The following is a 111,622-nucleotide window of genomic DNA, read 5'->3' as shown; positions in this document are numbered from 1 at the left end:
AATAGGCTACTGAGGATGAGGTCGCATTAACATGGATATGAACTGAATAGGCTACTGAGGATGAGGTCGCATTAATATGGATATGAACTGAATAGGCTACTGAGGATGAGGTCATATTAACATGGATATGAACTGAATAGGCTACTGAGGATGAGGTCGCATTAACATGGATATGAACTGAATAGGCCACTGAGGATGAGGTCGCATTAACATGAATGAGTCTGTCCTCATGAATGTTCCATCAGTATTATTAAAACCCTCACTACCTCATGAATGTTCCCATCGGTATTAAAACATTCACTACCTCATGAATGTTCCCATCAGTATTATTAAAACATGGGACCATTCATGAGGTAGTGAGTGTTTTAATAATACTGATGGGGACATTCATGAGGTAGTGAGGGTTTTAATAATACTGATGGGACATTCATGAGGTAGTGACTGTTTTAATACTGATGGGAACATTCATGAGGTAGTGACTGTTTTAATACTGATGGGAACATTCATGAGGTAGTGAGTGTTTTAATACTGATGGAACATTCATGAGGTAGTGAGTGTTTTAATACTGATGGGAACATTCATGAGGTAGTGAGTGTTTTAATAATACTGATGGAACATTCATGAGGTACAGTGCCTTGCGAAAGTATTCGGCCCCCTTGAACTTTGCGACCTTTTGCCACATTTCAGGCTTCAAACATAAAGATATAAAACTGTATTTTTTTGTGAAGAATCAACAACAAGTGGGACACAATCATGAAGTGGAACGACATTTATTGGATATTTCAAACTTTTTTAACAAATCAAAATCTGAAAAATTGGCCGTGCAAAATTATTCAGCCCCTTTACTTTCAGTGCAGCAAACTCTCTCCAGAAGTTCAGTGAGGATCTCTGAATGATCCAATGTTGACCTAAATGACTAATGATGATAAATACAATCCACCTGTGTGTAATCAAGTCTCCGTATAAATGCACCTGCACTGTGATAGTCTCAGAGGTCCGTTAAAAGCGCAGAGAGCATCATGAAGAACAAGGAACACACCAGGCAGGTCCGAGATACTGTTGTGAAGAAGTTTAAAGCCGGATTTGGATACAAAAAGATTTCCCAAGCTTTAAACATCCCAAGGAGCACTGTGCAAGCGATAATATTGAAATGGAAGGAGTATCAGACCACTGCCAATCTACCAAGACCTGGCCGTCCCTCTAAACTTTCAGCTCAGACAAGGAGAAGACTGATCAGAGATGCAGCCAAGCGGCCCATGATCACTCTGGATGAACTGCAGAGATCTACAGCTGAGGTGGGAGACTCTGTCCATAGGACAACAATCAGTTGTATATTGCACAAATCTGGCCTTTATGGAAGAGTGGCAAGAAGAAAGCCATTTCTTAAAGATATCCATAAAAAGTGTTGTTTAAAGTTTGCCACAAGCCACCTGGGAGACACACCAAACATGTGGAAGAAGGTGCTCTGGTCAGATGAAACCAAAATTGAACTTTTTGGCAACAATGCAAAATGTTATGTTTGGCGTAAAAGCAACATCGCTGAACACACCATCCCCACTGTCAAACATGGTGGTGGCAGCATCATGGTTTGGGCCTGCTTTTCTTCAGCAGGGACAGGGAAGATGGTTAAAATTGATGGGAAGATGGATGGAGCCAAATACAGGACCATTCTGGAAGAAAACCTGATGGAGTCTGCAAAAGACCTGAGACTGGGACGGAGATTTGTCTTCCAACAAGACAATGATCCAAAACATAAAGCAAAATCTACAATGGAATGGTTCAAAAATAAACATATCCAGGTGTTAGAATGGCCAAGTCAAAGTCCAGACCTGAATCCAATCGAGAATCTGTGCAAAGAACTGAAAACTGCTGTTCACAAATGCTCTCCATCCAACCTCACTGAGCTCGAGCTGTTTTGCAAGGAGGAATGGGAAAAAATGTCAGTCTCTCGATGTGCAAAACTGATAGAGACATACCCCAAGCGACTTACAGCTGTAATCGCAGCAAAAGGTGGCGCCACAAAGTATTAACTTAAGGGGGCTGAATAATTTTGCACGCCCAATTTTTCAGTTTTTGATTTGTTAAAAAAGTTTGAAATATCCAATTAATGTCGTTCCACTTCATGATTGTGTCCCACTTGTTGATTCTTCACAAAAAAATACAGTTTTATATCTTTATGTTTGAAGCCTGAAATGTGGCAAAAGGTCGCAAAGTTCAAGGGGGCCGAATACTTTCGCAAGGCACTGTAGTGAATGTTTTAATACTGATGGGAACATTCATGAGGTAGTGAGTGTTTTAATAATACTGATGGAACATTCATGAGGTAGTGAATGTTTTAATACTGATGGGAACATTCATGAGGTAGTGAGTGTTTTAATAATACTGATGGAACATTCATGAGGTAGTAAATGTTTTAATACTGATGGGAACATTCATGAGGTAGTGACTGTTTTAATAATACTGATGGGAACATTCATGAGGTAGTGAATGTTTTAATACTGATGGGAACATTCATGAGGTAGTGACTGTTTTAATAATACTGATGGGAACATTCATGAGGTAGTGAATGTTTTAATACTGATGGGAACATTCATGAGGTAGTGACTGTTTTAATAATACTGATGGAACATTCATGAGGTAGTGAGTGTTTTAATAATACTGATGGGAACATTCATGAGGTAGTGAATGTTTTAATACTGATGGGAACATTCATGAGGTAGTGACTGTTTTAATAATACTGATGGGAACATTCATGAGGTAGTGAATGTTTTAATACTGATGGGAACATTCATGAGGTAGTGACTGTTTTAATAATACTGATGGAACATTCATGATGTAGTGAGTTTTTAAAATACTTTTATGTCAACAACTTATCAATGTTATCATAACGTCATCACATTTTCATACACCTTTAGCTTGATGACAAGTTACACAAATTATCTCAATGAAACACAACGACTAAATTAAAGAGGTTTCAAGGTTAGAATAAATAAAATGAAAATGATATTAATCTATTTGTTAATTAGCATTTATAAATATCCAAATTATGAACATGAAGGGTTAATATCCAAATCATACAATGAGCATCTAAGGGTTTATGTACCAATCATACAATGAGCATCTAAGGGTTTATGTACCAATCATACAATGAGCATCTAAGGGTTTATGTACCAATCATACAATGAGCATCTAAGGGTTTATGTACCAATCATACAATGAGCATCTAGGGGTTTATGTACCAATCATACAATGAGCATCTAGGGGTTTATGTACCAATCATACAATGAGCATCTAGGGGTTTATGTACCAATCATACAATGAGCATCTAAGGGTTTATGTACCAATCATACAATGAGCATCTAAGGGTTTATGTACATGAGCATCTAAGGGTTTATATCCAATCATACAATGAGCATCTAAGGGTTTATGTACCAATCATACAATGAGCATCTAAGGGTTTATGTACCAATCATACAATGAGCATCTAAGGGTTTATGTACCAATCATACAATGAGCATCTAAGGGTTTATGTACCAATCATACAATGAGCATCTAAGGGTTTATATCAAAACAAAATACACATTAATTTTTCCAATCTGTTTTAGATGTGATCATGTCTCGACATGAAACAAAAACAAAAGTAGGTCTAGATGTCAGAGATGGAATTAGATGTCAGATACAGAATTAGATGTCAGATATATATTAGATGTCAGATACAGAATTAGATGTCAGAGATATATTAATTAGATGTCAGAGATGGAATTAGATGTCAGATATATATTAATTAGATGTCAGAGATGGAATTAGATGTCAGATATATATTAATTAGATGTCAGATACAGAATTAGATGTCAGATATATATTAATTAGATGTCAGATACAGAATTAGATGTCAGATACAGAATTAGATGTCAGAGATATATTAATTAGATGTCAGATATATATTAATTAGATGTCAGATACAGAATTAGATGTCAGATACAGAATTAGATGTCAGAGATATATTAATTAGATGTCAGAGATGGAATTAGATGTCAGATACAGAATCAGATGTCAGATACATAATTAGATGTCAGATACAGAATTAGATGTCAGATACAGAATTAGATGTCAGAGATATATTAATTAGATGTCAGAGATGGAATTAGATGTCAGATACAGAATCAGATGTCAGATACATAATTAGATGTCAGATACAGAATTAGATGTCAGATACAGAATTAGATGTCAGAGATATATTAATTAGATGTCAGAGATGGAATTAGATGTCAGATACAGAATTAGATGTCAGATACAGAATTAGATGTCAGATACAGAATTAGATGTCAGAGATATATTAATTAGATGTCAGAGATGGAATTAGATGTCAGATACAGAATTAGATGTCAGATACAGAATTAGATGTCAGATACAGAATTAGATGTCAGAGATATATTAATTAGATGTCAGATACAGAATTAGATGTCAGATACAGAATTAGATGTCAGATATATATTAATTAGATGTCAGATACAGAATTAGATGTCAGATACAGAATTAGATGTCAGAGATATATTAATTAGATGTCAGAGATGGAATTAGATGTCAGATACAGAATTAGATGTCAGATACATAATTAGATGTCAGAGATGGAATTAGATGTCAGATACAGAATTAGATGTCAGAGATATATTAATTAGATGTCAGATACAGAATTAGATGTCAGATACAGAATTAGATGTCAGATATATATTAATTAGATGTCAGATACAGAATTAGATGTCAGATACAGAATTAGATGTCAGAGATATATTAATTAGATGTCAGAGATGGAATTAGATGTCAGATACAGAATTAGATGTCAGATACATAATTAGATGTCAGAGATGGAATTAGATGTCAGATACAGAATTAGATGTCAGAGATATATTAATTAGATGTCAGAGATATATTAATTAGATGTCAGAGATGGAATTAGATGTCAGAGATGGAATTAGATGTCAGATACGGAATTAGATGTCAGAGATATATTAATTAGATGTCAGAGATATATTAATTAGATGTCAGAGATATATTAATTAGATGTCAGAGATGGAATTAGATGTCAGATATATATTAATTAGATGTCAGAGATATTAATTAGATGTCAGAGATATATTAATTAGATGTCAGAGATATATTAATTAGATGTCAGAGATATATTAATTAGATGTCAGAGATATATTAATTAGATGTCAGAGATATATTAATTAGATGTCAGAGATATATTAATTAGATGTCAGATATATATTAATTAGATGTCAGATATATATTAATTAGATGTCAGAGATATATTAATTAGATGTCAGAGATATATTAATTAGATGTCAGAGATATATTAATTAGATGTCAGAGATATATTAATTAGATGTCAGATATATATTAATTAGATGTCAGAGATATATTAATTAGATGTCAGAGATATATTAATTAGATGTCAGAGATATATTCATTAGATGTCAGAGATATATTAATTAGATGTCAGAGATATATTAATTAGATGTCAGAGATGGAATTAGATGTCAGAGATATATTAATTAGATGTCAGAGATATATTAATTAGATGTCAGAGATATATTAATTAGATATATAAATATAATTTGTAATTATACTGATGGGAACATTCATGAGGTAGTGAATGTTTTAATACTGATGGGAACATTCATGAGGTAGTGAATGTTTTAATAATACTGATGGAACATTCATGATGTAGTGAGTTTTTAAAATACTTTTATGTCAACAACTTATCAATGTTATCATAACGTCATCACATTTTCATACACCTTTAGCTTGATGACAAGTTACACAAATTATCTCAATGAAACACAACGACTAAATTAAAGAGGTTTCAAGGTTAGAATAAATAAAATGAAAATGATATTAATCTATTTGTTAATTAGCATTTATAAATATCCAAATTATGAACATGAAGGGTTAATATCCAAATCATACAATGAGCATCTAAGGGTTTATGTACCAATCATACAATGAGCATCTAAGGGTTTATGTACCAATCATACAATGAGCATCTAGGGGTTTATGTACCAATCATACAATGAGCATCTAAGGGTTTATGTACCAATCATACAATGAGCATCTAAGGGTTTATGTACATGAGCATCTAAGGGTTTATATCCAATCATACAATGAGCATCTAAGGGTTTATGTACCAATCATACAATGAGCATCTAAGGGTTTATGTACCAATCATACAATGAGCATCTAAGGGTTTATGTACCAATCATACAATGAGCATCTAAGGGTTTATGTACCAATCATACAATGAGCATCTAAGGGTTTATATCAAAACAAAATACACATTCATTTTTCCAATCTGATTTTAGATGTGATCATGTCTCGACATGAAACAAAAACAAAAGTAGGTCTAGATGTCAGAGATGGAATTAGATGTCAGATACAGAATTAGATGTCAGATATATATTAATTAGATGTCAGATATATATTAATTAGATGTCAGATACAGAATTAGATGTCAGATATATATTAATTAGATGTCAGATATATATTAATTAGATGTCAGATACAGAATTAGATGTCAGATACAGAATTAGATGTCAGATATATATTAATTAGATGTCAGATACAGAATTAGATGTCAGATATATATTAATTAGATGTCAGATACAGAATTAGATGTCAGATATATATTAATTAGATGTCAGATACAGAATTAGATGTCAGATATATATTAATTAGATGTCAGATACAGAATTAGATGTCAGATACAGAATTAGATGTCAGATATATATTAATTAGATGTCAGATACAGAATTAGATGTCAGATACAGAATTAGATGTCAGATATATATTAATTAGATGTCAGATACAGAATTAGATGTCAGATACAGAATTAGATGTCAGATACAGAATTAGATGTCAGATATATATTAATTAGATGTCAGATACAGAATTAGATGTCAGATACAGAATTAGATGTCAGATACAGAATTAGATGTCAGATATATATTAATTAGATGTCAGATACAGAATTGGATGTCAGATACAGAATTAGATGTCAGAGATATATTAATTAGATGTCAGAGATGGAATTAGATGTCAGATACAGAATTAGATGTCAGATACAGAATTAGATGTCAGAGATGGAATTAGATGTCAGATACAGAATTAGATGTCAGAGATATATTAATTAGATGTCAGAGATATATTAATTAGATGTCAGAGATATATTAATTAGATGTCAGAGATGGAATTAGATGTCAGAGATGGAATTAGATGTCAGAGATGGAATTAGATGTCAGATACAGAATTAGATGTCAGAGATGGAATTAGATGTCAGAGACGGAATTAGATGTCAGAGATATATTAATTAGATGTCAGAGATATATTAATTAGATGTCAGAGATATATTAATTATATGTCAGAGATATATTAATTAGATGTCAGAGATGGAATTAGATGTCAGAGATATATTAATTAGATGTCAGAGATATATTAATTAGATGTCAGAGATATATTAATTAGATGTCAGAGATGGAATTAGATGTCAGATATATATTAATTAGATGTCAGAGATATATTAATTAGATGTCAGAGATATATTAATTAGATATATAAATATAATTTGTTTTCATGTGGCATGAACAAAAACACACTCCCTTTAAAAAAAACTCCCTTAAAGATAGAAGCAAAAGAGAGGTAGAAGTAAGCAGTGAACAGACTGTTGATCAGGAAGATGTCTCTGAAGTTCAACTGGGGGAGAGAGAAAAATAACAACCGGTTTAGACTCTGCCAAGTTGAACCACCCAGAGGCCAGGCGTCAGTTCAACATCATCCCTAAACAATATATTTAATCGTCCCCCACAAGGAAGTGGATAGGACCACCTACGCTTTTGAACCGGCCAATGGAAGAGGCTGGCAAGACAGTTCTGGGCTGTAGGAGGGAAAAACAGTCGCTATCATCCGCAACATGGAAGACAATGGAACAATGTCAAGAAACGCATCAGGTGCATCAAATCTGAAAGACAAAAGCCCCCTGAATAGCCATATAAAAAACACTTTTGCCACTATGGAATCTCTCCCAAAATAGTCAATGTCATTAAGACTTTCTACACCGATTTCTGCTGTCAGGTTGTCTGTAATGGACAAGGATGCCCCCCCCCCCCCCCCCCCCAATCACTACTACACATGGCTTCTATCCTGGTGTAGAATCACTACTATCACTACTACACATGGCTTCTATCCTGGTGTGGAATCACTACTACACATGGCTTCTATCCTGGTGTGGAATCAGTACTACACATGGCTTCTATCCTGGTGTAGAATCATTACTACACATGGCTTCTATCCTGGTGTAGAATCATTACTACACATGGCTTCTATCCTGGTGTAGAATCACTACTATCACTACTACACATGGCTTCTATCCTGGTGTAGAATCACTACTACACATGGCTTCTATCTTGGTGTGGAATCACTACTACACATGGCTTCTATCCTGGTGTAGAATCACTACTACACATGGCTTCTATCCTGGTGTAGAATCACTACTACACATGGCTTCTATCCTGGTGTGGAATCACTACTACACATGGCTTCTATCCTGGTGTAGAATCACTACTACACATGGCTTCTATCCTGGTGTAGAATCACTACTACACATGGCTTCTATCCTGGTGTAGAATCACTATTATCACTACTACACATGGCTTCTATCCTGGTGTGGAATCACTACTACACATGGCTTCTATCCTGGTGTAGAATCACTACTACACATGGCTTCTATCCTGGTGTAGAATCACTACTACACATGACTTCTATTCTGGTGTGGAATCACTACTACACATGGCTTCTATTCTGGTGTGGAATCACTACTACACATGGCTTCTATCCTGGTGTAGAATCACTACTACACATGGCTTCTATCCTGGTGTAGAATCACTACTACACATGACTTCTATTCTGGTGTGGAATCACTACTACACATGGCTTCTATTCTGGTGTAGAATCACTACTACACATGGCTTCTATCCTGGTGTGGAATCACTACTATCACTACTACACGTGGCTTCTATCCTGGTGTAGAATCACTACTACACATGGCTTCTATCCTGGTGTGGAATCACTACTACACATGGCTTCTATCCTGGTGTAGAATCACTACTACACATGGCTTCTATCCTGGTGTAGAATCATTACTACACGTGGCTTCTATCCTGGTGTAGAATCATTACTACACGTGGCTTCTATCCTGGTGTAGAATCACTACTATCACTACTACACATGGCTTCTATCCTGGTGTAGAATCACTACTACACATGGCTTCTATCCTGGTGTGGAATCACTACTACACATGGCTTCTATCCTGGTGTAGAATCACTACTACACATGGCTTCTATCCTGGTGTGGAATCACTACTACACATGGCTTCTATCCTGGTGTAGAATCACTACTATCACCACTACACATGGCTTCTATCCTGGTGTAGAATCACTACTACACATGGCTTCTATCCTGGTGTAGAATCACTACTACACATGGCTTCTATCCTGGTGTAGAATCACTACTATCACTACTACACATGGCTTCTATCCTGGTGTAGAATCACTACTATACATTATTAACACATGGCTCCACACCATAACTCGCAGCTCAGGCACTTGAGTCAGGACAAAGTGGAGTTAATCTGCCTCCTGATTGGCCCTTAACCTGCCTAGGAGAAGATTTGAGTTGAATGATTTGTTGCCATAGAAACTTAGCTGGCTAAGAGGTAAGCCACCTTCAACGGTTATCCTTAGTTGAATTCAGAATTGACTCTGTCCAGGACTTTATATTTAATATTCCCCTCCATCCACAGCGACTGATGGACAAGACTCTGTCCAGGACTCTATATTTAATGTTCCACTCCATCCACAGCGACTGATGGACAAGACTCTGTCCAGGACTCTATATTTAATGTTCCCCTCCATCCACATCGACTGATGGACAAGACTCTGTCCAGGACTCTATATTTAATGTTCCACTCCATCCACAGCGACTGATGGACAAGACTCTGTCCAGGACTCTATATTTAATGTTCCACTCCATCCACAGCGACTGATGGACAAGACTCTGTCCAGGACTCTATATTTAATATTCCCCTCCATCCACATCGACTGATGGACAAGACTCTGTCCAGGACTCTATATTTAATGTTCCACTCCATCCACAGCGACTGATGGACAAGACTCTGTCCAGGACTCTATATTTAATGTTCCACTCCATCCACAGCAACTGATGGACAAGACTCTGTCCAGGACTCTATATTTAATGTTCCCCTCCATCCACATCGACTGATGGACAAGACTCTGTCCAGGACTCTATATTTAATGTTCCACTCCATCCACAGCGACTGATGGACAAGACTCTGTCCAGGACTCTATATTTAATGTTCCACTCCATCCACAGCGACTGATGGACAAGACTCTGTCCAGGACTCTATATTTAATGTTCCACTCCATCCACAGCAACTGATAGACAAGACTCTGTCCAGGACTCTATATTTAATGTTCCACTCCATCCACAGCGACTGATGGACAAGACTCTGTCCAGGACTCTATATTTAATGCTCCACTCCATCCAAAGCGACTGATGGACAAGACTGTCCAGGACTCTATATTTAATGTTCCACTCCATCCACAGCGACTGATGGACAAGACTCTGTCCAGGACTCTATATTTAATGTTCCACTCCATCCACAGCGACTGATGGACAAGACTGTCCAGGACTCTATATTTAATGTTCCACTCCATCCACTGATGGAGAACCTATTATATTCATACAGAGAGAAGGAATGTAAATCAGCTCTCTACCTTTATCAAAGAAAGAACAGTAGAATGCATTTAATCCATTGTTACGTTTTGTTGGTGGTCTCCACTATTTGTAACTTCAACAATCCCTACAGTACAGAAGAACAACATATTCAACTGTACAATATCAGTACAATACCCCCTTAAAAAGCACACACACACACACACACACACACATTCAACGTTTTTACCCGTTTTTGAGACAGTACTCACTGGTGTTAATGATATCTCCAGTCTCCTCTTCCTCCAACGAGACAGTCATCTCCTCCTCTTTCACTCTAAAAACGTCTTCCTCTACCTTTACTGTCATCGCCGCCTCCTCTTTCACTCCAAACAACGCATCGTCTTGTTTCTCTTCAACCTCTTCTTTCACGGTAAAATCTTTCTCCTCTTTCACTCCAAAAAACGCATCGTCTTGTTTCTCTTCCTCCTCTTCTTTCACGGTATAATCATTCTCCTCTTTCACTCCGAAAGCTTCTTTCTCTTCTTCTTTCAATGTACCAGCTTCACCCTCTACTTCTTGTTTTACTGTAACAGCCTCCTCTTCCTTCTCCTCTTTCACGGGAGTTTCTGTCTCCGTCCATCCGACCTCCCCTTCTTTAGCAGGGAGGGAGTAGTTTAGGGAGCTCATATTCGGAGATGTTATCTAGCTAACGTTAGCTAGTTACCGTTAGCGACTAGCCTAGTGGTAATGTAACCATCCAGCTAGCTGACTGACAACCACAACGTAAATATGCTATTAAATGGGGTAACTGGTAGATACGACGAAAGTGTGTTGAAAACAAAATGGCTAATAATCACAGATAGCGTCTAAAGGGCTCCAATGTTTCTGCTATGTTTGTTAGCAAGCTGCTGAACAATGGTGGCCGACTAGCTGCTGTTGTGGTTGCCAGGTCTAGATACAATTTCTATCTATAACAATGACCACTCCAAACCCGCCCAGAAGGCCTGAAAACGAACGCACCCTCTAAAAAAAACGAAAACAACATTTCGCAGCAACATCGGAGTTGCCAGATTTAGTCAAACTCCTTTTCCAGGACGTTATCGAGCGATTTAACGATTTAAGTAGGAATATCAACTTAACTTGCAACAATGTAAGAAGCAACATTCGGTTTCCCATTGAAACAATAATTCTTGCGAGCTAAAGGTGACTAAAAATAATTTAATTATGTCGCAAGAGAAATTATAATTCGCCATCATTAAATTTGCCGTATCATTTTCCATCAATGGATGTCGATTTAACTCGTTTGTCTGTTATGATTGTAAATAAATCCCGTATGGCACGTGCATAATAGCTACAGATAAATCCAACAGGAGAGTGTGAGGGATGAAAGTTGGACAGAGGATCTCAACCTCTGTGCAAGAAACACTTGGATGAATTATAAAAACGAATGTTAGGCAATTTTCTGGCAATTGTGACGTTATTGTGTCCCAGATGTTAAGACTACAAATCGTTAAGACTACAAACGTTTGTCATTTCAACAGGCATAGTTTTACTGACTAAACTCTGGGTTTATGACTGTAATTAACCTTTGCCATGGGTTGGTTAGCTAGATGCAGGTCACCTATAGTCCCCGATAGGCCTACATCTCATTTCAGATAGCCTTTCAGTAACCTGGGCAATATGTAAAATGATCGATTTAGCAGCTTGCTTAGTTCAAATGGACAGACTAATTTATTCGACATGAAGAGTGAAGCGTTTTCGAGGTAAGAAGCGCTTCCGTTGCCCTGCTGGAATAGGCTACTGAGGATGAGGTCGCATTAATATGGATATGAACTGAATAGGCTACTGAGGATGAGGTCGCATTAATATGGATATGAACTGAATAGGCTACTGAGGATGAGGTCATATTAACATGGATATGAACTGAATAGGCTACTGAGGATGAGGTCGCATTAACATGGATATGAACTGAATAGGCTACTGAGGATGAGGTCGCATTAACATGAATGAGTCTGTCCTCATGAATGTTCCATCAGTATTATTAAAACCCTCACTACCTCATGAATGTTCCCATCGGTATTAAAACATTCACTACCTCATGAATGTTCCCATCAGTATTATTAAAACATGGGACCATTCATGAGGTAGTGAGTGTTTTAATAATACTGATGGGGACATTCATGAGGTAGTGAGGGTTTTAATAATACTGATGGGACATTCATGAGGTAGTGACTGTTTTAATACTGATGGGAACATTCATGAGGTAGTGACTGTTTTAATACTGATGGGAACATTCATGAGGTAGTGAATGTTTTAATAATACTGATGGGAACATTCATGAGGTAGTGAATGTTTTAATAATACTGATGGAACATTCATGATGTAGTGAGTTTTTAAAATACTTTTATGTCAACAACTTATCAATGTTATCATAACGTCATCACATTTTCATACACCTTTAGCTTGATGACAAGTTACACAAATTATCTCAATGAAACACAACGACTAAATTAAAGAGGTTTCAAGGTTAGAATAAATAAAATGAAAATGATATTAATCTATTTGTTAATTAGCATTTATAAATATCCAAATTATGAACATGAAGGGTTAATATCCAAATCATACAATGAGCATCTAAGGGTTTATGTACCAATCATACAATGAGCATCTAAGGGTTTATGTACCAATCATACAATGAGCATCTAGGGGTTTATGTACCAATCATACAATGAGCATCTAAGGGTTTATGTACCAATCATACAATGAGCATCTAAGGGTTTATGTACATGAGCATCTAAGGGTTTATATCCAATCATACAATGAGCATCTAAGGGTTTATGTACCAATCATACAATGAGCATCTAAGGGTTTATGTACCAATCATACAATGAGCATCTAAGGGTTTATGTACCAATCATACAATGAGCATCTAAGGGTTTATGTACATGAGCATCTAAGGGTTTATATCCAATCATACAATGAGCATCTAAGGGTTTATGTACCAATCATACAATGAGCATCTAAGGGTTTATGTACCAATCATACAATGAGCATCTAAGGGTTTATGTACCAATCATACAATGAGCATCTAAGGGTTTATGTACCAATCATACAATGAGCATCTAAGGGTTTATGTACCAATCATACAATGAGCATCTAAGGGTTTATGTACCAATCATACAATGAGCATCTAAGGGTTTATGTACCAATCATACAATGAGCATCTAAGGGTTTATATCAAAACAAAATACACATTCATTTTTCCAATCTGATTTTAGATGTCTCGACATGTCTCGTCATGTCTCGACATGAAACAAAAACAAAAGTAGGTCTAGATGTCAGAGATGGAATTAGATGTCAGATACAGAATTAGATGTCAGATACAGAATTAGATGTCAGATATATATTAATTAGATGTCAGAGACGGAATTAGATGTCAGATACAGAATTAGATGTCAGATACAGAATTAGATGTCAGATATATATTAATTAGATGTCAGAGACGGAATTAGATGTCAGATACAGAATTAGATGTCAGATACAGAATTAGATGTCAGATACAGAATTAGATGTCAGATACTGAATTAGATGTCAGATATATATTAATTAGATGTCAGATACAGAATTAGATGTCAGAGATGGAATTAGATGTCAGATACAGAATTAGATGTCAGATACAGAATTAGATGTCAGATATATATTAATTAGATGTCAGAGACGGAATTAGATGTCAGATACAGAATTAGATGTCAGATACAGAATTAGATGTCAGATATATATTAATTAGATGTCAGAGACGGAATTAGATGTCAGATACAGAATTAGATGTCAGATACAGAATTAGATGTCAGATACAGAATTAGATGTCAGATATATATTAATTAGATGTCAGATACAGAATTAGATGTCAGATATATATTAATTAGATGTCAGAGACGGAATTAGATGTCAGATACAGAATTAGATGTCAGATACAGAATTAGATGTCAGATATATATTAATTAGATGTCAGAGACGGAATTAGATGTCAGATACAGAATTAGATGTCAGATACAGAATTAGATGTCAGATACAGAATTAGATGTCAGATACAGAATTAGATGTCAGATATATATTAATTAGATGTCAGATACAGAATTAGATGTCAGATACAGAATTAGATGTCAGATACAGAATTAGATGTCAGATATATATTAATTAGATGTCAGATACAGAATTAGATGTCAGATACAGAATTAGATGTCAGATATATATTAATTAGATGTCAGATACAGAATTAGATGTCAGATACAGAATTAGATGTCAGAGATATATTAATTAGATGTCAGAGATGGAATTAGATGTCAGATACAGAATTAGATGTCAGATACATAATTAGATGTCAGAGATGGAATTAGATGTCAGATACAGAATTAGATGTCAGAGATATATTAATTAGATGTCAGAGATATATTAATTAGATGTCAGAGATGGAATTAGATGTCAGAGATGGAATTAGATGTCAGATACAGAATTAGATGTCAGAGATGGAATTAGATGTCAGAGACGGAATTAGATGTCAGAGATATATTAATTAGATGTCAGAGATATATTAATTAGATGTCAGAGATATATTAATTAGATGTCAGAGATGGAATTAGATGTCAGATAAATATTAATTAGATGTCAGAGATATATTAATTAGATGTCAGAGATATATTAATTAGATGTCAGAGATATATTAATTAGATGTCAGAGATATATTAATTAGATGTCAGAGATGGAATTAGATGTCAGAGATATATTCATTAGATGTCAGAGATATATTAATTAGATGTCAGAGATATATTAATTAGATGTCAGAGATATATTAATTAGATGTCAGAGATATATTAATTAGATGTCAGATATATATTAATTAGATGTCAGATATATATTAATTAGATGTCAGATATATATTAATTAGATGTCAGATATATATTAATTAGATGTCAGAGATATATTAATTAGATGTCAGAGATATATTAATTAGATGTCAGAGATATATTAATTAGATGTCAGATATATATTAATTAGATGTCAGAGATATATTAATTAGATGTCAGAGATATATTAATTAGATGTCAGAGATATATTAATTAGATGTCAGAGATATATTAATTAGATGTCAGATATATATTCATTAGATGTCAGAGATATATTAATTAGATGTCAGAGATATATTAATTAGATGTCAGAGATATATTAATTAGATGTCAGAGATATATTAATTAGATGTCAGAGATGGAATTAGATGTCAGAGATATATTAATTAGATGTCAGAGATATATTAATTAGATGTCAGAGATATATTAATTAGATATATAAATATAATTTGTTTTCATGTGGCATGAACAAAAACACACTCCCTTTAAAAAAAACTCCCTTAAAGATAGAAGCAAAAGAGAGGTTGTCATGTACTGTCATGTTGTCTTGTCTCTGTCCTTTCCCTTCACCCTGTCTCCCTCTGCTGGTCGTGTTAGGTTACCTTTTCTCCCCCGCTTTCCCCCAGCTGTCCCTTGTCTCCTCTAACTACCCATTCACCCCGTTCCCCACCTGTTCCCTTTTTTCCCTCTGATTAGGTCCCTATATCTCTCTCTGTTCCTGCTCCTGTCCTTGTCGGATTCTTGTTTGTTTGTGTCATTCATGCCTGAACCAGACTGTCGTCATGTTTGCTGTAACCTTGTCCTGTCCTGTCGGAATCTGCCGGTCCATCTGAGCCTACCTATGTTTGGTAATTAAAGAAGCTCTGTTTAAGTTGATTCGCTTTTGGGTCCTCATTCACGCACCGTAACAGAAGTCTCCAACCTCACAGAACAGGTTCACCATCTCCGCCTCGATCCACCGGCCACTTCCAGGGCTTTCGAATCTCCGGAGCCCAGAATCAATAACCCGCCGTGTTACTCTGGGGAGCCCACTGAATGCCGCTCGTCTTCTGGAGGGTTTCCGCGCAGAGGTAAAGGATGAGATTCTCTCCCGGGAGGTTCCTTCCAGCGTGGATTCCTTGATTGAACTCGCTATTCGCATTGAGAGACGGGTTGATCTTCGTCACCGAGCTCGTGGAAAGGAGCTCGCGCTCTCCGTCGCCTCCCTCTCCGCATCACTACCATCTTCCTCTGCCAGCTCGGGTGCTGAGCCCATGCAGCTGGGAGGTATCCGCATCTCGACTGAGGAGAGGGAACGGAGAATCACCAACCGCCTCTGTCTCTATTGCGGTTCCGCTGGTCATTTTGTCACTTCATGTCCAGTAAAAGGCCAGAGCTCGTCAGTAAGCGGAGGGCTACTGGTGAGCGCTACTACTCCTGTCTCTCCTTCAAGATCCTGCACTACCTTGTCGGTCCATCTACGCTGGACCGGTTCGTCAGCTTCCTGCAGTGCCTTAATAGACTCTGGGGCGGAGGGCTGTTTTATGGACGAGACCTGGGCTCGGGAACATGACATTCCTCTCAGACAGTTAAAGGAGCCCACGGCCTTGTTCGCCCTGGATGGTAGTCCTCTCCCCAGGATTCAGCGTGAGACGCTACCTTTAACCCTCACTGTTTCTGGTAATCATAGTGAAACCATTTCTTTTTTAATTTTTCGTTCACCTTTTACACCTGTTGTTTTGGGCCATCCCTGGCTAGTTTGTCATAATCCTTCCATTAATTGGTCTAGTAATTCTATCCTCTCCTGGAACGTCTCTTGTCATGTGAAATGTTTAATGTCTGCTATCCCTCCTGTTTCCTCTGTCTCTTCTTCACAGGAGGAGCCTGGTGATTTGACAGGGGTGCCGGAGGAATATCACGATCTGCGCACGGTGTTCAGTCGGTCCAGGGCCACCTCTCTTCCTCCACACCGGTCGTATGATTGTAGTATTGATCTCCTTCCGGGAACCACCCCCCCCCGGGGTAGACTATACTCTCTGTCGGCTCCCGAACGTAAGGCTCTCGAAGATTATTTGTCTGTAGCTCTTGACGCCGGTACCATAGTCCCCTCCTCCTCTCCCGCCGGAGCGGGGTTTTTTTTTGTCAAGAAGAAGGACGGGTCTCTGCGCCCCTGCATAGATTATCGAGGGCTGAATGACATAACAGTGAAGAATCGTTATCCGCTTCCTCTTATGTCTTCAGCCTTCGAGATCCTGCAGGGAGCCAGGTTTTTCACTAAGTTGGACCTTCGTAACGCTTACCATCTCGTGCGCATCAGGGATGGGGACGAGTGGAAGACGGCGTTTAACACTCCGTTAGGGCACTTTGAATACCGGGTTCTTCCTTTCGGCCTCGCTAACGCTCCAGCTGTCTTTCAGGCATTAGTCAATGATGTCCTGAGAGACATGCTGAACATCTTTGTTTTCGTTTACCTTGACGATATCCTGATTTTTTCACCGTCACTCCAGATTCATGTTCAGCACGTTCGACGTGTCCTCCAGCGCCTTTTAGAGAATTGTCTTTTTGTGAAGGCTGAGAAGTGCACTTTTCATGCCTCCTCCGTCACATTTCTCGGTTCTGTTATTTCCGCTGAAGGCATTAAGATGGATCCCGCTAAGGTCCAAGCTGTCATTGATTGGCCCGTCCCTAAGTCACGCGTCGAGCTGCAGCGCTTTCTCGGCTTCGCGAACTTCTATCGTCGTTTCATCCGTAATTTCGGTCAGGTGGCAGCTCCTCTCACAGCCCTTACTTCTGTCAAGACGTGCTTTAAGTGGTCCGTTTCCGCCCAGGGAGCTTTTGATCTCCTCAAGAATCGTTTTACATCCGCTCCTATCCTTGTTACACCTGACGTCTCTAGACAGTTCGTTGTCGAGGTTGACGCGTCAGAGGTGGGAGTGGGAGCCATCCTTTCTCAGCGCTCCCTCTCTGACGACAAGGTCCACCCATGCGCGTATTTTTCTCATCGCCTGTCGCCGTCGGAACGTAACTATGATGTGGGTAACCGCGAACTGCTCGCCATCCGGTTAGCCCTAGGCGAATGGCGACAGTGGTTGGAGGGGGCGACCGTTCCTTTTGTCGTTTGGACTGACCATAGGAACCTTGAGTACATCCGTTCTGCCAAACGACTTAATGCGCGTCAGGCGCGTTGGGCGCTGTTTTTCGCTCGTTTCGAGTTCGTGATTTCTTATCGTCCGGGCTCTAAGAACACCAAGCCTGATGCTTTGTCTCGTCTCTTCAGTTCTTCAGTAGCCTCCACTGACCCCGAGGGGATTCTCCCTGAGGGGCGTGTTGTCGGGTTGACTGTCTGGGGAATTGAGAGGCAGGTAAAGCAAGCACTCACTCAAACTCCGTCGCCGCGCGCTTGTCCTAGGAACCTTCTTTTCGTTCCCGTTCCTACTCGTCTGGCCGTTCTTCAGTGGGCTCACTCTGCCAAGTTAGCCGGCCACCCTGGCGTTCGGGGTACGCTTGCTTCCATTCGCCAGCGTTTCTGGTGGCCCACCCGGGAGCATGACACGCGTCGTTTCGTGGCTGCTTGTTCGGTCTGCGCGCAGACTAAGTCCGGTAACTCTCCTCCTGCCGGCCGTCTCAGGCCGCTTCCTATTCCCTCTCGACCGTGGTCTCACATCGCCTTAGATTTTGTCACCGGACTGCCTTCGTCAGCGGGGAAGACTGTTATTCTTACGGTTGTCGATAGGTTCTCTAAGGCGGCTCATTTCATTCCCCTTGCTAAGCTTCCTTCTGCTAAAGAGACGGCACAAATCATCATCGAGAATGTTTTCAGAATTCATGGCCTTCCGTCAGACGTCGTTTCGGACAGAGGTCCGCAATTCACGTCTCAATTTTGGAGGGAGTTTTGCCGTTTGATTGGGGCTTCCGTCAGTCTCTCTTCCGGCTTTCACCCCCAGTCTAACGGTCAAGCAGAACGGGCCAATCAGACTATTGGTCGCATCTTACGCAGTCTTTCTTTTCGCAACCCTGCGTCTTGGTCAGAACAGCTCCCCTGGGCAGAATACGCCCACAACTCGCTTCCTTCGTCTGCGACCGGGCTATCTCCTTTTCAGAGTAGCCTCGGGTACCAGCCTCCGTTGTTCTCATCTCAGTTCGCCGAGTCCAGCGTCCCCTCCGCTCAGGCTTTTGTCCAACGTTGCGAGCGCACCTGGAAGAGGGTCAGGTCTGCACTTTGCCGTTATAGGGCGCAGACTGTGAGAGCTGCTAATAAGCGTAGAACTAAGAGCCCTAGGTATTGTCGCGGTCAGAGAGTTTGGCTCTCCACTCAGAACCTTCCCCTTAAGACGGCTTCTCGCAAGTTGACCCCGCGGTTCATTGGTCCATTCCGTATCTCTCAGGTCATTAATCCTGTCGCAGTGCGACTTCTTCTTCCGCGATATCTTCGTCGCGTCCACCCGGTCTTCCATGTCTCCTGTGTTAAGCCCGTTCTTCGCGCCCCCGCTCGTCTTCCCCCCCCCCCCCCCCATCCTTGTCGAGGGCGCACCTATCTACAGGGTCCGTAAGATCTTGGACATGCGTCCTCGGGGCCGTGGTCATCAGTACCTAGTTGACTGGGAGGGGTACGGTCCTGAGGAGAGGAGTTGGGTTCCCTCTCGGGACGTGCTGGACCGTGCGCTGATTGATGATTTCCTCCGTTGCCGCCAGGTTTCCTCCTCGAGTGCGCCAGGAGGCGCTCGGTGAGTGGGGGGGTACTGTCATGTACTGTCATGTTGTCTTGTCTCTGTCCTTTCCCTTCACCCTGTCTCCCTCTGCTGGTCGTGTTAGGTTACCTTTTCTCCCCCGCTTTCCCCCAGCTGTCCCTTGTCTCCTCTAACTACCCATTCACCCCGTTCCCCACCTGTTCCCTTTTTTCCCTCTGATTAGGTCCCTATATCTCTCTCTGTTCCTGCTCCTGTCCTTGTCGGATTCTTGTTTGTTTGTGTCATTCATGCCTGAACCAGACTGTCGTCATGTTTGCTGTAACCTTGTCCTGTCCTGTCGGAATCTGCCGGTCCATCTGAGCCTACCTATGTTTGGTAATTAAAGAAGCTCTGTTTAAGTTGATTCGCTTTTGGGTCCTCATTCACGCACCGTAACAGAGGTAGAAGTAAGCAGTGAACAGACTGTTGATCAGGAAGATGTCTCTGAAGTTCAACTGGGGGAGAGAGAAAAAGAACAACCGGTTTAGACTCTGCCAAGTTGAACCACCCAGAGGCCAGGCCAACATCATCCCTAAACAATATATTTAATCGTCCCCCACAAGGAAGTGGATAGGACCACCTACGCTTTTGAACCGGCCAATGGAAGAGGCTGGCAAGACAGTTCTGGGCTGTAGGAGGGAAAAACAGTCGCTATCATCCGCAACATGGAAGACAATGGAACAATGGAAAGATGTCAAGAAACGCATCAGGTGCATCAAATCTGAAAGACAAAAGCCCCTGAATAGCCATATAAAAAACACTTTTGCCACTATGGAATCTCTCCCAAAATAGTCAATGTCATTAAGACTTTCTACACCGATTTCTGCTGTCAGGTTGTCTGTAATGGACAAGGATGCCCCCCCCCCCCCAATGACTGGTTTATGACACAGATCCTGAAAAATGGCAAGAGGGGCATCAGATGGACCAGATCACCTCAACTCTAGAAGACCTGGTTTATGCAGATGAACCTGCTCTCCAGCAAGAAAAAAAAGTTGACAAGCTCAAACACATCCCTCCAAATTGGTTTGAAAAATCAATTAAAGAAAAGCAAGCTCATGAAGAAAAAAAACATAAAACCGACACATCCGTTAACACGGTCCAGTGTGGCTCAGTTGGTAGTAGCTTGCAATGCCAGTGTTGAGGGTTTGATTCCCACGGGGGACCTGTACGAAAACATATGCACTCACTGCTGTAAGTCTCTCTGGATACGAATATCTCTGGATATAGATACTTTTGTACCTGTTTCCTCCAGCATCTTCACAATGTCCTTTGCTGTTGTTCTGGGATTGATTTGCACTTTTCGCACCAAAGTACGTTCATCTCTAGGAGACGGGTCTCTTTTCTGAGCGGTATGACGGCTGCGTGGTCCCATGGTGTTTATACTTGCGTACTATTGTTTGTACAGATGAACGTGGTACCTTCAGGCATTTGGAAATCGCTCCCAAGGATGAATCAGACTTGTGGATGTCTACATTTGTTTTCTGAGGTCTTGGCTGATTTCTTTTGATTTTCCCATGATGTCAAGCAAAGAGGCACTGAGTTTGAAGGTAGGCCTTGAAATACATCCACAGGTACACCTCCAATTGACTCAAATTATATCAATTAGCCTATCAGAAGCATCTAAAGCCATGTCATCATTTTCTGGAATTTTGCACAGTCAACTTAGTGTATGTAAACTTCTGACCCACTGGAATTGTGATACAGTGAATTATAAGTGAAATAATCTGTCTGTAAACAATTGTTGGAAAAAATTACTTGTGTCATGCACAAAGTAGATGTCCTAACCGACTTGCCAAAACTATAGTTTGTTAACAAGACATTTGTGGAGTGATTGAAAAACGAGTTTTAATGACTCCAACCTAAGTGTATGTAAACTTCCAACTTCAACTGTGTGTATATATATACAGTGCCTTGCGAAAGTATTCGGACCCCTTGAACTTTGCGACCTTTTGCCACATTTCAGGCTTCAAACATAAAGATATAAAACTGTATTTTTTTGTGAAGAATCAACAACAAGTGGGACACAATCATGAAGTGGAACGACATTTATTGGATATTTCAAACTTTTTTAACAAATCAAAAACTGAAAAATTGGGCGTGCAAAATTATTCAGCCCCTTTACTTTCAGTGCAGCAAACTCTCTCCAGAAGTTCAGTGAGGATCTCTGAATGATCCAATGTTGACCTAAATGACTAATGATGATAAATACAATCCACCTGTGTGTAATCAAGTCTCCGTATAAATGCACCTGCACTGTGATAGTCTCAGAGGTCCGTTAAAAGCGCAGAGAGCATCATGAAGAACAAGGAACACACCAGGCAGGTCCGAGATACTGTTGTGAAGAAGTCTAAAGCCGGATTTGGATACAAAAAGATTTCCTAAGCTTTAAACATCCCAAGGAGCACTGTGCAAGCGATAATATTGAAATGGAAGGAGTATCAGACCACTGCAAATCTACCAAGACCTGGCCGTCCCTCTAAACTTTCAGCTCATACAAGGAGAAGACTGATCAGAGATGCAGCCAAGAGGCCCATGATCACTCTGGATGAACTGCAGAGATCTACAGCTGAGGTGGGAGACTCTGTCCATAGGACAACAATCAGTCGTATATTGCACAAATCTGGCCTTTATGGAAGAGTGGCAAGAAGAAAGCCATTTCTTAAAGATATCCATAAAAAGTGTCGTTTAAAGTTTGCCACAAGCCACCTGGGAGACACACCAAACATGTGGAAGAAGGTGCTCTGGTCAGATGAAACCAAAATTGAACTTTTTGGCAACAATGCAAAATGTTATGTTTGGCGTAAAAGCAACACAGCTGAACACACCATCCCCACTGTCAAACATGGTGGTGGCAGCATCATGGTTTGGGCCTGCTTTTCTTCAGCAGGGACAGGGAAGATGGTTAAAATTGATGGGAAGATGGACGGAGCCAAATACAGGACCATTCTGGAAGAAAACCTGATGGAGTCTGCAAAAGACCTGAGACTGGGACGGAGATTTGTCTTCCAACAAGACAATGATCCAAAACATAAATCAAAATCTACAATGGAATGGTTCAAAAATAAACATATCCAGGTGTAAGAATGGCCAAGTCAAAGTCCAGACCTGAATCCAATCGAGAATCTGTGGAAAGAACTGAAAACTGCTGTTCACAAATGCTCTCCATCCAACCTCACTGAGCTCGAGCTGTTTTGCAAGGAGGAATGGGAAAAAATGTCAGTCTCTCGATGTGCAAAACTGATAGAGCCATACCCCAAGCGACTTAAAGCTGTAATCGCAGCAAAAGGTGACGCTATAAAGTTTTAACTTAAGGGGGCTGAATAATTTTGCACACCCAATTTTTCAGTTTTTGATTTGTTAAAAAAGTTTGAAATATCCAATAAATGTCGTTCCACTTCATGATTGTGTCCCACTTGTTGTTGATTCTTCACAAAAAAAATACAGTTTTATTTATATCTTTATGTTTGAAGCCTGAAATGTGGCAAAAGGTCGCAAAGTTCAAGGGGGCCGAATACTTTCGCAAGGCACTGTATATACTACAGCAAGATAATGACCCAAAACATACCTCCGGGCGATGTCAGAACTACCTTAGAAGAAAAGAACAAGACGGTAGTCTTCAAATCATGGAGTGGCCAGCACAGTCTCTCCAGCCTTAAACCTCATGGTGCTGGTTTGGGATCAACTGTGCCAAAGGGCGAAAGCAAAGAAACCAGTGCAACACATTTGTGAGAATTTCTGTAACAATGTTGGGAAGAACATTCCAAACAATAATTTTATTTCCATTGTAGAAAGAATGCCACGAGTTTGTTCGGCTGTTATGTCTGCAAAAGGTTCTAGAAGAAAAAGAAACGCACACCTATTGAGGCGAGGTGCTGGCTAGCGGAGTAGAACACCTGTTTAGACGAGGTGCTGGCTAGCGGAGTAGAAAACTTGAAAACTCAAGAGAGCCGCACACTCTAGGAGCTCAGATGCGAAAATGTAATTACCAACAGCCAAGCTGTCTTCATCAGGGTATAATCACAAACACTGCGGGATGACTCGTTTATGTCATGTCAAAAGACACAGGTGTCTGTAATCATGGCCAAGAGTGGCCTAATATCATTGGTTAATTATCAAATATTAAAATGTCACACAAAGAACAGCATACAAACAACAAATGGATAGCATACGATCATAGATTAATTTGACTACACAAGCTTACAAACAATTACAATGGCAAAGTCACAATAATCACAAGAATGGCTTCAGATCAAAGTCTACGTTGAGACAGAAAGGGAGCAAGGGTCTTTAAGTTAAAGATCCAGGCAGCCTCTCGTATTAACAATAAATTATCAAGGTCACCCCCTCTCCTAGGGAGGGTGACATGTTCGATGCCAATATAACACAGAGACGAAATCGAGTGGCCTGTCTTGGAGGCATCCCGCAGTGTTTGTGATTATACCCTGATGAAGACAGCTTGGAGCTCCTAGAGGGTGATTATACCCTGATGAAGACAGCTTGGAGCTCCTAGAGGGTGATTATACCCTGATGAAGACAGCTTGGAGCTCCTAGAGGGTGATTATACCCTGATGAAGACAGCTTGGAGCTCCTAGAGTGTGATTATACCCTGATGAAGACAGCTTGGAGCTCCTAGAGTGTGATTATACCCTGATGAAGACAGCTTGGAGCTCCTAGAGTGTGATTATACCCTGATGAAGACAGCTTGGAGCTCCTAGAGTGTGATTATACCCTGATGAAGACAGCTTGGAGCTCCTAGAGTGTGATTATACCCTGATGAAGACAGCTTGGAGCTCCTAGAGGGTGATTATACCCTGATGTGCGGCTCTGAGTCAAAAAATGTTGATTACATTTTGATAAATAAAAAGATTCCATTATTTATTCATTTTGTCTCCAATTGTTTATTTGTTCGATGCTTTAATTTCAGAGTACATGAAAAAATTAGGTGTTCTAAAAGTTTTGAACAGTAGCAGGCTGGTAAGGCTAACGTTAGCAGGTTGGTAAGGCTAACGTTAGCAGGTTGGTAAGGCTAACGTTAGCAGGCTGGTAAGGCTAACGTTAGCAGGCTGGTAAGGCTAGTTAGCTAGAAACCTTGCAAGTTGATTTGTAACAATAAATTCATAAAATATTTGCTTGTTAGTTTGATGAAAATGTCAATTGAAACCAGTAGTCATGAGTGAAAATGATTGTTTAACGTAAAGTCATACATGTTAATGTATTTCTGGTGGAGTTTACTACCTAATTATCCCCAACATCATTCTGAGATAACAGTATATATGTACATTTACCCCCCCAAAATATATGGGTAATTGGAAATGATGCAGACAATTACATTGATGGAATCTACAATCTATGATCAATAGTAAAGCTGATCATCCCCCAAGGACCGAGTTGAGGAAAAACTGCTCTAATTGGATTTTTTTCTCTCAAATTGAGGACAGAGTACGATATACAAAATATGATATACGGAGTACGGAAAACACTGGAAAGTCAAGACACATTCAGAGTCTCTGGGGACTACTGACCCACCATGTATTGGACCTTTATCTGTCCCACTGTTCAGAAGCCTTCATCTTCCCGATGTCATGCTGTTCAGAAGCCAACATCTTGATCTCCTCTGTGTTTTATCTCATGTTTTCTCATGTTACCTAACTCTGTAAAACTCTTTTCACAATGGGAGCAGTGGTAAGGCTTCTCCCCTGTGTGTATTCGTTCATGAGTTTTCAGGTTACACAAGTGGGTAAAACTCTTTCTACACTGGGAGCAGTTGTAGGGCTTCTCCCCTGTGTGTATTCTATCGTGTGTTTTCAGGTTACTTAAGTGGGTAAAACTCTTTCCACAATGGGAGCAGTGGTACGGCTTTTCTCCTGTATGCATCCGCTCATGTATTTTCAGGCTCCCCAACATTGTAAAACTCTTTCCACACTGGGAGCAGTGGTGAGGCTTCTCCCCCGTCTGTATTCTCTCATGTCGTTTCAGGTCCCTTAACTTGTTAAAACCCTTTTCAAACTGGGAGCCGTGGTGAGGCTTCTCCCCTGTGTGTATTCTCTCATGTTGGTTCAGGTGGGCTTTCTGGTTAAAACTCTTTCCACACTGGGAGCAGTGGTAAGGCTTCTCCCCTGTGTGTATTCTCGCATGTTGTTTCAGGTATCCTTTCTGGTTAAAACTCTTTCCACACTGGGAGCAGTGGTACAGCTTTTCTCCTGTATGTATTCTCTCATGTATTTTCAGGCTCCCAAATGTTGTATAACTCTTTCCACACTGGGAGCAGTGGTAACGCTTCTCCCCTGTGTGTATACGCTCATGTGTTTTCAGGTTACATAACTGGGTAAAACTCTTTCCACACCGGGAGCAGTGGTAAGGCTTCTCCCCTGTGTGTATTCTCTCGTGTTGTTTCAGGTCCCTTAACCGGTTACAACCCGTTCCACACTGGGAGCAGTGGTAAGGCTTCTCCCCTGTGTGTATTCTCTTATGTGTTTTCAGGTTACGTATGTGGTTAAAACTCTTTTCACACTGGGAGCACTGGTGTCGTCTTGCTGGTTTGGACGTCCCTGGCTCTGGTTCCTCTGAGTCTGGTCTTTCTCCTGCCAAAGACAGAGTGTTTATTTAAATAGAGACATGAATGAAACCTCCACATGATAAAGGGTAAATCCTATTGAGATCCCTCAATAACCTGGGGCCAGTTTTAATCTTGGTGTGATTTTAAAACAAATGATGTTGTAGAGCTTCCTGGTAATTACTGCTATGTTTACATTACTTATTATTCTTTCTGTTTTAGAAATCAGAACACAAAAAAATTAAACAGTTCTCGGACACTGAAGACACAGACGTCGCTGGATTCCAATCGAGCAGGTGGTTCTAAATATATAACATTCATAGCTGTATGATACAGAATGTGACGTACACACTTCCTTAAACATAAAATAAAGTAATTTTGTGTGGAAGTCCAAAGCTTGTTTTCACGCCGAAGACACAAAGCACATCAGTAACATCTCCCCGTTGTTGAAAGGGTTTCTTGAGATGTTCATACATTTTCTACATTTTTGACTAATCGCTGATGTTATGACTTTTCGGGTAGAGTAAAAAGTCTGGTGAAATATTTTGGGGAGATGTTCCTAAAACTATATAGCCACATTACAAAATATGAAAAGGCTTGTTCATTCACATGTTATGAATTCGCTAGGACATCATATGTTCCTAAAACTGATAGCAACTATACTGAACAAAAAAATATAAACGCAACATGTAAAGTGTTGGTCCCATGTTTCATGAGCTGAAATAAAAGATTGCAGAATTTTGTTGCACAATGTTGTTTCTGTCCCTGGTAGTGAACATTTATCCTTTGCCAAGATAATCCATCCACCTGACATATCAAGAAGCTGATTAAAAAACATTTTCATTACTCAGGTGCACCTTGTGTTGGGGATAATAAAAGACTACTCGAAAATGTGCAGTTTGTTCACACAACAATGCCACAGGTCTCTGAGGGAGCGGGCAATTGGCATGCTGACTGCAGGAATGTCCACTGGAGCTGTTGTCAGGGAATTGAATGTACAGTACCAGTCAAAAGTTTGGACTCACCTACTCATTCAAGGGTCTTTCTTCATTTTTTATATTGCAGAACAATAGTGAAGACATCAAAACGATGAAAAAACACATGGAATCATGTAGTAACCAAAAGAAGTGTTAAACAAAGGAGTTCCCACACCCTTGCTTTCTCTCAACCAGTTTCACCTGGAATCCCTTTCCAACAGTCTTGTAGGAGTTCCCATATATGCTGAAAACTTGTTGGCTGCTTTTCCTTCACCCTGTGGTCCAACTAATCCCAAACCATCTCGATTTGGTTGAGGTTAGGGGGTTGTGGAGGCCAGGTCATCTAATGCAGCACTGTCCTTGGTAAAATAGCCCTTACACTACCTGGAGGTGTGTCGGGTCATTGTCCTGTTGAAAAGCAAATGACAGTCCAACTAAGCCCAAACTAGATGGGATGGCATATCGCTGCAGAATGCTGTGGTAGCCATGCTGGTTAAGTGTGCCTTGAATTCAAAATAAAATCACTGATATAGTCAACAGCAAAGCACCCACACCTACACACCATCACACCTCCTCCTCCATGCTTCACGGTGGGAACCACACATGTGGAGATCATCTGTTCATCTACTCCGCGTCTCACAAAGACATGATGTCACAAAGACACTTGGAACCAAAAATCTCAAATTCGGATTCATCAGACCAAAGGACAGATATCCACCGGTCTAATGTCCATTGCTCATGTTTCTTGGCCCAAGCAAGTCTCTTCTTCTTATTGGTGTCCTTTAGTAGGGTTTTCTTTGCAGCAATTTGACCATGAAGGCCTGATTCACACAGTCTCCTCTGAACAGTTGACGTTGAGATGTGTCTGTTACTTGAACTCTGTGAAGCATGTGTTTAGGCTGCAATTTCTGAGGCTGGTAACTCTAATGAACTTATCCTCTGCAGCAGAGGTAACTCTGGGTCTTCCTTTCCTGTGGCAGTCCTCATGAGAGCCAGTTTCATCATAGCAGAGGTAACTCTGGGTCTTCCTTTCCTGTGGCAGTCCTCATGAGAGCCAGTTTCATCACAGCGCTTGATGGTTTTTGCGACTGCACTTGAAGAAACATTTTCCTGATTGACTGACCAATGACTGGTGGTCCTTAAAGTAATGGACTGTCATTTCACTTTGCTTATTTGAGCTGTTGTTGCCATAATATGGACTTGGTCTATTACCAAATAGGGCTATCTTCTGTATACCACCCCTACCTTGTCACAACACTGTATACCCCCCCTACCTCATCACAACACTGTATACCCCCCTACCTCATCACAACACTGTATACCACCCCTACCTCATCACAACACTGTATACCCCCCTACCTCATCACAACACTGTATACCCCTCCTACCTCATCACAACACTATATACCCCCTACCTCATCACAACACTGTATACCACCCCTACCTCATCACAACACTGTATACCCCCCCCCCCACCTCATCACAACACTGTATACCCCCCTACCTCATCACAACACTGTATACCACCCCTACCTCATCACAACACTGTATACCCCCCCCTACCTGTATACCCCCCCCCACCTCATCACAACACTGTATACCCCCCTACCTCATCACAACACTGTATAACACCCCTACCTCATCACAACACTGTATACCCCCCCTACCTCATCACAACACAACTGAGTGGCTCCAACGCCAACTCCAATTAAGAACTAAATAAATTCCACAAATTAACTTAACAAGGCACACATGTTAATTGAAATGCATTCCAGGTGACTACCTCATGAAGCTGGTTGAGAGAATGCCTAGAGTGTGCAAAGAAGTCATCATCAAGGCAAAGGGTGGCTACTTTGAAGAATCTCAAATATACAATTTTACTCAATTTTGATGCCAGCGGTTTAGACATTAATGGCTGTGTGTGGAGTTATTTTGAGGGGACAGCAAATGTACACTGTTATACAAGCTGTACACTCACTACTTTACATTGTAGCAAAGTGTCATTTCTTCAGTGTTGTCACATGAAAAGATATACTCAAATATTTACAAAAATGTAAGGGGTGTACTCACTTTTGTGATATACTGTATATTTTGATTTGTTTAACACTTTTTGGTTACTACATGATGTGTTATTTCGTAGTTGATGTCTTCACTATTATTCTACAATGTAAAACATAGTAAAAATAAAGATAAACCCTGGAATGAGTCGGTGTCCCCACACTTTTGACTGGTACTGTACATTCCTCTACGCTAAGCTGCCTCCAACGTCGTTTTAGAGAATTTGGCAGTATGTCCAAACTGGCCTCACAAAAACAGACCACGAATAACCGCCCAGGACCTCCACAGGAGGACCTCCACAGGAGGACCTCCACAGCCAATAGTGTTTTATTATGTAATCGATCACATGGGTTGAAAAGTGTTTTTTCTCTCAGATAATCAAACAATTCAAAGCCAAAGGCCTATAGCTTTAATAAAAGAACAAACACACTGCGGATTTCTGAATAATTCATTAACTGGCAAAGTAGCAAAGGGACGGCCGCATCCAGAAACAAGCCACAAGTCACGTGACACTACAGGGAGAGAGCAGCTGTTTCACTACAGCACTACAGGGAGAGAGCAGCTGTTTCAGTACAGCACTACAGGGAGAGAGCAGCTGTTTCAGTACAGCACTACAGGGAGAGAGCAGCTGTTTCACTACAGCACTACAGGGAGAGAGCAGCTGTTTCAGTACAGCACTACAGGGAGAGAGCAGCTGTTTCAGTACAGCACTACAGGGAGAGAGCAGCTGTTTCAGTACAGCACTACAGGGAGAGAGCAGCTGTTTCACTACAGCACTACAGGGAGAGAGCAGCTGTTTCAGTACAGCACTACAGGGAGAGAGCAGCTGTTTCAGTACAGCACTACAGGGAGAGAGCAGCTGTTTCAGTACAGCACTACAGGGAGAGAGCAGCTGTTTCAGTACAGCACTACAGGGAGAGAGCAGCTGTTTCAGTACAGCACTACAGGGAGAGAGCAGCTGTTTCAGTACAGCACTACAGGGAGAGAGCAGCTGTTTCAGTACAGCACTACAGGGAGAGAGCAGCTGTTTCAGTACAGCACTACAGGGAGAGAGCAGCTGTTTCAGTACAGCACTACAGGGAGAGAGCAGCTGTTTCAGTACAGCACTACAGGGAGAGAGCAGCTGTTTCACTACAGCACTACAGGGAGAGAGCAGCTGTTTCAGTACAGCACTACAGGGAGAGAGCAGCTGTTTCACTACAGCACTACAGGGAGAGAGCAGCTGTTTCACTACAGCACTACAGGGAGAGAGCAGCTGTTTCAGTACAGCACTACAGGGAGAGAGCAGCTGTTTCAGTACAGCACTACAGGGAGAGAGCAGCTGTTTCAGTACAGCACTACAGGAAGAGAGCAGCTGTTTCAGTACAGCACTACAGGGAGAGAGCAGCTGTTTCAGTACAGCACTACAGGGAGAAAGAGGGGGAGCAGCTGTTTCAGTACAGCACTACAGGGAGAGAGAGGGGGAGCAGCTAATTCAGTACAACACTACAGGGAGAGAGAGGGAGAGCAGCTGTTTCAGTACAGCACTACAGGGAGAGAGAGGGGGAGAGCAGCTGTTTCAGTACAGCACTACAGGGAGAGAGAGGGAGAGCAGCTGTTTCAGTACAGCACTACAGGGAGAGAGAGGGGGAGCAGCTGTTTCAGTACAGCACTACAGGGAGAGAGAGGGGGAGCAGCTGTTTCAGTACAGCACTACAGGGAGAGAGAGGGGTAGAAGGAAAACTCCAATGGACTAGTTTCAATGTATGGAATCATTGGTTGTCCTGGTAACAGATACCAGTCTATCTTCCTGTCAAGTAACATAACTCTGCTGGTTGTCCTGGTAACAGATACCGGTGGGCAGATCTATTGTATTTGTTCAAACTGAACTACAGCACTTACTTTGATGTGTCAAATCTGATCCTTTCTTCTCTTCTCCTCCTCTCACAGTTCCACTCAGCCCCGTTGTTTTCCTGCAGTCCACCAGCAGCACAGACAACCTCTTTATACCCAGCAGTAAGGCGCTACCGGGAAAGGCATGACACGGGGACTCCAGGAGGGAGGAAGGGCTAGCGTTGTCCTGGTAACCACAAAGAGGGGACACAGACACATATCATTATGGATGCTGATGCCACTGTTGTCATAAAGTGATTTACAGAAACCCAGCCCAGAGCCCGATAGAGAAAGCTGTATGCTAGACCAGACCAAGCTGTATGCTAGACCAGACCAAGCTGTATGCTAGACCAGACCAAGCTGTTTGCTAGTCCAGACCAATCTGTACCATCTGGTGTTCTGATCTGGAGAGACTCTTCTCAGCCTTGCCAGCATCAGGATGTTGTTGAGGCTTCCCAGAGGATCCACGATAGTCATGTCTCTCTCCTGTGTGAATGAGAACATCAAACAGATGGTAAACTTATGATCTTCTATTACAATCAGAGTCTTACAAGAGGCATGACTATGTCTACAAAGGTCCTATAAAATATTGTTTGTGATGCAAATGTAAAAGGGTCGTTCCACTAAATGGCCTTTTCCGTCCCTTTGATATTTTAAGTAGAGATTTTGTTTCAATATTGAATTTTAAAAGCCTGTTATACTAGATGAGGGGAACTTCAATATAGACAACATGGAGAATTCAATACATCTAATTGAAAAGTCCCTAAAATATATGAACCAATGGCAGATTGACCCTTTAACAATTCCTACAGTACTGAACAACATATTCAAGTGTAGAACTTCAGTAGAATGCCCCTTTCAAACCCCACATTAGTTCAACAACGGCATAGTTTGTGTCCCTGTTTAAGACAGTACTCACTGGTGTTAATCTGATATTCTGTCTCTTCCTCTTTCACTGCCAAAACGTCTTCCCCCTTCACCTTTATTGAGATAGGATCCCCTTCCTCTCCAAAATGTTCATTATCTTCTTTCACTATAACAGCCTCCTCTTCCTCCTTTTTCATTCTGAAATATTCTTTCTCTTCTTTCACTATAACAGCATCTTCTTCCTTCACTATAACAGTCTCATCTTCCTCCTTTTTCATTCTAAAAGGTTCTTTCTCTTCTTTCACTGTAACATCCTCCTCTTCATCTTCCACGACAATGTTCAGCGCCAGAGCTTCTTTCTCCGGACGGCAAACCTCCTCTTCTTTAGCAGGGGATGAGTAGTTTAGTGAGCTCATGGTAAGGGATGGTAGCTAGCTAGCTAGTTAGCTATTATTAGCGACTTGCCTAGTGCTAACCTCAGTATCAATATATAACAAGTTTGCAAATTAGGTTACAGTTAACCAGTTAATGCGTCAACAGATTTGTGTTTAAAACACTGAGATTAGATAATGTACATTAAGATGATCTAAAGCGTCAATCTTTCAGTTTTATGTTGTCTAGCAAGCTAAAGAGGTGGTTGAAAGAGTAGCCGCCTTGTTGTTCCTGAAGAAGCGTCCGTCCAGTCCATTATACGTCACGGAAGAAGCATCACCTGAAAGACGCCCATCGCCATCTGCTGACTGGAGTGGGTAACGCAGTTTGGAAACAGTTAGTACACTTTTTGTATTGGAAAGAACGTCATAATAATTTAACAATGAGCTGATATAATTTCTCTTACGTCTTACAACTAATACTTTCCTGTTCACAGACGTAGAAGCGTAATATGAATATGTAGATGATGAATAAATACTTCCATGAATAGGAAGTGTGTTTATACACATTTACTCTGTACATTTTTTCTCTAGATGTGACCATACTATTCCCTTAAAGCTACAATACAAAGCTACAACAGGTGTTTCATTACCATGAAATTCTTACTGACAAGCCCTTAACCAACAATGTAGTTAAGAAAAATTATACCGTGGCTACAGAGTCAATGTGGAGGCTGTATACAGGGGGTACCAGTACAGAGTCCATATGGAGGCTGTATACAGGGGGTACCGGTACAGAGTCAATGTGGAGGCTATATACAGGGGGTACCAGTACAGAGACAATGTGGAGGCTATATACAGGGGGTACCGGTCCAGAGTCAATGTGGAGGCTATATACAGGGGGTACCGGTCCAGAGTCAATGTGGAGGCTATATACAGGGGGTACCAGTACAGAGTCAATGTGGAGGCTATACACAGGGGATAACAGTACAGAGTCCATGTGTAGGCTATATACAGGATGTACCAGTACAGAGTCAATGTGGAGGCTATATACAGGGGGTACCAGTACAGAGTCAATGTGGGGGCTATATACAGGATGTACCAGTACAGAGTTAATGTGAAGGCTATATACATGGGGTACCAGTACAGAGTCAATGTGGAGGCTATATACATGAGATACCAGTACAGAGTCAATGTGGAGGCTATGTACATGGGGTACCAGTACAGAGTCAATGTGGAGGCTATATACAGGAGGCACCAGTACACAGTTAATGTGAAGGCTATATACAGGAGGTACCAGTACAGGGTCAATGTGGAGGCTATATACAGGAGGTACCAGTACAGGGTCAATGTGGAGGCTATATACAGGAGGTACCAGTACAGGGTCAATGTGAAGGCTATATACAGGAGGTACCAGTACAGGGTCAATGTGAAGGCTTGCTCGTGTTTCTTGGCCCAAGCTAGTCTCTTCTTCTTTTTGGTGTGCTTGAGTAGTGGTTTCTTTGCAGCAATTCGACCATGAAGGCCTGATTCACACAGTCTCCTCTGAACAGTTGATATTGAGATGTGTCTGTTCATTCAACTCTGTGAAGCATTTATTTGGGCAGCAATTTCTGAGGCTGGTAACTCTAATGAACTTATCCTCTGCAGCAGAAGTAACTCTGGGTCTCAATAAAATGCTAATTAATTACTTAAAAATCATTAAATGTGATTTTCTGGATTTTTGTTTTAGATTCCGTCTCTCATGGTTGAAGCCTGCTATAGACCACCCTCTGCCCCCAGCTGTGCTCTGGACACCATATGTGAACTGATTGCCCCCCATCTATCTTCAGAGCTCGTGCTGCTAGGCGACCTAAACTGGAACATGCTTAACACCCCAGCCACCCTACAATCTAAGCTTGATGCCCTCAATCTCACACAAATTATCAATGAACCTACCAGGTACCTCCCCAAAGCCTGAAACACGGGCACCCTCATAGATATCATCCTAACCAACTTGCCCTCTAAATACACCTCTGCTGTTATCAACCAAGATCTCAGCGATCACTGCCTCATTGCCTGCATCCGTAATGGGTCAGCGGTCAAACGACCTCCTCTCATCACTGTCCAACGCTCCCTGAAACACTTCAGCGAGCAGGCCTATCTAATCGACCTGGCCGGGGTATCCTGGAAGGATATTGATCTCATCCCGTCAGTAGAGGATGCCTGGGTATTTTTTTTTAAATGCCTTCCTAACCATCTTAAATAAGCATGCCACATTCAAGAAATTTAGAACCAGGAACAGATATAGCCCTTGGTTCTCCCCAGACCTGACTGCCCTTAACCAACACAAAAACATCCTATGGCGTTCTGCATTAGCATCGAACAGCCCCCGTGATATGCAGCTGTTCAGGGAAGCTAGAAACCATTATACACAGGCAGTTAGAAAAGCCAAGGTTAGCTTTTTCAAGCAGAAATTTGCTTCCTGCAACACTAACTCAAAAAAGTTCTGGAACACTGTAAAGTCCATGGAGAATAAGAACACCTCCTCCCTGCTGCCCACTGCACTGAAGATAGGAAACACTGTCACCACTGATAAATCCACCATAATTGAGAATTTCAATAAGCATTTTTCTATGGCTGGCCATGCTTTCCACCTGGCTACTCCTACCCCGGTCAACAGCACTGCACCCGCCACAGCAACTCGCCCAAGCCTTCCCCATTTCTCTTTCTCCCAAATCCAGTCAGCTGATGTTCTGACAGAGCGGCAAAATCTGGACCCCTACAAATCAACCCGGGCTAGACAATCTGGACCCTTTCTTTCTAAAATTATCTGCCGAAATTGTTGCCACCCCTATTACTAGCCTGTTCAACCTCTCTTTCGTGTCGTCTGACATTCCCAAAGATTGGAAAGTAGCTGCGGTCATCCCCCTCTTCAAAGGGGGGGACACTCTTGACCCAAACTGCTACAGACCTATATCTATCCTACCTTGCCTTTCTAAGGTCTTCGAAAGCAAAGTCAACCAACAGATTACCGACCATTTCGAATCTCACCATACCTTCTCTGCTATGCAATCTGGTTTCAGAGCTGGTCATGGGTGCACCTCAGCCACGCTCAAGATCCTAAACGATATCTTAACCGCCATCGATAAGAAACATTACTGTGCAGCCGTATTCATTGATCTGGCCAAGGCTTTCAACTCTGTCAATCACCACATCCTCATCGGCAGACTCAACAGCCTTGGTTTCTCAAATGATTGCCTCGCCTGGTTCACCAACTACTTCTCTGATAGAGTTCAATGTGTAAAATCGGAGGGTCTGCTGTCCGGACCTCTGGCAGTCTCTATGGGGGTGCCACAGGGTTCAATTGTTGGACCGACTCTCTTCTCTGTATACATCAATGATGTCGCTCTTGCTGCTGGTGAGTCTCTGATCCACCTCTACGCAGACAACATCATTCTGTATACTTCTGGCCCTTCTTAGGACACTGTGTTAACAACCCTCCAGGCAAGCTTCAATGACATACAACTCTCCTTCCGTGGCCTCCAATTGCTCTTAAATACAAGTAAAACTAAATGCATGCTCTTCAACCGATCGCTGCCTGCACCTGCCCGCCTGTCCAACATCACTACTCTGGACGGCTCTGACTTAGAATACGTGGACAATTACAAATACCTAGGTGTCTGGTTAGACTGTAAACTCTCCTTCCAGACCCACATCAAACATCTCCAATCCAGAGTTAAATCTAGAATTGGCTTCCTATTTCGCAACAAAGCATCCTTCACTCATGCTGCCAAACATACCCTTGTAAAACTGACCATCCTACCAATCCTCGACTTCGGTGATGTCATTTACAAAATAGCCTCCAATACCCTACTCAACTAATTGGATGCAGTCTATCACAGTGCAATCCGTTTTGTCACCAAAGCCCCATATACTACCCACCATTGCGACCTGTACGCTCTCGTTCCATTTGACACAGCGCTAGTCTTATTTTAAGCCATTCTCTCATCCTTAGCGCTGGAGAAAAACTCTCGGGTTCTGCCCGATAAAAGGGTTGGGACACGCTGTCTGTGAATATCTTAACCGTAGATTCCTCCGGGCTGAATATGTAAGACATATGACCCTCGCTTGTACACAAAAATCCTTTAAAACATTCGGGAGCCTCACGCAAAACATCATCCAGGCTTTTGTCGTTGGATTCATGACATGAGCTGCAAAGCACTCCGATAATTGCCCTTGTAGACATATTTTAGATGTTTAATATTCAGGTCTTTATTTAAAAAATTGCTTGTTCTGGACATTTATAAGGCATATGCCACAGCCCAGGACATTCCTGCTTCATCAGATAACAAACATAAGGGCGATAAAACTGGGGGGTGGGGGGGTCATACCCTGTCCAAAACTTCAAACACAACCCCCCCAGTTCAACCAGGCCCCTAGACATCAATCACCAGGACTACTTCAAAGGATGACATATAGCTATGAAATAACACACACCCCCTAACACGTGACCACTGGAACAGGGGGGACGGGGCGGGGGCACATATTCGGACATGCACAGGTCATCATGACGCAAGGTCATCAATCAATCACTTTGCCGCGTGCCGTCTACTTTAATCTCTCTCTCTGCTCAACAACACTGACTGTGAATCAATCTGGTTGATTCTTTGCTCAACAACACTGACTGTGAATCAATCTGGTTGATTCTCTGGTTGATTCTCTGCTCAACAACACTGACTGTGAATCAATCTGGTTGATTCTCTGGTCAACAACACTGACTGTGAATCAATCTAGTTGATTCTCTGGTTGATTCTCTGCTCAACAACACTGACTGTGAATCAATCTGGTTGATTCTCTGCTCAACAACACTGATCGCGTCAAACTTTGTTTTGTGTCCAGGCTGTCACTTCTGTCATCAGCTACTAACACCAGTGCTGCACCTTTGTCCTTGTCCCTGGATGACGGCTTCCTGCTCCCTCTTCCATAGTGAGAACACTGATGGCTCAACATGGTTTTCTGAGAGACTGGATGAAGGCATCCTGCTCCCTCTTCCATAGTGGGAACACTGCTGGCTCAACATGGGCTTCCTGGTTATGAAAGAAAGTGTGATGGTCAATGGTAGCCACTCTCATTGTTTGAAGCAGTTGTAGTCTTTGTTGGCATGTATCCAGACCCCAGAATGGTAGTAGAAAGGAGCCTGTTCCCCACATTGCTTCCTCACAATCATTGGCTGCCTCGACCACTCCCCCACCTGACCACAGGACCAGTATTGCTGACTGATCTTCATTCCTACCGCCTTCATCACCACCCCTGAAGTCTCTTCACTGTCTGATCTTCATTCCTACAGCCTTCATCACCGTCCCTGGAGTCTCTGCACCGAGTAAGTGAAGATAGTATAAGAAACCTCTCCCATTCTACTTGTCTATTATCTTTGTTTAGAAATAGTCATTTGTGTGACCTACTGATTTTCCCTACAATTTAATTTAAGGATTTAGAAATATAGAAATGGTAGAACCGGAAAGTAATATAAAAGGTGTGTACAGCAGTAGTTATATAGGATGATACTGGGCGGAGGCCGGCTAGAGGTGACTATTTAACAGTCTGATGACCTGGAGATAGACCACACATTAAGTATTGTGGTGGCAGCATCATGTTATGGGTATGCTTGTCACTGGCAGTGACTGGGGAGTTTATCAGGATCAAAATAAATATGAAAGGAGCAAAGTGTAGACTTTGTATAGGCACTGTACAGCCTTAACTGTGGAGTGACCCCATAAAATGGGATATCAGCCAACTCAGTGACAACCACAGAACACAACTATGTATAGTTACACAAATATGAGTCTCTTAGCTCTTTTTGCAGGACTTTGACTGTGATACATCACCCTCCATAACCAACCTATTGTGTGTATTGAACATTCATATTGGACAGCCTTACCTATAGAGTAGCACCACCACCCATCAGCCCATTCTCTTCTTGATGTCAAAGCTGCATTGTATTGCTGCTATAGGAGTTTATGATTGATAATCCTATTTACTTCAAGCCCCACTAAGATGTCACCATACTATTCATTTAAAGCCCCTCTGTCAGATATACATCATCAGAGTGGGAAACCAACTGACATGGAAACAATGGAGCAAATGTATCACTATCAGAGGGGTGTATTATGACATCAGATAGAACTACTCAGACATTCCAAATATCACTTGATTATCGAGGGGTGTATTATGACATCATATAGAACTACTCAGACATTCCAAATCAGGCTTCATCCACATCATGAAGGTGGATATTGATCCAACCATTTCAAAAGTAATGACCGGGCTGACGGAAACAGGATATGCCTGAATATTTTTATAAATGCTGACAGACGATATGTTAGTTTGTCTGACATGGTTGGGTCTTTTTGTGCCAGTATAAACGTTTTAGTGAGAAATGGCGATGGAAACTCCTTTATGTACAAATATTTATATATCAATGATGACTAATTATGTATACATTTCAATCAGGACTGACTAATCAGAATACTAGCGTGTTACTGTATATGTACTAACCCAAATACTATTATGTTACTGTATATGTACTAATCAGAATACTATTCTGTATATGTCTGAGTTTTCTTTCTTGATCCCAGTACTGAAAATAATGTGTGTGTGAATGTGGTCAAGAGTTTAGAACAATGACGGTCTGTTCCTTGGTACAAATGAATGAACTATATCTCCAAACTGACTAGAATGCTTATCTACACTAGCTGACCTTGGCTCAAGGCCTTGGCTCAAGGCGAGGAGGGAAGGCTTGAGAACTATAGAGCCTTTCTACCAGTGTCAAGAAGAGACGGAACATTTAGAAAACGCTGACGTCATTTTCCGTTTATAACCTGTGGTAAAATGTGTACTCAGTACTCTCTTGAATAAACTCTGCAGTCTGATTTTAAGACTGGGCTCTGTCTATCATTATAGAATAAGGGAATTACAATTCCTTATGAATTGACAGAGTGTTTCATTTTAATTGGGTATTAAAACAGAGAGCAATTTAATTCCTTCAACAAATAACCATCATATCTGAGTTAACTTGGAGTCACGTGATGATATGTTGTGTGGTCCTCCCTCTAAAACTTGGAAAACCATGTCGTTTATTAGGCTACAGATGAAATAAGTTATGAACTTCACAGGGTGGTGAAACTACATGTGATGAGCTTGATGCTCAATTCCAATACATTTTGAGGGTCTTAATCTGGTGACATGATGACCGATGCTTGGTTGCCATTTGACAAATAAAATAATTGCTCTCACCCATAATAATCTCATCAATCGGGTAACAACGTTTATTCAACCAGTGGGAGGTTTGTAATTGCCCCCAGGAAAGTCGAAAGAGGAACTCTTCATTGAGACAATGATAAACAGCAATCTGTGGGAGAGTTGTGGTGGATATTATAAAATAAGGATCTGCTGGAGTCCAAGTCAAACCAAGATTCTTTATTTCTGAGGTCAAATCAAATGACATTTTATTTGTCACATACACATGGTTAGCAGATGTTAGTGCGAGTGTAGCGAAATGCTTGTGCTTCTAGTTCCGACAATGCAGTAATAACCAACAAGTAATCTAGCTAACAATTCCAAAACTACTACCTTATAGACACAAGTGTAAGGGGATATGTACATAAAGATATATGAATGAGTGATGGTACAGAGCAGCATAGGCAAGATACAGTAGATGGTATTGAGTGCAGTATATACATATGAGATGAGTATGTAAACAAAGTGGCATAGTTAGTGGCTAGTGATACATGTATTACATAAAGATGCAGTAGATGATATAGAGTACAGTACATACGTATGCATATGAGATGAATAATGTAGGGTATGTAAACCTTATATTAGGTAGCCTTGTTTAAAGTGGCTAGTGATATATTTTACATCATTTCCCATCAATTCCCATTATTAAAGTGGCTGGAGTTGAGTCAGTGTGTTGGCAGCAGCCACTCAATGTTAGTGGTGGCTGTTTAACAGTCTGATGGCCTTGAGATAGAAGCTGTTTTTCAGTCTCTCGGTCCCAGCTTTGATGCACCTGTACTGACCTCGCCTTCTGGATGATAGCGGGGTGAACAGGCAGTGGCTCGGGTGGTTGTTGTCCTTGATGATCTTTATGGCCTTCCTGTGACATCGGGTGGTGTAGGTGTCTTGGAGGGCAGGTAGTTTGCCCCCGGTGATGCGTTGTGCAGACCTCACTACCCTCTGGAGAGCCTAACGGTTGTGGGCGGAGCAGTTGCCGTACCAGGCGGTGATACAGCCCGACAGGATGCTCTCGATTGTGCATCTGTAGAAGTTTGTGAGTGCTTTTGGTGACAGGCCGAATTTCTTCAGCCTCCTGAGGTTGAAGAGGCGCTGCTGGGTGGACCAATTCAGTTTGTCTGTGATGTGTATGCCGAGGAACATAAAACTTACTACCCTCTCCAATACTGTTCCATCGATGTGGATAGGGGGGTGTTCCCCCTGCTGTTTCCTGAAGTCCACAATCATGTCCTTAGTTTTGTAGGTCAAATATATGTTTGAGTATACCCTGTACCATTTAATTTCATATGGTAAAGACAGGTAAACACATTGTCGGTCAACAATATAAGACAATGGGAGCACTGTGTATGTTCTCTGATGAATTTTAAGCCAATGTGATGTGAAATATCAATATACACGCTAAGAGAAGTAATTTCTCTCTCCTGTGTGGATTCTCTAATGACGTTTAAATGACTGTTATGAGTACTATGTTTTCCCACAGTCTGAGCTTTTCTAAGCCTTCTCCTCTGTGTGCAGTCTAATGTGTTCTTTCAGGCTTCCTAAATGGGCAAAAGCTTTGCACCCTGGGAGGAGTGGTAAGGCTTCTGCCCTGTGTGTATTCTCTCATGTCGTTTCAGCGTCCCTGAATTGTTGAAACACTTTCCACACTGGGAGCAGTGGTAAGGCTTTTCCCCCGTGTGTATTCTCTCATGTTGTTTCAGGTATCCTATCTGGCTGAAAAACTTTCCACATTGGGAGCAGTGGTAAGGCTTCTCTCCTGTGTGTATTCTCTCATGCCGTTTCAGCTTTCCTGAATGGCTGAAACGCTTTCCACACTGGGAGCAGTGGTAAGGCTTCTCTCCCGTGTGTATTCTCTCGTGTTGTTTCAGGTCCCCCGGCTGGTTGAAACACTTTCCACATTGGGAGCAGTGGTAAGGCTTCTCTCCTGTGTGTATTCTCTCATGCCGTTTCAGCTTCCCTGAATGGTTGAAACGCTTTCCACACTGGGAGCAGTGGTAAGGCTTTTCCCCCGTGTGTATTCTCTCGTGTTGGTTCAGGAATGCTTTCCGGCTGAAACTCTTTCCACATTGGGAGCAGTGGTAAGGCTTCTCTCCTGTGTGTATTCTCTCGTGTTGTTTCAGCTCCACCGAACGGACGAAACACTTTCCACAATGGGAGCAGTGGTAAGGCTTCTCTCCTGTGTGTATTCTCTCATGTAGTTTCAGGTGTCCTCTCTGGTTGAAACCCTTTCCACACTGGTAGCAGTGGTAAGGCTTCTCCCCTGTGTGTATTCTCTCATGCTGTTTCAGCACCTCCAAATGGACGAAACACTTTCCACAATGGGAGCAGTGGTAAGGCTTCTCTCCTGTGTGTATTCTCTCATGTAGTTTCAGCTCCCCCGACTGGTTGAAACACTTTCCACATTGGGAGCAGTGGTAAGGCTTCTCTCCCGTGTGTATTCTCTCATGAGCTTTCAGGTTTGCTTTCCGGTTGAAACTCTTTCCACACTGGGAGCAGTGGTAAGGCTTCTCTCCTGTGTGTATTCTCTCATGTTGTTTCAGGTTTACTCTCTGGTTGAAACACTTTCCACATTGGGAGCAGTGGTAAGGCTTCTCTCCTGTGTGTATTCTCTCATGTTGTTTCAGCTCCCCCGACTGGTTGAAACACTTTCCGCATTGGGAGCAGTGGTAAGGCTTCTCTCCTGTGTGTATTCTCTCATGAGCTTTCAGGTGTGCTTTCTGGTGAAAACTCTTTCCACACTGGGAGCAGTGGTGTCGTCTTGCTAGTTTGGACGTCCCTGGCTCTGGTTCCTCCGAGTCTGGCCTTTCTCCTGCCAAAGACAGTGTTATTTTTAAATAGAGACCCGAATGAAACCACATGATAAAACAACCTTGCTACGAGGGTAAATCCTAAATCAGATCTCTCAATAACCCGAGGCCAGTTTTAAAAATCTTAGTGTGATTTTAAAACAAATGTAGAGCTTCCTGGTAATTACTGATATGTTTACATTACTTATTTTATTCATCCTGTTTTACAAGTCAGAACACAAAAACCTGGACAGTTCTAGGACACCGAAGACACAGACGTCGCTGGATTCCAATTGAACAGGTGGTTCTAAATATATAACATGCATAGCTGTATGATACAGAATGTGACCTACACACTTCCTTAAACATAAAATAACTAAAGAAGTCATTTTGTGTGGAAGTCCAAAACTTGTTTTTACGTCGAAGATACAAAGAACATCAGTAACATCTCCCCGTTGTTGAAAGGGTTCGACACATTGCTCGACCAATTTCTTATTTATACATTCACAGATTTTCAACATTTTGATTATCGCTGATGTCATATTTTGGGTAAATGTTCCTAAAACTGATAGTAACAACAAAAAACAAAAATATAAACGCAACATGTAAAGTGTTGGATGTTTCATGAGCATCACTGTTAGTCAACATTTATTCTTTGCCAAGATAATCCATCCACCTGACAGGTGTGGCATATCAAGAAGCTGATTGAACAGCTTGCTTATTACACAGGTGCACCTTGTGCTGGGGATAATAAAAGGCTACTCGAAAATGTGCAGTTTGTTCACACAACAATGCCACAGGTCTCTGAGGGAGCGGGCAATTGGCATGCTGATTGCAGGAATGTCCACTGGAGCTGTTAGGAAATGTAATGTACAGTACCAGTCAAAAGGTTGGACTTACCTACTCATTCAAGGGTTTTTCTTTATTTTTACTATTTTCTACATTGTAGAATAATAAAGACATCAAAATGATTAAAAAACACATGGAATCATGTAGTAACCACAAGTGTTAAAATAACATATATATTTTATTCTTCAAAAGTTGCCACCCTTGCTTTCTCTCAACCAGCTTCACCTGGAATCCTTTTCCAACAGTCTTGTAGGCATTCCCACATATGTTGAGAACTTGTAGGCCGCTTTCCCTTCACCTCTGCGATCCAACTCATCCCAAACCATCTTGATTTGGTTGAGGTCGGGGGATTGTGTAGGCCAGGTCATCTGATGCAGCACTCTATCACTCTTCTACTTAATCAAATAGCTCTTACACAACCTGGAAGTGTGTTGGGTCATTGTCCTGTTGAAAAACAAATGACAGTGGGACTAAGCCCAAACCAGATGGGATGGCATATAGCTGTAGAATGCTGTGGAAGCCATGCTGGTTAAGTGTGACTTGAATAAATAAATCACTGACATTGTCAATAGCAAAGCACCCGCACACCATCACATCTCCTCCTCCATGCTTCACGGTGGGAACCACACATGCGGAGATAAACTGTTCATCTACTCCTCGTCTCACAAAGACATGACGCTCGGATCCAAAAATCTCAAATTTGGACTCATCAGACCCAAGGACAGATATCCACCGGTCTAATGTCCATTGCTCGTGTTTCTTGGCCCAAGCAAGTCTCTTCTTCTTATTGGTGTCCTTTAGTAGTGGTTTCCTTGCAGCAATTCGACCATGAAGGCCTGATTCACGCAGTCTCCTCTGAACCGATGATGTTGAGATGTGTCTCTTGCTTGAACTTTGTGAAGCATTTATTTGGGTTGCAATTTCTAAGTCTGGTAACTCTAATGAACTTATGCATCAGAAGTAACTCTGGGTCTTCCATTCTTGTGGTGGTCCTTAAAGTAATGATGGACTGTTGCTTCTCTTTGCTTATTTGAGCTGTTCTTGACATAATATGGACTTCACCTTTTACCCAATAGGGCTATCTTCTGTATACCCCCATACCTTGTCACAACACAACTGATTGGCTCAAACACATTAAAACCTGTTATGGCACATTAACTCTTGAAACTAGGGGGCACTATTTTAATTTATGGAAAAATAACGTTCCCAAAGTAAACGGGCTATTTCTCAGGACCAGGTACAAGAATATGCATATAATTGACAGCTTAGGATAGAAAACACTCAATATTGTCTGTGAATATAACAGAACTGATATTGCAGGCGAAAGCCTGAGAAAAATCCAATCAGGAAGTGACTCTTATTTTGAAGCCTCTGCATTCCTATGCATCCCTATTTACCATTGAAAGGGATATCAACCAGATTCCTTTTTATATGGCTTCCCTAATGTGTCTTCAGTCACTAGACATAGTTTCAGGCTTTTATTTTGAAAAATGAGCGTGAACGACAACATTGCGTCAGTGGTCAGGTGGTGGCTCTCAGAGTGATTTGTGCGTAATAGACAAAGGCGGCCATTGATATATTATCGAATAGATATTTGAAAAACACCTTGAGGATTGATTATAAAAAACATTTGCCATGTTTCTGTCGATATTATGGATCTAATTTAGAGTTTTTTTTCGGCGTTGTCGTGATCACAACTTCCGGTGGATTTCTCAACAAAACGTGAAGAATAAACGGAGGTATTTTGGCTATAAAAAAATAATCTTTATGGAACAAAATTAACATTTGCTGTCTAACTGGGAGTCTCGCAAGTGAAAACATCCGAAGCTCAAAGGTAAACGATTTAATTGGATTGCTTTTCTGATTTTCGTGACCAAGCTCCCTGCTGCTAGCTGGACATAATGCTATGCTAGGCTATCGATAAACTTACACAAATGCTTGTCTTGCTTTGGCTGTAAAGCATAATTTCAAAATCTGAGATGACAGGGTGATTAACAAAAGGCTAAGCTGTGTTTCACTATATTTCACTTGTGATTTCATGAATATGAATATTTTCTAGTAAGAATGTTTGTCTGTTGCGTTATGCTAATTAGTGTAGTTGATGACAATTCTCCCGGAAACGGGAGGAGTAGTTCCAAAAGGTTAAAACACATTAAAACCTGCTAGTGGAACGTTGACAACATCCGGTGAAATTGCAGAGTGCAAAATATTTATTTATTTGAACTTTAACTTTCATACATTCACAAGTGCAAAGCTTAACTTCTTGTTAATCTAGCCACCGTGTCAGATTTCAGAAAGGCTTTGCGGCGAAAAGCAAACCATGCAATTATCTGAGGACAGCACCCCATCAAACAAACACACAACAATCATATTTCAACCCGCCAGGCGCGACACAAACCTCAGAAATAACAATATAATTTGTGCCTTACCTTTGAAGAGCTTCTTCTATTGGCACTCCAATATGTCCCATAAACATCACAAATGGTCCTTTTGTTCGATTAATTCCGTTGTTATATTTCCAAAATGTCCATTTATTTGTTGCATTTGATTAAAAAAAACACTGGTTCCAACTCACCCAGCATGACTACAAAATATCTAATAAGTTACCTGTAAACGCTGTCCAAACATTTCAAACAACTTTCCTAATCTAACTTTAGGTATTTTAAAACATAAATAATCGAGAAAATTTGAGATGGGATAAACTGTGTTCAATACCGGATAAAAACAACGTGAAGCGCGTGACCTGGAGTGCGCATCAAAACATTAGAGAGCACTAGGCTGGACCCTCGTTCTGAATAGCCGAACTTCTTCATTTCTCTAAAGAAAAACATCAACCAATTTCTAAAGACTGTTGACATCTAGTGGAAGCAATAGGAACTGCAACCAAGTGCCACACAAAACCATTTGAAAACAGAGTCACCTCAACAACAAAAAGTTCCTCCTGGATGGTTTGTCCACGGGGTTTCACCTGCCAAATAAGTTATGTTAAACTCACAGACATTATTTTTACAGTTTTAGAAACTTTAGAGTGTTTTCTATCCAAACCTACCAATTATATGCATATCCTAGCTTCTGGGCCTGAGTAGCAGGTAGTTTACTTTGGGAACGCTTTTCATCCGGACGTGAAAATACTGCCCCCTATCCCAAACAGGTTATAGGGAAAGAAATTCCACAACTTAACTTCTAAAAAGGCAATTAATTGAAATTCATTCCCGGTGACTACCTCATGATGCTACAGTCCTCCTTTAAGACTCCATAATGTTTCATCATTAGATGCTACAGTCCTCCTTTAAGACTCCATAATGTTTCATCATTAGATGCTACAGTCCTCCTTTAAGACTCCATAATGTTTCATCATTAGATGCTACAGTCCTCCTTTAAGACTCCATAATGTTTCATCATTAGATGCTACAGTCCTCCTTTAAGTCTCCATAATGTTTCATCATTAGATGCTACAGTCCTCCTTTAAGACTCCATAATGTTTCATCATTAGATGCTACAGTCCTCCTTTAAGTCTCCATCATGTTTAGAATGTGTCTGGAAGCGCTACTCTATCTATTCTACTCTCATCCTTTCGGTTTTAATAATATTTAATAATAATAATAATAATAATGTTATAATAGGTAATAACTAACTTTAATAACTAGGGTTAATACCTGCCTGGCGCCCCAACAAAATCTTCATATTTACCCCCCTCTAACAATACCGCTACAGAATTAGCGTAGTAGGCCATGTAACTTAAGGTGATCAGAAATATTTAGGACTAACTTATTCCTTGCCACCCATTCTGAAACTAACTGCAGCTCTATGTTAAATGTTGCAGTCATTTCAGTCGCTGTAGTAGCTGACGTGTACAATGTTGAGTCATCCGCATATATAGACACACTGGCTTTACTCAAATGTCACTGGCATGTTGTTGGTAAAGATTGAAAAAAAGTGAGTGCCAAACAGCTGCCCTGGGGAATTCCTGATTCTACCTGGATTTTGTTGTACAGGCTTCCATTAAAGAACACTCTTTGTGTTCCGTTAGACAGGTAGCTCTGGGGCGGCAGGTAGCCTAGTGGTTAGAGCGGTAGGCCAGTAACCGAGAGATTGCTGGATTGAATCCCCGAGTTGACAAGGTAAAACTCTGTCGTTCTGCCCCTGAACAAGGCAGTCCTAGGCCATCATTGAAAAAAATTAATTTGTTCTTAACTGACTTGCCTAGTTAAATAAAGGTTACATTTTAAAAGAAAAACTCTTTATCCACAATATTGCAGGGGGTGTAAAGCCATTTTTATCATCAATTTCGCTCAGCCAATCAGTCATTTGCAAGTGCTGTGCTTGTTGAATGAACTTCCCTATAAGCTAAAAGTCTATATTTGTTTAATGTAAAACAGCATTGTATCTGGTCAAATATTTTTTTTCCAAAATTGTAAGGGTCGGTAACAGGCTGATTGGTCAGCTATTTAAGCCAGTAAAGGGAGCTTTACTATTCTTGGGTAGTGGAATGACTTTAGCTTCCCTCCAGGCCTGAGGGCACACACTTTCTAGTAGGCTTAAAATAAAGACAAGGCAAATAGGAATGGCAATATCGGCCGCTATTATCCTCAATTTTCCATCCTCGTTGTCAGACACCAGTGACTTGTCATTGTTGATTTTATTTGCACAAAATTTCATTGAAGATGCTCCAAAGATTTTTACTATCATTCTTCATGTATTTTATCTTTGTTTCATTGTGTACTTTCTTCTTTTTACTCAGTTTAGTCAAATGATGTCTCAATTTGCAATAGGTTTGCCAATCAGTTATTCAGCCAGACCTATATGCCATCTCTTTTGCCTCCCTCTTCATCATACCATTTTTTAAATTCCTCATCAATTCATGTGGATTCAACCGTTTTTACAGTCATTTTCTTAATGGGTGCATGCTTATTAGTAACTGGGATAAGCAGTTTCAAATGTGTCAAGGGCAGTGTCTGGTTGCTCATCATTACACACCACGGACCAACAAATATTATTTACATCAACAACATAGGAATCACTACAAAAAAATGTATGACCTCTTATACACAATATTAGTCCCAGCCTTTGGAACGGTGGTTTTCCTAGACATGGCTCCTATATTGTGATCACTACATCTGGTGGATCTGGATACTGCTTTAAAACCCATTTCTGCAGCATTAGTAAAGACATGATCAAAACATGTTGATGATTTCATTCCTCTACTGTTTGTCACTACCCTGGTAGGTTGAATGATAACCTGAACAAGGTTGCCGGCACTGGTTACAGTTTGAAGCTTTTGCTTGAGTAGGCAGCCTGATCACAGCTTTTCTTCAGTACTAGTTAATTAATGACCAAAGTCTTGAGTTTAGTTTGCCTGTTCTACAGTCTTTTAAAGATAGGGGTGTTGACTGGGACAGGCAATGTAACATCCATAATGTTTTAAGGAAAAGTTTTTGTAAAACAAGCACCTTACATTGGATCATCTAGAAACTTTCTCTCCAAAGCTGACTTTCATCAAGGTTTTATATGGTCTATTGGTTTCTCTCTTTTCATTGGCAGAATCCTTTTTCAGTGTTATGATATTCATTACATCCATATACACTACTCTAACTTCCTGTCAACTAACATAACTCTGCTGGTTATCCTGGTAACAGATACCAGTGGGCAGATCTATTGTATTTGTTCAAACTAAACTACAGCACTTACTTTGATGTGTCAAATCTGATCCTTTCTTCTCTTCTCCTCCTCTCACAGTTCCACTCAGCCCTGTTGTTTTCCTGCAGTCCACCAGCAGCACAGACAACCTCTTCATACCCAGCAGTAAGGTGCTACCGGGAGAGGCACGATACAGGGACTCCGGGAGGGAGGAAGGGCAAGTGTTGTCCTGCTAACCATAAAGAGGGGACACAGACGCACATCATTATGGATGCTGATGTCACTGTTGTCATAAAGTGCTTTACAGAAACCCAGCCCACAAGCGAGAGAAAGCTGTTTGCTCGTCCAGACCAAGCTGTACCATCTGGTGTTCTGATCTGGAGAGACTCTTCTCTGCCTCGTCAGCATCAGGATGTTGTTGAGGCTCCCCAGAGGATCCACCATAGTCATGTCTCTCTCCTGTGTGAACGAGAACATCAAAATGAGTAGTAAACTCCCTTTGATATTTTAAGTAGAACATATGCTTCAATATTGAATTTTAAAAGCCTGTTATACTAGATGAGGGGAACTTTAATATAGACAACATGGAGAATTCAATACATCTAATTGAAAAGTCCCTAAAATATATGAACCAATGGCAGATTGACCCTTTAACAATTCCTACAGTACTGAACAACATATTCAAGTGTAGAACTTCAGTAGAATGCCCCTTTAAAACCACACATTAGTTCAACAACGGCATAGTTTGTGTCCCTGTTAAAGACAGTACTCACTGGTGTTAATCTGATATTCTGTCTCTTCCTCTTTCACTCCAAAAACGTCTTCCTCCTTCACCTTTATTGAGATATCATCCTGTTCCTCTCTAAACGGTTCTTTCTCTTCTATCACTATAACAGCCTCCTCTTCCTCCTTTTTCATTCTGAAATCTTCTTCCTTCACTATAACAGTCTCCTCTTCCTCCTTTTTCATTCTGAAATGTTCTTTCACTATAACAGCATCTTCTTCCTTCACTATAACAGTCTCCTCTTCCTCCTTTTTCATTCTGAAATGTTCTTCCACTATAACAGCATCTTCTTCCTTCACTATAACAGTCTCCTCTTCCTCCTTTTTCATTCTGAAATGTTCTTCCACTATAACAGCATCTTCTTCCTCCTTTTTCATTCTAAAAGCTTCTTTCTCTTCTTTCACTGTAACCTCATCCTCTTCTTCAATGTTCAGCGCCAGAACTTCTTTCTCCAAACAGCAGACCTCCTCTTCTTTAGCAGGGGATGAGTACTTTAATGAGCTCATGGTCAGGGATGTTAGCTAGCTAGTTAGCATTAGCGACTAGCCTAGTGCTAGGCTCAGCATCAATCTTTAACAAGTTTGCAAATTAGGTTACAGTTAACCAGTTAATACGTCAACAGAACTGTGTTTAAAACACTGAGATTAGATAATGTACATTAACATGGTCTAAAGCGTCAATCTTTCACTTTTATGTTGGCTAGCAAGCTACCGACGTGGTTGGAAGAGTTGGCGCCTTGTTGTTCCTGAAGAAGGGTCCCGGCCAGTCCATTATACGTCACGGAAGAATCATCACCTGAAAGACGCTCATCGCCATCTGCTGACTGGAGTGGGTAACGCAGTTTGGAAACAATAGTTACAACACTTTTTGTATTGGAAAGAACGTCATAATTATTTAACAATAAGCTGATACATTTTCTCTTCCAAATAATAAGTTCCTGTACACAGACGTAGAAGCTCAATATAAATATGTAGATGATTAATAAATACTTCTATGAATAGGTAGTGTTTTAATACACATTTTCTCTGTTCATTTTTCACATTCGTTTTTATCTACATGTGACCATAGTATTCCCTTAAAGCCACGCTCTATAAGATACAAATCATCCTGTAAACAACAGAACAAATGCATCACATGCAAATAGCACTTGATTATCTGTAGTGCTATACACTGGGTAGACAAAACATTAAGAACAGCTGCTCCTTCCATGACTTAGAAAGACTAGGTGAATCCAGGCTAAAGCTATGATCCCTTACTGATGTCACTAGTTAAATCCACTTCAATCCGTGTAGATGAAGGGGGGAGACAGGTTAACAGACAGTGACACATTCAATACTGCCTTGCACACTCTCGCCTGCATCTAACATTCTCTGATCATCAGAGAAACATCTAGTTTCTCAGGTCTGGAGGAAACCTGGCACCATCCCTACGGTGAATCGTGGTGATGGCAATATCATGGTGTTATTGGGGATATTTTTCAGTGGCAGGGACTGGGAGACTAGTCAGGATCGAGGGAAAGATGAACGGAGCAAAGTACAGAGAGATAATTGGTGAAAACCTGCTCAAGAGCACTCAGGACCTCAGACTGGGGCAAAGGTTCACCTTTCCACAGGACAACGACCCTAAGCACACAGCGAAGACAACATAGAAGTGGCTTTGGGACAAGTCTCTGAATGTCCTTGAGTGGCCCAGCCAGAGCCCGGATTTGAACCCAATCGAACAACTCTGAAGAAATCCTGAAAATAGCTGCGCAGTGACGCTCTCCATCCAACCTGACAGATCTTGAGAGGATCTGCAGAGAAGAATGGGAGAAACTCCACAAATACAGATGTGCCAAGATTGTAGTGTCATACCCAAGGTGGCTTGAGGCTATAATCACTGCCAAAGGTGCTTCAACAAAGCACTGAGTAAAGGTTCTGAATACTTATTTAAATGTGATATTTCAGTTTTAATTTTAAAATGCATATGCATACATTTCTAATCCTGTTTTTGCTTCGTCATTATAGGGTGTTGTTGTGCAGATTCATGAGGAAAACCTACCAATTTAATCCATTTTAGAATATTCCAGTAAATTCAGGAAGTAAACTGAAAATTCCAATTCTCTTCTATAGTTTTCAATGAGGAAAATGTGGAATTTGGTTTACTTTCTGAATTGACTGGAAATGAAATGGATTTGACTCCAACCCTGGTTTTACTACAAATCTGTCAACGTCATAATTTAGTCAATCGATGTTATAATGCATAAAGCTCACAGATGTGATCGTTCTCATTCAGAGTAAATTATTCTAATTGAATAAAACAGAATTAAACAAATCAAATGTATTATGTACCTGAATAACTTCAACAACCTGGTTGATTCTCTGGTTGATTCTCTGGTTGATTCTCTGCTCAACAACACTGACTGTGAATCAATCTGGTTGATTCTCTGGTTGATTCTCTGGTTGATTCTCTGGTTGATTCTCTGGTTGATTCTCTGGTTGATTCTCTGGTTGATTCTCTGCTCAACAACACTAACTGTGAATAAATCTGGTTGATTCTCTGCTCAACAACACTGACTGTGAATCAATCTGGTTGATTCTCTGGTTGATTCTCTGCTCAACAACACTGACTGTGAATCAATCTGGTTGATTCTCTGGTTGATTCTCTGCTCAACAACACTGACTGTGAATCAATCTGGTTGATTCTCTGGTTGATTCTCTGCTCAACAACACTGACTGTGAATCAATCTGGTTGATTCTCTGGTTGATTCTCTGCTCAACAACACTGACTGTGAATAAATCTGGTTGATTCTCTGCTCAACAACACTGACTGTGAATCAATCTAGTTGATTCTCTGGTTAATTCTCAGCTCAACAACACTGACTGTGAATAAATCTGGTTGATTCTCTGCTCAACAACACTGACTGTGAATCAATCTAGTTGATTCTCTGGTTGATTCTCAGCTCAACAACACTGACTGTGAATCAATCTGGTTGATTCTCTGGTTGATTCTCTGCTCAACAACACTAACTGTGAATAAATCTGGTTGATTCTCTGCTCAACAACACTGACTGTGAATCAATCTGGTTGATTCTCTGGTTGATTCTCTGCTCAACAACACTGACTGTGAATCAATCTGGTTGATTCTCTGCTCAACAACACTGATCGCGTCAAACTTTGCTGTGTGTCCAGGCTGTCACTTCTGTCATCAGCTACTAACACCAGTGCTGCACCTTTGTCCTTGTCCCTGGATGACGGCTTCCTGCTCCCTCTTCCATAGTGAGAACACTGATGGCTCAACATGGTTTTCTGAGAGACTGGATGACGGCTTCCTGCTCCCTCTTCCATCGTGAGAACACTGATGGCTCAACATGGTTTTCTGAGAGACTGGATGACGGCTTCCTGCTCCCTCTTCCATCGTGAGAACACTGATGGCTCAACATGGTTTTCTGAGAGACTGGATGACGGCTTCCTGCTCCCTCTTCCATCGTGAGAACACTGATGGCTCAACATGGTTTTCTGAGAGACTGGATGACGGCTTCCTGCTCCCTCTTCCATCGTGAGAACACTGATGGCTCAACATGGTTTTCTGAGAGACTGGATGACGTCTTCCTGCTCCCTCTTCCATAGTGAGAACACTGATGGCTCAACATGGTTTTCTGAGAGACTGGATGACGGCTTCCTGCTCCCTCTTCCATCGTGAGAACACTGATGGCTCAACATGGTTTTCTGAGAGACTGGATGACGGCTTCCTGCTCCCTCTTCCATCGTGAGAACACTGATGGCTCAACATGGTTTTCTGAGAGACTGGATGACGGCTTCCTGCTCCCTCTTCCATCGTGAGAACACTGATGGCTCAACATGGTTTTCTGAGAGACTGGATGACGTCTTCCTGCTCCCTCTTCCATAGTGAGAACACTGATGGCTCAACATGGTTTTCTGAGAGACTGGATGAAGGCTTCCTGCTCCCTCTTCCATAGTGAGAACACTGATGGCTCAACATGGGCTTCCTGGTTATGAAAGAAAGTGTGGTGGTCAATGGTAGCCACTCTCATTGTTTGAAGCAGTTGTAGTCTTTGTTGGCATGTATCCAGACCCCAGAATGGTAGTAGAAAGGAGCCTGTTCCCTGCATGCTTCCTCACAATCATTGGCTGGATCGACCACTCCCCCAACTGACCACAGGACCAGTATTGCTGTCTGATCTTCATTCCTACAGCCTTCATCTCCGTCCCTGGAGTCTCTTCACTGTCTGATCTTCATTCCTACAGCCTTCATCTCCATCCCTGGAGTCTCTTCACTGTCTGATCTTCATTCCTACAGCCTTCATTACCGTCCCTGGAGTCTCTTCACTGTCTGATCTTCATTCCTACAGCCTTCATCTCCGTCCCTGGAGTCCCTTCACTGTCTGATCTTCATTCCTACAGCCTTCATCTCCGTCCCTGGAGTCTCTTCACTGTCTGATCTTCATTCCTACAGCCTTCATCACCGTCCCTGGAGTCTCTTCACTGTCTGATCTTCATTCCTACAGCCTTCATCTCCATCCCTGGAGTCTCTCCCTGGAGTCTCTTCACTGTCTGATCTTCATTCCTATAGCCTTCATCTCCATCCCTGGAGTCTCTTCACCGAGTAAGTATAGATAGTATAAGAAACCTGTCCCATTCTACTATCCCATGTCTATTATCTTTGTTTAGAAATAGTCATTTGTGTGACCTACTGATTTTCCCTACAATTTCTTTTAAGGATTTAGAAATATAGAAATGGTAGAACGAGGAATGTCAGAGTCTGGAATATAAATATATACAGTTGGTTTACAATGTATATGATGGTGTGTCTAGACATTATGGACCGTATATGAATATAAAAGGTGTGTACAGCAGTAGTTATATAGGATGAGCCTTGACTAGAATACAGGGTGGAGTACTGGGTGGTAGACGGCTAGTAACAGTGACTAAGTTCAGGGCAGGATACTGGGCGGAGGCCGGCTAGAAGTGACTATTTGAACATTCATATTGAACAGCCTTACCTATAGAGTAGCACCACCACCCATCAGCCCGTTCTCTTCTTGATGTCAAAGCTGCATTGTATTGTTGCTATAGGAGTTTATGATTAATAATCCTATTTCAAGACACACTAAGATGTCACCATACTATTCATTTAAAGCCCCTCTGTCAGATATAAATCATCAGAGTGGGAAACCAACTGACATGGAAACAATGGAGCAAATGTATCACTATCAGAGGGGTGTATTATGACATCATATAGAACTACTCAGACATTCCAAATATCACTTGATTATCAGAGTGTATTATGATATCATATAGAACTACTCAGACATTCCAAATCAGGCTTCATCCACATCATGAAGGTGGATATTGATCCAACCATTTCAAAAGTAATGACCGGGCTGACGGAAACAGGATTTGCCTGTACACTTTTATAAATGGTGACATTTTGTTACTTCGTTTGACAATTTGTTTGTCTTTTTGTGTCAGTAAAAATGTTTAAGCGAGAAATGGCAGTGGAAACTCTTTGATGCGCAAATATTTATATAACAACCATCACATCTTAGTTAACTTGGAGTCACTTGATGATATCTTGTGTGGTTCCCCCACTACGATTCGGAAACCCATGTAGTTTATTAGGCTACAGATGAAATAAGTTATGAACTTCACAGGGTGGTGAAACTACATGTGATGAGCTTGATGCTCCATTCCAATACACTTTGAGGGTCTTATTCTGGTGACATGATGACCGATGCTTGGTTGCCATTTGACAAATAAAATAATTGCTCTCATCCATAATAATCTCATCAATCGGGTAACAATGTTTATTCAACCAGTGGGAGCGTTGTAAATGCCCCCAGGAAAGTCGAAAGAGGAACTCTTCATTGAGACAATGATAAACAGCAATCTGTGGGAGAGTTGTGGTGGATATTATAAAATAAGGATCTGCTGGAGTCCAAGTCAAACCAAGATTCTTTATTTCTGAGCTCAGAGAGAATAACAGAGTTACACAGCGCAGTGTAGACAGTCTGAATTCCTGAAGCATTGGGTGATGAGCACATATCTTTATAGTTTCCTATTCCTGGGCGGGACTTTATTCATACAAGGACACAGGTGCAAATTGGTTTGCAACACAGAATGATAGTCCCAAGAACAGGAGCTTATAATAGGACAGTTTCACAAGGTTAGTCACATACTCAGTTATGTGGACACACAAACAATTAACATTTTCCATTACAGAGTCTGAACATGTTCATTTCATTAAATCATCAGTGGGCCAACAATGCAAATGTCAACAATGGAACTAATGCATCACATCCAAATATCACTTGATTATCTGTAGTGCTGGAGGAATGACACACCCAGATAAACACAAAGAGTTTAAAAAAGGAACCTGATCTTCTTTATATTCAAACTGACAGACTCCATATTCACTTCATGTTTTCTAATAAAAACAAACAAATATATGTTTGAGTATACCCTGTACCATTTAATTTCATCTGGTAAAGACAGGTAAACACATTGTCAGTCAACAATATAAGACAACGGGAGCAATGTTCTCTGATGATTTTTAAGTCAATGTGATGTGAAATATCAACATACACGCTAAGAGAAGTAATTTCTCTCTCCTGTGTGGATTGTCTAATGACGTTTAAGTGACTTATGAGTAATATATTTTCCCACAGTCTGAGCTTTTCTAAGCCTTCTCCTCTGTGTGCAGTCTAATGTGTTCTTTCAGGCTTCCTAAATGGGCAAAAGCTTTGCACCCTGGGAGGAGTGGTAAGGCTTCTCTCCTGTGTGTATTCTCTCATGTTGTTTCAGATTCCCCGACCGGTTGAAACACTTTCCACATTGGGAGCAGCGGTAGGGCTTCTCTCCTGTGTGTATTATCTCATGTTGTTTCAGCTTCCCCGACCGGTCGAAACGCGTTCCACATTGGGAGCAGTGGTAAGGCTTCTCTCCTGTGTGTACTCTCATGCCGTTTCAGCGTCCCCGACTGGTTGAAACTCTTTCCACATTGGGAGCAGTGGTAAGGCTTCTCTCCTGTGTGTATTCTCTCGTGTTGTTTCAGCGTCCCCGACTGGTTGAAACACCTCCCACATTGGGAGCAGTGGTAAGGCTTCTCTCCTGTGTGTATTCTCTCATGCTGATTCAGCTTCCCTGAATGGTTGAAACGCTTTCCACACTGGGAGCAGTGGTAAGGCTTCTCTCCGGTGTGTATTCTCTCGTGTTGTTTCAGCTTCCCTGAATGGTTGAAACGCTTTCCACACTGGGAGCAGTGGTAAGGCTTCTCTCCGGTGTGTATTCTCTCGTGTCGTTTCAGCTCCCAAGACTGGTTGAAACACTTTCCACATTGGGGGCAGTGGTAAGGCTTCTCTCCTGTGTGTATTCTCTCATGTAGTTTCAGCTCCCCCGAACGGACAAAGCACTTTCCACATTGGGAGCAGTGGTAAGGCTTCTCTCCTGTGTGTATTTTCTCGTGTTGTTTCAGCTCCCAAGACTGGTTGAAACACTTTCCACACTGGGAGCAGTGGTAAGGCTTCTCCCCTGTGTGTATTCTCTCGTGTTGGTTCAGGGATGCTTTCCGGTTGAAACACTTTCCACACTGGGAGCAGTGGTAAGGCTTCTCTCCTGTGTGTATTCTCTCGTGCCGTTTCAGCACCCCTGACTGGTTGAAACCCTTTCCACACTGGGAGCAGTGGTAAGGCTTCTCCCCTGTGTGTATCCTCTCGTGTTGTTTCAGGTGTGCTATCTGGTTACAACTCTTTCCACAGTGGGAGCACTGGTGTCGTCTTGCTGGTTTGGACGTCCCTGGCTCTGGTTCCTCTGAGTCTGGTCTTTCTCCTGCCAAAGATAGTGTTATTTTTAAATAGAGACCCGAATGAAACCACATGATAAAACAACCTTGCTACGAGGGTAAATCCTAAATCAGATCTCTCAATAACCTGAGGCCAGTTTTAACAATCTTAGTGTGATTTTAAAACAAATGCAGAGCTTCCCGGTAATTACTGCTATGTTTACATTACTTATTTTATTCATCCTGTTTTACAAGTCAGAACACAAAAACCTAGACAGTTCTAGGACACTGAAGACACAGACGTCGCTGGATTCCAATTGAACAGTTGGTTCTAAATATATAACTTTCATAGCTGTATGATACATAATGTGACCTACACACTTCCTTAAACATAAAATAACTAAAGAATTAATTTTGTGTGGAAGTCCAAAACTTGTTTTTACGTCAGATACAAAGCACATCAGTAACATCTCCCCGTTGTTGAAAGGGTTCGAAACATTGCTGTTTAAATGGACCAATTTCTTATTTAGACATTCACAGATTTTCAACATTTTGAACTTGTAGGCTGCTTTTCCTTTACTCTGCGATCCAACTCATCCCAAACTATCTCGATTTGGTTGAGGACGGGGGATTGTGTAGGCCAGGTCATCTGATGCAGCACTCCATCACTCTCCTTCTTGGTCAAATAGCTCTTACACGGCCTGGAAGTGTGTTGGGTCATTGTCCTGTTGAAAAACAATTGACAGTGGGACTAAGCCCAAACCAGATGGGATGGCATATCGCTGCAGAATGCTGTGGTAGTCATGCTGGTTAAGTGTGACTTGAATAAATAAATCACTGACATTGTCAATAGCAAAGCACCCGCACACCATCACGTCTCCTCCTCCATGCTTCACGGTGGGAACCACACATGCAGAGATAATCTGTTCATCTACTCCTCGTCTCAAAAAGACATGACGCTCGGATCCAAAAATCTCACATTTGGACTCATCAGACCCAAGGACAGATATTCACCGGTCTAATGTCCATTGCTCATGTTTCTTGGCCCAAGCAAGTCTCTTCTTCTTATTGGTGTCCTTTAGTAGTGGTTTCCTTGCAGAAATTTGACCATGAAGGCCTGATTCACGCAGTCTCCTCTGAACCGATGATGTTGAGATGTGTCTCTTGCTTGAACTTTGTGAAGCATTTATTTGGGCTGCAATTTCTAAGTCTGGTAACTCTAATGAACTTATGCATCAGAAGTAACTATGGGTCTTCCATTATTGTGGTGGTCCTTAAAGTAATGATGGTCTGTTGCTTCTCTTTGCTTATTTGAGCTGTTCTTGACATAATATGGACTTCACCTTTTACCCAATAGGGTTATCTTCTGTATACCCCCATACCTTGTCACAACACAACTGATTGGCTCAACACATTAAAACCTGTTATGGCACATTAACTCTTGAAACTAGGGGGCACTATTTTAATTTATGGAAAAATAACGTTCCCAAAGTAAACAGGCTATTTCTCAGGACCAGGTGCTAGAATATGCATATAATTGACAGCTTAGGATAGAAAACACTCAATATTGTCTGTGAATATAACAGAACTGATTTTGCAGGCGAAAGCTTGAGAAAAATCCAATCAGGAAGTGACTCTTATTTTGAAACCTCTGCGTTCCTATGCATCCCTATTTACCATTGAGAGGGATATCAACCAGTTTCCTTTTTCTATGGCTTCCCTAATGTGTCTACAGTCACTAGACATAGTTTCAGGCTTTTATTTAGAAAAATTAGCGTGAACGACAACATTGCGTCAGTGGTCAGGTGGTGACTCTCAGAGTGATTTGTCCGTAATAGACAAAGGCGGCCCTTGTGCCTCTCGCTCCTAGTGAAAAGCCAATTGTCCCGGTTGATATATTATCGAATAGATATTTGAAAAACACCTAGAGGATTGATTATAAAAAAAGGTTTGCCATGTTTCTGTCGATATTATGGATCAAATTTTGAGTTTTTTTCGGCGTTGTCATGACCGCAACTTCCGGTGGATTTCTCAACAAAACGGAGGTATTTTGGCTATAATAAATCATCTTTATGGAACAAAATTAACATTTGCTGTCTAACTGGGAGTCTCGTGGGTGAAAACATCCGAAGCTCATCAAAGGTAAACGATTTAATTTGATTGCTTTTCTGATTTTCGTGACCAAGCTCCCTGCTGCTAGCTGGACATAATGCTATGCTAGGCTATCGATAAACTTACACAAATGCTTGTCTTGCTTTGGCTGTAAAGCATAATTTCAAAATCTGAGATGAGAGGGTGATTAACAAAAGGCTAAGCTGTGTTTCACTATATTTCACTTGTGATTTCATGAATATGAATATTTTATATTAAGATTTTTTGTCCGTTGACACCTGTTTGGCTAGGGATTCCGCTAGCGGAACGTTGACAACATCCGGTGAAATTGCAGAGTGCAAAGTATTTTTTTATTTATTAGAAATATTTAACTTTCATGCATTCACAAGAGCAAAGCTTAACTTCTTGTTAATCTAGCCACCATGTCAGATTTCAAAAAGGCTTTACGGCAAAAGCAAACCATGCGATTATCTGAGGACAGCACCCCATCAAACAAACACACGACAATCATATTTCAACCCGCCAGGCACGACACAAACCTCAGAAATAACGATATAATTCGTGCCTTACCTTTGAAGAGCTTCTTCTGTTGGCACTCCAATCTGTCCCATAAACATCACAAATGGTCCTTTTGTTCGATTAATTCCGTCGTTATATCTCCAAAATGTCAATTTATTTGCCGCGTTTGATTTAAAAAAAAAACACTGGTTCCAACTCGCCCAGCATGACTACAAAACATCTAATACGATACCTGTAAATGCTGTCCAAACATTTGAAACAACTTTCCTAATCCAACTTTAGGTATTTTAAAACGTAAATAATAGAGAAAATTTAAGATGGGATAAACTGTGTTCAATACCGGATAAAAACAACATGAAGCGCGTGACCTGGAGCGCGCATCAAAACATTAGAGAGCACTAGGCTGGACCCTCGTTCTGAATAACCGAACTTCTTCATTTCTCTACCGAAAAACATCAACCAATTTCTAAAGACTGTTGACAACTAGTGGAAGCAATAGGAACTGCAACCAAGTGCCACAGAAAACCATTTGAAAACACCTCAACAACAACAAATTCCTCCTGGATGGTTTGTCCTCGGGGTTTCACCTGCCAAATAAGTTATGTTATACGCACAGACATTATTTTAACAGTTTTAGAAACTTTAGAGTGTGTTCTATCCAAACCTACCAATTCTATGAATATCCTAGCTTCTGGGCAGGTAGCAGGTAGTTTACTTTGGGAACGCTTTTCATCCGGACGTGAAAATACTGCCCCCTATCCCAAACAGGTTATAAGGAATGAAATTCCACAACTTAACTTCTAAAAAGGCACACATGTTAATTGAAATTAATTCCCGGTGATTACCTCATGATGCTACAGTCCTCCTTTAAGACTCCATAATGTTTCATAATTAGATGCTACAGTCCTCCTTTAAGACTCCATAATGCTTAATCATTAGCTGCCATAGTCCTCCTTTAAGACTCCACAATGCTTCATCATTAGCTGTTACAGTCCTCCTTTAAGTCTCCATAATGTTTAGAATGTGTCTGGAAGCGCTACTCTATATATTATACTCTCATCCTTTCGGTTTTATTAATATTAATAATAATGTTATAATAGGTAATAACTAACTTCAATAACTAGGGTTAATACCTGACTGGCGCACCAACAAAATCTTCATATTTACCCCCCTCTAACAATACCGCTACAGAATTAGCGTAGTAGGCCATGTAACTTAAGGTAATCAGAAATATTTAGGACTAACTTATTCCTTGCCACCCATTCTGAAACTAACTGCAGCTCTATGTTAAATGTTGCAGTCATTTCAGTCGCTGTAGTAGCTGACGTGTACAGTGTTGAGTCATCCGCATACATAGACTCACTGGCTTTACTCAAATGTCATTGGCATGTTGTTGGTAAAGATTGAAAAAAGTAGGTGCCAAACAGCTGCCCTGGGGAATTCCTGATTCAAACTTGATTTTGTAGCTCTGGGGCGGCAGGTAGCCTAGTGGTTGGAGATTTAGGCCAGTAACCGAAAGATTGCTGGATCGAATCCCCGAGTTGACAAGGTAAAAAACTCTGTCGTAATTGAAAAAAATAATTGAAAAAAATAATTGAAAATAATAATTTGTTCTTAACTGACTTGCCTAGTTAAATAAAGGTTACATTTTAAAAGAAAAACTCTTTATCCACAATACAGCAGGGGGTGTAAAGCCATACGTCTTTTCAGCAGCAGACTATGATCGATAATGTCAAATGCCGAACCGAAGTCAAACAAAACAGCCCCAACAATATTTTTATCATCAATTTCGCTCAGCCAAACAGTCATTTGCAAGTGCTGTGCTTGTTGAATGAACTTCCCTATAAGCTAAAAGTCTATATTTGTTTAATGTAAAACAGCATTGTATCTGGTCAAATATTTTTTTCCCAAAATTGTAAGGGTTGGTAACAGGCTGATTGGTCAGCTATTTAAGCCAGTAAAGGGAGCTTTACTATTCTTGGGTAGTGGAATGACTTTAGCTTCCCTCCAGGCCTGAGGGCACACACTTTCTAGTAGGCTTAAAATAAAGACAAGGCAAATAGGAATGGCAATATCGGCCGCTATTATCCTCAATTTTCCATCCACGTTGTCAGACACCAGTGACTTGTCATTGTAGATTTTATTTGCGCAAAATTTCATTGAAGATGCTCCAAAGCTTTTTACTATCATTCTTCATGTAATTTATCTTTGTTTCATTGTGTACTTTCTTCTTTTTATTCAGTTTAGTCACATGATGTCTCAATTTGCAATAGGTTTGCCAATCAGTTATTCAGCCAGACCTATATGCCATCTCTTTTGCCTCCCTCTTCATCATACCATTTTTAAATTCCTCATCAATCCACGTGGATTTAACAGTTTTTACAGTCATTTTGTTAATGGGTGCATGCTTATTAGTAGCTGGTATAAGCAGTTTCAAACGTGTCAAGGGCAGTGTCTGGTTGCTCATCATTACACACCACGGACCAACAAATATTATTTACATCAACAACATAGGAATCACTACCAAAAAAACGTATGACCTCTTATACCGTAATTGCTGGACTATTAAGCGCACTTGAATATAAACCCACTGAATTATTAAAAAATATGTATTTTGTACATAAATAAGCTGCACATTGAAACATGTCTATAAGCTGCAGGTGCCTACCGGTACATTGAAACATGTCTATAAGCTGCAGGTGCTTACCGGTACATTGAAACATGTCTATAAGCTGCAGGTGCTTACCGGTACATTGAAACATGTCTATAAGCTGCAGGTGCTTACCGGTACATTGAAACATGTCTATAAGCTGCAGGTGCTTACCGGTACATTGAAACATGTCTATAAGCTGCAGGTGCCTACCGGTACATTGAAACATGTCTATAAGCTGCAGGTGCCTACCGGTACATTGAAACATGTCTATAAGCTGCAGGTGCTTACCGGTACATTGAAACATGTCTATAAGCTGCAGGTGCTTACCGGTACATTGAAACAAATTAACTTGGTCACTATCTTCCTCCTCCTGTGCACTGAAACCACTGAAGTCATCTCCTTCGGTGTCGGAGATGAATAGCCTCAGAATTTCTTCATCCGATGTTGGATCGTTTTCATTGTCGCTCTCGTCACTTTCATCCGGAGGCAAATACCCCGCTGAGCTCATGCTGCCCTTCAACACGCAGCAGTCCAGCCTTTCGAAACCCGTTGATGATAGTGGATTTTTTGACAATGCTCCACGCTGTCAGGACCCACTGGCAGACTTGACCATAAGTTGCTCTTCGCATGCGGCCCATTTTAGTGAAGGATTTCTCCCCACTTGTCATCCAAGCCTCCCACTGAACAAGGAGCGCCACCTTAAATGCACGATTTACACTGATGTCGAGTGGCTGCAAATACTTTGGGCCATCTGCTTTTCTTCCCTCTGAAAGCTTTTGTTGTCTTTTTGCACTGAGTCAGTTCCTCACGCTGCTGTTTCCAACGTCTTATCATCGACTCATTAAGGCCAAGCTCCCGTGCAGCAGCTCTATTTCCTTTTCCAACAGCCAGATCGATCGCCTTCAACTTGAAAGCTGCATCATATGCATTTCTCCGTGTCTTTGCTATGATGAGGGTGACAAAAATTACTACCGTAATCAGAATGATGGGAAGTTTGAGCGCGCTCGATTTACGTCACATTATGAGACGGTGCTCAGTTTTTTGGCGGCATGAATCTTGTGAAAGCGGGAAAAATCCATAAATTAGCCGCGTCATTGTATAAACCGCGAGGTTCAAAGGTTGGGAATAAAGTAGCGGCTTATAGTCCGGAAATTACGGTACACAATATTAGTCCCAGCCTTTGGAACTGTGGTTTTCCTAGACATGGCTACTATATTGTGATCACTACATCTGATGGATCTGGACACTGCTTTAAAACCCATTTCTGCAGCATTAGTAAAGATATGATCAAACCATGTTGATGATTTCATTCCTCTACTGTTTGTAACTACCCTGGTAGGTTGAATGATAACCTGAACAAGGTTGCCGGCACTGGTTACAGTTTGAAGCTTTCGTTTGAGTGGGCAGCCTGATCACAGCTTTTCTTCAGTACTAGTTAATTAATGACCAAAGTCTTGAGTTTAGTTTGCCTGTTCTACAGTCTTTTAAAGATAGGGGTGTTGACTGCGACAGGCAATGTAACATCCATAATGTTTTAAGGAAAAGTTTTTGTAAAACAAGCACCTTACATTGGATCATCTTGAAACTTTCTCTCCAAAGCTACCTTTCATCAAGGTTTTATATGGTCTATTGTTTCCTCTCTTTTCATTGGCAGAATCCTTTTTCAGTGTTATGATATTCATAACATCCACTCTATCTTCCTGTCAACTAACAGAACTCTGCTGGTTATCCTGGTAACAGATACCGGTGGGCAGATCTATTGTATTTGTTCAAACTAAACTACAGCACTTACTTTGATGAGTCAAATCTGATCCTTTCTTCTCTTCTCCTCCTCTCACAGTTCCACTCAGCCCCATTTTTTTCCTGCAGTCCACCAGCAGCACAGACAACCTCTTCATACCCAGCAGTAAGGTGCTACCGGGAGAGGCACGACGCGGGGACTCCGGGAGGGAGGAAGGGCTAGCATTGTCCTAGTAACCATAAAGAGGGGACACAGACACATGTCATTATGTGCTTTACAGAAACCCAGCCCAGACCCAGATAGAGCAAGCTGTATGCTAGACCAGACCAAGCTGTATGCTAGACCAGATCAAGCTGTATGCTAGACCAAACCAAGCTGTATGCTAGACCAGACCAAGCTGTACCATCTGGTGTTCTGATCTGGAGAGACTCTTCTCTGCCTCGTCAGCATCAGGATGTTGTTGAGGCTCCCCAGAGGATCCACCATAGTCATGTCTCTCTCCTGTGTGAACGAGAACATCAAAATGAGTAGTAAACTCCCTTTGATATTTTAAGTAGAACATATGCTTCAATATTGAATTTTAAAAGCCTGTTATACTAGATGAGGGGAACTTTAATATAGACAACATGGAGAATGCAATACATCTAATTGAAAAGTCCCTAAAATATATGAACCAATGGCAGATTGACCCTTTAACAATTTATATAGTACTGAACAACATATTCAAGTGTAGAACTTCAGTAGAATGCCCCTTAAAAACCACACATTAGTTCAACAACTGCATAGTTAGTGCTCCTGTTTTTAAGACAGTACTCACTGATGGTAATCGGATATTCTGTCTCCTCCTCTTTCACTCCCAAAACGTCTTCCTCCTTCACCTTTATTGAGACAGCATCCTCTTCCTCTCTAAAAGGTTCATCTTCTTCCTTCACTATAACAGTCTCCTCTTCCTCCTTTTTCATTCTAAAAGGTTCTTTCACTATAACAGCATCTTCTTCTTTCACTATAACAGTCTCCTCTTCCTCCTTTTTCATTCTAAAAGGTTCTTTCACTATAACAGCATCTTCTTCTTTCACTATAACAGTCTCCTCTTCCTCCTTTTTCATTCGGAAATGTTTTTCCACTATAACAGCATCCTCTTCCTTCACTATAACAGTCTCCTCTTCCTCCTTTTTCATTCTAAAAGGTTCTTTCTCTTCTTTCACTGTAACCTCTTCTTCAATGTTCATTGCCAGAGCTTCTTTCTGCAAACAGCAGACCTCCTCTTCTATAGCAGGGGATGAGTACTTTAATGAACTCATGGTCAGGGATGTTCGCTAGCTCGTTAGCATTAGCGAATAGCCTAGTGCTAGGCTCAGCATCAATCTTTAACAAGTTTGCAAATTAGGTTACAGTTAACCAGTTAATACGTCAACAGAACTGTGTTTAAAACACTGAGATTAGATAATGTACATTAAGATGGTCTAAATCGTCAATCTTTCACTTTTATGTTGGCTAGCAAGCTACCGAGGTGGTTGAAAGAGTAGCCGCGTTGTTGTTCCTGAAGAAGCGTCCGTCCAGTCCATTATACGTCACGGAAGAATCATCACCTGAAAGACGCTCATCGCCGTCTGCTGTCTGGAGTGGGTAACGCAGTTTGGAAACAATACACTACACTACACTTTTGTATTGGAAAGAACGTACCGTAATTTCTAATATCTAAAAAGGATTAAACTTTTTTACATGTTTTATCATTTTTATTTTTATGAAAATCACTGAGGAGGGTCCTCCCCTTCCTCCTCTCAGGAGCCTCCACTTCCTCCTCTGAGGAGCCTTCCCTTTCTCCTCTGAGGAAGCTCCCCTTCCTCCTCTCAGGAGCGTCCCCTTCCTCCTCTGAGGAGCCTCCCCTGCACCCAAAGGACATCCAGCCAACTTGTGTGGGAAGCATTGGAGTCAACATGGGCCAGCATCCCTGTGGAAAGCTTTCGACACCTTGTAGAGTCCATGCCCCGACGAATTGAGGCTTATCTGAGGGAGAAAGAGGAGGGTCCAACTTCATATTAGGAAGGTGTTCGAAATGTTTGGTATAATCAGTGGATATATCTGCCATTTAGCAGACACTTTTATCTAAAGGGATTTGCAGTCATGTTTGCAAACAATTAACATATGGATGGTCCCAGGAATCAAACCCTGGTTTAACAAGCACTATACTCCACCAACTGAGCTACAGGACCACAAGGAATGATCAAGGAATGACGCAGATAAACACACACAGCCTGAGTTTCAGAAATATAATTAAATCATTAGACCGTAACATTGAAACTGACATACTTCATATTAGACGTAGACCGATTAATTAGGGCCGATTTCAAGTTTGTATAAAAAATGTATACAAAATGTAATTTTTTTTACACCTTTATTTAATCTTTATTTAACTAGGCAAGTCAGTTAAGAACACATTCTTATTTTCAATGACGGCCTAGGAACGGTGGGTTAACTGCCGTGTCCAGGGGTAGAACGCTAGAATTTCACCTTGTCAGCTCGGGGGATCCAAACTTGCCACCTTACAGTTAACTCGTCCAGCGCTCTAACCACCTGCCTCATTACACTCCACGAGGATCCTGCCTGTTACACGAATGTAGTAGAAGTTGCTAGCTAGCATTAGACTTCTAAAACAATCAATCAATCATAATCACTAGTTACACATGGGTGATGTTATTACTAGTTTATCTAGCATGTCCTGTCGATGCGGTGCGTATCGTTGCTCCAATGTGTACCTAACCATAAACACCAATGCCTTTCTTAAAATCAATACACAGAAGTATATATTTTTAAACCTGCATATTTAGCTAGAAGCAATCCAGGTTAGCAGGCAATATTAACCAGGTGAAATTGTGTCACTTCTCTTGCGTTCATTGCACGCAGAGTCAGGGTAGATGCAACAGTTTGGGCAGCCGGGCTCATTGCAAACTAATTTGCCAGGACTTTAAGTAATTATGACATAACATTGAAGGTTGTGCAATGTAACAAGTATATTTAGACTTAGGGATGCCACCCTTTAGATAAAATACCGAACGGTTCCGTATTTCACTGAAATAATAAACGTTTTGTTTTCAAAATGATAGGTTCCGTATTCGACCATATTAATGACCAAAGGCTAGCTAGTTAGCGGGCGCACGCTAATAGCGTTTCAAACGTCACTCTCTCTGAGACTTGGAGTAGTTATTCCCCTTGCTTTGCAAGGGCCTGCGGCTTTTGTGGAGCGATGGGTAACGCTGCTTCGAGTGTGGCTGTTGTCGATGTGTTCCTGGTTCGAGCCCAGGTAGGGGCGAGGAGAGGGACGGAAGCTATACTGTTACACAGGCAATACTAGAGTGCCTATAAGAACATCCAATAGTCAAAGGTATATGAAATACAAATGGTATAGAGAGAAATAGTTCTATAAATACTATATTAACTCCAACCGAAAACCTCTTAACCTGGGAATATTGAAGTCTCATGTTAAAAGGAACCACCAGCTTTCATATGTTCTCATTTTCTGAGCAAGGAACTCAAACGTTAGCTTTTTTACATGGCACATATTGCCATTTATTTACTTCTCCGACACTTTGTTTTTGCATTATTTAAACCAAATTGAACATGTTTCATAATTTATTTGAGGCTAAATTGATTTTTATTGATGTATTATATTAAGTTAAATAAGTGTTCATTCAGTATTGTTGTAATTGTCATTATTAGAAAAACAAACAAAAAATAGTCCAATTAATCGCTCTAATAATCGGTATCAGCGTTGAAAAATCATAATCGGTCGAACTCTACTCTCTCTCTCTACTCTACTATTTAAACCAGTACAGAGTCAATGTGGAGGCTATATACAGGGGGTACCAGTACAGAGTCAATGTGGAGACTATATACAGGAGGTACCAGTACAGAGTCAATGTGGAGACTATATACAGGGGGTACCAGTACAGAGTCAATGTGGAGGCTATATACAGGGGGTACCAGTACAGAGTCAATGTGGAGACTATATACAGGGGGTACCAGTACAGAGTTAATGTGGAGGCTATATACAGGAGGTACCAGTACAGAGTCAATGTGGAGGCTGTATACAGGGGTACCAGTACAGAGTCAATGTGGAGGCTGTATACAGGGGGTACCAGTACAGAGTCAATGTGGAGGCTATATACAGGGGGTACCAGTACAGAGTTAATGTGGAGGCTATATACAGGAGGTACCAGTACAGAGTCAATGTGGAGGCTATATACAGGAGGTACCAGTACATAGTCAATGTGGAGACTATATACAGGGGGTACCAGTACAGAGTTAATGTGGAGGCTATATACAGGAGGTACCAGTACAGAGTCAATGTGGAGGCTATATACAGGGGGTACCAGTACAGAGTTAATGTGGAGGCTATATACAGGAGGTACCAGTACATAGTCAATGTGGAGACTATATACAGGGGGTACCAGTACAGAGTCAATGTGGAGGCTGTATACAGGGGTACCAGTACAGAGTCAATGTGGAGACTATATACAGGAGATACCAGTACAGAGTTAATGTGGAGGCTATATACAGGAGGTACCAGTACAGAGTCAATGTGGAGGCTATATACAGGGGGTACCAGTACAGAGTTAATGTGGAGACTATATACAGGACATACCAGTACAGAGTCAATGTGGAGACTACATACAGGAGGTACCAGTACAGAGTCAATGTGAAGGCTATATACAGGGGGTACCAGTACAGAGTCAATGTGGAGGCTATGTACAGGAGATACCAGTAGAGTCAATGTGGAGGCTATATATAGGAGGTACCAGTACAGGGTCAATGTGAAGGCTATATATAGGAGATACCAGTAGAGAGTCAATGTGGAGGCTATATACAGGGGGTACCAGTACAGGGTCAATGTGAAGGCTATATATAGGAGATACCAGTACAGTGTCAATGTGGAGGCTATGCTTTGTTGTTGTCAGTGATCAGGCCTGATGACACTGTTGTGTCATCAGCGAACTTAATGATGGTGTGGGAGTCGTGTCTGGCCATGCAGTCATGAGTGAACAGGGAGTACAGGAGGGGGCTGAGCATGCACCCCTGAGGGGCCCCCTGTGATTAGGATCAGCGTGGCAGATGTGTTGTTACTTACTCCTACCACCTGGGGGTGGCCCGTCAGGAAGTCCAGGATCCAGTTACCAGGTTCCTAAGCTTAGAGATGCGCTTTGAGGGCACTATGGTGTTGAAAGCGGAGCTGTAGTCAATGAATAGCATTCTCACCTTTGTTATTTTTTTTATCTAGGTAAGTCAGAACAAATTCTTATTTACAATGACAGCCTATGAAAGTGGGTTAACTTGTCACGAATCCAACACCTGCTGCTTATTCAAACCAGCCCACTGGGCACAGACGTCAGTTCAACATCTAGTTTCTATTTACATTTCTTTGATTCGTCAACTAATGTGAATTTAACATGAAATCAACACAAAATGTCACCAGTCATTGGATATTGGTTGCAAGTTGGGTGATACACAAAATGTTACCCGTCATTGGATTTAGGTCGCAAGTTGGGTGAAACACAAAATGTTACCCGTCATTGGATATTGGTCGCAAGTTGGGTGAAACACAAAATGTTGCCAGTCATTGGATTTAGGTTGCAAGTTGGGTGAAACACAAAATGTTACCTGTTACTTTCCCCCAGGAAAGTGGAACGAGGAACTCTTCTTTGAGACAATGATAAACAGCAATCTGTGGGAGATCTGTGGGATATTATAAAATAAGGATCTGCTGGAGTCCAAGTCAAACCAAGATTCTTTATTTCTGAGCTCAGAGAGAATAACAGAGTTACACAGCACAGTGTAGACAGTCTGAATTCCTGAAGCATTGGGTGATTAGCACATATCTTTATAGTTTCCTGTTCCTGGGCGGGACTTTATTCATACAAGGACACAGGTGCAAATTGGTTTGCAACACAGAATGATACTCCCAAGAACAGGAGCTTATAATAGGACAGTTTCACAAGGTTAGTCACATACTCAGTTATGTGGACACACAAACAATTAACATTTTCCATTACAGAGTCTGAACATTTTCATTTCATTAAATCAGCAGTGGGCCAACAATGCAAATGTCAACAATGGAACTAATGCATCACATCCAAATATCACTTGATTATCTGTAGTGCTGGAGGAATGACACACCCAGATAAACACAAAGAGTTTAAAAAAAGGACAGTTTAAAAGAAGGAACCTGATCTTCTTTATATTCAAACTGACAGCCTCCATATTCACTTCATGTCTTCTAATAGAAACAAACAAATATATGTTTGAGTATACCCTGTACCATTTAATTTCATATGGCAAAGACAGGTAAACATATTGTCAGTCAACAATATAAGACAACGGGAGCACTGTGTATGTTCTCTGATGAATTTGAAGTCAATGTGATGTGAAATATCAATATACACGCTAAGAGAAGTAATTTCTCTATTCTCTAATGACGTTTAAGTGACTTATGAGTAATATGTTTTCCCACAGTCTGAGCTTTTCTAAGCCTTCTCCGCTGTGTGCAGTCTAATGTGTTCTTTCAGGCTTCCTAAATGGGCAAAAGCTTTGCAACCTGGGCGGAGTGGTAAGGCTTCTACCCTGTGTGTATTCTCATGCTTTTTCAGGTTTCCTCTCTGGTTGAAACACTTTCCACATTGGGAGCAGTGGTAAGGCTTCTCTCCCGTGTGTATTCTCTCATGTCGTTTCAGATCCCCTGAATGGATGAAACACTTTCCACATTGGGAGCAGTGGTAAGGCTTCTCTCCTGTGTGTATTCTCGCATGTTCTTTCAGCTCCCCCGACCGGTTGAAACACTTTCCACATTGGGAGCAGTGGTAAGGCTTCTCTCCTGTGTGTATTCTCTCATGATGTTTCAGCTCCCCCGACTGGTTGAAACACTTTCCACATTGGGAGCAGTGGTAAGGCTTCTCTCCTGTGTGTATTCTCTCATGAGCTTTCAGGTTTGCTTTCCGGTTGAAACTCTTTCCACACTGGGAGCAGTGGTAAGGCTTCTCTCCTGTGTGTATTCTCTCATGAGCTTCCAGGTTTACTCTCTGGTTGAAACACTTTCCACATTGGGAGCAGTGGTAAGGCTTCTCTCCTGTGTGTATTCTCTCATGTTGTTTCAGCTCCCTCGACTGGTTGAAACACTTTCCACATTGGGAGCAGTGGTAAGGCTTCTCTCCTGTGTGTATTCTCTCGTGTTGTTTCAGCGCCCACGACTGGTTGAAACACCTTCCACATTGGGAGCAGTGGTAAGGCTTCTCTCCTGTGTGTATTCTCTCGTGAGCTTTCAGGTTTGCTTTCTGGTTGAAACTCTTTCCACATTGGGAGCAGTGGTAAGGCTTCTCTCCTGTGTGTATTCTCTCATGAGCTTTCAGGTTTGCTTTCTGGTTGAAACTCTTTCCACATTGGGAGCAGTGGTAAGGCTTCTCTCCTGTGTGTATTCTCTCATGTTGTTTCAGCTCCCCCGAACAGACGAAACACTTTCCACATTGGGAACAGTGGTAAGGCTTCTCCCCTGTGTGCATTTTCTCATGTTGTTTCAGGTCCCATAACCGGTTACAATTTTTTCCACAGTGGGAGCAGTGGTGTCGTCTTGCTAGTTTGGACGTCCCTGGCTCTGGTTCCTCTGAGTCTGGTCTTTCTCCTGCCAAAGACAGTGTTATTTTTAAATAGAGACCCGAATGAAACCACATGATAAAACAACCTTGCTACGAGGGTAAATCCTAAATCAGATCTCTCAATAACCCGAGGCCAGTTTTAACAATCTTAGTGTGATTTTAAAACAAATGTAGAGCTTCCTGGTAATTACTGATATGTTTACATTACTTATTTTATTCATCCTGTTTTACAAGTCAGAACACAAAAACCTGGACAGTTCTAGGACACTGAAGACACAGACGTCGCTGGATTCCAATTGAACAGGTGGTTCTAAATATATAACTTTCATAGCTATATGATACAGAATGTGACCTACACACTTCCTTAATCATAAAATAACTAAAGAAGTCATTTTGTGTGGAAGTCCAAAACTTGTTTTTACGTCGCAGATACAAAGCACATCAGTAACATCTCCCCGTTGTTGAAAGGGTTCGACACATTGCTGTTTAAATGGACCAATTTCTTATTTAGACATTCACAGATTTTCAACATTTTGATTATCGCTGATGTCATATTTTGGGTAAATGTTCCTAAAACTGATATTAACAACAAAAAACAAAAATATAAACGCAACATGTAAAGTGTTGGATGTTTCATGAGCATCACTGTTAGTCAACATTTATTCTTTGCCAAGATAATCCATCCACCTGACAGGTGTGGCATATCAAGAAGCTGATTGAACAACTTGGTTATTACACAGGTGCACCTTGTGGTGGGGATAATTAAAGAGAACCCGAAAATTTGCAGTTTGTTCACACAACAATGCCACAGGTCTCTGAGGGAGCGGGCAATTGGCATGCTGATTGCAGGAATGTCCACTGGAGCTGTTAGGAAATTTTATGTACAGTACCAGTCAAAAGGTTGGACTCACCTACTCATTCAAGGGTTTTTCTTTATTTTGACTATTTTCTACATTGTAGAATAATAAAGACATCAAAATTATTAAAAAACACATGGAATCATGTAGTAACCACAAGTGTTAAAATAAAATATATATTTTATTCTTCAAAAGTTGCCACCCTTGCTTTCTCTCAACCAGCTTCACATGGAATCCTTTTCCAACAGTCTTGTAGGCGTTCCCACATATGCTGAGAACTTGTAGGCCGCTTTCCCTTCACCTCTGCGATCCAACTCATCCCAAACCATCTTGATACAATACATTAGATTCAAAGGTACCGAAAAGTACAGTAAAAATTACTTCCATCTCTGGAAATGTGGGGGATTGTGTCGGGGGATTGTGTAGGCCAGGTCATCTGATACAGCACTCCATCACTCTCCTACTTGGTCAAATAGCTCTTACACAGCCAGGAGGTGTGTTGGGTCATTGTCCTGTTGAAAAACAAATGACAGTGGGACTAAGCCCAAACCAGATGGGATGGCATATAGCTGTAGAATGCTGTGGAAGCCATGCTGGTTAAGAGTGACTTCTGTTAATCTACTCCTCGTCTCACAAAGACATGACGCTCGGATCCAAAAATCTCACATTTGGACTCATCAGACCCAAGGACAGATATCCACCGGTCTAATGTCCATTGTTCGTGTTTCTTGGCCCAAGCAAGTCTCTTCTTCTTATTGGTGTCCTTTAGTAGTGGTTTCCTTGCAGCAATTCGAACATGAAGGCCTGATTCACGCAGTCTCCTCTGAACCGATGATGTTGAGATGTGTCTGTTACTTGAACTTTGTGAAGCATTTATTTGGGCTGCAATTTCTAAGGCTGGTAAACTCTAATGAACTTATGCATCAGAAGTAACTCTGGATCTTCCATTATTGTGGTGGTCCTTAAAGTAATGATGGACTGTTGCTTCTCTTTGCTTATTTGAGCTGTTCTTGACATAATATGGACTTCGTCTTTTACCCAATAGGGCTATCTTCTGTATACCCCCCTACCTTGTCACAACACAACTGATTGGCTCAAATACATTCAAACCTGCTATAGCACATTAACTCTTGAAACTAGGGGGCACTATTTTCATTTTTGGAAAAATAACGTTCAAACGGGCTATTTCTCAGGACCAGGTGCTAGAATATGCATATAATTGACAGCTAGGATAGAAAACACAAAAGTTTCCAACACTGTAAAAATATTGTCTGTGAATATAACATAACTGATATTGGAGGCGAAAGCCTGAAAAATATCCAATCAGGAAGTGACTCTCATTTTGAAACCTATGCGTTCCTATGCATCCCTATTGACCATTGAAAGGGATATCAACCAGATTCCTTTTTCTATAGCTTCCCTAATGTGTCTACAGTCACTAGACATGGTTTTTATTTTGAAAAATGAGCGTGAACGACAACATTGCGTCAGTGGTCAGGTGGTGGCTCTCAGATTGATTTGTGCGTAATAGACAAAGGCGGCCATTGTGCCTCTCGCTCCTCGTGAAAAGCCAATTGTCCTGGTTGATATATTATCAAATAGATATTTGAAAAACACCTTGAGGATTGATTATAAAAAAGGTTTGCCATGTTTCTGTCGGTATTATGGATCTAATTTTGAGTTTTTTTGTCAACAAAACGTGAAGAATAAACTGAGGTATTTTGGCTATAAAAAATAATCTTTATGGAACAAAATGAACATTTGCTGTCTAACTGGGAGTCTCGCGAGTGAAAACATCCGAAGCTCAAAGGTAAACGATTTAATTGGATTGCTTTTCTGATTTTCGTGACCAAGCTCCCTGCTGCTAGCTGGACATAATGCTATGCTAGGCTATCGATAAACTTACACAAATGCTTGTCTTGCTTTGGCTGTAAAGCATAATTTCAAAATCTGAGATGACAGGGTGATTAACAAAAGGCTAAGCTGTGTTTCACTACATTTCACTTGTGATTTCATGAATATGAATATTTTCTAGTAAGAATTTTTGTCTGTTGCGTTATGCTAATTAGTGTAGTTGATGACAATTCTCCCGGAAACGGGAGGAGTAGTTCCAAAAGGTTAAAACACATTAAAACCTGCTAGCGGAACGTTGACAACATCCGGTGAAATTGCAGAGTGCAAAATATTTATTTATTTGAACTTTAACTTTCATACATTCACAACTGCAAAGCTTAACTTCTTGTTAATCTAGCCACCGTGTCAGATTTCAGAAAGGCTTTGCGGCAAAAGCGAACCATGCGATTATCTGAGGACAGCACCCCATCAAACAAACACACGACAATCATATTTCAACCCGCCAGGCGCGACACAAACCTCAGAAATAATGATATAATTTGTGCCTTACCTTTGAAGAGCTTCTTCTTTTGGCACTCCAATATGTCCCATAAACATCACAAATGGTCCTTTTGTTCGATTAATTCCGTCGTTATATCTCCAAAATTTCCTTTTATTTGGTGCATTTCATAAAAAAAAACACTGGTTCCAACTCACCCAGCATGACTACAAAATATCTAATAAGTTACCTGTAAACGCTGTCCAAACATTTCAAACAACTTTCCTAATCTAACTTTAGGTATTTTAAAACATAAATAATCGAGAAAATTTAAGACGGGATAAACTGTGTTCAATACCGGATAAAAACAACGTGAAGCGCGTGACCTGGAGCGCGCATCAAAACATTAGAGAGCACTAGGCTGGACCCTCGTTCTGAATAACCGTACTTCTTAATTTCTCTAAAGAAAAACATCAACCAATTTCTAAAGACTGTTGACATCTAGTGGAAGCAATAGGAACTGCAACCAAGTGCCACACAAAACCATTTGAAAACAGAGTCACCTCAACAACAAAAAATTCCTCCTGGATGGTTTGTCCACGGGGTTTCACCTGCCAAATAAGTTATGTTAAACTCACAGACATTATTTTTACAGTTTTAGAAACCTCAGAGTGTTCTCTATTCGACTCTACCAATTATATAAATATCCTAGCTTCTGGGCCTGAGTAGCAGGTAGTTTACTTTGGGAACGCTTTTCATCCGGACGTGAAAATACTGCCCCCTATCCCAAACAGGTTATAGGGAAAGAAATTCCACAACTTAACTTCTAAAAAGGCAATTAATTGAAATGAATTCCCAGTGACCACCTCATGATGCTACAGTCCTCCTTTAAGACTCCATAATGTTTCATCATTAGATGCTACAGTCCTCCTTTAAGACTCCATAATGTTTCCTCATTAGATGCTACAGTCCTCCTTTAAGACTGCATAATGTTTCATCATTAGATGCTACAGTCCTCCTTTAAGACTCCATAATGTTTCCTCATTAGATGCTACAGTCCTCCTTTAAGACTGCATAATGTTTCATCATTAGATGCTACAGTCCTCCTTTAAGACTGCATAATGTTTCATCATTAGATGCTACAGTCCTCCTTTAAGACTGCATAATGTTTCATCATTAGATGCTACAGTCCTCCTTTAAGTCTCCATCATGTTTAGAATGTGTCTGGAAGCGCTACTCTATCTATTCTACTCTCATCCTTTCAGTTTTAATAATATTTAATAATAATAATAATAATAATGTTATAATAGGTAATAACTAACTTTAATAACTAGGGTTAATACCTGCCTGGCGCACCAACAAAATCTTCATATTTACCCCCCTCTAACAATACCGCTACAGAATTAGCGTAGTAGGCCATGTAACTTAAGGTAATCAGAAATATGTATTCCTTGCCACCCATTCTGAAACTAACTGCAGCTCTATGTTAAGTGTTGCAGTCATTTCAGTCGCTGTAGTAGCTGACGGGTATAGTGTTGAGTCATCCGCATACATAGACTCACTGGCTTTACTCAAATGTCATTGGCATGTTGTTGGTAAAGATTGAAAAAAGTAGGTGCCAAACAGCTGCCCTGGGGAATTCCTGATTCTACCTTGATTTTGTTGTACAGGCTTCCATTAAAGAACACTCTTTGTGTTCCGTTAGACAGGTAGCTCTGGGGCGGCAGGTAGCCTAGTGGTTAGAGCGGTAGGCCATTAACCGAAAGATTGCTGGATCGAATCCCCGAGTTGACAAGGTAAAACTCTGTCGTTCTGCCCCTGAACAAGGCAGTCCTAGGCCATCATTGAAAAAATAATTTGTTTATAACTGACTTGCCTAGTTAAATAAAGGTTACATTTTCAAAGAAAAACTCTTTATCCACAATATAGCAGGGGGTGTAAAGCCATTTTTATCATCAATTTCTCTCAGCCAAACAGTCATTTGCAAGTGCTGTGCTTGTTGAATGAACTTCCCTATAAGCTAAAAGTCTATATTTGTTTAATGTAAAACAGCATTGTATCTGGTCAAATATTTTTTTCCCAAAATTGTAAGGGTTGGTAACAGGCTGATTGGTCGGCTATTTAAGCCAGTAAAGGGAGCTTTACTATTCTTGGGTAGTGGAATAACTTTAGCTTCAACCAGGCCTGAGGGTACACACTTTCTAGTAGGCTTAAAATAAAGACAAGGCAAATAGGAATGGCAATATCGGCCGCTATTATCTTCAATTTTCCATCCACGTTGTCAGACACCAGTGACTTGTCATTGTAGATTTTATTTGCCCAAAATTTCATTGAAGATGCTCCAAAGATTTTTACTATCATTCTTCATGTAATTTATCTTTGTTTCATTGTGTACTTTCTTATTTTTATTCAGTTTAGTCAAATGATGTCTCAATTTGCAATAGGTTTGCCAATCAGTTATTCAGCCAGACCTATATGCCATCTCTTTTGCCTCCCTCTTCATCATATCATTTTTAAAATTCCTCATCAATCCACGTGGATTTAACAGTTTTTACAGTCATTTTCTTAATGGGTGCATGCTTATTAGTAACTGGTATAAGCAGTTTCAAATGTGTCACGGGCAGTGTCTGGTTGCTCCTCATTACACACCACGGACCAACAAATATTATTTACATCAACAACATAGCAAAAATGTATGACCTCTTATACACAATATTAGTCCCAGCCTTTGGAACTGTGGTTTTCCTAGACATGGCTCCTATATTGTGATCACTACATCTGGTGGATCTGGATACTGCTTTAAAACCCATTTCTGCAGCATTAGTAAAGATATGATCAAACCATGTTGATGATTTCATTCCTCTACTGTTTGTAACTACCCTGGTAGGTTGATTGATAACCTGAACAACCTGAAGGTTGCCGGCACTGGTTACAGTTTGAAGCTTTCTCTTGAGTGGGCAGCCTGATCACAGCTTTCCTCCAGTATTAGTTAATTAATTAACAGTGTCTTGAGTTTAGTTTGCCTGTTCTACAGTCTAGTAAAGATAGGGGGTTTGACTGCGACAGGCAATGTAACATCCATAATGTTTTAAGGAAAAGTTTTTGTAAAACAAGCACCTTACATTGGATCATCTTGAAACTTTCTCTCCAAAGCTACCTTTCATCAAGATTTTATATGGTCTATTGGTTTCTCTCTTTTCATTGGCAGAATCCTTTTTCAGTGTTATGATATTCATAACATCCATATACACCAGTCTATCTTCCTGTCAACTAACAGAACTCTGCTGGTTATCCTGGTAACAGATACCGGTGGGCAGATCTATTGTATTTGTTCAAACTAAACTACAGCACTTACTTTGATGAGTCAAATCTGATCCTTTCTTCTCTTCTCCTCCTCTCACAGTTCCACTCAGCCCCATTGTTTTCCTGCAGTCCACCAGCAGCACAGACAAACTCTTCATACCCAGCAGTAAGGTGCTACCGGGAGAGGCACGACGCGGGGACTCCGGGAGGGAGGAAGGGCTAGCATTGTCCTAGTAACCATAAAGAGGGGACACAGACACATGTCATTATGTGCTTTACAGAAACCCAGCCCAGACAGACCAAGCTGTATGCTAGACCAGACCAAGCTGTACCATCTGGTGTTCTGATCTGGAGAGACTCTTCTCTGCCTCGTCAGCATCAGGATGTTGTTGAGGCTCCCCAGAGGATCCAGGATCGTCATGTCTCTCACCTGTGTGAATGACAACATCAAACAGACAGTCAACCTATGATCTTCTATTGCGATCACAGGGTCTTACCAGAGCCATTAATATGTCTAAAAAGGGCCTAAATTTATGCCTTTAAAAAAAATACTGTTTGTGATGCAAGTGTGAAAGGGTCGTTCCATGAAATGGGTGGCTTTTACATCCCTTTGATATTTTATGTAGAAATGATGCACCAGAATTGGATTGTAGAATCCTGTTATACAAGATGAAGTGAGCTTTAATATAGACCACATGGAGAATAAAATACATCTAATTTAAAAAAATATATGTACCAATGGCAGTACTGAACAACATATTCAAGTGTAGAACTTCAGTAGAATCCCCCATTTAAAACCACATTAGTTCAACAATTGCATCGTTTGTGCCCCTGTTTTTAAGACAGTACTCACGGATGGAAATCGGATATTCTGACTCCTCCCTTTTCACTCCTAAAACGTCGTCCTCCTCTTTTATTGAGATATCCTCCTCTTCCTCTTTTACTCCAAAAGGTTCTTCCTCTTCTTTCGCTACATTCTCCTCCTTCAATGTTACGGCATCTTCCTCATTTTTGATTCTGAAAGGTTCTTCCTCTTCTTTCACTATATTCTCCTTCTTCAATGTTACGGGATCTTCATCCTTTTTGATTCTGAAAGATTCTACCTTCTCATTTTCCACTCTGACAACCTCTTTCCCATCTTCCTCTTTCCCTGTAATATCATCCTCTTGTTTCAATGTGATAGCCTCCTCTTCCATTCTGAAAGCTTCTTCCTCTCCTTTCACCAGATCTTTCTCCGTCTAGTTTAGTGACCTCATGCTCCGGGCGATTAGCCTTGTGCAGTATCAAGTTAACACATTCGCTAATTTAAGAAGCAAACTACGTTTAAATTAACAAGTAGATGCGTAAACAGAATTGTGTTCTAAACACTAAGAATAATATACACAAGATTAGACTAAAGAGCTTAAATGCTCCGGATCTATGTTCGCTAGCAAACCACCGCATTGGTTGAAACGGAAGCCTTTTGTCTCTGTTGAAGAAGCCTCCTGTTCCGTCCACTAGATTATACGTCACGCAAGAAGCATCACCTGAAAAACTCACATCGCCATCTGCTGACTGGAGTGAGCAACACAGATCGGAACAAAAATAAAGCAACGTCAAAAGAAGTCATTTAAAAACAACCAGATGTTATGTTCTCTTACTTCTTACAGCCAATACTTTCCTCCAGGGCTGACCTGCCCATTAGGCAGGATTAGGTGACAGATTGACGAGGGTGGCATATTCCGAGCTAAATGGACCGAGGCTCATCACTAACAACACCTCACATAATTCTGCCCAAAAACAATAAAAAAAACTTCTCACTCAGCGGCATGTGGGCTATTTAGGTGAGTGGTGGTGTTGCCACATGAAGCAGTGCCCACTTTGCAAAAGGCAACATGGACAGGTATGTCTCTCTACCTGTGTAGAGCACATGCCCCTTTACCCTTCCAGTCTCTAAAGTGCCCTGGTATAATTTGTATTCATTTTTTAATATAGTTATTCTGAACTCTCTGCCTCAAAATTGTCATTAAATGTGCCTATGTGATTTGTATTTCCCTTCAACTTTTTGAAGATTAATCAGCCAGGAAATGCCCCTGTCTGAGTGCAGTCTACCACTATGTGTAGCTGTTAGCGATGATGCTAATGATCCACTATGTGTAGCTGTTAGCGATGATGCTAATGATCCACTATGTGTAGCTGTTAGCGATGATGCTAATGATCCACTATGTGTAGCTGTTAGCGATGATGCTAATGACAACCATCTTCTGGTTGATGAAAAAGCTTTCCCACAAACCTTGTCAATTAAATGTTAACAACAAAGCAGTCTGTTCCTACCTGGCAGAATATATAATGAATATTAGCATCAATCCAGTTGTGATTTGTTCAGCAAACTCTGCAATCACATGTGTGCTACAGCCACCACTTACCAAGCAAGGCTCTTGCTGGTGTCACTTCAATTAAAGGGTATCTACACATAAAAATGAACATGTCTTAGATTTTTCTCAGACTTCAAAAGTGGTCTCCTGATGTGGTTTAAGTATTGTTGTGAACTTAGAACATCCAATGTTGTTGTTAACCAGAAAATCAGGGACATGTCAGAAACCTGGAAAAACAAAAAGGAGAAAATGGAATTTAGGTTAAAAAAAATTGTGGTTAACCTCAAATATACTAATTGATTAAAAAAATCAAAGTAAAATGTAATACATAAAAAAGGTTTAAACGTTGTAAATTATATCATAAATAGGACTGGTGGAGTTGTCACACATGCAGATAACAAAAATATATGGAAATGTCTGCACTACCCAAAATTACAACCAAACTAATTGCAGCATTACCACAAAAATGGTGGAAAGGGGAAAAAAGTAAGAAACGTGTCTGTCAGTCCTGCATTAAAGACCAACATTGGTTAAAGAACATTATGAATGACGCAAGATTCAAAACTTGGAACTTTTCAATTTGAATTATTATACAAAATTATTGCAACCAATACAATGTTCTATATATGGGGGATACAATGAACCTCTGTAGATTGGGCTGCGAAGAGACAGAATCATTAGATCTTTTGTTTTAGTTCTGTCCATATGTAGCTTGTTTTTGGTCGCATGTCAAGGAATGACAACATTTACCTGGAGCTAACTCTGCAGACAGCACTACTGGGGGATTTGAAAAGTCATAGACAATTGATCAATAATATAATAATACTTTTAGCAAACATGTTTATTTTTAATTTACTATCTGCAGCAACTATGAGAATATAAAGGTCAAGAACTTTTGTGAAACATCACAGTTAAAAATATATGGCAAATAGAAATCAAACGGGGTGGTCTTCAGAGATAGATGGGAGAGGTTTAGGGTAACTGAAGGATAGGACTGGATGGTCTTCAGAGATAGATGGGAGAGGTTTAGGGTAACTGAAGGATAGGACTGGATGGTCTTCAGAGATAGATGGGAGAGGTTTAGGGTAACTGAAGGATAGGACTGGGTGGTCTTCAGAGATAGATGGGAGAGGTTTAGGGTAACTGAAGGATAGGACTGGATGGTCTTCAGAGATATATGGGAGAGGTTTAGGGTAATGGAAGGATAGGACTGGATGGTCTTCAGAGATATATGGGAGAGGTTTAGGGTAACTGAAGGATAGGACTGGATGGTCTTCAGAGATATATGGGAGAGGTTTAGGGTAACTGAAGGATAGGACTGGATGGTCTTCAGAGATAGATGGGAGAGGTTTAGGGTAACTGAAGGATAGGACTGGATGGTCTTCAGAGATGGATGGGAGAGGTTTAGGGTAACTGAAGGATAGGACTGGATGGTCTTCAGAGATAGATGGGAGAGGTTTAGGGTAACTGAAGGATAGGACTGGATGGTCTTCAGAGATAGATGGGAGAGGTTTAGGGTAATGGAAGGATAGGACTGGATGGTCTTCAGAGATAGATGGGAGAGGTTTAGGGTAACTGAATGATAAAACACTATTGTATAATACACTGTGTCTGTAAAATGTACATAGTATGTATAAGCTGGACTTAGAAGCCAAAAAGTTGTTGTGCATTAGTTTCCTCCAATCAGGGAAGGGGTGATAGGGTTAGTGGAAAACAAAGGAAAATATATGTTTATACATACAGTGCCTTTAGAAAGTATTCAGGTTTTTAGAAATTATTACAAATGTATATGTATTTTTAAACAGAAATAACTGATTTACATAAGTATTCAGACCCTTTGCTATGAAAATTGAAATTGAGCTCAGGTGCATCTTGTTTCCATTGATCATCCTTGAGATGTTTCTACAACTTGATTGGAGTCCACCTGTGGTAATTTCAGTTGATTGGACATGATTTGGAAAGGCACACACCTGTCTATATAAGGTCCCACAGTTTGCAGCGCAAGTCAGAACAAAAATGTAATGACTTCTTATGACATTGTTTGCCAGACTGAACATTGTAAATCATTTTTTTCCAAACTGCGTTACCCACTCCAGTCAGCAGATGGCGATATGAGTTTTTCAGGTGATGCTTCTTGCGTGACGTATAATCTAGTGGACGTGACAGGAGGACTTCTTCAACAGCGACAAAAGGCTTCTGATTGAAACACGCTGTGCTTTGCGAGCAAACCTAAAACCAAAACATTGAAGCTCTTTTAGACCAATCTTGTGTATTTACTCTTAGGTAAACATAATTATATTCAAAACGCTATCTACTGGTTCATTTAAACGTAATTTGCTTGTTAAATTAGCAAATGTGTTACATTGATACTGTGTAACAGTATGTATAACTTTAATCTGTCCCCTCGCCCATACCCGGGCGCGAACCAGGGACCCTCTGCACGCATCAACATCAGTCACCCACGAAGCATCGTTACCCATCGCTCCACAAAAGCGGGAACCACTACTTCAAGGTGTCAGAGCAAGTGACGTCACCAATCGAAACGCCACTTAGCGCGCACTATCTACGGAAAGATATTCTCACTAATACCCAAGAACAAGGAGGTCTTTTAGATTTCAATACTCTAAATAATACTTTTAAAATAAATTGGAATCTGAAGTATATTATGAACCAGAACAGTATTTGGAATGTCATGCCCTTAGTATTTATTTGACTCTGGTAGTGGTTTAGAATTTTTTGCTTTGATGTCATTTCGATGTTGATAAAATCCTAGTAAAATTGGTCAAATTCTATAAGTCGATTTTAGCTTGGATGTTAGCGTATAAACACAATTTTCCCCCTCACAGATACTTTCTATGGAACAACTAAGATATACAATTTAAAAAGAAGCCAATTTTTTTTGTAACTGGTTTGAGAATAACTGGCTACTGATCAACCTAACCACAAATATTAGTCTCTTAGCTCTTATGGCAGGACTTTGACTGTGGTACATCACCTCCCCAGTCAACCTATTGTGTGTATTGAACATTCATATTCATATAGGGGTGTATTATGACATCAGATAGAACTACTCAGACATTCCAAATATCACTTGATTATCAGAGGGGTGAATTATGACATCATATAGAACTACTCAGACATTCCAAATATCACTTGATTATCAGAGGGGTGAATTATGACATCATATAGAACTACTCAGACATTCCAAATCAGGCTTCATCCACATCATGAAGGTGGATATTGATCCAACCATTTCAAAAGTAATGACCGGGCTGATGGAAACAGGTTATGCCTGTACACTTTAATAAATGGCGACATTTTGTTACTTCATTTGACAATTTGTTTGTATATTTGTGTCAGTAAAAATGTCTAAGCGAGAAATGGCTGTGGAAACTCCTTTATGCGCAAATATTTATATAACAACCATCACATCTTAGTTAACTTGGAGTCACGTGATGATATGTTGTGTGGTCCTCCCACTACGATTCGGAAACCCATGTAGTTTATTAGGCTACAGATGAAATAAGTTATGAACTTCACAGGGTGGTGAAACTACATGTGATGAGCTTGATGCTCCATTCCAATACACTTTGAGGGTCTTATTCTGGTGACATGATGACCGATGCTTGGTTGCCATTTGACAAAGAAAATAATTGCTCTCACCCATAATAATCTCATCATTCAGGTAACAACGTTTATTGAACCAGTGGGAGGTTTGTAAATGCCCCAAGGAAAGTCGAAAGAGGAACTCTTCATTGAGACAATGATAAACAGCAATCCTTGGGAGAGTTGTGGTGGATATTATAAACTAAGGATCTGCTGGAGTCCAAGTCAAACCAAGTCTCTTTATTTCTGAGCTCAGAGAGAATAACAGAGTTACACAGCGCAGTGTAGACCGTCTGAATTCCTGAAGCATTGGGTGATGAGCACATATCTTTATAGTTTCCTGTTCCTGGGAGGGACTTTATTCATACAAGGATGCAGGTGCAGCTGGTTTGCAACACAGAATGATCCTCCCAAGAACAGGAGATTATAATAGGACAGTTTCACAAGGTTAGTCACATACTCAGTTATGTGGACAGACAAACAACTAACGTTTTCCATTACAGAGTCTGAACATTTTCATTTCATTAAATCCTCAGTGGGCCAACAATGCAAACGTCAACAATGGAACAAATGCATCGCATCCAAATATCACTTGATTATCTGTAGTGCTGGAGGAATGACACACCCAGATAAACACAAAGAGTTTAAAAAAAGGACAATTTAAAAGAAGGAACCTGATCTTCTTTATATTCAAACTGACAGACTCCATATTCAATTCATGTTTTCTAATAAAAACAAACAAATATATGTTTGAGTATACCCTGTACCATTTAATTTCATCTGGTAAAGACAGGTAAACACATTGTCAGTCAACAATATAAGACAACGGGAGCACTGTGTATGTTCTCTGATGAATTTTAAGTCAATGTGATGTGAAATATCAACATACACGCTAAGAGAAGTAATTTCTCTCTCCTGTGTGGATTCTCTAATGACATTTAAATGACTGTTATGAGTAATATGTTTTCCCACAGTTTGAGCCTTTATAAGCCTTCTCCTCTGTGTGCAGTCTAATGTGTTCTTTCAGGCTTCCTAAATGGGCAAAAGCTTTGCACCCTGGGAGGAGTGGTAAGGCTTCTGCCCTGTGTGTATTCTCTCATGTCGTTTCAGCTCCCCTGACCGGTTGAAACACTTTCCACATTGGGAGCAGTGGTAAGGCTTCTCTCCTGTGTGTATTCTCTCATGTTGTTTCAGGTCCCCCGACTGGTTGAAGCACTTTCCACACTGGGAGCAGTGGTAAGGCTTCTCTCCTGTGTGTATTCTTTCATGTTGTTTCAGGTTTCCTCTCTGGTTGAAACACTTTCCACATTGGGAGCAGTGGTAAGGCTTCTCTCCTGTGTGTATTCTCTCATGAGCTTTCAGCAGCCCCGACCGGGTGAAACACTTTCCACATTGGGAGCAGTGGTAAGGCTTCTCTCCTGTGTGTATTCTCTCGTGGGCTTTCAGGTTTGATTTCCAGTTGAAACGCTTTCCACACTGGGAGCAGTGGTAAGGCTTCTCTCCTGTGTGTATCCTTTCATGAGCTTTCAGCATCTCCGACCGGGTGAAACACTTTCCACATTGGGAGCAGTGGTAAGGCTTCTCTCCTGTGTGTATTCTCTCGTGGGCTTTCAGGTTTGATTTCCAGTTGAAACAATTTCCACACTGGGAGCAGTGGTAAGGCTTCTCTCCTGTGTGTATTCTTTCATGAGCTTTCAGCTTCCCTGGATGGTTGAAGCACTTTCCACATTGGGAGCAGTGGTAAGGCTTCTCTCCTGTGTGTATTCTCTCATGGGCTTTCAGGTTTGATTTCCAGTTGAAACGCTCTCCACACTGGGAGCAGTGGTAAGGCTTCTCCCCTGTGTGTATTCTCTCATGTTGTTTCAGGTATACTCTCTGGTTGAAACACTTTCCACATTGGGAGCAGTGGTAAGGCTTCTCTCCTGTGTGTATTCTCTCATGTTGTTTCAGGTCCCATAACCGGTTACAACTCTTTCCATAGTGGTAGCAGTGGTGTCGTCTTGCTAGTTTGGACGTCCCTGGCTCTGGTTCCTCCGAGTCTGGCCTTTCTCCTGCCAAAGACAGTGTTATTTTTAAATAGAGACCCGAATGAAACCACGTGATAAAACAACCTTGCTACGAGGGTAAATCCTGAATCAGATCTCTCAATAACCCGAGGCCAGTTTTAACAATCTTAGTGTGATTTTAAAACAAATGTAGAGCTTCCTGGTAATTACTGCTATGTTTACATTACTTATTTTATTCATCCTGTTTTACAAGTCAGAACACAAAAACCTAGACAGTTCTAGGACACTGAAGACACAGACGTCGCTGGATTCCAATTGAACAGGTGGTTCTAAATATATAACATTCATAGCTGTATGATACAGAATGTGACCTACACACTTCCTTAAACATAAAATAACTAAAGAAGTAATTTTGTGTGGAAGTCCAAAACTTGTTTTTACGTCGAAGATACAAAGCACATCAGTAACATCTCCCCGTTGTTGAAAGGGTTCGACACATTGCTGTTTAATTGGACCAATTTCTTATTTAGACATTCACAGATTTTCAACATTTTGATTATCGCTGATGTCATATTTTGTGAAAAAGTCAAAAATAAGGTGAAATATTTGGGTAAAATGTTCCTAAAACTGATAGTAACTACAATAAACAAAAATATAAACGCAACATGTAAAGTGTTGGATGTTTCATGAGCTGAAAAAAAAAGATTGCAGAATTTTTTACATCCCTGTTAGTCAACATTTATTCTTTGCCAAAATAATCCATCCACCTGACAGGTGTGGCATATCAAGAAGCTGATTGAACAGCTTGGTTATTACACAGATGTACCTTGTCCTGGGGGTAATAAAAGGCTACTCGAAAATGTGCAGTTTGGTCACACAACAATGCCACAGATCTCTGAGGGAGCGGGCAATTGGCATGCTGACTGCAGGAATGTCCACTGGAGCTGTTGTCAGGGAATTTAATGTACAGTACCAGTCAAAAGGTTGGACTCACCTACTCATTCAAGGGTTTTTCTTTATTTTTACTATTTTCTACATAGCAAAATAATGGAGAAGACATCAAAATGATTAAAAAACACATGGAATCATGTAGTAACCACAAGTGTTAAAATAAAATATATATTTTATTCTTCAAAAGTTGCCACCCTTGCTTTCTCTCAACCAGCTTCACCTGGAATCCTTTTCCAACAGTCCTGTAGGAGTTCCCATATATGCTGAGAACTTGTAGGCTGCTTTTCCTTTTGGGTGAGGTCGAGGCCAGGTCATCTGATGCAGCACTCCATCTTGGTCAAATAGCTCTTACACAGCCTGGAGGTGTGTTGGGTCATTGTCCTGTTGAAAAACAAATGACAGTGGGACTAAGCCCAAACCAGATGGGATGGCATATCGCTGCAGAATGCTGTGGTAGTCATGCTGGTTAAGTGTGACTTGAATAAATAAATCACTGACATTGTCAATAGCAAAGCACCCGCACACCATCAATCACATCTCCTCCTCCATGCTTCACGGTGGGAACCACACATGCGGAGATAATCTGTTCATCTACTCCTCGTCTCACAAAGACATGACGCTCGGAACCAAATACTCAAATTTGGACTCATCAGACAGATATCCACCGGTCTCATGTCCATTGCTCGTGTTTCTTGGCCCAAGCAAGTCTCTTCTTCCTATTGGTGTCCTTTAGTAGTGGTTTCCTTGCAGCAATTCGACCATAAAAGCCTGATTCACGCAGTCTCCTCTGAACCGATGATGTTGAGATGTGTCTGTTGCTTGAACTTTGTGAAGTATTTATTTGGGCTGCAATTTCTAAGTCTGGTAACTCTAATGAACTTATGCATCAGAAGTAACTCTGGATCTTCCATTCTTGTGGTGGTCCTTAAAGTAATGATGGACTGTTGCTTCTCTTTGCTTATTTGAGCTGTTCTTGACATAATATGGACTTCACCTTTTACCCAATAGGGCTATCTTCTGTATACCCCCCTACCTTGTCACAACACAACTGATTGGCTCAAACACATTAAAAACCTGTTATGGCACATTAACTCTTGAAACTAGGGGGCACTATTTTCATTTTTGGAAAAATAACATTCCCAAAGTAAACGGGCTATTTCTCAGGACCAGGTGCTAGAATATGCATATAATTGACAGCTTAGGATAGAAAACACTATAGTTTCCAAAACTGTAAAAATATTGTCTGTGAATATAAAAGAACTGATATTGCAGGCGAATGCCTGAGAAAAATCCAATCAGGAAGTGACTCTTATTTTGAAGCCTCTGCGTTCCTATGCATCCCTATTGACCATTGAAAGGGATATCAACCAGATTCCTTTTTCTATGGCTTCCCTAATGTGTCTACAGTCACTAGACATGGTTTCAGGCTTTTGTTTTGAAAAATGAGCGTGAACGACAACATTGCGTCAGTGGTCAGGTGGTGGCTCTCAGATTGATTTGTGCGTAATAGACAAAGGCGGCCATTGTGCCTCTCGCTCTTAGTGAAAAGCCAATTGTCCCGGTTGATATGGCTATCGATAAACTTACACAAATGCTTGTCTTGCTTTGGCTGTAAAGCATAATTTCAAAATCTGAGATGACAGGGTGATTAACAAAAGGCTAAGCTGTGTTTCACTATATTTCACTTGTGATTTCATGAATATTTTCTAGTAAGATTTTTTGTCCGTTGCGTTATGCTAATTAGTGTAGTTGATGACAATTCTCCCGGATCCGGGAGGAGTAGTTCCAAAAGGTTCAAACACATTAAAACCTGCTAGCGGAACGTTGACAACATCCGGTGAAATTGCAGAGTGCAAAGTATTTTTTTATTTATTAGAAATATTTAACTTTCATACATTCACAAGTGCAAAGCTTAACTTCTTGTTAATCTAGTCACCGTGTCAGATTTCAAAAAGGCTTTACGGCAAAAGCAAACCATGCGATTATCTGAGGAAAGCACCCCATCAAACAAACACATGACAATCATATTTCAACCCGCCAGGCACGACACAAACCTCAGAAATAATGATATAATTCGTGCCTTACCTTTGAAGAGCTTCTTCTTTTGGCACTCCAATATGTCCCATAAACATCACAAATGGTCCTTTTGTTCAATTAATTTCGTTGTTATATCTCCAAAATGTCCATTTATTTGGCGCGTTTGATTTAAAAAAAACACTGGTTCCAACTCACCCAGCATGACTACAAAATATCTAATACGATACCTGTAAATGCTGTCCAAACATTTGAAACAACTTTCCTAAACCAAATTTTAGGTATTTTAAAAAGTAAATAATCGAGAAAATTTAAGATGGGATAAACTGTGTTCAATACCGGATAAAAACAACGTGAAGCGCGTGACCTGGAGCGCGCATCAAAACATTAGAGAGCACTAGGCTGGACCCTCGTTCTGAATAGCCGAACTTCTTCATTTCTCTAAAGAAAAACATCAACCAATTTCTAAAGACTGTTGACATCTAGTGGAAGCAATAGGAACTGCAACCAAGTGCCACACAAAACCATTTGAAAACAGAGTCACCTCAACAACAAAAAATTCCTCCTGGATGGTTTGTCCTCGGGGTTTCACCTGCCAAATAAGTTATGATATACACACAGACATTATTTTAACAGTTTTAGAAACTTTAGTGTTTTCTATCCAAACCCAAACCTGTATGATACAGAATGTGACCTACACACTTCCTTAAACATAAAATAACTAAAGAAGTAATTTTGTGTGGAAGTCCAAAACTTGTTTTTACGTCGCAGATACAAAGCACATCAGTAACATCTCCCCGTTGTTGAAAGGGTTCGACACATTGCTGTTTAAATGGACCAATTTCTTACTTAGACATTCACAGATGTTCAACATTTTGATTATCGCTGATGTCATATTTTGGGTAAATGTTCCTAAAACTGATAGTAACAACAAAAAAACAAAATATAAATGCAACATGTAAAGTGTTGGATGTTTCATGAGCATCACTGTTAGTCAACATTTATTCTTTGCCAAGATAATCCATCCACCTGACAGGTGTGGCATATCAAGAAGCTGATTGAACAGCTTGGTTATTACACAGGTGCACCTTGTGCTGGAGATAATTAAAGGCTACTCGAAAATGTGCAGTTTGTTCACACAACCTCTGCGATCCAACTCATCCCAAACCATCTTGATACAATACATTAGATTCAAAGGTACCAAAAAGTACAGTAAAAATTACTTCCATCTCTGGAAATGTGGGGGATTGTGTCGGGGGATTGTGTAGGCCAGGTCATCTGATGCAGCACTCCATCACTCTCCTACTTGATCAAATAGCTCTTACACAGCCAGGAGGTGTGTTGGGTCATTGTCCTGTTGAAAAACAAATGACAGTGGGACTAAGCCCAAACCAGATGGGATGGCATATAGCTGTAGAATGCTGTGGAAGCCATGCTGGTTAAGAGTGACTTCTGTTCATCTACTCCTCGTCTCACAAAGACATGACGCTCGGATCCAAAAATCTCAAATTTGGACTCATCAGACCCAAGGACAGATATCCACCGGTCTAATGTCCATTGTTCGTGTTTCTTGGCCCAAGCAAGTCTCTTCTTCTTCTTCTCCTTTAGTAGTGGTTTCCTTGCAGCAATTCGAACATGAAGGCCTGATTCACGCAGTCTCCTTGTTAATCTCCTTGTTAATCTAGCCACCGTGTCAGATTTCAAAAGGCTTTACGGCAAAAGCGAACTATGCGATTATCTGAGGACAGCACCCCATCAAACAAACACATGACAATCATATTTCAACCCATGACAATCATATTTCAACCCACCAGGCGCGACACAAACCTCAGAAATAATGATATAATTCGTGCCTTACCTTTGAAGAGCTTCTTCTTTTGGCACTCCAATATGTCCCATAAACATCACAAATGGTCCTTTTGTTCGATTAATTTCGTTGTTATATCTCCAAAATGTCCATTTATTTGGCGCGTTTGATTTAAAAAAAACACTGGTTCCAACTCTCCCAGCATGACTACAAAATATCTAATACGATACCTGTAAATGCTGTCCAAACATTTCAAACAACTTTCCTAATCCAACTTTAGGTATTTTAAAACGTAAATAATCGAGAAAATTTAAGATGGGATAAACTGTGTTCAATACCGGATAAAAACAACGTGAAGCGCGTGACCTGGAGTGCGCATCAAAACATTAGAGAGCACTAGGCTGGACCCTCGTTCTGAATAGCCGAACTTCTTCATTTCTCTAAAGAAAAACATCAACCAATTTCTAAAGACTGTTGACATCTAGTGGAAGCAATAGGAACTGCAACCAAGTGCCACACAAAACCATTTGAAAACAGAGTCACCTCAACAACAAAAAATTCCTCCTGGATGGTTTGTCCTCGGGGTTTCACCTGCCAAATAAGTTATGTTATACTCACAGACATTATTTTAACAGTTTTAGAAACTTTAGAGTGTTTTCTATCCAAACCTACCAATTATATGCATATCCTAGCTTCTGGGCAGGTAGCAGGTAGTTTACTTTGGGAACGCTTTTCATCCAGACGTGAAAATACTGCCCCCTATCCCAAACAGGTTAAGACTCCATAATGGTTCATCATTAGATGCTACAGTCCTCCTTTAAGACTCCATAATGCTTCATCATTAGATGCTACAGTCCTCTAAGTCTCCACCATGTTTAGAATGTGTCTGGAAGCATCACTCTATCTATTCTACTCTCATCCTTTCGGATTTAATAATATTTAATAATAATAATAACAATGTTATAATAGGTAATAACTAACTTTAATAACTAGGGTTAATACCTGCCTGGAGCACCAACAAAATCTTCATATTTACCCCCCACCGCTACAGAATTAGCGTAGTAGGCCATGTAACTTAAGGTGATCAGAAATATTTAGGACTAACATTCCTTGCCACCCATTCTCAAACTAACTGCAGCTCTATGTTAAATGTTGCAGTCATTTCAGTCGCTGTAGTAGATGACGTGTACAGTGTTGAGTCATCCGCATACATAGACACACTGGCTTTACTTAAATGTCACTGGCATGTTGTTGGTAAAGATTGAAAAAAGAAGGTGCCAAACAGCTGCCCTGGGGATTTCCTGATTCTACCTTGATTTTGTTGTACAGGCTTCCATTAAAGAACACTGTGTTCTGTTAGACAGGTGTTGGGGAATAATCAGAATTGGTTGGTAACATAGGTAAGATGTTTTATATTCATCATATGTTTGTAAGTTACTTCTCATCAGAATGTTATTTTTGTATAATACTGTGGCGGGGTTGCAGTATCTGTTCTATGTCAAGACTAAGTTGTTTGGGCCGGAGAGAGGGGAGAGGTCAAGAGTGTATCTCTTGGCTCCACAATGTCTGTGTGCCAGTCAGTGTGTCTCTGTGATCTTGTCAAGATAGGATGGATTTGATATATGCCTGGAGGATTGGTTTATGGTTCTGAGTTTGAGAAAATAACATGTTTTAGGAGACAAAGCTGAACGATGAATTATGCCGATAATGCTGTGTTATCCTATGCTGTCTCACTAGGGAACACACTTTCTAGTGGGCTTAAATTGAAGATAATGCGAATAGAACTGGCAATATCGGCCGCTATTATCCTCAATCATTTTCCATCCACGTTATCAGACACCATGCCATTGTTGATTTTTTTGACCCAAAATTCAATTGAAGGTGTTCCAAAGCTTTTTACAATCATTCTTCATGTCATTTATCTTTGTTTCATAGTGTAGTTTCTTCTTTTTATTCAGTTTAGTCACATGATTTCTCAATTTGCAATAGGTTTGCCAATCAGTTATTCAGCCAGACCTATATGCCATCTTTTTTGCCTCCCTCTTCATCATAACATTTTTAAATTCCTCATCAATCCACGTGGATTTAACAGTTTTTAGTCATTTTGTTAATGGGTGCTTGCTTATTAGTAACTGGGATAAGCAATTTCATAAACGTGTCAAGGGCAGCGTCTGGTTGCTCGTCATTACACACCACGGACCAACAAATATTGTTTTCATTGTTGGAATCGGCCAAACTTTGAACATGGAGTCATTAAAGAAGTGATAGGAAGTGAAAGAGACTGGCTGTTATGTCAGAAGTTAATGGTTCTCTGAAGAAAGACAGGTGGCTTTGGAATGTGTTGGGTGGACAAGAGGAGAGCAAAGTGTGAAACAGGGGAGGCAGACAAACATCTGTGGATTAGATGAAGGAGAGGTTGAGGTCAGGACAGATTCTCATCAGGGAGATAAAGGTCTGGTATCCTGTTACCCTCTAGACTCTCTTCCTGTGGAACCATAAGATGTAAGGATTGGAGAGAAGGAGGAGTGTCTTAAGTGGGATATATATCTGGATGGAACAAATGTTGGGTTGTCTGAATTACAGATGTACAGAACCTTTGGGAATAATTAAACTTGGTTAAAGCTTCTCTAGTGTCCGTGAGTTAATTACTGTGAAAATAAACAACCTAATAACATCAACAACACAGGAATCACCACAAACAATTGTATGACCTCTTATATAGAACATTAGGCCCAGCCTTTTGGAACTTTGGTTGTCCTAGATATGACTACTATATTGTGATCACAACAGCCGATGAATTTGGATACTGCTTTCAAACACATTTCTGCAGTAATAGTAAAGATATGATCAAAATATGTTGATTCAATTTCTGTACTGTTTGTAACTACCCTGGTAGGTTGATTGATAACCTGAACCAGGTTGCAGGCACTGGTTACAGTTCGAAGCTTTCTCTTGAGTAGGCAGCCTGATCACAGCTTTCCTCCAGTATTAGTTTATTAATTAACAGTGTCTTGAGTTTAGTTTGCCTGTTCTACAGTCTAGTAAAGATAGGGGGGGTTGACTGGGACAGGCAATGTAACATCCATAATGTTTTGAGAAAAAGTTTTTGTAAAACAAGCACCTTACATTGGATCATCTTGAAACTTTCTCTCCAAAGCTGACTTTAATCAAGGTTTTATATGGTCTACTGATTTCTCTCTTTTCATTGGCAGAATCCTTTTTCAGTGTTATGATATTCATAACATCCATATCCATCAGTCTATCTTCCTGACAACGAACAGAACTCTGCTGGTTGTCGTGGTAACAGATACCAATGAATATATCTATTTATTTGTTCAAACTAAACTACAGCACTTACTTTGAGTCAAATCTGATCCTTTCCTCTCTTCTCCTCCTCCCACAGTTCCACTCAGCCCCATTGTTTTCCTGCAGTCCACCAGCAGCAAGGTGCTAACAGGAGAGGCATGACACGGGGACTCCGAGAGGGTGGAAGGGCTAGCGTTGTCCTGGTAACCATAAAGAGGGGACACAGACGCACATCATTATGGATGCTGATGTCACTTGTCATGAAGTGCTCTACAGAAACCCAGCCCAGACCCCAATAGAGAAAGCTGTATGCTAGACCAGACCAAGCTGTATGCTAGACCAGACCAAGCTGTACCATCTGGTGTTCTGATCTGGAGAGACTCTTCTCTTCCTCGTCAGCATCAGGATGTTGTTGAGGCTTCCCAGAGGATCCACGATAGTCATGTGTCTCTCCTGTGTGAATGAGAACATCAAACAGATGGTAAACTTATGACCATCTATTGCAATCATAGAGCAATCGAAGAGTCTTACAAGAGGCATGCATATGTCTAAAATGGCCACTTTCATCATGATTTCCTAAAATATTGTTTGTGATGCAAATGTAAAAGGGTCGTTCCACAAAATGGGTGGCCTTTGTTATTTTAAGTAGAAAATATGCACCAATATAGAATTTTAAAAGCCTGTTATATTAGATGAGGGGAACTTTAATATAGGCCACATGGAGAATTCAATACATCTAATTGAAAAGTCCCTAAAATATATGAACCAATGGCAGATTGACCCTTTAACAATTCCTACAGTACTGAACAACATATTCAAGTGTAGAACTTCAGTAGAATGCCACTTTAAAACCACACATTAGTTCAACAACGGCATAGTTTGTGACCCTGTTGAAGACAGTACTCACTGGTGTTAATCTGATATTCTGTCTCTTCCTCTTTCACTCCCAAAAAGTCTTCCTCCTTCACCTTTATTGAGATAGCATCATCTTCCTCTCTAAACGGTTCTTTCTCTTCTTTCACTATAACAGCCTCCTCTTCCTCCTTTTTCATTCTGAAAGATTCTTTCTCCATACAGCAGACCCCCTCTTCATTAGTAAGGGAGGAGTAGTTTAGTGAGCTCATGGTCAGGGATGTTAGCTAGCTAGCTAGCATTAGCGTCTAGCCTAGTGCTAGGCTCAGTATCAATCTTTAACACGTTTGCAAATTGAACCAGTTGATACGTTAACCGAAAATCGTTTAAAACACTGAGATTAGATAATGTACATTAGCATGGTCTAAAACGTCAATCTTTCAGTTTTATGTTGGCTAGCAAGCTACCGACGTGGTTGAAAGAGTTGGCGCCTTGTTGTTCCTGAAGAAGCGTCCGTCCAGTCCATTATACGTCACGAAAGAAGCATCACCTGAAAGACGCTCGTCGCCATCTGCTGGCTGGAGTTTTTCAGCTCAACAGTTTCCCATGTGTACCAAGAATGGTCCACCACCCAAACAGTGGTGGTCAGTGCCGTTTAAGATGAGGCAGGACGATTTGTGTTTTCATGAGCATGGCCTTAATTCTATTACAGCATATTGGACGACTGTCATTCATATTTCACTCACCCTGTTCAATGTAACAGCAATAGGTTTAGGCTACTACATGATACTCTAATTGTCCCTATACCCATCATGAGGTAGCAACCTAGCCTATGAATGAAAGTTTAGAATGTAGGTTCACACAGGTCGAGAGAACATTTTGCGATGACAGACAGTGACACATAGACAGACAGTGACACATTCAATACTGCCTTGCACACTCTCGCCTGCATCTAGCTGAAATAGAGATATCACTGGACAAATTCAGGTATGTTTATCCCAGTTTTGTTCCATTTAAACGTTTGTCAACAGAATCGGCGGAATGAATACACCCCTGATCATGCATAAACACAGTTCACTTTCATTACAGACACGTTGTATTCCTTCTTGCATCTATGTGCTCTCCTCTTATCACCTTCTCCCTTTGTTTCTGTACTTCAATGCACAACACATCAGCTGTATGTCACCAGGGGAAAAAACCTTTCCAAGCCAAACCATTTCATAACTGCTACACACAGCTTACATTGTTGTCAACATATTAGCTAAAATAACATCATAGTCAACAGAGCTAAAATAACTAACTCGTGAGTAAACCTGCTACAATCATGCAGTAACGTTACAGTGTACAGTCAGTAAGCAGTTTAGCACTTACCTTGGCGGGTCCCAGTGGCAATAAATTAGTAAAACCAAAGGCTAGCCTTGACTTGGAAGAGTTCTAGTGTTGTGTTGGATAGTCATAGCCAGCTAGCTAACATAGCATCCCTTTGTTTGAGCCAAGTGTTTGAGTAGGCTAAACTAGATAGCTGCATTTGCTAGCTAAGTAAGTGAAAATGAAAGTGGAAAATAAATGACGAAATATCTCTCTCTCGCTTCTCCTTCATTTTGGAATAAAATAATTTGTTCAAAACTGTTCAACTATTGTATTTTTCTCTCTTTTAGTCAACTACTCACCACATGTTATGCACTGCAGTGCTAGCTAGCTGTAGCTTATGCTTTCAGTACTAGATACATTATCTGATCCTTTCATTGGTTGGACATCATGTCAGTTCATGCTGCAAGAGCTCTGATAGGTTGGAGGACGTCCTCCGGAAGTTGTCATAATTACTGTGTAAGTCTATGGAAGGGCTTGAGAACCATGAGCCTCCAAGGTTTTGTATTGAAGTCAATGTACCCAGAGGAGGATGGAGGATGCAAAATAGTATGTTTTAATAAATTATTTGGTGACGTGATTATATTTAGTATAGTTTTATCTAAAAAGGACCACTTTTAAATATTTTACCATTTTCATTTTTCTGAAAATAACTGAGGACGATGGTTCTCCCCTTCCTCCTCTGAGGAGACCCCACTGCACCCAAAGGACACCCAGCCAACTTGACACAATTGTGGGAAGCATTGGAGTCAACATGGGCCAGCATCCCTGTGGAATGCTTTCGACACCTTGTAGAGTCCATGCCCCAACGAATTGAGGCGGTTTAGAGGGGAAAAGGGGAGGGTCCAACTCCATATTAGGAAGGTGTTCCAGATGTTTGGTATAATCAGTGGATACATCTGCAATGTAGCAGACACTTTTATCCAAAGGGATTTGCAGTCATGTGTGCAAACACTGTACATATGGGTGGTCCCAGGAATCAAACCCACTACCCTGGTTTAACAAGCACTATACTCCACCAACTGAGCTACAGGACCACAAGGAATGATCAAGGAATGACGCAGATAAACACACACAGCCTGAGTTTCAGAAATATAATTGTATCAAAGACCGTAACATTGAAACTGACATACTTCATATTTAGTTACAATCAAATATTATTTGTCACATGCGCTGAATACAACAGGTGTAGATCTTAACGTGAAATGCTTACTGACAAGCCCTTAACCAACAACGTAGATAAGAAAAATAAGGGTTGAGAAAATATTCCCAAAATAAAAAGTTTTAAAAAGTAGCTCAGTACCGAGGGGTAGCTCAGGCCTGAGGTGTAGACATTACCATGACATTCTTACTGACAAGCCCTTAACCAACAATGTAGTTAAGAAAAATAAGAGGTAAGAAAAAAAGTTACACAATAAAAAAATATACAGTGTTTACAGAGTCAATGTGGAGGCTGTATACAGGGGGTACCAGTACAGAGTCAATGTGGAGGCTATATACAGGGGGTACCAGTACAGAGTCAATGTGGAGGCTATATACAGGGGGTACCAGTACAGAGTCAATGTGGAGGCTATATACAGGGGGTACCGGTACAGAGTCAATGTGGAGGCTATATACAGGGGGTACCGGTACAGAGTCAATGTGGAGGCTATATACAGGAGGTACCAGTACAGAGTCAATGTGGAGGCTATATACAGGGGGTACCGGTACAGAGTCAATGTGGAGGCTATATACAGGAGGTACCAGTACAGAGTCAATGTGGAGACTATATACAGGAGGTACCAGTACAGAGTCAATGTGGAGGCTATATACAGGGGGTACTGGTACAGAGTCAATGTGGAGGCTATATACAGGATGGTACCAGTACAGAGTCAATGTGGAGGCTATATACAGGAGGTACCAGTACAGAGTCAATGTGGAGGCTGTATACAGGAGGTACCAGTACAGAGTCAATGTGGAGGCTATATACAGGAGGTACTGGTACAGAGTCAATGTGGAGGCTATATACAGGAGGTACCAGTACAGAGTCAATGTGGAGGCTGTATACAGGAGGTACCAGTACAGAGTCAATGTGGAGGCTATATACAGGAGGTACCAGTACAGAGTCAATGTGGAGCCTATATACAGGAGGTACCTGTACAGAGTCAATGTGGAGGCTATATACAGGGGGTACTAGAACAGAGACAATGTGGAGGCTATATACAGGGGGTACCAGTACAGAGTCAATGTGGAGGCTATATACAGGGGGTACCAGTACAGAGACAATGTGGAGGCTATATACAGGGGGTACCAGTACAGAGTCAATGTGGAGGCTATATACAGGAAGGTACCAGTACAGAGTTAATGTGGAGGCTATATACAGGAGGTACCAGTACAGAGTCAATGTGGAGGCTATATACAGGAGGGTACCAGTACAGAGTCAATGTGGAGGCTATTTTCAGGGGGTACCAGTACAGAGTCAATGTGGAGGCTATATACAGGAGGTACCAGTACAGAGACAATGTGGAGGCTATATACAGGGGGTACCAGTACAGAGTCAATGTGGAGGCTATATACAGGGGGTACCAGTACAGAGACAATGTGGAGGCTATATACAGGAGGTACCAGTACAGAGACAATGTGGAGGCTATATACAGGAGGTACCAGTACAGAGACAATGTGGAGGCTATATACAGGAGGTACCAGTACAGAGACAATGTGGAGGCTATATACAGGGGGTACCAGTACAGAGTCAATGTGGAGGCTATATACAGGAGGTACCAGTACAGAGTCAATGTGGAGGCTATATACAGGGGGTACCAGTACAGAGTCAATGTGGAGGCTATATACAGGAGGTACCAGTACAGAGACAATGTGGAGGCTATATACAGGAGGTACCAGTACAGAGTTACATATCAGGAGCAGGTGTTGAAATAAAATACATACAGCTTTATACAGTTTGATTTAATGAGGCTTAATGACCAAAAGCACAATTCTATTTTGTAAACATGAGACAAGTCTACGAGGAGATGCGTGTCTCATGAACTTTAAGTAGCCTTTATTTGTTGTGATATAATCCTTTCGAGACAGGATTGTGTCACGGATCTGGGGAAGTGGACCAAAGCATTTCTGCAGCATTGAAGGTCCTAAAGAACACAGTGGCCGCCATCATTCTTAAATGGAAAGTTTGGAAGTTTGGAACCACCAAGACTTCCTAGTGCTGGCCGCCCAGCCAAACTGAACAATTGGGGGAGAAGGGCCTTGGTCAGGGACGTTACTGAGAACCCGATGGTCACTCTGACAGAGCTCCAGAGTTCCTCTGTGGAGATGGGAGAACCTTCCAGAAGGACAACCATCTCTGCAGCACTCCACCAATTTGGCCTTTTTGGTAGAGTGGCCAGACGGAAGCCACTTCTCAGTAAAAGGCACATGAAAGTCTGTTTGGAGTTTGCCAAAAGGCACCTAAAGGACTCTCAGACCATGAGAAACAAGATTCTCTGATCTGGTGAAACCAAGATTGAACTCTTTGACCTGAATGCCAAGCGTCAGGTCTGGAGGAAACCTGGCACCATCCCTACGGTGAATCGTGATGATGGCAATATCATGGTGTTATTGGGGATATTTTTCAGTGGCAGGGACTGGGAGACTAGTCAGGATCGAGGGAAAGATGTACGGAGCAAAGTACAGAGAGATAATTGATGAAAACCTGCTCAAGAGCACTCAGGACCTCAGACTGGGGCAAAGGTTCCCTTTCCACAGGACAACGACCCTAAGCACACAGCAAAGACAACATAGAAGTGGCTTTGGGACAAGTCTCTGAATGTCCTTGAGAGGCCCAGCCAGAGCCCGGATTTGAATCTGATCAAACAACTCTGAAGAAATCCTGAAAATAGCTGCGCATTGACGCTCTCCATCCAACCTGACAGATCTTGAGAGGATCTGCAGAGAAGAATGGGAGAAAACACCACAAATACAGGGGTGCCAAGATTGTAGTGTTATACCCAAGGCGGCTTGAGGCTATAATCACTGCCAAAAGTGCTTCAACAAAGCACTCTCTGCTCAACAACACTGACTGTGAATCAATCTGGTTGATTCTCTGGTTGATTCTCTGCTCAACAACACTGACTGTGAATCAATCTGGTTGATTCTCTGGTTGATTCTCTGCTCAACAACACTGATCGCGTCAAACTTTTCTGTGTGTCCAGGCTGTCACTTCTGTCATCAGCTACTAACACCAGTGCTGCACCTTTGTCCTTGTCCCTGGATGACGGCTTCCTGCTCCCTCTTCCATAGTGAGAACACTGATGGCTCAACATGGTTTTCTGAGAGACTGGATGAAGGCATCCTGCTCCCTCTTCCATAGTGGGAACACTGCTGGCTCAACATGGGCTTCCTGGTTATGAAAGAAAGTGTGGTGGTCAATGGTAGCCTCTCCCATTGTTTGAAGCAGTTGTAGTCTTTGTTGGCATGCATCCAGACCCCAGAATGGTAGTAGAAAGGAGCCTGTTCCCCGCATGCTTCCTCACAATCATTGTCTGGATCGACCACTCCCCCACCTGACCACAGGACCAGTATTGCTGACTGATCTTCATTCCTACAGCCTTCATCACCGCCCCTGGAGTCTCTTCACTGTCTGATCTTCATTCCTACAGCCTTCATCACCATCCCTGGAGTCTCTTCACTGTCTGATCTTCATTCCTACAGCCTTCATCACCATCCCTGGAGTCTCTTCACTGTCTGATCTTCATTCCTACAGCCTTCATCACCGTCCCTGGAGTCTCTTCACTGTCTGATCTTCATTCCTACAGCCTTCATCTCCATCCCTGGAGTCTCTTCACTGTCTGATCTTCATTCCTACAGCCTTCATCTCCGTCCCTGGAGTCTCTTCACTGTCTGATCTTCATTCCTACAGCCTTCATCACCGCCCCTAGAGTCTCTTCACTGACTGATCTTCATTCCTACAGCCTTCATCACCGCCCCTAGAGTCTCTTCACTGACTGATCTTCATTCCTACAGCCTTCATCACCGTCCCTGGAGTCTCTTCACTGTCTGATCTTCATTCCTACAGCCTTCATCTCCATCCCTGGAGTCTCTTCACTGTCTGATCTTCATTCCTACAGCCTTCATCTCCGTCCCTGGAGTCTCTTCACTGTCTGATCTTCATTTCCTACAGCCTTCATCACCACCCCTGGAGTCTCTGCACCGAGTAAGTGAAGATAGTATAAGAAACCTGTCCCATTCTACTTGTCTATTATCTTTGTTTAGAAATAGTCATTTGTGTGACCTACTGATTTTCCCTACAATTTATTTTAAGGATTTAGAAATATAGAAATGGTAGAACGAGGAATGTCAGAGTCTGGAATATAAATATATACAGTTGGTTTAAAATGTATATGATGGTGTGTCTAGACATTATGGACCGTATATGAATATAAAAGGTGTGTACAGCAGTAGTTATATAGGATGAGCCTTGACTAGAATACAGGGTGGAGTACTGGGTGGTAGACGGCTAGTAACAGTGACTAAGTTCAGGACAGGATACTGGGCGGAGGCCGGCTAGAAGTGACTATTTGAACATTCATATTGAACAGCCTTACCTATAGAGTAGCACCACCACCCATCAGACCATTCTCATGTTGATGTCAAAGCTGCAGTGTATTGTTGCTGTAGGAGTTTATGATTAATAATCCTATTTCAAGACACACTAAGATGTCACCATACTATTCATTTAAAGCCCCTCTGTCAGATATAAATCATCAGAGTGGGAAACCAACTGACATGGAAACAATGGAACAAATGTATCACTATCAGAGGGGTCTATTATGACATCATATAGAACTACTCAGACATTCCAAATCAGGCTTCATCCACATCATGAAGGTGGATATTGATCCAACCATTTCATAAGTAATGACCGGGCTGATGGAAACAGGATATGCCTGAATATTTTAATAAATGGTGACATTTTGTTACTTCGTTTGACAATTTGTTTGTCTTTTTGTGTCAGTAAAAATGTTTAAGCGAGAAATGGCAGTGGAAACTCTTTGATGCGCAAATATTTATATAACAACCATCACATCTTTGTTAACTTGGAGTCACTTGATGATATCTTGTGTGGTCCTCCCACTACGATTCGGGAACCCATGTAGTTTATTAGGCTACAGATGAAATAAGTTATGAACTTCACAGGGTGGTGAAACTACATGTGATGAGCTTGATGCTCCATTCCAATACACTTTGAGGGTCTATTATAAAATAAGGATCTGCTGGAGTCCAAGTCAAACCAAGATTCTTTATTTCTGAGCTCAGAGAGAATAACAAACAGAGTTACACAGCGCAGTGTAGACAGTCTGAATTCCTGAAGCATTGGGTGATGAGCACAATATCTTTATAGTTTCCTATTCCTGGGCGGGACTTTATTCATACAAGGACACAGGTGTAAATTGGTTTGCAACACATAATGATAGTCCCAAGAACAGGAGATTATAATAGGACAGTTTCACAAGGTTAGTCACATACTCAGTTATGTGGACACACAAACAACTAACATTTTCCATTACAGAGTCTGAACATTTTAATTTCATTAAATCATCAGTGGGCTACAATGCAAATGTCAACAATGGAACTAATGCATCACATCCAAATATCACTTGATTATCTGTAGTGCTGGAGGAATGACACACCCAGATAAACACACAGTCAGAGTTTAAAAAAGGACCATTTTTGGAATCTGATCTACTCTATATTCAAACTGACATTCTCCATATTCAATTCATGTTTTCTAATAGAAACAAACAACTATATGTTTAAGTATACTTTGTACAATTCACTTTCATCTGGTAAAAACAAGTAAACACATTCTTAGTCAACAATATAAGACAACAGGAGCACTGTGTATGTTCTCTGATTCATTTTAAGTCAATGTGATGTGAAATATCAATATTACAAGTAATTCTTCTCTTTTGTGTGGATTCTCTTATGACGTTGAAGTGACTGTGATGAGTAATATGTTTTCCCACAGTCTGAGTATTTAGTAAGCCTTCTCATGTATTCTTTCAGGCTTCCTAAATGGGCAAACGCTTTGCACACTGGGAGCAGTGGTAAAGCTTCTCCCCTGTGTGGAGTCTCATGTGTTTTAATTTTTAAAATGTTTAATTTTACCTCCCTTTTTCTCCCCAATATCGTGGTATCTAATTGTTAGTAGCTACAATCTTGTCTCATCGCTACAACTCCCGTACGGGCTCGGGAGAGACGAAGGTCAAAGTCATGCGTCCTCCGATACACAACCCAACCAAATCGCAGTGTTAAGCAGTGTTAAGGCTTCTCCCCTGTGTGTATTTTCCCATGTTGGTTCAGGTGTCCTTTCTGGTTAAAACTCTTTCCTATTTTTACCAATGACCATACAGTTTTTAAATTCCTCATCAATCCATGGAGCCTTAACAGTTCTAACAGTCAGTTTCTTAACAGGTATATGTTTATCAATAATTGGAAGAAACAATTTAATATGGTAAAAACAGGTAAACACATTGTCAGTGTACAATATAAGACAACGGGAGCACTGTGTGTGTTCTCTGATGAATTTTAAGTCAATGTGATGTGAAATATCAATATACACGCTAAGAGAAGTCATTTCTCTCTCCTGTGTGGATTCTCTAAAGACGTTTAAGTGACTGTTCTGAGTAATATGTTTTCTCACAGTCTGGCCTTTTGTAAGCATTCTCCTCTGTGTGCAGTCTCATGTGTTCTTTCAGGCTTCCTAAATGGGCAAAAGCTTTGCACCCTGGGAGGAGTGGAAAGGCTTCTCCCCTGTGTGTATTCTCTCGTGTCGTTTCAGCCCCCCTGACCGGTTGAAACACTTTCCACACTGGGAGCAGTGGTAAGGCTTCTCACCTGTGTGTATTTTCTCATGATGTTTCAGGTTCCCTAAATTGTTAAAACTCTTTCCACACTGGGAGCAGTGATAAGGCTTCTCTCCTGTGTGTATTCTCTCATGTCTTTTCAGCTCCTTTGACCGGATGAAACACTTTTCCACACTGGGAGCAGTGGTAAGGCCTCTCCCCTGTGTGTATTCTCTCATGTTGTTTTAGGTTCCCTAAATTGTTAAAACTCTTTCCACACTGGGAGCAATGGCAAGGCTTCTCCCCTGTGTGTATTCTCTCATGTTGTTTCAGGGTCCCTAAATTGTTAAAACTCTTTCCACACTGGGAGCAGTGGTAAGGCTTCTCCCCTGTGTGTATTCTCTCATGAACTTTCAGGTTTGAGTTCTCATTAAAACACTTTCCACACTGGGAGAAGTGGTAAGGCTTCTCCCCTGTGTGTATTCTCTCATGTCGTTTCAGCTTCCCTAAACCGATAAAACTCTTTCCACACTGGGAGCAGTGATAAGGCTTCTTCCCTGTGTGTATTCTCTCATGCCGTTTCAGTTTCCCTAAATTGTTAAAACTATTTCCACACCGGGAGCAGTGATAAGGCTTCTCCCCTGTGTGTATTCTCTCGTGCAGTTTCAGATGCCCTGGCCGGTTTGAAACACTTTCCACACTGGGAGCAGTGGTAAGGCTTCTCCCCTGTGTGTATTCTCTCATGAGCTTTCAGGTGTGCTTTCTGGTTAAAACTCTTTCCACACTGGGAGCAGTGGTAAGTCTTCTCCCCTGTGTGTATTTTCTCATGTTGTTTCACGTCCCATAACCGGTTACAACCCTTTCCACAGTGGGAAGCACTGGTGTCGTCTTGCTGGTTTGGACGTCCCTGGCTCTGGTTCTCTGAGTCTGGTCTTTCTCCTGCCAAAGACAAGTGTTTAAAAAAAATAGGGACCCCGAATGAAACCACATGATAAAACAACCTTGCTACGAGAGTAAATCCTAATCAGATCTCTCAATAACCCGAGGCCAGTTTTAACAATCTTAGTGTGATTTTAAAACAAATGTAGAGCTTCCTGGTAATTACTGCTATGTTTACATTACTTATTTATTCATCCTGTTTTACAAGTCAGAACACAAAAAACAGACAATTCTATGACACTCAAGACACAGACGTTGCTGGATTCCTATCAAGCAGGTGGTTCTAAATACAGTATATCACAAAAGTGAGTACACCCCTCACATTTTTGTAAATATTTGAGTATATCTTTTCATGTGACAACACTGAAAAAATGACACTTGCAACAATGTAAATTAGTGAGTGTACAGCTTGTTTAACAGTGTAAATTTGCTGTCCCCTCAAAATAACTCAACACACATTAATGTCTAAACTGCTGGCAACAAAAGTGAGAATGTCCAAATTGGGCCCAAAGTGTCAATATTTTGTGTGGCCACCCACCATCATTTTCCAGCACTGCCTTAACCCTCTTGGGCATGGAGTTCACCAAGAGCTTCACAGGTTGCCACTGGAGTCCTCTTCCACTCCTCCATGACGACATCACGGAGCTGGTGGATGTTAGAGACTCCTCCACCTTCCATTTGAGGAGGCCCCACAGATGCTCAATAGGGTTTAGGTCTAGAGACATGTTTGGCCAGTCCATCACCTTTACCCTCAGCTTCTTTAGCAAGGCAGTGGTCATCTTGGAGGTGTGTTTGGGGTCGTTATCATGTTGGAATACTGCCCTTCGGAGGGGATCATGCTCTGCTTCAGTATGTCACAGTACATGTTGGCATTCATGCTTCCCTCAATGAACTGTAGCTCCCCAGTACCGGCAGCACTCATGCAGCCCCAGACCATGACACTCCCACCACCATGCTTGACTGTAGGCAAGACACGCTTGTCTTTGTACTCCTCACCTGGTTGCCGCCACACACACTTGACACCATCTGAACCAAATAAGTTTCTTGGTCTCATCAGACCAGAGGACATGGTCCAGTAATCCATGTCCTTAGTCTGCTTGTCTTCAGCAAACTGTTTTTCTTATGCATCATCTTTAGAAGAGGCTTCCTTCTGGCACGACAGCCATGAGACCAATTTGATGCAGTGTACGGCGTATGGTCGGAGCACTGACAGGCTGACCCCCCACCCCTTCAACCTCTGCAGCAATGCTGGCAGCACTCATACGTCTATTTCCAAAGACAACCTCTGGATATGACGCTGAGCACGTGCACTCAACTTCTTTGGTCGACCATGGCGAGGCCTGTTCTGAGTGGAACCTGTCCAGTTAAACCGCTGTATGGTCTTGGCCACCGTGCTGCAGCTCAGTTTCAGGGTCTTGGCAATCTTCTTATAGCCCAGGCCATCTTTATGTAGAGCAACAATTATTTTTCTCAGATCCTCAGAGAGACCTCTGCCATGAGGTGCCATGTTGAACTTCCAGTGACCAGTCAGTATGAGGGAGTGTGAGAGCGATGACACCAAATTTAACACACCTGCTCCCCATTCACACCTGAGCCTTGTAACACTAACGAGTCACATGACACCGGGGAGGGAAAATGGCTAATTGGGCCCATTTTGGACATTTTCACTTAGGGGTGTACTCACTTTGTTGCCAGCGGTTTAGACATTAATGGCTGTGTGTGGAGTTATTTTGAGGGGACAGCAAATGTACACTGTTATACAAGCTGTACACTCACTACTTTACATTGTAGAAAAGTGTCATTTCTTCAGTGTTGTCACATGAAAAAGATATACCTAAATATTTACAAAAATGTGAGGGGTGTACTCACTTTTGTGATATACTGTATATACTTTCATAGCTGCTTTAAACCCCATTTCTGCAGCATAGTAAAGATATGATCAAACCATGTTGATGATTTCATTCCTCTACTGTTTGTAACTACCCTGGTAGGTCGATTGATAACCTGAACAAGGTTGCCGGCACTGGTTACAGTTCGAAGCTTTTGCTTGAGTGGGCAGCCTGATCACAGTTTTTCTTCAGTACTAGTTAATTAATGACCAAAGTCTTGAGTTTAGTTTGCCTGTTCTACAGTCTTGTAAAGATAGGGGCGTTGACTGGGACAGGCAATGTAACATCCATAATGTTTTAAGGAAAAGTTTTTGTAAAACAAGCACCTTGATCATTGAAACCTCTCCGAAGCTAACTTTCATCAAGGTTTTATATGGTCAATTGGTTTCTCTCTTTTCATCGGCAGAATCCTTTCTCAGTGTTATGATATTCATGACATCCATATACACCAGTCTATCTTCCTGTCAACTAACAGAACTCTGCTGGTTATCCTGGTAGCAGATACCAGTCTATCTTCCTGGTAACAGATCTATTGTATTTTGTTCAAACTAAACTACAGCACTTACTTTGATGTGTCAAATCTGCTCCGTTTCTTCTCTGCTCCTCCTCTCACAGTTCCACTCAGCCCCATTGTTTTCCTGCAGTCATCCAGCTGCACAGACAACCTCTTCATACCCAGCAGTAAGGTGCTACCAGGAGAGGCATGATACAGGGACTCCGGGAGGGAGGAAGGGCTAGCGTTGTCCTGGTAACCATAAAGAGGGGACACGGACGCACATCATTATGGATGCTGATGTCACTGTTGTCATGAAGTGATTTACAGAAACCCAGCCCAGACCCAGAGAGATCAAGCTGTATGCTAGACCAGACCAAGCTGTATGCTAGACCAGACCAAGCTGTATGCTAGACCAGACCAAGCTGTATGCTAGACCAGACCAAGCTGTATGCTAGACCAGACCAAGCTGTATGCTAGACCAGACCAAGCTGTATGCTAGGCCAGACCAAGCTGTATGCTAGACCAGACCAAGCTGTATGCAGCATTCCCCAAGAGAGGATGACTTTCACTTTAGCAGTGATAAATTCATGAACTTCTTTGAGGAAAAGATTATGATTATTAGAAAGCAAATTACGGACTCCTCCTTAAATCTGCGTATTCCTTCAAAGCTCAGTTGTCCTGAGTCTGCACAACTCTGCCAGGACCTAGGATCAAGAGAGACGCTCAAGTGTTTTTAGTACTATATCTCTTGACACAATGATGAAAATAATCATGGCCTCTAAACCTTCAAGCTGCATTACGGACCCTATTCCAACTAAACTACTGAAAGAGCTGCTTCCTGTGCTTGGCCCTCCTATGTTGAACATAATAAACGGCTCTCTATCCACCGGATGTGTACCAAACTCACTAAAAGTGGCAGTAATAAAGCCTCTCTTGAAAAAGCCAAACCTTGACCCAGAAAATATAAAAAACTATCGGCCTATATCGAATCTTCCATTCCTCTCAAAAATTTTAGAAAAGGCTGTTGCGCAACAACTCACTGCCTTCCTGAAGACAAACAATGTATACGAAATGCTTCAGTCTGGTTTTAGACCCCATCATAGCACTGAGACGGCACTGTGAAGGTGGTAAATGACATTTTAATGGCATCGGACCGAGGCTCTGCATCTGTCCTCGTGCTCCTAGACCTTAGTGCTGCTTTTGATACCATCGATCACCACATTCTTTTGGAGAGATTGGAAACCCAAATTGGTTACACGGACAAGTTCTGGCCTGGTTTAGATTTATCTGTCGAAAGATATCAGTTTGTCTCTGTGAATGGTTTGTCCTCTGACAAATAAACTGTAAATTTCGGTGTTCCTCAAGTTCCGTTTTTAGGACCACTATTGTTTTCACTATATATTTTACCTCTTGGGGATGTTATTCGAAAACATAATGTTAACTTTCACTGCTATGCGGATGACACACAGCTGTACATTTCAATTAAACATGGTGAAGCCCCAAAATTGCCCTTGCTAGAAGAATGTGTTCAGACATAAGGAAGTGGATGGCTGCAAACTTTCTACTTTTAACTCGGACAAAACAGAGATGCTTGTTCTAGGTCCCAAGAAACAAAGAGATCTTCTGTTGAATCTGACAATTAATCTTAATGGTTGTACAGTCGTCTCAAATAAAACTGTGAAGGACCTCGGCGTTACTCTGGACCCTGATCTCTCTTTGAAGAACATATCAAGGACCATTTCAAGGACAGCTTTTTTCCATCTACGTAACATTGCAAAAATCAGAAACTTTCTGTCCAAAAATGATGCAGAAAAATTAATCCATGCTTTTGTCACTTCCAGGTTAGACTACTGCAATGCTCTACTTTCCGGCTACCCGGATAAAGCACTAAATAAACTTCAGTTAGTGCTAAATACGGCTGCTAGAATCCTGACTAGAACCAAAACATTTGATCATATTACTCCAGTGCTAGCCTCTCTACACTGGCTTCCTGTCAAAGCAAGGGCTGATTTCAAGGTTTTACTGCTAACCTACAAAGCATTACATGGGCTTGCTCCTACCTATCTCTCTGATTTGGTCCTGCCGTACATACCTACACGTACGCTACGGTCACAAGACGCAGGCCTCCTAATTGTCCCTAGAATTTTTAAGCAAACAGCTGGAGGCAGGGCTTTTTCCTATAGAGCTCCATTTTTATGGAACGGTCTGCCTACCCATGTCAGAGACACAACTCGGTCTCAACCTTTAAGTCTCTACTGAAGACTCATCTCTTCAGTGGGTCATATGATTGAGTGTAGTCTGGCCCAGGAGTGGGAGGGTGAACGGAAAGGCTCTGGAGCAACGAACCGCCCTTGCTGTCTCTGCCTGGCCGGTTCCCCTCTTTCCACTGGGATTCTCCGCCTCTAACCCTATTACAGGGGCTGAGTCACTGGCTTTACTGGGGCTCTCTCATGCCGTCCCTGGAGGGGGTGCGTCACCTGAGTGGGTTGAGTCACTGATGTGGTGTGGGGGCTGTGCTTTGGCAAAGTGGGTGGGGTTATATCCTTCCTGTTTGGCCCTGTCCGGGGGTGTCCTCGGAGTGGGCCACAGTGTCTCCTGACCCCCCCTGTCTCAGCCTCCAGTATTTATGCTGCAGTAGTTTATGTGTCGGGGGGCTAGGGTCAGTTTGTTATATCTGGAGTACTTCTCCTGTCCTATTCGGTGTTCCTGTGTGAATCTAAGTGTGCGTTCTCTAATTCTCTCCTTCTCTCTCTCGGAGGACCTGAGCCTAGGACCATGCCCCAGGACTACCTGACATGATGACTCCTTGCTGTCCCCAGTCCACCTGGCTTTGC

At 41.1% G+C, this 111,622-nt stretch overlaps 2 protein-coding genes and 1 pseudogene across 2 annotated transcripts; all 3 read right to left on the bottom strand.

The window, feature by feature from the left end:
* Positions 1-25,119: 25,119 nt before the first annotated feature.
* LOC110511216 (zinc finger protein 436) lies at positions 25,120-33,425 on the bottom strand. The gene is made up of 4 exons (XM_036947930.1): positions 32,778-33,425; positions 32,247-32,344; positions 31,868-32,045; positions 25,120-26,979 (listed from the first exon to the last, which is right to left on the bottom strand). Exons 1-4 carry the CDS (start codon positions 33,139-33,141, stop codon positions 25,988-25,990), a joined length of 1,632 nt encoding a protein of 543 aa, XP_036803825.1. The 5' UTR covers positions 33,142-33,425; the 3' UTR covers positions 25,120-25,987.
* Positions 33,426-41,473: 8,048 nt separating this feature from the next.
* LOC118940005 (zinc finger protein 721-like) lies at positions 41,474-96,819 on the bottom strand. Its single transcript, XM_036947921.1, is given in 8 exon segments — positions 41,474-43,081; positions 57,233-57,384; positions 57,386-58,137; positions 71,846-72,786; positions 86,424-87,374; positions 95,480-95,627; positions 95,783-95,880; positions 96,335-96,819. Coding segments are annotated over 8 exon segments (4,431 nt in total). The 5' UTR covers positions 96,552-96,819; the 3' UTR covers positions 41,474-41,909.
* A 7,973-nt stretch (positions 96,820-104,792) lies between these two features.
* Positions 104,793-106,332, bottom strand: LOC118940019 (annotated as a pseudogene).
* Between the last annotated feature and the right edge of the window lie 5,290 nt (positions 106,333-111,622).

Source organism: Oncorhynchus mykiss, chromosome 17 (assembly GCF_013265735.2).
Source record: "Oncorhynchus mykiss isolate Arlee chromosome 17, USDA_OmykA_1.1, whole genome shotgun sequence".
Taxonomy (NCBI): domain Eukaryota; kingdom Metazoa; phylum Chordata; class Actinopteri; order Salmoniformes; family Salmonidae; genus Oncorhynchus; species Oncorhynchus mykiss.
Note: the sequence above shows the minus strand (reverse complement) of the source record. Positions and strands in the feature narration are given on the sequence as shown.

Excerpts from the sequence above, each read along its gene's own strand:
- LOC110511216 (XM_036947930.1), bottom strand. The coding sequence starts at position 33,141 with ATGAGCTCACTAAACTACTCATCCCCTGCTAAAGAAGAGGAGGTTTGC. Across the intron at positions 32,345-32,777 it reads AGAATATCAGATTAACACCA|GAGAGAGACATGACTATCGT; the intron begins GTGAGTACTGTC and ends TCATTCACACAG. Across the intron at positions 32,046-32,246 it reads CCAGATCAGAACACCAGATG|GACAACGCTAGCCCTTCCTC; the intron begins GTACAGATTGGT and ends TGTGGTTACCAG.